Source organism: Tasmannia lanceolata, unplaced genomic scaffold (genome assembly GCF_043159265.1).
Source record: "Tasmannia lanceolata isolate RefF3 unplaced genomic scaffold, GAP_Taslan_0.1 ptg000006l, whole genome shotgun sequence".
Lineage (NCBI taxonomy): Eukaryota > Viridiplantae > Streptophyta > Magnoliopsida > Canellales > Winteraceae > Tasmannia > Tasmannia lanceolata.
This window is the reverse complement of record NW_027518683.1, coordinates 474,046-616,948: the sequence shown is the minus strand read 5'-3', so window position 1 is coordinate 616,948 and position 142,903 is coordinate 474,046. Positions and strand designations below refer to the sequence as shown.

Here is a 142,903-nt window from a genome sequence, read left to right as displayed (position 1 = left end):
TTACACCATAGGATGATCCAAATTGTCCAATTGATGGGCCATATCGTACATAGGGTGTTCCCAAAAAACACATTTCCATGCGATGATCCTAGCCCTGCAGTCTATAGAGGAACGGCATATTTAGGAAACACTTATTGATTGGAGGGTTGTAATTATCCTATGGAAATGAATTTTGGCACACAACCTGCTTACATTGTGGCCCATGAAATGGACGATTTGGATCATCCTACGATGTAAGCCATACAGTACTTTTAAAAAAAAAAAACTCACTATCAGGACTTACACTAAATAAAAACTCTCATAATCACATCATTTCCCTCTAAATCATGGGGAAACGGGTCAAACAGACCAGGTCAAAATCACTCGGAAAAATTTATGGGTCATTGGGCTTGGACCTGCACCCAGCCCGTGTGGGCCGGGTTGACCCGCTGGTCAACCGGAATTTTGACGTTTTTTTGAAAATATTTTTTTTTGTATAGAGATTTGCTAGCCACCTTCGCTGAGGTTACTTGTCTGCTTGTCGCCCATTCTTTGCTGCAAAGATTGGCAGAAGTACGATTTGTGCAAAGGTAGCTAGCAAAACATAATAGCAATAAATAATAATCATGCAAGTGCTAAGTTTTAAATGAAAAATTATGAAAAAATGGAAGCAAAGTAGCAAAATTACGAAAAAAATACGTAACAAAATATGACAATAACGGGAAAAAGTAGAAAGGAAATTCAAAAATTATGACAATTACGGACAAAAGAGGCATAAAAAGGAGACAGCTGGCGTGTTTTTTTTAACTCGTGCAAGGGCATATGAGAAGCGGAAATGACGAAAAAGGACATACGTGAGACTAATGACGGAAATTAAGGCGGGACGCATAAGGCAATAGCAGGAAAGAACGTGCCGAAAAAAAAAAAAGGATTCTCGCTTTTAGTATAGTAAGGATAAGGATAAGGATAAGGATTACTAGTAGCAGTATAAGTATGTCGGTTAGAGGAATGGTAGCGACAAGCGGATAACCAGCCGCTTGAAATCACCGGGGCTCCTATTGGTACACCTGTCACTTTAAGTTACAAACAGTAATCAGAAACGATAAATCCGCCCCCTGTTTCCGCTCAAATCTCTCAACCAGTGAAAATGGTAACTCTCTCTCTCTCTGACTGATCAGCATTCGCGATTCTCTTACCTTTCTCTTCTCCAAATTCCTGGTCTTCTTCTTCCACTCTCATAGTCCATTGCTCCTTTGCCTATTGGGTTCGCTGTTTTCATGGTGCATTTGGCAACCATTGATCTATAGAGGATTAGGATCGACCCTCTAACATTCAGATCGGAGGGTTAGGATCAACCTATGGAAATCATTTTTGGGGTCCAACCTATTTAGGATGGGGCCCATCTAATGGACGGTTTGGATCATCCCATACCGTACTTTTAATAAAGTGAGGAGTGCCCTCATCAAAATACAGTAGTGCTGATAACATTTCACTTTATCATTTCGGTATACCAGTAATCGCCCGGGTGTTGTCGTTAGCATTCCTCTGTACGTTATTGAAAGCAGAATGATAATATGATATGGCATTGATTCAACTACAATTGAATGCATATATGCAAGGTAATCATAACAAAAGCTGAATGGAAAATTTTGAATGAGCCCCGCTTGAGCCCACTCTCCCTTAAGATCAAAGCACTAAAGGGGTTCACCTTCTATTTCACACTACATCATCATTTCCATTTCTCATTATTCTCAATCACTATCTTCAGGGCCCTTACAATGCCATTGCGTATAAAAAAAAATTAGCTATTGATGACTAATTGTGTTACATGGAATTCAAAGGTCTTGGAACCTTGATTGATTTGAAGGATTAGGTTGTATTCAACAACTAAAAGGGCTTTTTCCATTTTTTAGATACAGAGAATGAGAAAAGCCAAAAAAATCATGTTTTTTCGCGGATCCAACTCACACAGTCCATTTCTCTCTTTTCTTATTGTGCAACTAAAAAATGAGATTCTTTGGCCATAGAATGAGAAACCATGCGGAACACGCCTTTAGGATAAACTCAATTATTTAACCTTATATCAAACTACCCATAAGAAAGCTGGAAAAATCATTTAAGAAACCATAAAACTTCCCTACGATCCATTCAACAATGAAACCCTCAGATTCAATAAAAAACAATATTTCTACAACAAAGCAAAATAGAAGGAAAATAGAGATGAGATGGGTTAGGGAAAACATAATACAGTTTTACAGACATTTTTATGTTACAGCGCTGGTCAGGACGATAGATGTCGCTTGTGTTTACGCTTTGAAAGGCAGAGCCGCCGTAACCGCTGGCTTAATGCTTCTAATTTCTCAAATTTTTCGCGCTTTGCCTTCTTTGGTACTGGTGGGACTTTCTTCTTTTCCTTTGATGGCAGATTTGATGATTTCCGTTGCATCTTTCTAAGAGGCGTTGCAAGTGCCCTTAGAGCCATCTGCAGTCTTATGAATCTGTCTATCAGCAGAAGAGGAAAAAGAAAAAGAAGCAATTGAACTGAATAATATCATTTATCTAGTTTTCATCAATCTTCTATCATAGTTTCTCTTATACAATAATGCATCTTTCATTATCATTACTATGAGGACCTCATGTTTCTCTTTAAGGTACATAGGTACATTAAGCTAAAGGCCATGTCTTGTACACTGGAGCCATAAAATGAAGGGAAAAAAGACAGCACATGCCTTTAGCTGGCCTTGAGGGCAATTTTTGTTCAATATCTATTTTCATATAACATTAAGGTTCTCTTTGTATAGGATTTTAAGAACCGATTGTGAGTCCAAAACTGATTATTGGACTCAAATTTATGTTTAATTTCAAGTCCAATAATCAGTCTCGGACTCACAATCGTTTCCCAAAATCCAATACAAACGAGGCCTAAGAGATCCATGACTTGCATGACTAATTGAATAGAAATTTAATGGCATTTCAATCATTTCACTGGGTGATTGTTTATGGTGTGGATGCTGTAGTTATTTTAATCCCATAAGTTTTCAAAAATATGATTCAGGCGGAGAAGAAAGAAAGGGGACCTGATGTCTGCTGATGGAACTCCGGGTGCAATCAGCGGAAGAGGACTCCTCATCAGTGCCTCCCAGAGAAGAGCATCTTCCCCAACTCTCTCGGTTTGAGCTTGAATAGGAGCAGCACTCCTCGCTCTGCCCATTTGCTTTGTCCTGGAAAATTAGCAAACTCAAAAGACTTCACCATGAGCACATGACATGCCCTAGAAAACATCTCAGTTTTTCCTGAACATTGATATCTAGCTCACAGCCACCACTCTTGCAAATGAAATATGAACAGTAATATACATTATAAGTTTGTAAGTTTATAATGTACTAGTGGCTTTTCTCATCTTTTTCTTGTATCTTGACCATCTCGGTCTTCTTTTAATGAAAATGGCTGTCATTCAAAAAAAAATGTACTAGTGGCTTGCAGATGCTACAGCATGTAGAGAGAAGTTTGTATCACATCTAACGTTCTATCTCATCTCATTATCTTCGCCTCCCTTACCTATCTCCATGCCTCAAGTCCTAAAATAGCACCTATGCCTTCTTATTAAAGTGATGTTTTTGAACAGTGGGTTGAGACTCGTTGAAAATGGTTTCTTTCAACTTGCCATTATGAAAATATTGGAACAAAATGTCTCCTATATCGGCATTTTGCATAGAGAAAAGGAACATGTTTATTGGCAAATGGCAATATATTGAATATATCCATAAAAAACAAAAGTTGCACCACATGTAATTTTCCGAGGAAAAACATCGACAGAAAAGGTATGGGTGGGGTCCATAGGTTTGATGATCCAAGCTAATTCATCTGCTGGGTTCTACTACGGATCTACAAACCGAAAACTTCTCCATTGGACAGTCCAAACCCTCATATTTGTGGAGTCATGCTCCGTTGGCTTCTTACTTTCTGAAACCTCCCCTCTTATAAACCACAAGTTCAAGGTCTGGGATAGCCCAACGGAGAAGATTTTTGGTGCATGACATCCCACAGCAGGTACCAACAAATGAATGGTTTGTATTTTTTTTTGAAAATAAATGTTTTTACATGAACTTGTGTTCATTCAAAACCAAGTCACCCAACAAATTCCAATGCCCCTTGAAAGTCTCAAAATGAATGGTTTGGATTATTGAACAAGTAGTTCTCACCTTTACAGTTGCCTGCCCTTATTTTTCTTTAGAAAAATTGACCAGATTGTCGATCCTCATCAAACGCTTGAGAAGGTCCTGGACCTTGGTATATATGCGAGGGCAAACTAGGACTCCTACCACACTAAAATCTTATGGATCCATGGGCTCTTCAAAAGTGACTACCAAAGACGGGAGTAATAGAAAAGTTTACAAGCAGGATACCAAATAGCAGAGATAGAAAAGGAGGGAATAATCAAAATAGACAACAATTCTCAAATCCTACTGGAAGAAAGTTCAACAGCAACATCCAAAATTTAATCTCAAAGACAATCAAATAATCACCTGCAGATGGGGTGGCTCATCACCATCATTGCCCTCCATTTCTACCATGCCATTACCTTGATAAACCAATGACTCCTGTGATTGCGACAACAGGTTGTTAAGAAAGGCTGAAAAGAAATGATGGAAGAACTGAGACCAAGGAAACTTACCATGACATCTGCGAAAGCTCCACCAGATTCAGAAAGCAATTCGCCTACAGATTTTGTAGTTGGAACTGTTGCTGCAATTAGTTACCAGTTAGTGATTAATAAATGATAAACCTAACTTTAGCTGAAAATTTAAAACTTATCCCAATTTATGGACGATACGCACAATTACCATTTGAAATGCAAGGGGGGGCTGATGATGAACTTGCAGCATCAGTACCCACAGTACGAAGACCAGTGATGATCTCATATAATAAGCTCTGGAAAACAAAAAGAAAAGTTTTTGTTTTAGCCCATAGTCCATACAATTGACAGTGTGTTTGATCTGTTCATAAACAAATCAGATTATCTTTAATATACTCCAATGATTTGAAGAAATCACCTCATCCATTCCTCCTCCAACCTTCAAGTCCCCCAAATCATAATACTTGTCAAGCTTTTTTGAAAGAGACAGAGAAATTTGAGGAGGGTGAAGGACATTGTAGAAGAAAATGGAGACTGAATCATAATAAAATTGTGGTCGGGCAGAGTTATGGTCTCCTTCAAATTTAATAATATTCTTATCACCCTGCATGATGCTCAAAATTAGAAATAATAAACATTCACATTATTTCATAAAGAAAATCCATTCTAACATGCGAGAAACAACTACAAGCTAAGGGCTATATAAACCTGTTTAGTCAAAGGTGCCATATGACAAAATAACAATCTTCTTCATTTTAATCAAAGTATACAATGCTTCTATTTAAAGAAATCAATACCGCATAAGAATTAAAGATGATGTCTGAGTGATGTGGCTGAATGAATACATCCTCAGTACCATGTCCAAATAGAGCTGGAATGAAGGTCTTGGGCGCAACCTGTGGGCATGATAGAATATCGACATATTATACACAAAATATTCGATTTGAAGTTTTAAACTCTGAACAAAAATCATGCAAGAACTACTGTGCTCAGAAACTAACAAGTTTCTCAGTGACACAGACATGAGGTCAGAGACATGACAAACTTGGAAAAAGGGCATTCTGAGACACCATGTATAATTATATGATAATATTATAATAATAAAAGATATAGGGAAATGTTATCAGCGCAACCATATCTTGATATTTGCACAAACCCAACTGTCTTTTCTTCTTTAATTGGATCTTGGGAGCATTTTGGGAAATGTAATAACCTTTTGAGAGCTCTTCAAATACTAAAAGACAAGATGTTTTGTCAAAATATCAAAATAAGGTTGTGCTGATATCATTTCCCAAGATATATTACAACATTATTAATAGTTCATAAAAGCATACAACAGAGAAAATGCTTCTACATACATCGAAATACATTAAAGATGTATAAAATGGTAAATAAATATCCCCAAACAACAATAAAATAAGGTATTAAGCATTTTCTTAACAGCAAAGTGGGCTTGTGTCCAACACATTAAATTTGTAACGAAATGGCATGTCCTTTTTTACATAGGCAGAAGATGGAAGCAAACAAAGCATGAGAAAGATAAGTCAGATATCAGGATATATTATAAGTAGCTTATATTATAGCATCCATTAAAGCTCACATTGAACAAGGAAATGCTAGAGTCGAAATAGAATATTGTTTTCAGGAATAAGAAGTTCGTCCAAAAATGGAAATACAAATTAGGGAACTTAACAATGTCATAAACAAACAAACAAAGTTAATCCAAAATGGAATTATAAATTTGCAATGTCAACAATATCATAAATAGACAAACCTGTGTGCAATTAAGGTCCATAATGTCAAATTTGGCCTTCTTCTGAATAACTCGCCGCATGTATTGAACAGCCATTTTAACCTGATGGGGGCAAAAATGAGTTGAGTGCACTGGATTACAGCTAGAAGCATACTTAGTTGAAAACCAGCAACACTTTGTATCAGTACCATCAGCTTTGCTGAAATTAACATGCCAGCAGCAAAGAGAACAATATATTGCCAGTTTTAAATTAGAACAATACTTTGAAACTTTGGCAGATCATAAAGCATGTGATGACAGGATATAAATTTTCAACCAGTCATGTTTAAAAGGGAAAAGGAAAACAATGCCACTGAGCTAACAATCATCCAAAATCAACTTACAAAACCATGCAGCATGACTGCTCTTACACCTGCCATTGTTAACTTCACAAAATTGTCACAAATTTGGAACTGGTGCTCATTTGGGTTCTTTAGTGTCAAGTCCTTCTGCCGTCGTATTGTTTTTAGCCCTCTTTCTTCGCATTAGGAAAGAGGGTGTATTTGGATTGCAGGGATCAACAAGAAATGGAATCCACATTCCATTCCAATCTTATTCCGATTCTCTCCGTAAAAGGAATGTAAACGAAACGTAATGCCTGATTCTAGTGTTTGGGTAAGAATGTGAAAATCAAACGGAAATTATCCTAATCCAAAAAAAGAAAAAGAAACAAATGAGAAGAGTTTTTGCCGTGGAAATGTGTCCTTAAATGAGGGAGAATAGAGATGGTTTAAGAACAGATTTGTGTGAAATCTGTTGAAATATTTCCCTTTTAAGAGAAAAATATTCTATTGGTGAGAGATTTTAGGTGAGAGAGAAAGAGAGAGACCTGGAATGAACGAATCCCACCTATTTTGGGCGGTATCCATCTCCACTCTTATTTCCCGCAAATATTCCACCGCACGTTTCCTTTTACGCCACCAATGGCTAGCCAAACGCTAGAATCAGCCAAAAAGGAATGAAATACTGATTCCTATTTCCAATTCCCGCAATCCAAACGCATTCCCGCAATCCAAACGCGCCCAGAGTGTGGTGCACGCCTGCCCCACCTAGAGTCTGCACATTTTGGGTGGACCGTGGTTCAAGACAAGATTGTGACAGTTGGCCACTTGCGATACCGGAAGATGCTTATTTTGACCATTTAGCCCTTTGTCTGAACTCTGAAGGCCAGGGAGATCCTGTATCACATCTTTCTTCACTGCAGGCCAGCTAGAGAAATACAGAGTCGCATCCTATGGAAATTTGGGTTAGCATGGGTTTTCCCATCATGGCTGCCAGACTTTCTGGTTTGTCGGACCTTTGCCCCTTGGAGGGAGGAGAGGATCTTGCAGAGAGTAGTGATGATGGCCATCTTATGGGTTAGCTGGAAGTACTCCCTATCTTTTCATGAAGGCCATATCAATCACCATTGCCTGGGTGAAGAGCCTTCATAGCTTCAGGTTTATTTTGAGCTCTGATATTAGGCACTGATGCAGTGAGTTTTGCTCCTGTGATGATAAGGAGGAGGACCCAACCGCGTAGTGGTCCCCTACTAATCCTGAGATGGTGCAGCAGAACTTTGATGGCTCGAGTTTAGGCAACTTAGGGCCTGCAGGATTTGGAGTTCTCAGGGATGAAAGGGGTATAACTAAATGAGATTTCTCCGGCCTCATTGGGATTATGAATTATAATGAAGCGGAAGTGAGGTCGGTTATTTGGGGCATCAAGATTACTGAGAGCAGAGATTTGGCCAAGTTTCTAGTGGAAGACAATTTGTTAAAAATCGTTACATGGATTGGCGGGAGTCACCCTTATCCTTGAAGATTCGCTCATAAGTTTGATGAGATTCAGGATAGAATGGCAGATTTCCTTGTTCGCTATCAGCATGTTAGAAGATTGGCTAACAGCGATCTTGATAGGTTAGCCTGGATCCCGGATGGGTGTTGGTAGCGAGGCTCTGGAGATTTTTTTTATATTTCCTTCCCCCTTGAGATTTCTTGCTTCTTGGTGTACTCTTTTTTTTTTCCTCTTGTTTCTTCTCTTTGTTGACCATCTCGGTCGCGGGGTTTTCTCCCCTTCTCGTAATAAAATTTTTTATCATTAAAAAAAGGGTGATGATATTTTAAACCCCCTCCCTGCAGTACACATTCGCCCCCCTTTTAACATGTTAAAGTTGCCCACTGCTCACATTATAAGGGGGGCGAAAACGTACTGGAGAGGGGGTGAAAATATCATCTCCCTTTAAAAAAGCAAGTGTCACTGTGTGTCCATAAAGGTAATTTTCAAATCTAGGCTACCCTAGCGTCACCCAAATATATTCTTCACTTGGAGAGGAAATTTGTTTGGTAGAAGAAACAGGCACTTATTGAACTGTGAAGAAATACACTAGCACCATTAGTTGAGATCACTGCCTCACTAAAGCACAACCAAAATCCTTACTATCCCAGGATGGCAATTTCAACCTAAAATTTTATAATTAGTAAATACCACATTGGGGTCTACATTGTATTTTTTCTGTGTATACATCAGTAGCCAGATCTTGGGACAATAGACTAAAGTACTAAACTGGCTGATGGGGAAGAAGACAATGAGACTTTGATCTTTAAGTTCATATCAGTAGCTAGACTGATTATGAATAGGGAGAAAAATGCAGACCAAGACAACTAGGCAAGGCCTCAACACAATATGAGAGAGATTTCACAACACATGGTCCTAGAAGTGAGTGACCACCCCACTTGCTTTTAGATGCAAAAGGATAAGGGTAACCTCACAGATTAAGTGCCTGAAAAAAGGTCAAAGATCACATGAGAAAATAGGCCTTAAATGTCAAGGGTACCATTAATCTTCGTATTACAATGGAGAGCATTAAGAGAATCCATTACACATAGGTAGGCTTCATCTCTGGATATAAAAATAGTATAAGTTCATGTTTACTGATATTGATGGCATAAGATACCTAACAGGGCAAGACAATACAGCATAAGAACTGTGCCCTTCATGAAGCACACAGCCAAACTGAAAAGTTCTTGTCTACCCTAGTACCACAATACAAAATGAGCTTTTAAAAACCATACGGAAGTGGAATCACTGACCAAGGGGCCTTTTGTGGTCATGCAAATATGCAATTGCCAGAACCACCAAGATATGGTACACAAATATTGACAGGTGTTTCAAATCATATATCAATGAACAAATCATCCTTATTTCGAAAGTCCTGCATCTTGTCAGCATAATAATTTAATACTTCATCTAGCCTTATTCTGGATTAACCATTCAAATAAAATGCCTTATTCTGGACTATGCACTACGCAAAAGATCCACAATGCAATCATGTAAATAAACAGCAGGAACCTAAAGACTATTTTGACACGAGAATGAAAGAGAAGAAATCATACTGTAAATTTGGGAAGCCGGATTTTGTAAACATCCACAAGCTCCATCATTAGATTAAATAAGTTGGAGAAAGCACTGTCCAACACTATTCCAGCAATAGAGGGGTCTTCTGCTCCATAAAGAAGGCTACAGTACATTTATAAGACTACGATGTTACGATAGTAAAAGGAAGGTATATATCAAGCCATATAAACCAGCATTCATTTGCATATCAAATGATGAACGTCATGAAGAAATCATCAATTCATATCTGTCTGGATTCTTAATATTACTATATAAAAGAAATCAAAAGCTCCTCCTTATATTGCTATGATGAGATCAATGAACATGTGCAAGTAAATAATTTACATTAACTGCATGAGCATGCTGTTTTGTGTCCTCAGAGGACACAAATTAAGCTAAGTAACCACATAATCTTTCTGCAAGAACAATCTCCCACAGCTTACGAAAGAAATTATAACATTCCAAAATGAATTGTCATAGAGGTTGTTCAATTAACTGAAAACAATGGAATTGACAACAAAATAATAAAGAGGTCCCTCACATCGGCTTTTGTAGTAAAAGGGAAAAAAAAAATTATTAGAAAGGGAAATATTGAAATTTCAAACTAGTTTCTCCTATCTGGTTGAAGTGGAAGCATGCTTCAGGAGTTCTCTGTGACCGTAAAATACCTACCAAGTTGAAGGGAAAGTTTTATATGACAGCTGTGAGGCCAGCCATGCTGTATGGCTCAGAATGTTGGGCCACCAAGAAGCAGCATGTGCATAAGATGAGTGTAGCGGAGATGCAAATGCTTAGATGGATGTGCGGCCACACAAGGTTAGATAGAATTAAAAATGACGACATCCGTAAAAAGGTGGGGGTGGCACCAATTGAGGAGAAGATGAGAAAGCACCGCTTAAGATTGTTTGGGCATATCCAACGCAGGCCTTTGGATGCTCCAGTGAGAAGAAGTGACTCGAGCCAAGTTGGTGGAGTAAAAAAGGTAGTGGCAGACCGAAAACAACTTGGGTAGAAACATTGAGGAAAGACTTGAGGGCTAGGAACATAACAGAGAACATGACCTTGGATAGGAGAGAATGGAAGAAAATGATCCATGTAGACGAACCCAACTAGTGTCAGGATTAGACTTAGTCAAATTGAGCCAGGTAGATCCTTTCACCTTCTTCATGAAAATTTTCTAAAGGATTCATTAGCCGACCCCAACTAGTTTGGGACAAAGGCTTAGTTGAGTTGAGTTAAGTTTTCTTCTATCTGAATGTTGTGCATGATTCATAAGAATTTGACCTTCTACCAAAGAACATACTAAAATTTCACCACATCCACATGGTTTTGTAAAGCACTTATCTCGTGGGAATGCCAAGGGCCCATTCAGATGTCCATAGAACGAAATCATTGGCGATCTTTGGAGCCAACCTGTTTGAGTGTCCACCAAGTCATGCAGAACAGTCGCTTGAAAAACACCTCCATCCATTTTCATCCCATTCGTGCATGAGGTTGCCGCACATTTCTGCCTTCCCGAAAGGTGAAACACCCAAAAGGTCCTAGGCTAGTATAGGTATTCGCTACACTTGTTGTCTGAAACACCCAAAAAGGCCCTGGGATAGTATAGGTATTTACTACACCCACTGTCCCACAAGTTAGGTATTCACTACACTTGCCGTCCCATAATCCTGACTCTTCAGCATATGACAAGTGGACATAGATGCAGATTTTTACAAAAAGAACATCAGCACTAATGTCCTTGAAATTATTACTAACCAGCAATATGACTGAACTGGTCAAGAAATTCAGGATGATGTAAGATTGTCTCTAGTGTGATAGTTTTCATCATCTCATAATAAATATGTCATCCATCAAAATGAAAATATAGGCTCACATGATAAACTACCTTGTGACAGCCCCCATCGATCGTCCCCAAAGCCCTATGCATGAATTTTGCGGATTGCTTCGTAGATAAGAAACCACAATTTTAAGATCATCTTTCTGACAAGAAGATAAACAACCACATCAAACAGTTAAGATAAACGACCACATCAAAAGCTTTAGAAATTCAGTAAGACTTGGAACCTGGAGGTCTCTCAAAAGAAAGATTTCCGCACCTCATGCCAACCAAGGCTCACATAATCACCATCCGATAAGCCCGAGCCAGAAAAATCAAGAGTAAACAGAGTAATATTTGATGGAAGTAGGATTACAGCTGCCTCATTTGCATCAGCTCTACATCCACTGCATTAATCAATAAGAAAGAAATAAATAAACTCCAGCTCCTTCATTACCAAAACTTCCCTTTCTGATGAACATTAAACTAATTTCATGAAGGAAATATGCAGCCACTAACAACATAAATATAACTCTAAAACAGAAGATTTTCACACAAAAAAAAAAGATGAAAGCAGAGCAACCATATATCTTCAAAATATCTAAATCCAACATAGATAAGGAACCTAATGATGATATCGACCAAAGAATAACCATAAACCAACCAACCTGTTTCCATGGCAGTAAATAACACAAGGAAGGGGAGTGTTTTCTGGGAAAGTTGAAGGAACATAATGACTGCACTTCAAGGTATGTCCTCTTCCATTTTGGAGCTGTCGAATTTCAAAACAGATATTCTAGCAGCATTAGCAAATATTAGTACTGATGCAGTCAATGTGTACGTAATGGTTCAAAAAGACAGGAAAAACCTCGGTAATTGATCTCCGTACTTGCCTCCAAGTCATGGCGCTTGTATTTTCTTCCTGCAAGGGTAAATTCTGCTTCCCATAAATACTGGTCGGGGTTGTACTCGGCCCTATATATTCATCATAAAAGGGATAGTATCAATTAAAGATAAAGAGGATAAGCCAAATCTTAATAAAAAATAAAGGCAACAGAACATTGCATAGAAAAAAAAGAGTTTTCAACTGGAATATGGCATAGGTGACTAGAACAAAATGAAAATGCATCATTTTATGAGGTGTCATAGAATTCAAAAGCACCAAGTCATTTCTCTCTGAAACTCTGCTGTGTTGAAGAAAACAAAATGCTTCTTGGACTGCCGGCATGGAGACTCTACAACGAAAACTAAAGCCATAGTCAGGATTGAATGGGTTCTTCTGGTTATGATCTAATGGCACCTTTAGAAATATGATTTCAATAGCAGTGATTTGTTCAGACCGGATTTACAGAAAAAATAAATGAATAAATTTTATTTTTCCCATCCAGACCCAAAATCTTCATTTCATTTTTCTATTTAATGACAGACTGCAAATAAATTGATTCCTGGAAAAATCACATCCAAAGAATTTACCCATTTCAACTGAAGAACGGAGCTAAGGAGGCACCCATGACAACCTATCCACCTAGTCAACCCCAGCCCCTTATTATCTCTTTCCAATGTATCAAACACGAACAATAACCAGTCTAGCTCTAACATGTAACACTAATGTGGGCAAACATAGATCATGGATCCATGGTTTTAAATTTCCATCAAAACCGACACGAAACAACTGAAATGTTTCCCTTTCCATCCCCACCGAAATAAAATCTCAATGGATTCCACTTCATTATTTCTACTAAAATTTCCGAAGTCGATCGAAATGGTCGAAACAAAAATATGGAAAAGTTAAGATTTACAGCGTATAAATCTATTTTTTCTAAAAACCAAAAAAATATTGCCCTAATCTGCTGTAAATCGGAAAAAAACATTTCAAATCAAAGAAACACATTTTTTCTGCGTTTTCATGAATTTTTCTTAGAAACCCTGCGAAGTTTAGATTTTTTCCCCTTAAAATACAATTTTTGATTGATTTATTTATTTAACTAAGGCCTTGTTTTTCTGTTTGGAACATATCCAGTTTTTACTAAGGCCCTGTTTTTCAACCTTTGATTTATTGCATTTCTAGATAAATTTTTATTCAGATATAAATGGGGCAACTAGCGATAGCAATGCCAATTGCAAAGGTAGAAAAGCATTTAAGGTTTTTAATCTTTGTCAAGATGCTTTGTGGGCCAATCCTAGTTGAAGGTGGTCCAACTTTTCATTTCAATATGAAAAGTCACCGAAATTTAAAATTTTTAAATCCAAGCATCATACAAATGATGAGTCTCTGACTTAGTACAAAAGGGGAGTTTTTTTTTGTAAGTAACTTTGCATTTTATTTCATTATTGTAGAGATTGATATTTGGTAGGCCACATAGCAAAGTAATCGCATCTTATGCATGGAATTTTAGATCGGCATGGGACCAATAATACCTCATAACTCATCATACAAATGATGAGTCTCTGACTAAGTACAAAAGGAGGAGTGTTTTTCTTTGTAACTATTTTACTTTGCATTTCATTTAATTAATGTAGAGACTGATATTTGATAGGCCGCATTAATGAACCACATAGCAAAGTAATCGCATCTTATGCATGGAATGTCAGATCGGCATGACTCTATTTCGTATTGACATAGAGTTGGGGTACTTGGAGGGGAGACTGGTCATTGTACTTTCTTATACTTCATTACATTGTACTTCTTCATTGACTTTATTGTTCCGGACATGTGCGACAACTCGTGTCACTAGGTGATCGATGTGATTAAGCCATTATGGAAGTCATTTTTGCTTATGTCATGGTTTCTAAGTATGTATTTGCGCTTATCCTTGAATTTCCCAATGTTCCATCTTAAAATTTCAGCATTTGATTATGTTTCCATACGTTTTTGTGATTTTACAATATTTCCACCAAAATTTTCAACCGAAACCAAAATGTTTGTGTTTCCATGCCGACCAAAACTGAAATTGAAATTTAGAGCCTTGCATGGATCTACAATCTACGCTAAAGAGGAGAGTTGAATGTGATGATTACTGGAAATATCCACTTTCATAGCTCTGATCCCAAAAGTGAAAGGAGCTGTCAACATAGTGGAGTTCCACCCCATAAGCCTAGTGGGGTGCCTATGCAAGGTTCTGGCAAAGGTTTTGGCGGAATGCCGAGAGGGTGTTACCTAAGATCAGCTCAAGTAGTCAATCGGCTTTTATTGGGAAGAGACATCCTAGATCGCCCATTGATTGCCAATGAGGATGTAGACTACTACTCTAAGCGTGGGGGAAAATGAATTATTTCCAAGTTAGACAGGAAAAAAGCGTATGATTGGGTGGAATTGGATTGCTTGGATTACTTGCTGGGCAGGATGGGAGTTAAAAATGGTAGGGACGGATTCAGAAGTGAGTATCATTTGCTTGGTTCTCAATCCCAGTGAATGGCTCGCCTAAAGGAAGTTTTAAATCCTTCAAGGGCATAAGGCAGGGAGATCCCCTCTCTCCATTCTTGTTTGTGAACATTGCTGAGACTTCATAGAATTGATTGACAGAGGTAGATCTATGGGTCTCATCGAAGGCTTCAAAATAGGAAACCTAGGCATAGAGGTCTCTCATCTTCAATTTGAAGATGATACATTGGTGTTCAATATACCAGCCTTAGAAAAGCGATTACATGATGCGCTTGCTGCCGGGCATCAAGGGAAGGTTTTGAAGTACAGACCTTGGATATATCTGGAAGTTCTGGTTTGCTTTGCTACCACTTAGTGTTTTTACAAGAAAGCCAAGTGTCCCATCCAAATGAGCTCAGATATGAAGTGTATCTGCCCACTATACATGTAACCTGGAGATACTTCTCCTCTGACAAATATTCAGCTGGAAATAATTTGACTATATAATAAGCAACATTGTGCTATTCCTTATGATCAGAACTTTGGTTGAAGGCTGACTACATTTATCTTGAGTTTAATCCTATTTGCATAAGAATCATGTATGGTTAAGATTTCCACTTTTATGATGTTAAACAGTCATTGGAATGCTTACTCTTTTCATTGACCCACATCACTTGTGCTCGAGAGGGATTAGCTTTTGAATTCGCTCCCATTCCATTTTCTCTTGCATCAAGAACTTACCTCGATCGACCATTTGGATGATCGATCTAGGCAGGATCTTCCACTACCTCTCTAGTTGATCTGATCTGTGATGGGATTTGATCAGCAGAATGATATGTGGATGGTAGAGGGGACCATCCCTGATTTATAGAATTTCCATGCCAGAGTTCTCCCCCATCATAGAACTCTTGCAGCTGGTCTGATCTGATCTATTCAGATCCGAGTATAATTAATTAACCACTTATCCAAATGTTGTTGACCAGGCAACACTAAGCATCAATGTTCCATTATAATTCTTATGGTGTACCAATTACCCGTTTTCATGAGCAGTCAAGACATGGAAGGGTAAGAAGCAACCCATCTTAACTCTATTGCTTGGAAAACAAGAGCCGACACTAGATAATAGCAACATAAACAAGAAACATATGCACAACAACAAGAACTCAATAAATCCCAATATTGCCAAAGTCATTCCATACTCAATAATAAGTGTTCAGCGTAGGGTAACTCCTCAGTTCCAGATATGAAGGTATATGAACAAAAATCTGAGGAAACTAAATTCAACAAATCCTTCAATGGGTTCACACGGCCAATGTAAAGCTTCATATGGTATCATCTAAGAACACATAATTATATTCAACCTGTTCCTGAGCTAGAATTGAATGGTCTCAATAAATTCCAGTAAAAAGGATTAGACACTTGGCAAGAGCCTTTTCTATTCACTTGAACAGTGCATTCCTTAGTAAACCAAGACATGTATGAAATAATCATAAATCTAAAAATTATGATAAAAACATGCAGAAGTATACTTCTTAAAATGGGAAATGAAAGCTAAAAGCCATATATTATTCAAATATAGAAAGCTCTAAGATGCATACCTAGGAGGGCGAATCACGAAATTAATGAACTGATCAATCATCTTCCTTCCCTGTGTTGTCAGAGTCGCTCCGCTTTAAATATTACAACGCAGCTGAGACTCTGATAGCCTCAAAATTCAATCCTCGTCCAGCATCTTCAGATCCAAACCTTCCCAAACTCGGCAGAGAACACAGCCCAAGGCAGGAAAGAAGGAAGCCTAATCTCAGGTCAAAATTCTTCTGAAAGCAAAAGCAGATCAATCATCCGCTAATGCCAGATCCTCAACTTTTGAAACTCCGTAAACCTGAACAAAAGCAGGTTGATGATATCCCGTTCAATCTTCCACCATTCCAGATCTAAAGCGACAAAAACCCGTCAAATCTACCCAAACGCCCTGTAACCCTAAAAAATACATACGAAAAACACAAAACTCGACCCGGTAATGAACGCATAGCTAATCCATCACATTTCTGCCCATTTCCGAATCTAACACAAGAATATAACAACAAAAGCTCGAATCACAACATGAAAATAAATCGAGGGAAAATTTGTCCAGCACCGTTTCCAGATCTAAGATTTGTAAAACAAAACGATACCTAAAAAATGACACTAAAACCCAACAAACCAATCAAAAATCACCAAATTCATTTGCATCGTCGCGATTTCCAGATCTAACAAACTTGGAGGACCCCTTAAAGCTCGAACAACCAATAAACCCCTTGATATCCCGTATGGAAACGTCTAAAATCATCCGTCAAGATGAGGATATCAAAATAGTACAAAAAAGGAGACAAAAACGCAGGATAAACGTCAAGCTATGTGATGAAAAAGCCGTCGTAAATGCTTTAATGGCGTGGCAGATAGAGGGAAATATCTGAGAATAGGGTTTTTCTTGGGATGAGAGAGAGAGGTTTGGCACCACAAAACCCGAAAAACCTCCTCCAACGACGACGACGACAGGGTGTTTTTTTTTTATAAAAATGATGGCAGCAACTTGTTTTTAGCCATATTTGAGAGAGAGAGAGAGAGAGAGAGAGAGAGAGTTTAATTAAGGGCATCATCGTTTGTTTGTTTCTAATCCACCGAATTATCGAATACCGATACATAGAGCCGGATATAAATTTCCGGGGAATTTCTCCCATACGGACCAAAACAGCCTGTACATTCATTCAAATTACTTTAAGGGCTCTTTTTACATCAGCATCACTCTTCTTCTATGTTTGCATGTTACGAGGGTATTATAGTAATTTCGTTTAGAAATTCAAAGGCGGGTCTTTTTTTGGTCAATTTGTCGTAGAAAATGGAGAGCAGATGGATTTTGGGAGTAAGTAATTGCACAATTTTATAAGAGACGACTCTCTTTATTTAAGCGGCCCTTCAACTGGTGTATACAAACCATTCTTCTCTCTCTCTCTCTTAACATTTCTCACTTGGATCACGTGATACCTGTACTCATTCGTCATGTCATCTCCGTGATAAGGATAAGACCTGCCAAATGAAAGGTCTAGATCATTCTAATGCGATGTGGGTCGGCCCGAATTAGGCTTTTCATGTGCAGCTTGTTTTAAGCTTTACCATGCTAATTAATAATTATCCGGGATTCTGATTATCTACTAACTATTAAATAGATATTTGTGGGAGATAAAAAGAGGAAAACCTAAAACGACTTGCCCGCTGATGCATTTATTAATAATATTCAAATGACGAAAAACCCCTTATTTTTTCCCTTGTCCCCCGTAACTTTTGAAGAGAATAAACGGCAGACGACGAATGAAAATCCAAAACGGGGGTATCCCTTCACCGGTCCCCGGACGAAAAATGGAACGTGGCGGGCATAGGTTTGCATGCTAGCTACACCTGCTTAGCTGCTGACATGGACTACACTCACCGTTGACTTGTCAGTGGGGCCAATGACAATGCACGTAGCCACCTGGATGGCTGTAATGATCACCTCCATGAGGCTAATAATCATGCCACGCGCCTTAGATGATCTGAACCGTCGATCTAATGATTATGCAATTTTGGAAAATCTTTTGGGCCAGTGATAAATCGACCCCCATGTGTCTTAAAGAGAGATAGATTTAATCATTTTTGCTTCCATACTCAACTGACTTGAAAATATCTTAAAAGATGTTTTTTCATCATACTCGATCAAAGGTCTAAAACCATCTGATTCGGTAAACAACGGTCATCTTAGCCTTATTTGTTAGAGGGCTGAGGTAGGCATTGCGTGATGCGCACCTTTCTCAGGCCCCACCATACGTTGAACCCCTTCTCCTTTTCTTTTATATGGGAATGGGAATGGGAATGGGAATGGGAATGCCACTTCATCATGACAGCCGACTACTGCACACTGGTTCCCACCTGTTAATGATGTTACTAACTGCACTATTGGCTGTGATTTTTGGGTTCTAGATAATCCAAGCAAGGCTAGTCAACTGTAGGAGCCACTATGCTGTAGTGGGCCACACACTCTAGTTTTTTGCAAACACGTGTAACCCACTGTGTGAGCTGTTCTTGGGTGGAAACAAACTTGGCTGCGCGCAATGCATTAAAATATACTGAAAGCAGGAGGTGTGGCAGTATCAATTCCATAGCCTGATATTTTTCACATCCTATGTTTGATATTTTCACACCTCCTGTTTCCTCTTTATTTTAGGGCGTTGCGCAGCCAAGTTTTGTTGGTGCAGATGTACACAGTGGGCACTGACCGTTAAATTTAGGAAAAAAAACTTCTAAATTTCTAATAATGCGAGACACGCGTGATGGAGTTTGCCCATGTGATCCCAGCACCATTGGATCGTCCAATGGAGATGCAATCGCCCAATAGTTGTACACATGGAATAATCCTGGCCATCCAGCCAGAGGACTTGAATCTGGATTGTTGCACAACTTTTCTAGACTTCCCAAGTTGCAAGGTGCTAGTAAGATGGATAGTATCAATTAGTGTATAAGAGTATTTTTCCCCTAAAAAGTAAGAAAGCAGGGAGAAATTGTATGGCGGACCGCGGTGCAGGCACCCCAAAACTACTGTGGGATCACATTGTTTGGATGATCCAAACCATTCATTTGTTGGGCTATGAGGTAGACACTTTGTGCCTAGAAAATCTTCTCCATAGGATTGGATTATTCTGAGGTTAGGATCATCCTATGGAGACGATTTTCTAGGCACACCTATCTACTTCATAGGCCCAACAAATGAATGGTTTGGATCATCCAAATATTGTGACTGTAGTTTTAGGCTGCAGGTGCATCCACGGCCATCTACCATTTAAATTCTCACAAAGTAGGAGGGGGCTTGGCTTATATGAGGTATAGTTAAGCCTCTCCCAAATTAGATGGTTCTACAATTTTTAGGGGACGACCAATCTACAGCAGTGACCTACAAATGAACGGTTTAGATCATCCAAATGGTTGGTCCTGTTTACATTTGTGGGTGCATATATTTTCATAGGAGTACAGGACCATGCTCAATTTGTCCCAATGAACGCTTTAGATCATCCAAGTAGGTGGGCCCACTTTTTCAGTTATCCAAACCATTTATTTCCTCGGCCCTACTAGGATGGATGGGCGATGAGAAAAATCAACCCTTGTAGGATATCTCAACCCTCCAATTTGAGGCCACTAAATAGACGGTCTGTATTCATCAAGAAAGTCCCCAGGCGTTCTACGCTTCTCCCCAACGGTCATATTTGATCATTTTGATGGTTACGTATTATTTCTACAAAATCCAGATATGACCGTTGTAGGTTTCTCTATTTAATTGCCAAATTCACAAATCCAACATTACAAAATCCAGATACGACCGCTTGTGAGTTTCATGCGTCTCTCAACAACAGAATCCCAAACCAACCAAGCGCACAAATCTTTTCATTTCAATTTTATTTTTGTTCTGTCGTTTCTTCCCCCATCTGTTGTATCATTATCATCGATCTTCAATTTCTCAATTTCTTCAACTCACACCCATCTCTTTCTGTTCTCCGAGATTACCCACTCAGTAATGGCAGATTCAAGAGATACCCACATCGTCGAAATCCCAATCGATGAAGAAAATCTACAGAGAAAGCTCTCTACAATCAATGACCTCTCTGTAATTCAACATCACCCGTTAATGGAAATCTCCCAAAGCCCAGGCCATCTCTTGCTTCTCAAGCTCTGGCAAAGAGAAGAAGACTTGTTCGGCCGTAGAATCGCCATCAAAGAAACCCGAATAGATAACATCAAACGCCAAGTTTTTCAATTGTGTTGTTTCTTTTTCGCCTTCCATGCCCTCTTCTTCACCATTCTTTTTACATCTTCGATCCAACCCACTTGCCGAAAATGGTGGATCCCTTCTTTTTTATCTCTATTCACTTCCATTTTTATTATTTGTTTTGTTCAGTTGAAACTTTTCAGGTATGCCAAGGTTTTGAGTCAGTTGCAGAGGGAGAGGAGTGATAATCGCGCACTTGTGAGGTGTATTCAAGAATTGAGAATGAAAGGGGAGAGCTTCGATCTGTCGAAAGAGCCGCAGACTGCGAGGAGGATGAAGAGTTCTAGTGTCGAAATCAAATGGACGCCTCTCAAATGGTTTTCTCAGAATCTTGTTACAATCTGTCTAGTTTGCTTCACGGGTATGGTTTTTCCGGCTTGTAAATTTATCCTCTGCGGTTGATGCATGATCCCTTTTAAGGTGAGTTCAGATCTTTGAAGGACCATTATAAGGTAAGAATTCTTAAATCAATCCTGAAGTTAATATAATGTCAGAAAAGGAGTTTTCAGGTTTTCTTGAAAATAATTGGTTTTTCAGTCAAATTTTTGTGGAGGGCCTCATTTCCATGATTAAAATTAGGGTCAAGGTCTTTCCATTTCTTTCTTCAAGATTCTGAAATCCAATTTATGCTGATTTATTTTTCTACATAGCACCATGGCAGGGCACTCCTATACCCATGTGATCATGTCTTCTATTTTTAGGTCTGAAATTTTAGCATAGATAGGTGGCAGATTAATTTGAAAGAGTGTAACACCATGTTTAAGATTGAGACAAGGTGATCTTATTTATTGTTCATGTTGTTATGTAGAGTGTATGATGCATCAAGTCTTCTTTGTGTCTATAGGGTCTGAATCTTCAGTTGACAGACACAATTTGATTCATATGGGTGATGCAACAAACCACGATAAGGTTATATTGTGACTATTGTCTTCAGATTACCGAATAAGATTTGCTTGATTAAAAGGCCTTTGACTGGAAATACCTTAACTGATGCATCATTTTCTTTCTCTCTAATATTTTTCAGATATTTCAGTTCACAGACAGCGTTTGATTGGTATGGATGATCGAACAAACCAATTCAAAAGGTTCAGATCACTGATTAAAGATTTTCTTAATTTAAATCAAGTTCATTGGAATTATGTTAACGGATACTTCTTTGATTTTGCATTTTGTTCTTCAGATATTGGATTTCAAATTTGTCATAAAACCGAACTTCAATGTCGATGGAGTGTTCAATTTGTCATAACATCGAACTTCAATGTCGATGGAGTGTGATTCCTTATGAGGGGCTGACTGATGAATCTGGTCTTGCTGTCATGGACGGACTTTGCAACATTTAAGCACCCACTCTTCTTCCCGCCGTTCCTTTTTTCTTTTTTATTACACTTCTTGTGCTCCGAAGTTGGGATCAAGCACCTACGGTGGTGCTTATCTGTAGCTCGGATTTTACGCCCGCTGGAGCAGAATTTTGCTTGATCCCGACTTTTTCAAGCTGCCTGGATAATTTGAATTTCTGGCTTTTCATTTCATTTCTTTTCTTTATTTGAAGTTTTCTCAGTGTTTAGATCACTACTTGTGCTCCAATTGACTAGTGTACATATTCTTCTTTTCACTCCAATTGACTGTACATGTATGTCATTATTACACTCAGCAAAGAAGTTTTTTTTTTTTCTTTTTACATTCAGTTCAATTTTAACCTTCTATTCCTTCATACCAAACCTTCATTGCTGAGAGTGTATGTCATTACACTCAGTAATGAAGGTTTGTTTCTTTTTCTTTTTACTTTCAGTTCAATGTTAACCTTTCTATTCCTCCTTCATACCAAACTAATATCCCCCATGAAAATATTCAAATGGGGTAATACTAAGATTAGAAGTATAAAAAGAAAAGATCCATATCCATCCCATCCTCCTATTCACCAAATGGCATTTTTCTTTTTCCTTTTCGGAGGTAAAGCTGTGGGGATGGATTTTTTGTTACATGGAGAATCTTGTTCATCGTAGCATCTGTGTTAGCTGTGAATTTTCATTGCATAATATCCATTAGAAGTTTGAGGCCTGTTCGTTCCCGTGGTGACGAAATCAGCCCATTAACTTTTTGGTGAAAATGGCAGAGATTAAAAAAACTGTTTTTCAGTTATTCGCTGATTGACATGAGGCGATTCTTAGTTACCTTCAGACACACTTGATTGCGACGGAGGTGAAATCCACTCTAGAGAAGTTTAAGAAAAAGTCTATACAGATGTTATAAGATCTAATGAATTAGATCTTAGTTTTTCTTTCAGGTGTTTTTGAAGCTCCAAACTTACTAGTTAGCTCCAACTATGGCATTTTTAAAAGTTTTTCGAAGTACAAGAAGCTAATAATCATATTCAACTTCAAAAGTTATTTGCATATATGATGGAATACCCATAGTTGTTCAAGAAAAAAATATGGTTCAAATTTTTTGTTACAATTATACGGTAAAATGATACGGGAACGGAGCATTATAACCAGCTCACTACCCGACAATAAAAGTTGGCCACATGTTTATCATTTGTTTAAATTGACTATATTAACACCCATTTTTTTCAAAGAGGAAAGGGTTCCTGCTAATGTTAGCAGCTTAGCGTAAAACAAGGGTGGGCCATATTGTTGGGCTGATCCTAAGCATTCATTTGAAAGGTCCCATCATGGATGTGGTGTGTACAAAAAATCAGCTTCATTGGACCATCATAGGATGTCCATATGCCATCATGGATCGGGTGTGTACCAAAAATCAGCTTCATTGGATCATCATAGGATATCCATTTGTGGGGGTGAAAATAGACAAATACTGTTTGTCCACTAATTTGCCCGTTTTTTACCCCACAAATGGACACCCTAAGATAATCCAATGAAGCTGATTTTTTGTGGACACCCTATCCATGAAAGGGCGGGCCTTCTAAATGAATGATTTGGATCCCCCCCCCCCCCCCCCCCCCCCAACAATGTGGGCCCACCTGCTAACATAGTAGGTAAGCTTACGTGCTAACGTTAGCAGGAAACCCTTTCCTCTTTTTAAAAAATGACAGAGATAAATATATGTTCTTTTAAACACACACTCTCTCTCTCTCTCCCCCATATATAAGCCATTTCTACGAGTTTTCAAGGAGATCTCAGAGAGCTGTGTAAGTTTGGCTAGTCTTCTTGTTTCCAAGAAGTGAATCACTATATGAGTGATATATTTTTCTTCTTCTGCAAAACTTGATTCCTTCTTCCCCCTTTCCTAATGACAACGTCTTGGAAAAAAAAAGTGGCAGTTGATTCCTGGCATTTATTCAAAGAATATATAGTTAAAAACCACAAGCCCTTTGGATGAGTGGTTTTTTTAGTGGTGTTTGGGTCAGAGTATAAGAAACCCAACGTAAGCCTTTTAATAGGTGTTTGGATGTCAAAAATGAGAAGAAGGTAATTCAAAGTAAATGTAGGGGAGTTCAATACCGAAATGACTGAATTTTTTGTGAAAAGGCTGTCATAATCAAAAGGGAATTGCTAGTTTTGTCTCCATTCACGAGGTGGCTGGCCTGACATGCGACAGACCAGCCGTGAAATGCCTTTTTGGGATGGACCCTAGCAAATCCCTAATCAAAATAATAAGAGTATAATTGACAACACAAGGGTACAAAACGAGGTATAGTTATCCAAAGAGGGCATATGTTTTCGGTCTTTCCCTTGCAACCAGCTCCCATGAAAAAGTAAGGTTAAAAAGTAGCTTTTCTGGCAGAGAACACCTCTTATTTCTGTTGGGGGACCATTATGAGGAAACAGTATTGCACCCTGATATTGGCTCATGCTGCACCAAACTTTGCTATCTCCTTGCATGCCACAAAATTGGACCTTGTTTGAAAATAAGATTAGCTTTATTTAATCTTGTACGCAAATAAGATCAATTTAATTTAATCTTGCAGGGGATTTACTAGGGATCAACCAAGAAGGCATTTCGCGCCGGGCTGTTGCATGCGGATGAATTAAGATGAATTAAATGCGCTCGGAAAAGTGAGCGCCTGTGTGGCTGCTCTCTCATGCAACAGCCTGGGCGCAAAATGCCTTCTAAGATGGTCCCTAGCAAATCCCTGCTTGCGAATAGAAGATTAAGGCGTCTTTGACCATTCAAAAAACAAACAAAAAAAGATGTAAATAAAACATAATCACTATCTGCAAATAATCAAATCTTACGTCAAAACCACTTGCATAAAAGATAACAAAGTCATAACCGAGAATGAGAATTAATAGAAGACGACATAAAAACCGTAACATTTAGATCTCAGGTAAGATTGGTCAGAACTCAAAGGGCAACCGCATTTTCGAAATCCCACTCAGATCCAGAAACCCGGTGAAACCCATCAAACACCTAAAAGCTATCAGACTTATCTAAGACACATAAATAGTGCCTCGAGTTTCATGTACATATATGATCAAGGCAACAGTACCATAGATAATAATTAGCACAGGATGCAAGAACAAGTCACACAGGAAATTCATATATACTTTCCCCAATTAGGAAAAACTACCACAACTCAGTTATACTACAGATAATTCCTATCCTTGTTTTATTTACTGATAGGGAGAATATGATATTACCTATATAAAACGAAGCACGAAGAGCGCCTAACCCATTGCATATTTCTGGGTCCATGATCGTGCAGTTGACTCGTATTTGGCCCTGTCAGTCTTGTACATGTGAGCAATTTCGGGCACCAACGGATCATCTGGGTTTGGATCAGTAAGCAGCGAACATATAGATAACAGCACCTGCCATTTTTATTTATTTATAAATATACTATGTTATTTAAGGCTATATTAAATCAATTTGGGTAAAGAGAAAACAACAGAAATATCATTTTGCTTGAATGAAAAACACCAAATGCCACTGTAATGAAAAGTAAAATATGGCTATCGTGAATTGTTGGTATTGATTGACAATAGATTTCAAGCTAATCATATAATTACGGACAGTAATTGAAACCCGACTCAAAAATCAAAAGAGAATCACAGTGAATGAATCAATCTTTCAATTTCAGAGTTTGAATTAGACCAGGCCGTCTATGATTCTGATACTGCAAACAGCAAACCAAATCAATTTGATTTTTTTTTTTTTTCAATTGAAAACCAAATCAATTGATAACCACTGCCAACCCCAACTAGTTTGGGACAAAGGCTTTGTTGAGTTGAGAGAGGGAGAGTCAATTGAAAACCAAATCAATTCGGTTGACTTCCAAATTAAGAGGTGAACTTTTGACAATATCAAATGGCACTTCTAAAATGGGCACTCAAAAAAATGAATTAAGAAATAAGTCACCTTGGATATTGTCAAAGCAGGGCTCCACTGCTCTTTGAGAATGTCCAGGCAAATGCTACCATTGCTGTTGATGTTTGGATGGAAAACTTTGGTACGAAAAGCAACCTGAACAATGAGTAGAACCCTCGTGCTTAAATTATTTATTGTAAAGAATGTAGCAAATAAACAGTCTCATGAACAAATGCAATTAGTCAAGCCAATTTCCTTGTTTTCAAGCCAGGCAATGAGCCAACGAAACTCCTAAATCCTATAATGATATGTACAATTATTTTCCAGGCAAAATCATAGGATGAAGCTTCCCATCCTTTCAGCCTAACCTTCGTATCAATATTTGACCAATAAAGATGAAATGTCAAGCTTATGAGTCACTGTAAACCCCTAAATCCTAATATGCTATGACATATTCAAGCAGCATCTATTTTATATAGTTATAGGAAGTTTCAGTAAAGTACACTAGATAAGTGATAGAAAGTTAGAAACCATAGGAGGTTTTGCAGTAAGCCCCAAGTGTTTATCCACAGACTTTGGTGGTGGGTGTGGGTGGGCGGGGGCGAGGGTTAATTGATCAATCTCGAGAATGGAGTACCCATAATTTAAATTCAAACGAGATCATGAATTTAATACCGCATTTAGAAGCTCATTTACTCTGCAAATTAGACAGAAACGAAATTGTGATGTTGGGATCTTGGATAAAAACAGGCGATATTTTTGTCTACAGACTTGGTAGATATGGGTCCAGTACTAAAGCCTTAGCCCCTGATCCTCTGGATAAGGAGGGGGGTTCAGATAGAAACCTAGGTGATGGGGGTAAAACTGAATCACCTGGCGATGATGTCAAGTGATGCCTGGCCCACAATGCTCGCCCAAAACTCAAAGGATAAAGCCGGACCCGCCTAACCATAAATGCACAAGAAGTCTCTCCATGCCTCTCAGATCAGCAGCCACTCAAACCCTAACACGTGTCCCCCAGCTCAGCAACACCCCAAGCAGTCACCATCCACCAATCCTCTAATAACCGCTCAAAACTATAAGGATAAAGCCGGAACTGCCTAACCATAAATGCACAAGAAGTCTCTCCACGCCTCTCAGATCAGCAGCCACTCAAACCCTAACACGCGGTCCCCATCTCAGCAACACCCCAAGCAGTCACCATCAACCGATCCTCCAATAACCACCCCTTTGCAGAGCCGTACCTCACGATCTTGTCCGCTACCTCACTAACGCACGTCGCCTAACCACATTTAAAGGTGAAGAACCTTCCAATCGCCTTTATCCCTTGTACCAGCAGCATCAGAGATTGTGCCTCGCCCTCAAAGCGTCCAATCAACTCCTTCCAGCGGTGGCAATACACGGTGTGATGTCATTATCACCCCTCCCCAAATAACGTCAAGACACGTTGCCATCACACCAAATTACGGAGTATGAGACCCTCACCTATAAATAGGAACCCCCCTTCCCTGCCTCAGGTACCTCTCTCCTTCCTTGCTGAAGTTCCCATTCTATTGATCTCTTTACTGACTTGAGCGTTGGAGGGTTCCCCCGGAGCTAAAACTCCGGGTGGTCCTTAACCTGTTGTCTGTGGGTGCAGGTTTGCCGTTTTGGCATGTTACTTGTGCCAGGCAGTCGGCAGAGTAGGCATCATATCCGCCGTTCATTCGTCTTCAAGGTTTTGAGCATCATCACTAGGTTTGGGAGATCTTTCCCCTAGTTGGAACCTTGCCTTGACTGTGATTGATACTGATGAGCAGCCTACCAAGTGGTCTCATAGCTCCGAATCTAGGGAGCAACATTGGTCATGCAAAATAAAGGACCTAAAAGAGCTGGTTAAAAAAACACATTCTTGAAATGAGCAAAGTGATGGGCCTTTCATTTGCAGATCTGGAGGATGCTAGGGCATTCTATCTCATTGTTGAGCTCCGGGATTTACAAAAATCCCCTCCGGTAAAAAAAAGGACAGGGGGCAACTGGATGGATAGGGAGCTAACAATAAGTGAGTTTAATCTTAACTATGAGGGAGGATATGGAAGTAAATTACCATGAGGAAGAGTTATCAGAAATTGTTGTAGCTTTTTTTTTCTGAAATGGAGAAGTTGGTGTAGCTTAGTGAGAAGGAATTGCGAAACTCTGTTTCTCATAAAGATCCTAGTATTTGAGTATTGGGCTCATCTAATAGAAAAAGCCCATGTAAAGGTGTTATCAAGGAACAAACTCTCTATTTTCTCCCTTCAACGGACAGATAGAAGGTTTCATGTTTGCGAATTTTATAGACATCGAATGTTCCCCAACTTATTGATTTTCTGTCTTAGACTCTAGGGGTACTGTTGGGGGAATACCTGTAGCTTGGAATGAGACTACGATGTCTCTAGTGAAGCAATTGGATCCTTCTCGGTTTCGGTTAAACTAAGAAGAGTGGAGGATAATACTTTGTGGGCTTTCTTCAGAGTTAATGGTCTTTAAGTCTTCCCAAAGTGAATCCAGGCGGACAAAACTTAATTCCTTTCAAGACACGGTACTGTAGAAAAAACCGAGAAATACCTTCTCAACAAGGATCAAACACGATATGTAGCAAAATGTCAAGAAGAGATATGCAAAGAAACACAATCACACAAGAAAGAACACAAAATTTAGGTGGTTTAGCAGTGTCCACAGGAGAAGAGCTTTCACTAGTTCGGTTTAGGGTTACAAACTTCTCTTCTTTTGGCAAAGAAAACATAAAGAAAACTTGCTAGCCATGACCTTAACATGTGGCTTATGTATCAATGCCATTGCACTAAGAAAAATACCGAAATATACTTCAGTGGAAAACCGAAAATTGAATTTTCCTTCTGAGGCACTGCCCCAGAAACCCCGACAAGTCCTAAATAATGCCGGAATACAAGACATCTCTACAGCAAGGACATTCCATGGTGTTTTATGTGTTTTATTTTATTTTGTGTGTGTGTTGGGGGGGGGGGGGGGGGGTGTTGCTAGATTTATGGGGGAAAGAGCTAGGGGCTCGGGAAACTCTCATAGTATGGTTCGAACTTTGTGGGTAGGAATTTGCTAGTTGATCTTCCACTTACTGGATCCCGGTAAAAGAAAAATGGTATTGATAGATTACCCATTTGTCTCCTTTAGAGTGCAGTGGTTCCGGATATTATCTAAATTGCACTTCCAAAACCAACGTCAGATCATAAGTCTTTGCCCATCGATCTCATTCTGGGCTCTTGAGGCCCTTCCCAACTCCACTTCGAATCAACACTTGAAGAGCCTTCCTTGGTTTATAACCTTGGATCTTGGGGGTTTGAAGCAAGGGGGTTGGTCTGACTGACGTTCGACTAGGCCATAAACTCAAGTTCGTTAAGTGTAAACTAAAAATTTCTGCTAAGGAGGTGTTTGGAGAGATAGATTAGAGAAAAGTCATTATTTTAAGCATCACTATTTTAAGCAACCTCGACAGGCTTGTGTGCTTAAATGAAGAGAGATTGTTGTCCCCAAAGGAGTCTTTGGATATGCTACGCCTTCAGAAAGAGTATAATCGCATCATTTTGCAGAAGAGTAGAAGTGCAGTCAGAGATCAAGACAAAATGGCTAAAAGAGGGAGATAAGAACACTGATTATTTCCATACTAATACTAGTGCAAGAAGGCAAAACAACAGAATCCTTGAGACTGAGTGATATTATCGTAAAATGATGATCCCTCTAAGTAAAAATTGATTGGGGTTGGTTCAAGTTGATCTTTTTCCTAAGTTAAAAAAGTAAGAAATATTAGAAATATTTTCCTTTCCAAACTTTTCCATCACATTCCTGCAATCCAAACAGTGCCTGAAAGAACAATGCCTTCCTAACACAGAAAATGTACAATTCACGGAGTCGGAGGAATCCAAGATCTAGCTCGAAAGAGCCTTCACATAGAAGGAAGTCAAAAGAGGTCGAACTTCTATTTAAAAAGAGAGGTCCAAATGGCTTCTTACCTGGCCTTCTTTGGGATTGGATGAAAAAAGATATCATGGTTTTTTGAGGAGTTTATGAGGGAGGTGCAATTAATAGATAGACAAGTGACTTTGGGATTGGATGAAAAAAGATATCACGGTTTTTTGAGGAGTTTTATGAGGGGGTGCAATTAACAGATGGACAAGTGACAGTGACACGTTCACAATCCAAATACATAAAAAAGATTGTGCAAATCGGCTGGTTGATTTCCGACCTATCAATGTTTTTTTTTTAATCTCCGACCTAGCAACGTTGTAGGTAGTGTTTTTAAAATCCTAGCCAGAGTCATAGCTGAAAGGCTTTAGAGCATGCTGAGAGGCATTATCGAGGGAAGACAAATTCTCAACGAAGATCATCTCGCAAATGAATGCATTGAGCAAACCAGAGGGTTTAGTACTTTAGTTCCAGAGAGAGAGAGAGAGACACAGAGGAGCCCAAAATCTTTGATTTTAAGAATTGTGATTTTCAAAATTTCTTCTTCCTCCCAAAATTATAAATTATGATTTGAGGTTAAAAATCATGATTTTAGAAACTTATAACTGATTTGCGTTAAATTGAAAAGTATGATTTCTAATTGTTGTAAATTTAAAAACTTAAACAAAATTATAATTTTTGGGATCAACCAAACATGCACTTAGCAAATTGGTAATTATGTCAGGTCCAAACTTCAATTTTCAAAAGGACTGAACAACTCGAAAATCCAGTTGGCTGTTTTTTTTTCTGAATCCTTCATGACTTCCATTGATGCTGGCAAAGTTTCGACCAATTTCCAACTTCAGAACATGTTATCGATACTATAATCAGTTGACTAGAATCATGATTTCTCCTGTAGAGTATCCTATTTCATCCTTCAAATAAAATACAATTAAGTTAGATTACTCAAAGATAAAAGAATGTGTTGCTACACTGTTGCATACCTTGGGTGGCTTGAATGGGTAATCTGGTGGGAAGTGAATGGTGACCAGAAATACACCACTTGCAAAGGGGCTATCAGCTGGTCCCATAATCGTTGCTTGCCAGTGGAACATGTCATCGGCAACGGGGCCTAAAATCACATAAAATTCCAACTCATAAAACTCTAATGACTGCAAAGACATCATGAAAAAATTAACGAGGGAAATACATTGTCAGTTTATATGTTCAGCTCAGTGCTCTAAGCAAGCATCAGATTCATGCTGCCAGCATCACTAACTAATCATCAGTCTTGTGTCAATATGCAGGGAATGGGCTTATTACCCACAAGAAATTACATGACAAACTAATACACACAAATAAGAAAATAACCATGCATATCAAAGAACTTTTATACATCTTGTGTACAAGTGATTAAAGTTAGAAATGAACCTTGAGCAAGTAGCAAGGGCAATCCAGGCCTAAATACAGATGAATAATTTTGGGGAGAAGCATCTCAGCTTGGGCTTAAGATTGCCTAAAATCACATGGTCATACAACTCAAATGATAATCATTAGCCTACAAGGAACAACCATGAGGCTCAAAGTAATCTTTAATGAGTTGTTGCCTTTTTCTCTCCAAATACAGATTGATCGGATTCCAACATCAGAAGAAAGGTTTAATCAATCACTATGTTAGGGAACACAATATTTTCAAAACTTTAGCCTTGGCGCAACGGTAAGGTTGCTCCATTGTGACCTGGTGGTGACGGGTTCGAGTCACGGAATGCAAAACAGGAGTAAGGCTGCGTACATGTACCCCTCCCCAGACCCCGCAATGGTGCACTGGGCCGCCCCTTTTTTAGCCACAACAATAAGTATTGACACGGACTTTTTTTGTCGGTGAAGAGAGGCCAATGTTGATACTGATGGACTTGATTTGTGACATGTACGGACACAAGTTTCTGCTCCATAACTGATGTTCTTTTCTCTAAGAATATTTGTGTTTATTGGTTTTTAAATATAATTGCCCCTTACCTTCATGTTGCACCCTCCTCAGCATATTATTTCACAATTCTACGAGTAAAGATAACATCAAACCATGCCAGGAAGACTCAATTTCCCGTGCCGATGTTTAATTCTCGCATCACTTTATCCTATCCCTTATCTTTAAAACATACTTGAATCTTTGGGCTCGATTGATTGCCTCTACTAGGCAAGTGAACTCTCCATTCAGATCTGGATTGATCATCTCTTGACGATAATCAAGTCCCGCAATTCATTACGATTGAGTTTCTCATAGAGATAGTCAGATATGCGATCAGAATGGCATCATAACAAGTTCTGAATCGTAGAAACTTGGATTGATTGATCATGACTACTCAAATTCATGGTAAGGGACAGGCAATGAATCGATCATGGACAAAATATAATTCCACAGATAGGTCAGCCGTCAGCTTGCACAAGCCATTGAGGAATCTCATCAAAGGCAGCACAGAAATTGCCGCAGTGTGGCTAAATCCAAAGATAAAAAGCCTAAAACTAACTGGGAAGTGATGATGGTAACAAAACTCAGGACCAACAAGGAACCTATGGTGCCCATGAGAGAGTAGAATATGAGAATCCTTTTTCTCATCATTCCTAGGAACTTTAGGTTCACACCAGCCTAGTTTTTTAGCTTCTAGTCATTCTGCATTCTAAATTTTTGGAAGAAAAGTGAAAGAAATAAATTATTTTAAGAATTGTACACCGTATAACATGTCAAAAGCTTTTGTCCATGAATTTCCTATCCTTCCATCTTTATTGTAGGGAATTTAACTGGGTAGAACTCACCCCTAAAAGCTAGTTGTTAGAGGGAGGGTGCCCATTCCCTTATAACCCATCCACATCCACCTGTTTTTTTTTCCCGATGTGGGATGATTTGCTTTTGCGTGGAACACCAACATTTATATATGCCATCATCATTTCTTTCTCAAGATCATCCATCTTTGGATACAGGACAGCCCAAGATTCACAATCGATAGCAGCCAACTAGGAAGCACGGGTACTCTCCCGGGGCTCCCGCACCCGCACCCGCACCCGACACGTATGGGGTGCGGGTACGTCCGGGGTACGTACCCCATTGTTTAAAAAAAAAAAAAAAAACTAGTTTTGCGTGTCGGGTGCGCACCACGCGTACCCGACACGTCTTAGTAAATGTCTTTACTATTTTATTGTCCATTTACTTAAGATTTACATGTAAATAACAGAATACCCCCCTTTTGGATTTATTAAAAATAGTTTCAACACCCAAATCTAAAAGGAAAAAAAGTCAACTCTCCAGTTCTAGTACAAAATTCAAAGAAAAAGGGTCGGGTCAAAATTTTAACTTTCTTAACTTCCAAACGGTGGGGTATTTTTCAAATTTTAAAAATTCATAAAATCTATTTTGTCCAAACATTATTAAATCCCAAAAGTCCGGTAAAAAAAATCTCATAATTTGGTCTTTAAAAATTATTCATCTTGTCAGGCACTGGTCAACACACTGGTGACAGACTTTTTTTCTAATGAATGATGTATTGATGCCTCATGTTATGAAATATGGAACTTAATCACTTATGAAATGAAGAGTAATATTAGAGTTTTCCATTTTGGTGATGTTATTGTTATTTGATTGCTCTACAATTTATTTTTTTTAAATTTTTATAAATATATAATAAAATATTAAAATATATTATTATATTCGACGTACCCGCACCCGGTTTTTTTGGCAAATCACGTACCCGTGTGGTGTCGTACCCGCACCCCGTACCCATACCCGTGCTTCATAGGCAGCCAATGATGCGAACTTACATATATTGTTGGCCTCCCAGGTTCCAACCTACCGAGGATCTAAAACTCTAGTCTTACCCAGCACGCTAGCAGAATTGCTACATCCATCGAAAGAGAGTGGATTTATGCAAAAGCTATGCAAAGTAGCCCAACAAATAACTTATCATTCACAAACCGCTAAAAACTATGTTGGTCCAAATAGGTAGCTCTTGAAACGTACTTCATACGGATCAATCCTCACTTTTTTAATGAGGAAATTTAGTAGAAAAAACAGAGGCTAAAAAAACTCTTTGACCGAGCTGACTAGGCACTAGAAATAGAAGACTAAACAAGGCAGATCACCCAACGGAAAGGAGTGTGAAACAGCAAGAGGAGCTCAAAAAAAGATACACAAAAACAATATCGAAAACACAGGTTGCATTATCCAAGTACACGATACAAGAATGGCAAAAAAAAAGGTTGCTGAAGTCTGACGACACCTTCGGAACGTGAAAAAAGACAAGTTCATATAGCAAATAACATACTTTGGGACCCACCAACAATAATACCATTCTATTATTGTTTTAGAAATTCAGTTGAATAAAGTCTGAACAAGTTGACAAGTCGGTCAAGGCACAAGATGGGTCGGTATTCCTTATAATGATTTGAATTAATTTGGATAAAAACTCAAAACCTTAGCCAAAAATCAAAGGCTCCACAAGGAGTTGCATAAACTTTCTTTAAAAGAAACCTGAAAATCAAAAGACAAGATCAATCCAAGTTACAACTCTGCTGAATCAACTCACACTTGGGTCTGAGACAAGCCCAATATATTAAACAGAGCCCTTACTACAAAGGAGTCACATGGATGCACAAGGAAATCAAGGAATCCCCGAACCAAAGAAGTCATCCTATGCTGCCAAAAACAAAATTCGTCCCACCGAAATCTTGGAGACCAAAAGAGCCAATAAGTGAAGCAGATAAGGAAATAGAGTAAGCTTATAACAGAGATGCACACAGACAAATCTGAGTGAAAATGGAGAAGGATAAATGAAATTGGGCAATGGATGGAATAAACAGAAGAGAAAAACATACCAAGTGGCGAGGAAGTAAATTCTTGAATAATTGAAGAAACATAAAAATGGCGACTTAAAGAATATCGACACCAAGCCTGCACATTTATTGGGCCTGTCTGGATGCAGGATAAGGCCATCCTAGATCAGACCTTAACATGGATGGCTCTATTACATGATAATTCTATCTTGGAATTAGAATTTCCCTCATTACCATGGTTTTACAAAAATGAGCTAAATGTCAATGGTTGGTGCAGGGGAGAACGACAAGGGCAGGTCATCAAACGTGTAGGAGGGAAGCATGCCAGATGTAAGATTCAACATAAGAAGAAAGAAAGGACTGAGATATTACAGAGATGAAAGTAGCGAATTAAACTAGATAGGCCATATTAAATATGAAGATATAATTATATAATTCAGTACGTTATGCTTCCCAATGGATATACTTAAGATGCTCCATAACCTGAATCTCCAAACCATATTAGAACTACGTCTCCATACCTAGGCATCAAACATAACAGAGTGAAAACATACCATGTCATAACACAAAGAAAGAGAAAATAGAAAGAGTAAGAGAATGTTATCGAACCAAGAGAAAATAAATCAAAAAAATCTTCCCCAGTCACATGAGAATCAACCTCCAGGAGAAACAAAAAGAACGAAAGACAAAGCAACCAGAGAAACAATGGACTGGCGAAAAAAGCATAAAGAATAGAAATGGAACAAACCAGCACTGCATGATGTGGGAGGGTCCTTTTGCAAGTCCTTTAACTCCTTGGTAATCCGTTTCGAGGCCATCGAAATTAATTAAAACAGAGATTATAACAAGGTAATCAGCAACTGCTGCAAGATCACCATCAAAATGTCAATATACAACCAAATAATCGGCAAACACTCAAAACTCAGAAAATGCAAGAAATTCAATAAAACCAGTATCATTACTCATTAGCAATAAAAGTGTTAAAAAATGTGTAAATATGACGAAAACGATGTGGATCAGCCCAAGAAAAAAAGAAAAGAAAAGGAAAACACGATATTTGGCTAAGCAATTAACGTTACAGAAGAGCATACTGATCAGCACAGTAAGACCCCAGACGAGCAAATTAAAGTGAAAATTTGGTGAAAAAACCCTTAAAAAGTACCCCAACCAAAGTAATTTCCAGACAATCTAAATTAATAAACTCATCCAAACATACGATTCCTCGTCTCGGTGACAATTGACTAGAAAAACAGCAAAAATCTCCTAAACTATAATAGAAATTGCAGCTTTCTCTGTGTAAAAGCTGATTCAAACAGGAAAATAATAAAAGAAAAGGCAAACCAGTGATCGATCCTGCAACTACACAAAAACAATATCGAAAACACAGAACGAGCCTTCAAGATAGAAAATGGAGTAAATAACGCTGATGGAAACCCTAGACCTTCTCCCGAATAAACAGCAACCTAGAAATCCAAATGGGACGACAGAAGAAGATCTCGATTCTAGGGATTTTTTTTTATTTTTTATTTTTTACCTTCCTGTGAATCGAGGAGGGTTTCTTCGTTTCTGCAAATTCGGTACGAACTCTAGTTACGAAAGTATAAATGGCTCGGAGAGTTTTCTTTGGGAAATGATATATTTGCCATTTATTTTTACCCATGAAAGCCTCCTCTAGTGTAGAGGAGCAGTCACAAATACACTAGAGGGGGCTGTCCGATGAAGAAAAGAGGACCAAATATATCACTTCCTTTTCTTGTAAGGATAGAAGGTCTAAAATGCCCCCTAGGACTTTTAAACCTCACCTTCCTCTCTCGGTTTTGCTCTCACTTTGTTTTTTACTATTTCTCTGCGACTGCTGGTTTGTTATTTTCCTCAACGACCAACTTCATCTTCCTCCTTTTTTTTTACTTCATTTTCCTCCTTTTCCTTCTTTTAAACTTCATTTTCACTCTTCCTCAGCCCACAAAGACACCCTTTTACGACAAAAACCGATCGGCAAACGAGAGAGCTTATTTTCTTCCAACAATAGTTCCATGAGATTCTGTTTAAATCTCTATTTTTGCTAAATAATTTGACTATCTTTGTTTAAAATGACTTTTAATGAGAAAAAATCCAGTTAAAAAGGAGAGATTTGGAGCTGGGGTTCGGTTTCGTATGCTGGGGGCTCAACTCTGTCTAATTGGGGCTCATTATGGTGACATGGGGCTCAACTAGGTGATAGTAGGGGCTCAACTAAGTGACATGAGATGTAGAGAGGGGTCCTGGCCAAAGTATATGGTTTCATGTTTAGTCTAGGATAATTGTAGTTCGTCTTTTATTAAAGTGTGGGAAGGTATTTTGGTCCCTTTATATTAGCTAGTGTTAGTTTAATTAGGGGGAAAGTCTTATCATTTTGAGGCTTTTGATTTGGGAAAGAATTAAATTGTTGAAGAAGAAGAGGTTACGCTTGGAGAGCAGACCACCATAAAAAAATTCAGGTGCCGGTGTCGGGTGTACGCCTGCCTTGTTTCTTGGTATATTTTATCATTCTTGCATGAATTCTATTCCATGAATGCAGTCATCTTTCCTGAAATTTTATTTTTAATAGAGTGAAGCCATAGTTATGCGGTAATTGAATTTACCTATTTAGTGACTGGGTGCTGCTCTAATGATCGTGCAGTAGATTACTTTCATTTTGAGATTAAAAGGGTATCCATTCATGACTTGTGGAATTGGATTGTTAAATGCACATGCCTGGTCCCAATGCTAGTAAAAATCCATAAAAAGAGAGCAGATCCAGAGACATTTGTTTAGGGGTTTATCATTTCTAGGCAAGGCATCTGTTTCATGTTTGAATGTTGAGGAAGGCTTTGAGAAATTTCATACTCAATGACTTGTCTCTGCTGCAATGGTAGATTTCTATTGGATGCCGGTGATGTACTCTTCTCAATTTCATCATTTCTGTAATTGAATTGTTTGCCGAGTGATCTTCAAGTGTTAAATCCTTAGAAATCATATTGGAATTAGCAAACATTATGAGGATTTTGTCAGAGAGTAGAGTATTGGTTCAACCAAGACGATCAATATAGAGTGATTTTAAGGTCTTAGCAGTCACTGCTCGTGCTTGTGAGTCGTTGAAATTGGTTGGCACTTGAGTGGAGTTGTTGGATTCCAGAGGATTTGGCTTGGAAACTCAGTTACTCACCTTGTGTGGTCTCCGTTTATGGCATCCCACTGGAGTTTGACATTTCAATCATGCTTTTTTTTCTTGCCTTTGTGGTATTTGAATGAATGTCCTAGAAGGAAATATCTAAACCATGGATTCCCATCACTGGAAGATTAAATGACCCTGACCTTTTACACAATTTCGATCAAGAAAAAAAATGAGAGATAATGATATGCCCATAATCGAGTTCATATATGGTTTAAAATGGTTTAAATCTTTGACTTTGGGTTGGATTTTTGGCCTCAAAATAAATAGGCCTGTAGAGTTCCCAAAGTCCCCACAAGTCTTGTCCTCTGTGCTTTTGTTTTTGAAATCCCAAAATTTTTTGTGAAAAACTTTATAAAATCAAACTAAGATCCTTACCAGAACCATATCTAATAAATATTTAAGAGTCGCCACCTAGGAATGGGTCAGCTCTATTTGGTTGCTGGTTTTTTTTTTTTTCCTAGGATTTATGTGGGAGGATATTTAGTGGTTACATCAACTTTTTCCTTGCTGACATCAGCAAAATCTTTTCTTGAAAATGGTGGTCTCTCTTTCTCTCTCTACCCTCTCTCTCCACTCATCACAATATCTTTCTCTAATTAATGCTTGTCCCCTCTTTTGTCTCCTACCTTTAGATCTAACCAAAGCATGAGGTCGTATTGGTTACGTGAATGGAAGGTGTTAGGCACCACCATTCACGCCCAAGAAATCCTGGTCTTATGAATCAAATCTTTTTTACTTTTGAAATCTCAACTCAGAAATCAAAAAATTATGTGTTAATCTTGATTTGATCTGAAAATTTCGTACAAAAATGAATCTGTTTTGTAATTTCCTACAAAACTAGATATGTTTTGTAATGTCGTACAAAACTGGATCTGTTTTATAATTTCGTACAATATAGAAAGCAATTTCGTACCATTTTTGTTTTTGAACTTGTGAAACTCCGGGAATGGAATTTCGTATGAAATAAAATGTACGAAAATTACACTGTAATTTGTACGAAATTTTAGAATCCGAGAGTCTTGCACAATTTTCTGGAATTTTTTAGATCCAAACTCTAATAGTATTCTTAGGGATTATTTAGAACATAGTTACTACCGGATTATCTACTGGATCTCTCAGGAATTCAAATTACAGTGAGTTCCATTGGGGATGTTTGGGAATTGTGGACGACATATCTACAATTCTCAAGTTTCAACACTAGATCTCATTATAATTTGAAATTGGAAAGAAATCTAGACATGAAACTGAAAACCTAGGCTGGATCTAACAATATTGGGGAGAAACCATGAGAATTTGGGTTAGAAACCCTAATTCTCTTGGTTCCCCCTAGATCTAGGCCAACCCAATATGAATACTGAAACTAAATGGAGCTTAGAACCTCTTTGAAGACAATTCCAGCGAGCTTGCGACATACTACGATGAGTTTTGGCGACGCTCCAATTCCTCAACAATCCTCTCCGGCCAATTCGACGGAGAATTCAAATGAGGGGGATCAGACAAGACCTTTAAAACCCTGATCTCCTTCTGGAATCTCTATAGCGAAGTTTTTCGGTCGGATTCCTATCAACTCTGGCGAGATCTTCTTTTCTTTTCTCACAAAAGGAAGGAATTTTCTAAATTTTTAGAAGAAAATTTAATAGAAAATCAAAAGTTCCTAAATGAATAGAACTATGGTCTGTTTATAGGCACAATGGGAGAGAAAATTCCCACTATATTTAAAAAAGTGGTTACAGATCTGGTTTTCGTACGATCTAGATTTCGTACATTTTAAGAATGCAAGAATGAAGATTTCGTACAAAACAAATTTCATGCAAACTTGAAAATTTTGGGACATATTTAATATGTACGAAAATAATTTTTGTACAGAGTAAAACATACGAAAATCTCACAAATATTGACAGGGGCTTCGAAACTAGCTAGCTTTTTGTTGTTTTGCTGGTCTCTTGGCTTGATCTCAAGTATCACAGGTATGCAAGCCCATGGCTGTAGTTGCAAACTCATTTGGGTCAAATTAGTGCTCAGTTTGGATGATATTTGTGATCAACAAAGGTTCTGAAGTGGGAACTTTTACACTTTATGTGCCTACAATAGACTATAAGTCTACAATCCAAGGAGTACCGAAACTTCCTGGTTGTCATGCTAGAGATACAATATCACAAGGATACGTATTATCTCCAGGCATGAATTTATCATTGGAATCATCATCGCGCCAAGCTAACATCAATCCAATTTTGGAAAAATTAGGCATCTACAATGCCTTACCCGTAAAATCCTCTATATAGGAGATCCTTATCCTTCGATTTGTTGATATATTAACCGCCATAGTCGAAGAGTATGGTGATTATTTTTGCCAAAAGGAGGCAATGCCGATTGGAAGGAGCGAATATATCACCGCCCTTAAAATAAGTCGTTAATGACTGAGACTAGAAAAATGGTTTTTAAGCTAGACTAATCTCTGCCATTGAGAGGGAAAAAAATGATTAGTGCCTTTGTCAAATTAAATTAGGGAGTGCCAATTTCATTCTTATAACATCTTTTTTTTTTAAAATTACTTAACTTCATGGAAACGATTTTTGGGGAACAACCAATTTACGTTGTGGACGTCAAATGGAAGGTTTGAATCATCCTGGGGTGTAGGCCGTATAGTTCTTTTTGAAAAATACTGGACTATAAGAAATGGAACTATTTTTTTTTTTTTTTTTTACCATAAAGAGGAGAGAGATCGAGAAATATTACTGTTCCAATTTCCAAACTTTCAAGAAAATTACCACATTCCAAGTTCCAAACGACACCTTCAACGAGGGTTCCTCGTGGCATTTACGAAAACACCCTTTTCCAGAAATTTCTATTTTTCATTTCTGGAGAAGGGTTACCCCTACCCCTTGTAATTGTAATGCATGTAACTGGTTTTTTAGGAAATGTAGTAATTTTCTAGGGACGAGATGCAACCTCCGGGAAATACAGCTCGCTGACTGTTCCCTCGAGCCTCACATGCAGGATCTGTTTGAAGTGTTGCAAATGCATTGCATTGATTCAAGCCATCGAGGTTTGGAGCTTCATATGTGATGAAGAGGTTGGGACTCAAAGAAGAGTACGCATGCATGGGTGAAGAAGAGATTTAGAGACCGAGCACCACCGTCAGAGATTTTGAGCTCCATCAGGTTACATTCTTCATCGATCTACGTGAGTCTTTTGGTATTAGTTTTTGTCTCTCTCTCCTGAAAAATCTTTCATAATCTCTCTGTTCTTCTCCTTTCTGCGTTTCTTTTCTGTTCCAAGCTTTATTTTTAACCGTACGCTTCTAAGCTCTTCCATGTCTCATGTTTGATAAAAATCATGAGAAATGTTTAACATCGGCCCTGACCTTTGCTGAATATCAAGAATTCACGTGTTACTTGTAATGTTTGATAAAGGGCATGTGAAAGAGTTCGATTGGCACTTCTTATTGTAAGCTTCTTGGAAATTTGGCAGTGATTGGCTATTATTTTAGCTGTTCATGTAGCTGAAGGCTCTTCTCTCTGAGACCCACAAATTGTTTATGGAATTGCTTCCAAATAGGGTGTCTAGCTAAAGTTAATTTGAAGAAAAATTATTGCTGAGTCAGTCGAGAGCCACTTTTGAGCCTGAGGCCATGTGTCTTATACTAACTGGGAATCACTTTCACATGACTATTGAGGGATTTATGAGCTTCTATTATTAATTTATTTGAAGTGATTTACCAGTTCACTTTGAGGAAGAATTTAATTTCGACCAAGGCTCATCCTAGGCCCAAGAGTTGGCTTGGCGAACTATTTTTCTGACCAGCCCTGAAACATTCAGCCAAGACAGAGATCCATTATTCCATAAAGTTGGAGGAGCTTAATTGCATAAAGGTGTAAAAACTTTCTAACCTTTGTGCAACCTGAAGCTCCAATTCCTTGCCTACATCATTTAACAGATACTCTGTGCACTGTTGCGTATGCTTTTGGACACTCAGCGCTTGGAAATTGTTGTTACAACGGTTGGAATGAACTCTGAGGTTTTCCTTTAGTGCTAAATACTCTGGGAATGCCACACCATTGAATATTGGCTACACTGCAACATTCACTTCCACAATTAAATAGAGGAATTGAAGTACTCTTCCAATAAGCCATTGTGCTAACAGTTGTTCCATGTGAAAATGTTGGCAAAGTTCGCATGGGCTGAGTGTTGAAATCTGTCACCTGTGAAAGTTAATTAACTGAAACCGAGTCCTAGGATGCACAGCAGAAGTTAAGAATCCCTGAATTCTTTAATTAACTGAAACTGAGTCCTAGGATGCACAGCAGAAGTTGTGAATGCCTGAATTCTGTTCCTGTAAAGTTCTTTATGAAGCACTTTACAGGCACATAATTCACACTGAAACTCCTTTGTGTCCAAGCTGATTTGAGGACATCTTTTCCATAGACCAAGCCTAATTCCCGGATGTAAGCCCAAGGGTTCGACCTTGGAAATTCTGTAAGTCATGTTTTCATTATTCCAAACACAACTTGACACCTTATTAGTTGAATGTACTAATCCGTGTTTTGTGTTAGCAAGCTAATTGAAGATCTTATCAAAGAACCAAGTCAAGGAGCATGGAACTCAAAACCATGTAGAATGGAGCTAAGTGAAATGGCTTTAAAGCTAGAAGAAGATATGTGGAGAAGAAAATGAGATCTCAAGACTTTTAAGTGAAGAATTGAAGAAGTTTTTGTCAAGTCTTAGAGTGTAATTGTAACCCCCTCTTAGTTATAGGTGGATAATGGCACTAGGAAAATTTTAAAATATTTTAAAATTATTTTTAACAAAAAATAGACTCTCTTAGCTTTTCGGAATGCACAAGAACACCAAAATCCGATAAGAAACGAGGGAGATGTAATTTTCCAAAGTCTACTGTGCAAACTAGGAAAATTGCCCAAAATTGTGGGTGGACGTTCGGCTATGGGCGAACGTCTTGCTATGGGCGGACATCTGGCCAATGCACAGAAAAATGGCCAAGAGGACTAGGAAGACGTCCAGCTTTGGGCAGACATCCAACCATGAATCTTGACACTGCCCAGTGCCTGGTGGTTACTTGGGTGGACGTTTGGGCTTTGTACGTTTTGCCCGTTGGATGATCCAAAATGGCTATTTTTGGGTTCTTTCCTCTATATGAGGGGTTCTATGACCCCAAAACTCATACACAACATGCCAAGGCCTTCTTTTCACACATACCACCTTAGTGTGAGAATCCTTTGTGCCATTATTTGAATACTATTTGAGTGATTAGACTTAGGATTCAATTGTAATCTTTCTTGTTTTTATTTGTGAGAGCTTTCATTGTAAATTTGCCTTTGAGAAGGCCATAGTTCATCTTCTTTGTACTTGGTGGAGGTCACCGCATCAACCCTTGTAGTCAAGCTGGGGGATAAACCTTGGAGTCGTGGTCAGGGCACGGATTCAACCTCGGGGATCAAAAGCTTGTAACGGTCATGGTTTTAAATTTCGGCCGACATGTGTCAGTTTTGCTGTGGGCCGACACCGAAAGTACATTAATTCGGTGTCGGCCCAGATTTTGACCTAAGTTTCGGAAAAAAAATTTGGAAAATGCCAAAACGTGTTGTTTTTTACAAAATTTTGGCTGAAACCGAATTTTTTTTGTTGTGGCCGAAACCGAAGTTTCAATCCTTGGTAACTGTTTGGACTTTGGACTTCACCCGTAAGAGGTTCAGGATAGTGAAGCCACGAAGAGGGGGGACATCTTCGTGAGAGTTGATGTAGGCCGGTATTGGGCCGAACCACTATAAAATTGGTGCACTCTACTCTTACTCTCTCTCTCTCTACTTATTTGTACATTAAATTTTATCTACACTGGTCTTAATTGTTAATTTGATCTTAATCTTAATTATTAAATTGTTCATAAAAGAACAGAAGTTTTAAAATCCCAATTCACCCCCTCTTTCGGGTTGCCACATGGGCCAACACTCAAGTTTCCACAGGAACTGTATTTCAATTTATGAAGAGGGCTCAATTATGATTTTGTTTGTCACATATTGGATGGTCATTTCTCTTTGGTTGTAACCTTGGTTGGAAAGGAAATCAATTTCTAAAGCTCTGGTGCTGTTTTTATTGGAAATCTTCATTTTGATCTAGGTTCTGTGTTTGAGCATAATTGAGCCATCATTATTAGCTAGCTGAACTGAGAGGTCTGCTGCTCACTGGTGATCTAATTCACTCCTCTAACTCTCCTATGACAAGTTGCTCCTTTACATACAATTATAATTCTCTTTTCCATGGATCTTCGTAAGGAAAATGTGGCTTGCATCACGTGGTTGTTTCATTACAGTTTTATGGATAGTTTCTGCATTTCAGCTCATATTAGTTGTGAAAGTTTATGCTGAAGACATGCCACACTTGCTAAGGCTATCGAAAATCTATACCAACTAGTATAGTAGTGCGTAATGGCTTCTAGAAAAGGTGTCAACGACGTGCCAGCTGATAGAAGCGCGCAGAGTTTGAACACCAAGTTGAGCCGCTATTTGACGTGGGGAACCGCTATTTGACCAATCTGAGCTGCTATTAGACATGTTGAACCACTATTAGATCAATTTGAGCCACTATTTGTGAAGGTTGAGCCCCTATTGTACCAAGTTGAGTGATGCAGGGTGAGTGGCACAGGGATGCTCTGATACCACTTTTATGTGGGGGAAGTGTGGAACAAATGCTCTAGAGATGTAAGGGTGTGAAACAAGCGGCGACTTTAAATGCGAGAAAATGTGTCAAACAAGCGGCGAGCCCAAGTGAGGCATATGTGTGGGCAAGTGCATGTAAAAGTAGGCGGAAACACGGAGTTCTGACCAATCTTTGAAACACTTTAATTCCTTCCAAACTTAACTACCACATAAAGGCTCATGGAAATTTCAATTTCACATGCACAAAACCATGCCAATCTTGGCAGCTAGGTGTCAGGGTTTGTTTTCATTATATCCTTGAAAAACATAGTCTCTGCATCTAGCTGAATTTAGCAACTACAAAGTACATCCACTAGCATCAAAATAAGCTAAATATCACCTTGTATCATGTCTGAAATGTAGCCTTCTCTCAACCGAATGTGCATTCCATTATTATTCTTAAGTGATAGAGAATGAATGAATGGAATCAAGCCTCTTTGCAAATTGAAAAGCATTCTATCAATAACAAGATGATTTTAGAGATGCATGAAAGAATAAGGTGCATAACAAAGCTGTTAATACGCAGGCATAAAACTCCTTATGATTCGACCATTTTCTGTCACCACATAAACTAAATGCATGTTAGTCCAACGGCACCTAATTCCAGAGGCTGCTGAGAACTTGATTTTAGGAACTTTTCGAGGTGACTTTGAAGTTCCAAGGGTGCCTTATGCTAATAGCTTTTAGATTGGAAGTAGAGTAAAAAATCAATTATAGAGGCAAGCTCAAGATCCAAGAACAAGATATGAGCAGCTTTGTTCATCTTTTCTATACTCTGCTACCATATATTCTTTATTATCCAAATCTGAGATTAAACCTCTTCCATCTGCTCATAGGGTTTAGGAAAAATCATTCCTGAGGAGTGTAGGGAATCTATTTGATTTAAGGCTTGTCGGATCTGCCAATGCTCAGGTTTTACAATTCAAACAACCATTCCTCACACTAAAACCGTGAGCAACATGTGAATGATTCTAGTGACTTTGGAGTGGAATCGTCCATAGCATTTCGACAGATAATAGAAGGATTTACGGAAGACTTACCAGTCTATGCAAGGAAAGAAGCTTGATACGAAACTACTCCAAGATCAGCTCCATTTCCAGAATCGTCAAGATCGCATACAAACAGGGACAGGTCTTCCATCTGGTTCTTCTTTCTCGATTTCTTCAAGTCGTAGAGATCTTGATCTAGCAAGGAGGTTCCAGATTTTGATGAGGATGAAGAAACCTTGATCTTCAAGGCAAGAATATGAAAAGACAAGCTCAAATCCATGCTCTGGAAAATTTCCCTCCAAAACAACAATCTCTAGATCTAGATCTATGTCTTGATCTTAGAGCCAAAATCAAATTCAATTTTTTTTTTATTCAAATCAAATGACAGCCAAATTCCCCATTGGTGGGGGAAATGGGTTATTTATAGCCAATTACAAAATGAAATGACAAAACCACCCCTAGCTATTCTAAAATGACAAAAATGGCACTACCTCTAACAAAACAACCAAAATGCCACTGCTAAAGGAAAATGACATAAAAGGGCATAAGAAAGAACTAAAATGACCAAGTTACCCTACTAGCACAAGTAGACTTAAAACAACCAAAATGCCACTGCTGGTGGGACAAGGGATGCTCCTGCATCATTGACCCACTATTTGTCTATTTGTGAAGGTTGAGCCACTATTTATTAGAGATGAGCTACTAATTGTTTTTTTTTACAGCAAGAGGTGTCTGTTAGTGTTTATTTCTTCTGATAATGCCATTTTTATTGCAGGTTTTAACCTAATTTTGATTCAATTTACTGGAAAATGAAGGCTCGGATACTTTTATAATGGTGATTAATTTTATCTTTAAACATTTATTCATTCATTTGCATTTTGTTGTTAGTGTTTACTATCTTCTGATCATGCTTTTTTGCAGGGAAGATACATTAGTTCTAGATGCTGTCCTTCCCGATTGCATAAAGACATCCAGTCCTTAAAACTTAGGAAGGTGCATTTAGATGTCATTAATAATAGTCCATTTTGGCATTTATTTGATCTAGATGGTCTCTTCATGTATAAGGCTATTTTAACTACGTTAGTGCATGCATGGGAACCTACGAAGAAAGCTTTTAGATTGGGTAGTGAGCTAGTGCCATTTGATGTAACCGATGTTGCACTCACTTTGGATTTAGGTATGAGAGAGGGAAAAATACAGATAGACAGGACTTGTACTGCTCGAGTGCCGGGTTGGAGGTTTGAGAATCCTTCAGCCGGTCGTTCTGAGATTCTAAAAGTAATTGAGTCAGTAGTGAATTTAGATGACAAAGAATTAGTGAACCGTGAAACATGTGTTCTTACTCTTGTTTGGCACTAATCTGTTTACAGAAACAGACCATAGGACCTATTCATACTTATTCCCTTACATAGATGACATCAAGAATCTAGGAACCATTGCATGGGCCTATGTTGTCTATGACTACCTCATAGACTCCTTGTTGAATAACATGTTGTAGGGTAGTTTAGTCATTACCTCTAGTATAGAGGGTATTGTAGTCTTTGTACTCACTTGCCTTATTTGGGCCTATATATACATTGTATGTGTGTAGAGCTCCCTAGTGGAGTCTCTCCATCCTTCACTCCCCTTTTTCTTCCTCTCTTCTCTAACACTAATCTCATTTTTAACATGGTATCAGAGCCAATGGGTTGATCCTTCAAGAAGGAAAGAAGAAGAGTCTATCTCTGTCCACGCCGTTCATCTCTTTCTCTCATATCTCGTTTTCCTCTCTTTATCTCTCTATAGTTTCTCCTCAAATCTTCCCTAAGAACTCTCTTCCCTATTGTCTCTCTCGTATTTCTCTATTTTTTGTTTCAAACCCTTAAAATCTCTCTCAGTATTTTTGTGTGTGTGTCATCATTTCTCTCTCGACAAACCCATTTTCCTCGGCCGTATTTACTCTCTCTCTCATTTGGGTTTTCATATGGAGTATTGTCTTCTTGTCCTTCTTTCTCATCTTTGTTTTTCTCCGTCTATATTTGTTGTGTTTCATGTCTTTTGTCTTCCTCTCTAAGATGCCCACCAAGTGTTTGATAAATTCTCTCAAAGGGGTTTTGTGCCTTGAAAGTCTTCTTTTCATTTCAAGTTGAAGGCCTCAACTTGAGGAGGAGCATTATCTTGTATTGTTTTTCCTCTTGTCTTGTGTTGTTTCTTATGGTTCTCTTTTTTTGTGTATTGATGTCATCTCTTTCTTTACACTGTCTTCTATATATTGTTTTTTATGTCTTTTATGTAGTTCTTCAAGGCGGACACCAAGTGTTTGCTCAAATGTCTAAGAGAGGTGTAGTGCCTTGTTTCTCTTTGTTTCTTTGTCTTCTTCAAAGTGCACACCAAGTGTTTGATGAAATGTCCGAGAGAAGTGTGTTGCCTTGTTTGGCTTCGTTTTTTTTTAGTTGCAAGTTGAAGGTATTTGACCTTCAACTTGAGGGGGAGTGTTGTCATGTAGTTCTTTGTGTCTTTTCTTTAGGAGTGTTGTCCACTTTGTTGTCTTTTCTTGAGGGAGAGTGTTGTTATTGTTGTCATTGTCTTTTCCTTCGTATTGTCTTGGGGTTGTCCTTTTCGTGGTGTATCATCTTTATGTTGTCTTTTCTTTAAGGAATGTTGCTTTCTTGCCTTGTTCTTTTCTTTTCTTCTCATGTCTTGTTGTTATCTCCGGGCTCATGGATCTCACCCGAGGGGGAGCATTGTTGTGCTTCCTTTATATTCTTGTTTGGTGTTCTCCCTAGTCAGTCTTGATGTCTTCTCAGATTTATAACTTATCCTCTCCTTTTCGGACGATGGTTTCCATATCCATCGTTGGTCAGCTCTCTTACAAGCGATGATCTTTTTCCGTCGACCTCTCTTTTTCCGGGCGATGGTGTCCCCATCGTTGGTCGGCTCCTTTTCAGGCGACAATGTTCATGCCGTCGACCTTGTCTCCAGACGATGGTGTCCCCATCATTGGTTGGTTATCTTCTCATTCCTTTTCTTCTTTTCTTCAGGCAACGATGTTCATGCCGTCGACCTTGTCACCAGACGATGGTTTCCCCATCGTTGGTTGGTTCTCTTCTTCTCATCTTCAGGCGAGGTGCACAGTTCGATACTTCATGGTTGGTTGGTTGGTTTCCCCATCGATGGATCGTTGTTATTCCCCTGCCAAAGTGCACAGTTCTATCATTCATGGTTCTAGACTTATTGCCGGGTTCTCATTCAGGGGGAGACCCGGTTATGACTGCTCTCCCCGTTGTGCTACCTTAGGGGGAGCTGCTCTTTTTTATTGCCGTACTCCGTAGATCTCGATGCTGTTCATGGTGGCCTTTATCTTTTGTTTATGCTTTTCATTATTATGTACCACATCAGCTTGAGGAGTGTTATACCAAGCTGGATGGATGTGTGTATGGGTTTATTGTACTTTTTGTTATTTTTAGTTGTTGTTGTAATCTCCTTTGTACCAAGTTGGAGTTCCCAAGTATATACACTCCAGCTTGAGGGGGAGTGTTGAATAACATGTTGTAGGGTAGTTTAGTCATTACCTCTAGTATAGAGGGTAGTGTAGTCTTTGTACTCACTTGCCCTATTTGGGCCTATATATACATTGTATGTGTGTAGAGCTCCCTAGTGGAGTCTCTCCATCCTTCACTCCTCTTCTTCTTCCTCTCTTCTCTAACCCTAATCTCATTTTGAACATTAAATAGATATTCTTTGAAGAAAAAAGGACATGCCACCGAATGCTCTGTTCTATTACAGGTAAATTTCATAGGTCTTCTTTGTAAATCAAATACTTTGTAAGTTATTTCATGCTTAAATAATTATGTCTTGATTTCAGATATGGCTTTTCGAGCATACCACCTTATGGGCTCCTAGCCATCCTGATGTGTTTCCACGTCTATTCAAGTGGAAGACGACTTTGGATACGAGGAGGAAAGAGCACACAAGTAGGATTGATTTGATTCATGAGGGGGAGATCAAATCATCCCAGGTGTGACATTAAAAGTTTGATTGTGTATTATCTTATTTCAATCCCTTTTTACCCAATGTTGAAATGAATTTCAGGTGGTGTGGAGACTAAAACCTCGTTTAATGGAAGAATATCTGTTACCTGCTAAAGAACAAGTATTGTAATTTAAATTACTTTATTTGTGATTGTTAATCACTTTGCAGTAAATATGAGCTGACTACAATATCTCTTCTGAATGTTGAATGTTAGGAATTTGTTGGAAAAGTTGTCGTAGAGGAGCTGCCCATTGTGTTGGTTAAAGAGCATCCCACGGTGCCATCTGTGCCTTCAAAGGTAATATTTGCTTTCTTTCTTGTTTCAATAAATATTGTCGATCATCTTTAGCATGATTTAAAATTCCCATTTAGGTTCATGACGAACAAAAAAGAGAAGCACTTGAGAAAGAGCTGCAGGCATTTGGGAAAGAGAGGGAAGAAATGAGGAGTGGAATAAGGGACCTCCAAAGAAAAGTGAATGAGATTGATGAGTTGAAGAAGAAGATAAGCAAGCTTGAAAGTGAAGTAGGGGAACTAAAGAAGAGAAAGACTCCACTTGAGGGTGAAGAGAAAGAAGAGGGTAGGGATAATGGTGGAGACCAAGGTGGGGAGGTTGAAGAGGAAGGGGAGGGTGGAGACAAAGGTGGGGAGGTTGAAGAGGAAGGGGAGGGTGGGGATAAAAGTGAGGGGGATGAAGAGGGTGGGGATGTGAGAGTTCCTATCTTTTATATCGATGGACCCAAAAGGAAGTGGCATTAGGGAGCATTGAAAGAAATGTTATACATGGAAGGCCAATGAAAGCTAGTGGCTACACGAAGACACCGTACATGAAATATGGAGCAAAGAAGAGGAAAATTGAAAATGCAGTCCCTAGTAAAAAAGAAGCCACATTTCAATCTGAAAAGCTCCAAGCATTCTTAGAGCTAGATGATGGGTAAACTTTCTGTCAACTTTATTTAATGCAACAATGATTCAATGGCAACAAGTGACTGTAGCTTCATTCGGTTGATTTGCAGGGAAAGAGTATTAATTTCGGCATTAACTTCTCTCAAGCATTAATTTCAGCATAGGACAGATTATCAAAGTGCAGATCCCATTAAGATGTTTGCACCAGTGTAGTTACATTACGTGCTTGCCTTGCTTACATGTATTGCACTTTAATTGCATGTGTAATGTTTCCTAAGAAACTGATATGAGGGAACTAGTCATTCTCACGAAGATAGGTCACTGGAATGTCTTTTGAAGCCTTTGGTAGTTCCTTGAAATTTGGAATTTCTTAAAGCATAGTCCTAACTAGGGTCTGAATACATTTTTCTTAATGCTTAGGACCACTACCTGACTTGGTAGGCTTTTGTATTGAACCATACTCCTTGGATGCAGTTCATAGGTCTGTTGGAGTAACAAACAGAACTGGAATTTAAATTTCTTACTCTTATGATGACCTGAATTCAATGCTAAGCATTATTGTCCCGGTTTCTAAATTTGAATATCATGGAAGCTGTTAATTTCTTCTTTGAGTTGCGGAGGTACAGTTAAATGGCATGGAACCAGAAAACTTGCTGACGATTGGTCTTACTTAACATTATCAAGTAATTTCGATTGAATCTAGTTAATGAGATTAGGTGTAAAAATGCTATTCAATCGTTTGAAGCAAGTGTGTGTAAAGAGTAGACTCTTAGCTTAGAGTCAACCGTCCATGGACAGCCATACATATTCTCTAATTCAACACACTTGTTAGTGCTTGAATGTTCATGTTGCAACACAACAACATACACATGCCTATCAGAGACATACTACTCATCTCATATGTCAACCTCTTATGTGGATTTGTGGCACATTTAGCTATAGTTTTGCACTCTTGAATACATGTGGCATAAATGTATGACTGACTGACTGTTTTAAAAAGTGGAATCTTGCCTTACTTGGACCACCACACTTGTGTTAATTACACATGATTGAGCCTGAATTTCGACTAAAGGTGTAAACATTACACATTGTTAAACACCTATGTCTATTGAGGGTCTGAATTGGATGTTCCTTGGCAAATCTTATCTTCTCAATAGCCAAGCAATACTTGAGGTCATAAATTTTGATTTTGTGACACAAGGCCATTAGCCATCTACTTCAAATTTGGATTTGCCACTGAAATTGGACACCGCATACCCCTACCACACTTAGAATTACACTTCTATGCACCGTTACCCTGCATCAGATAGCTTGGAAACAAATGAAGAATTAAATGTGGTTAATACTCTCGCCACGATACTAAGGGAAACACAACTTCATACTACAGAGGTATCAGTAGATGGGCCATATGTTGATTTCATCAGGACAGATGACACCCTCAGTCATGAGCAAGGTAGGGATGTCCTGGCAAGTTTCTTGAGGCTGCCATTTACATCAGTATCTGGAAGGTACTTTTTATGGGTTTCAGGAGTAGAGCCCTTTTTATAAATACTATCTTTAATCGAGATAAATTCCAAGTCAGATTCGATGGACGAGAAACTTCATCTTATTTGATTGGATAAAAGAGAGACAGTGGTCCAAGGGCTACAAGTTCACTGCTCTTATCTCCTGTTGATGGAAACAATGAGGTTCTGCCATAGGTGGGCCCACAATTTCAACCAATGTGAGCCAGGAGAACTAGCTGAATTAGTAACCAAATGAACACCACTTCTTTTCTCGCTATTGTATCCTCAAATAAAAAAGCTCACAAAAATATTTAAAAGGCCCGGATGGTTTTATGGATACACTGTTAATTGATCCTTCTTCATATCAGTTGGAGCTGTGGTTCTCATTTCTCTTTTGTTCTATGCCCTACCTCATGTTTGATATTTGAGTTAAATTTGGAGTATGGCTCTTTCTACACATTGCCAATTGATCCTCCATATCAGCTGAATCTCTGGTTCTTATTTCCCTCTATGTCCTTTGCTCCTCACATTTACTTCCCTTCATGTTTGCTTTTTATTCTTCTTCATCCCCACTGCACGCCATCCCCTACTACTTTGTCCCTCCTCTATAAGAACAAGTATCAAGCTTTGAGGCCTCTTCTATAATTCTCATGTGTGATATTTAAGTTATATTTTGAGCATGATTCTTTCCATACACTGCCAAATTGATCCTCCTTATCAAATGAAACTCTGGTTCTCATTTCCCTTTTGTTATCTACTCTTCTCCTTCCCTTTCCCTTTATGTTGTCGTCTTGTTTTTTTTCAACCAAGTTCATCATGCTCATTTTACATAAAATATTCAAAGTGAAGGGGCATTTGAACAAATTATCCTGTAAATAGTAAGTCAAGGACCATTTTGGTTTCATTTAAAATACATCAAGCTTTGAGACCTCTTCTCTGTCCCCACCACACTTGCTCCCCTTATATATCACCTCCCCCCTCCACCCCCCCCCAACGCACCATCTATACGAACAGCCATCAAGCTTTGAGGCCTCTTCTATAATTCCCATATATGGTATTTAAGTTATATTTTGAGCATGGTTCTTTCCATACACCGACAATTGATCCTACTTCGTATCAGTAGAAACTCTGGTTCTTATTGCCCTTTTCCTCCTTACACTATAAGAAAAACCATCAAGCTTTGAGGCCTCTCTTCTATAATTTTCATGTCTGATATTTAAGTAATATTTTGAGCATGCTTCTTTCTATATACACTGCCAATTTATTCTTCCCTTTCCCTCATGTTGTCATCTTGATATTTTTACCAATTCCATCATGCTCATTTGACATAAATTTCAAAGAGAAGGTGCATTAACATGTAGCTACCATATTAAAGAAGCAGTTGCAAACTTCACAATTTTATTTTGCTAACTACTAACAAAATGAAAATTTATTTACAGGATATTTGAATCATATGAGCTTTGAGGCCTCTCTTCTATAATTTTCATGTCTGATATTTAAGTAATATTTTGAGCATGCTTCTTTCTATATACACTGTCAATTTATTCTTCCCTTTCTCTTCATGTTGTCATCTTGATATTTTTACCAATTCCATCATGTTCATATGATTCAAATATCCTGTAAAAGCATTCCTTGGATTAGTGAATCAAATGGTCAGCTCCCCCATCCTGAAATGAATGAGGCCACACACATCTTCATAATCTTCGACCATGTGGGCCACCCCCTAGAAGCACTTCTACACTACTGGTTCACCAAACTGAAGCAATGGCTCCATTGAAATCAAGAATGATAGGTGTTATGCACTAAATTTTGTGTGACATGTTTACATGTTAGTTCTTATTGGCAAGAAATATGTTTTCCGGTATGGAATTCCTACATAACTAGTTGAGTGACAGTACCTCACAATTTTTTTTTTTGTGAAATTCACCAACAATTTCATTTTGTTAGTAGTTGGCAAAATAAAATTGTGAAGTTTGCAACTGCTTCTTTAATATGGTAGCTACATGTTATTGCTATGAAGAAAAGGGGCAAGGAGAAGAGGGTTGGCCATGATAACTGTATTCTGCGTGGTAAAATACATCAAGCTTTGAGACCTCTTATCTGTCCCCACTACACTTACTCCCCCTTATTATAAATCAAGAATGATAGGACCTGTTATGCACCAAATTTTGTGTGACATGTTTGCATGTTAGTTCTTATTGGCAAGAAATAAGTTTTTCGGTATGGAATTCCTACACAACTAGTTGAGTGACAGATACCTCACAAATTATTATTTTTTGTGAAATTCACCAACAATTTCATTTTGTTAGTAGTTGGCAAAATAAAATTGTGAAGTTTTGCAACTACTTCTTTAATCCGGTAGCTACATGTTATTGCTGTGAAGAAAAGGGGAAGGAGAAGAGGGTTGGCCATGATAAATGTATTCTGCATGGTAAAATACATCAAAAGCTTTGAAGACCTCTAATCTGTCCCCACTACACTTGCTCCCCCTTATATCATATACCTTTTCCCCCACCCCCCTGCGGCGCCCGGTCTATACGAGCAGCCATCAAGCTTTGAGGCCTCTTCTATAATTCCCATATATGGTATTTAAGTTATATTTTGAGCATGGTTCTTTCCATACTACACTGACAATTGATCCTGCTTCGTATCAGTAGAAACTCTAGTTCTTATTTCCCTTTTTCTCCTTACACCATATGAAAATCCATCAAGCTTTGAGGACTCTCTTCTATAATTTTCATGTCTGATATTTAAGTAATATTCTGAGCATGCTTCTTTCTATATACACTGCCAATTTATTCTTCCCTTTCCCCCCCCCTTCATGTATCTTGATATTTTTACCAATTCCATCATGCTCATTTGACATACATTTCAGAGAGAAGGTGTAATAACATGTAGCTACCATATTAAAGATAGTTGCAAACTGCACAATTTTATTTTGCCAACTACTAACAAAATGAAATTTTGTGTATGAATATCCATACTGAAAAACTTATTTCTTGCCAATAACATGTAGCTACCATATACATATTAAAGAAGCGGTTGCAAACTGCACAATTTTATTTTGCCAACTACTAAGAAAATGAAATTGTTGGGGAATTTCACAAAAAAAAATTTGTGTAGGAATTCCATACTGAAAAACTTATTTCATGCAAACATGTCACACAAAATTTGGTGAATAACAGGTCTTATCGTTCTTGATTTCAATGGAGCCATTGCGTGGTGAAGAGGTTGGATATGACATATATTTTGCCTGTTAAAGAGAGGTGAGAGGGGGAAGGTTTTTTTTTTTTTTTTCCCCTCATTTTGAGAAAAAGGATTCAACAAACATTACACCAAAAGATAGAAAACAAACAGAACTTCACACAACTGATCTTATTTGATCTGGACATGACAGGAGAGAAGAGCTTGAGCAGAACTCCAACTCCCCCTCTCAAAAAGAACCATCCATCCCAACTAGTGAAGAACAGAAACCTATCAAAAAATTAAATTCCCAACCCCAAACCCAACAATGAATTGAACAAAAGCATAAAAAAATAAAAATAAAACAAAGACCCCTCTAAGAGTTACGAAGGCTGGTAGCGATCGGGATAACAATGACTAAGATCAGGATGATCAGCAATATCAAGCCAATGCACATCCATTTCCTGCTGCTCCTCTGATATTGCTTGGCTCCCTTCAAGTTCTTGGTTCCATCCTTGACATAATTGGACGCGTTGATCACATGATGCTCAATATCATCCATCTGCTCCCCTTGCGCTTCTACCATCACCGCCATATCAAGGAACACCTGATGGAGCTCCAACAGGCTCTTCTCTATCTCCTTGGCGGCATCATATCGGTCTTGAATTTCACAAACTGTTTCCAAAACTTTCCCCCGTCCGTGCTCTTGGATCGCTTTTTGCAGAAAATTCTCACTCTCCCCTTTAGAGATAATCTTCTCTATCACTTCATCTTCAGGGTATTCCCCTGTCACAGTGAAATATCGCCTCTCCACGGTCTCCTTATACTCTGCCATAGTTTTTTGTCTAAGCATTTGGAAATCCATCATCAATTCTTTCAGCTTTTTCCTCAAACCATTGGTCACAGACGTCCTCGTTCGATCGATCGGGGTCCCTTCTTTGTAGCCTGAGAGCCTGCGATTTGCGGCATTTTCCTGGTCCATGTTCTCCAATTTTGCGCGAATTGATCTGGCCTTCTTCAAGACAGCCACTATATCGGTGTTTATTTTGTTTCGCAGGCCTTTCAGGGCTTCAGGCTTGTAAGCAGATTTGATCTCTTCGTTTGCCTCTTGCAATCTGCCCAAGATATCTCGGATGGAACCCATTTCTTCTTTCACTTTTCCGGCTTCCTCGAAGAACTTGTTCAGGTTTGCATCAGCTTGGGTCGTCATCTCAAGGTTGTCGGGACCGGCTTCAAGGTCTTTCAGAGCCGATTTCTTTAGATCGACGTAGCTGGTGAAAGATTTGGTCATCAAATCATTCATCTTGCCGATTCCTCTGCAGTTCAGAAATCAAGAACACCTCAATTAATCCTCTGTTTTCTCAAGAAAAGAAAAGAATTGTAGAATAGAGAGAGAGAGAGAGAGAGAGAGAGAGAGAGAGAGAGAGAGAGTACTCACATTTAATCCAAAAGAGATGGAAAGAGAGACGACGGTAGTAGTCTTGGTGTGATCTTGTTCTATGCTTTGAGAGCTAAACCGTTGGAAGGAAAAAGAGGGAGAAAACAAAGGAATTGAAAGGTATGCGAGATGGTTCTGTTTCAGAAATAAAACACTGAGTGAGGTATGAATGAAAAGGCCACCTGAACAACATAATATAAAAGGAAAAAGAAGTCCCCAGTCTCTAACGGTCAAATTTGTTGCATTTGCATTACATCTCTCTCCAACGGCTATTTTGGATCTTGGATTTGCTTTTCTTTTTCTTTATTTTTAAATTCTTGAGAGAAATGCTCCAACGGCTATATCTCAAATCTTGAATTCGGTCTGTTTTGAATTTTGCTTTCTTTTCCTATTCGAGAAATGATGCGAACTAGCTGGAACTGGAAGTGAGTGGAAAAGACATATATGACCATCGATTTTAAGTTTGAGTAACTTTGAAAAGAAAAGGCGTTGATGTCTTGACTAAAGCACAGTGGGTCCCACCCTTGATTGATCCGAACCGCCCACTTGTCAGGCCTTTGCTTTGGATCTCAAATTGTACACCAATCATAATATTCAACAATATGTAATTTTTGTAGCTGAATACATTTAAGCAACGGTTCAGATTTAGTGACAGATAATACTCAGAACGATTTGTGGGTCATAGAAGATCAAATGAATGGCTCAGATCAATCAAAGGTGGGGACCCACTATGTTACAACAATTTTAAATTATTGGGGGATTATGGTAACATGGCAAAGCAAGATTTGTGATACAAGTTAAAGTTGATTGATAGGAGGTCGTTCCTCACTTATCAAGAGGATAGGATCTCATTTCTCATGAGATCTGTACCAACTGAACGGTGGAAATGTTAGTTCCATAGCAGAACTCAAATGCTAAAAGCATCCGACTCCTGAATTCCTCCCATGCAAACTCCTGGATGGGTATAAAATAGGCGCAAAAGAAATTTATGCCCATTTTTCGTCCAAAGAAACAAAGGTTAGCATGATGAGCGTAAAACCATTTATGTAGTTTCTCAGTGCCTTATTTCAAAAGGGCCTTTAAAGGCAGCTTAAAGGGGGGAATTTATGATTTATCCTCAACCAGGGAACTATTCTCACAGAAACCGTTAAAGAGGGGGGGATTTATCCGTTTAGAGAGGGGGAATATCATTTCCCTAATAGGAAAAGGCCCAAAGGGATCTTTGCACTATAATACTATCTTCTAGTCGATCTTAACGGATGAGAAAAGGTAATGAACAAAATAGAAGGACATGAGGAATCCAATGGTCCCAGTGGATAACATGATAGCAACAGCCATGATTAGCGAGTAGCCCAGGTATAGAACAGCTGACACAGGACCACTCAAACTCCTGAGGTCAAACACCAAGTAATTGATAGAATATAAGAATACGTAGAGTGCAACCGAACCAGATGCAAAGAAGGCTTTCCACCACCACCGCCAGTCCTCCACGCAGAGATGCATGTATGTCAAGACCACAGATACTTCGGCACACACGATAACAAGCAGGAGGATGACAACAAGCAAGAAACCAAACACGTAGTAGAACCTCCCAAGCCAAATGCTAGAAATGATGAAGAAGAGTTCGATGAAGAGGGTTCCAAAGGGAAGGGTACCAGCACTGAGAACAAGGAGCCACGATGGGTACTTCCGTGCAGGGATTTCTCTAGGGATCTGGTTTGTCCGCACAGGGAATTGTATGGGCTCAGCACGTGTTCCTAAGAACCCTCCAAGGAGAGTAAGCGGCACTGAGATGCAAAACCAGAGGGACAGAAGTATGAAATACAAAGAGATGGGAATGGCGCCTGTGCTTTTGCTCCCCCGCAGTATGAAATTCAATACGGTAAGAATGACAAATACAATTCCAGGGAAGAAGCATGCAGTTGACCAGGAAACCGACCTCCACCCTTCCGAACTGCCTTTGATGGTTCTCCACAGCCTAACTCCAACATAACCTGCCATAATCCCAAGGAAAAGATAGAGAATTATCATCCCCGTCAAGAGCATTCCTCGTGAAGCTGGCGACATGAACCCAAGAGCAGCAAAAACAATCGTTACAACTGCCATTCCTACAATATGAACACCATCCCCAACCATCACACAAAGAAGCTTCGGGCAATCTGGCTGCCTAAACACATCGCCCACAACAAGCTTCCACCCAGAGAGCTCCTCATTCATCTGTGCTTGAGCTTCTTTATCCAATTCCTCATATCTCGTTAAATTTCTTCTCACCGTTCTTAAGAATATAACAAACACAATCCCGGCCAAAAAAAATATGACCATCAGGGAGTTTAGAATCGAGAACCAGTCACCATCCATCTTCAAGTACGCATCCCATCGAGAGGGCCACCGAATATCACTCTTCACAAACTCAACTTCATAAGTAAACGTAACTTTCTCTTGGCCACGTATTATCTGAGACTTATCGAGTTCTGCTGGGCAAGTCACAGAATCAACATTGCCATACATCTTAAGCTCTGACATGGCTTCTGGATCATGCTTAACACTACAAGGGATAACCTCAAATCCAACTATCTCATACCCAGATGCCTTCTTGCTGTCCGTTTCTGAAATTACACCCAAGCCCTCTTCCCCAGTACCAATTATCTCCACACCACTGCCTTCGTACTCATGAACTAAAACCTTAAATTTCAGATGATTGATGATATAATCCTCACTACTTTGGCTTGCCGTATAACCAACGGGAAACCCTGTCCGTTGAATGTTAATTCCCTTTTGGTTGGCATACCTCATTGCAGGTAAATTGTCCAAGATCATGTTCACCTGATAGAGATCACGGGTTCTCTGTTTCAAGAGCTTCACCTCATCTGTGTTTAACGGATTTGACGTGCAGAGATAAATGGTCTCATTCTTGTTCATTCGGAAACTATAAGGGGAGTTATCAATCTGATCGCCCATAAGGAGTTATCCCAAATTCTCTGCACTCTTTTTTATCCCACCAGTTGGTTTGAAGTAAGGGAGAGTGTAATAGCTGAATGGAAGCTCCGTCTCAATCGAGGTGAGTGAATTAACTTCAACAAATATTTCTTCGCCCAGTGAATATGTGCGCATGTAACTCCCAGGAAGATAAAATCCACTGCACAAACAAGTGAAGAAAGCCAGGAAAAGAAATACGGAGAAGATGGAAGAAGCCATTGGACGGAGCAAGAAGACTGAACTATCACGTTGGTATTCAACTCGATCTAAAAGATTTTCAAGCAATATACAATAACAGAGAGGAGGGGTTTGGCGTGACCGAGTTAGCGAGATGCCGTTAAAGTAACCCACGAATCGTCATTTTTATTTTTCCAGATGCCCATATCAAGAATCGTGTAGATGTCAAAAGGAACACCTACCTTTTCCATGTTTTAAAGCAAGGCGTCTAGTAAAACCCGTGAAGTCCAAAATTTTTGCTAGCCGTCCATTCCACAAGGCATTTTGCAGGCTGTTGCATCATGAATGAAGAGAACAACTGCTGAAAAGTGAGCCGGTGTTGCTGCTTTCACATGCAACAGCCCATTTGCGAAATGCCTTCTGCGATGGATGCTAGCAATATTAATTCACTGTATCATCCTCCTTCTCTTCCGATATGAACGATGGAAAAGAAACGATTAAAATTATTTGAGCCGCAACTGTGGCTTTTAGAGGTTATTCGTAATTTGTGGAAAATAAAGTCTAGAATGTCATTATAAAAAACAAGTGAGTGCAAATATCATTTCCCTAAACCAGTAATAAATAACCAATATTTCTGTTTTGCCAATTTTGTCATTTGGAGTGAAGAACACAACCTTGTGGATCTTCATCTCCCCCCCACAAATTCAACAAATGAGAAGGGTAGAAAAAAAAAAATCCATGATACTTGTCAAAAGGAACACCTACCTTTTCCAAACGCACCTTCATTCCGTTGCACTTACATGCAAATGGCTTAATTGCTTTGATGTTAAATATAAGGGAAATGATTTCAACACTCCATTGTTTTGATAAGATGCACGAAGCATTGATAAGATGCACGAAGCATCTTATCATCTATCATTTAAAGGGCTGTGAGGAGGATTTTACGGTTCTCAAAAAGCTCTTATAAGCCCTTTAAATACCAAACGCGCGCATCTCATCATTTCCCTAAATATAATGATTATATCAATTTTAGAAATGAAATTGTTAATGACTTCCAAAGAGAGTTTAATATCCCATTTGTAAATACAAGTAAACTGAGTCGAGTCAAACCAATTGTAGGATATAACATGTTTCGCGGGCGCTAAAACAACTTGTGTTTGGCCCATTATCAAAATAACAAGTAAATCTTTCTTTTTTGCTTAATATTTTATCATGTCGTCTGCATACCAATAATCTTTCTTTTTTGCTTAATATTTTATCATTGTAAATCCTTTTGGCTTAATAATTTAACACTTACTATTTACTATTTTGAACCCTCCCGAGGCTTCTCCCTAATACACTCAATTGCAATTGATGAGGGGGTGATTTTGCCACAACAATGAACTCGAATCAGTTTGCTCAATGACCTCTCTCGATGAATCTAAATAGTATTTGCATATAATCTTAATTACATGCACACTGTTTTGACATTAAACATGATTATTTGCAAATAATAGTGATAAAAGTTTTAAAATTGATAGAGATAATTGTCTCTAAAGATATTAATGTCTCATTTACAAATAAGATTAAATTTAAATAATATTATTTAAAATTGGGAAATGATATATGCGCCGAGTGTTTCAATGAACATGCACTCCACTTGTTTATCATGTAGTATTTAAAGGGTTTAAAGAGCTTTTTGAGAACCGTAATATCCTCTGGAAATCCCTTTAAATACTACACGACAAACAAGTGGAGCGCTTGTTTATCGAAACACCTTGGTGCAGATATCATTTCCCTTAAAATTATGGGGAATGATTTACAGAGTTCTTAACCGACCCCAACTGGTTTGGGACAAAGGCTTAGTTGAGTTGAGATTTAATAAAAAAAAACACAAGCACCCGTCATATCCAAACCATTCATTTGTTGAGCCTCAATGTCAAAAAACTGACCCAAAAAAACATTTCAACAGGATGATCTAACCGTCCGATCTATCAAGGTTTCTAGACAGTGTCGTCCTCGTACATATTGGAGGGTTCGTGGCACGGTCTAGTTACGTGAGCCCAAAAAATGAATGGTTTGGATCATCAACTAATGTGGGCCTACTATTTATTTATTTTTAAATACGTACGGTGACGTTCGGATACCATGTCGAAATTTGATTTTACAAGTTTTGTAATGGATAAAATGGCTATACCAAATAATATGGCACACGTGCTCACCCACCTAGTGGTAGACAGGAATAACCGAGTTATCCGCTGTTTGGTCACACTATTAAAAGTGGAATGGGGATGGCGTGAAACCCCATTTTCCTTGCTTATTCCTCCACCCTTCCATGCTCCACCATTACTCTCTAGTCTTTACAAGCAGCTCAAGATATTCTCATAATCTTATTGGCTTCATGGGGATGATCAAAGAATAATTCCAGTTCAATAGCAGGAAACAAATAATAGAGGAAAATTATGCATTGCAGAGTGGATTTTCAACAGTTTGTTTAAGAATTCCAGTTCAATGACCAGATAACATGAAACAAATAATAGAGGAAAATGCATTGCAAAATGGATTTCGAACAGGCTGTTAAACCCTATAGAGAAAGTTTTTATTACCAAAACTTATTCAGTCATGACAAATGAGGATCACAAAAACTAGAGGAGAAACAAAAAGGGGTACATATCCAATTCAAAATACAAATTTATCAGATCTCTAGAACTGAGGCAAACAGTCCTCATGCTGAGAGGGAAACAGAAACAAATGATGTAATAGGATTGAGAGAATATTACCCCGAGATTGCGGAGTTGAGAGCACTGTGGATATCCACACCAATTTGGGCTTCAGCCTTCTCCAGGTCAGTTGAGGCCGAGACGAGCTTCTGTGAAAACTCTGCGAGCCCCTTCTGAACAAGGCTTTGGTCGATGTGGTCAACCGGAACAGCCTCAACAGCCACTATATCTGCATGGGAATTAGCGTGGATGTATGCAAAGCCACTGCTGACGAAATACTTGGTGACTTCGTTTCCTTCGTGCACAGAGAGAATCCCAGGTTTAAGCTCTGCAATGGTGGCAACATGTCCGGGAAGGACACCCATCTGGCCGGTCGCTGCTGGTATTATCACCATGTCGACCTGATAACAGACAAGAAAATGGACTATTTGATATTTCCTTAACCCTTTTGCGTTGTATGTGAGATCTTCATCCTAACTACAAGTGATGATTTTGATATCATAAAAGTGGGCGCTTTCATATGATGCCTGTGCTTATTTTTCATTGAAAAAATATGGAGGGGCAAAACAAAAGGTGAGGGTCACTTGTTCAATGCTTTAATTAATCTGCCAGGCCAGGCCCTGCAATGGATGGGCCAGCACCAAAACACAACCCCTTCAGACAATTCTCGGCCTCCAAGTTGTAGGCATCAAATGGATGGTCATAAATAATAAGGTCAACTGCCTGCATTCATCAGGAAAGTCTCCACAAATTGGAGGCCTGGAATCATCCCATAAGAGTGGGTTTTGGTGCTTGGCCATCTATAGCAAAGCCTAGCAGATAAATGGTTTGGATCTTGAACATGTTGCCCCCACTTTACTTCTTCCCCCTCATATTTTTCCTTTGGAAAAATGTGCGTGCATGCATGCATGCATGCATCATGTAACCCATAAAAGTGAGAGATTGTGCAGCTCTAGTCAAAGCAAAAATGGCCAATACCATTAACTCCAGAGATTGTGCAGCTTATAGCGTGTTTAATTATTAATAACTAGACACTATTGCAATCTAGTAGAAACAATATGCTGGTAAGATTACTTAGGCACAAGAACTAGACATTTCTTTTCGTTCTGGGTCCATTCGATTGCAACAAAAATTGAAATAAAAGTAAAAATACATATTTTCCTTGTCCTAGCACTGTTTGGTTCCCATTCACTATTCACAGGACAGTTGTTGTCGGCTGTCAATTTTCCAATTCAAGCCTTTTTTACTGCTTGAGTTTCCTCACAAATCATGATAAAAAGGAAAGTAAACATATGGGAATCTTTATTCCTTCTACTTCTATATTACGTACATCCGAAAGACCCTCTACGTCTCAAGCTTACCCATTTGAACAAATTATGCATAGTTAGATTATTTGGTGATGTATAGGATTTTATAGATACGAATTGAACTGATAATATCGTTCAAAAAGAAACAATTTAACTGATAATGGAGGCAGGCATAATGGATATGCCACACCAAACTCGGCAAATGATATTAGTAACAATGGAAATACAGGGGAACAACCATGTTACGTGCGCAGAGATGCATAAAACAGAAGGGAAGAAGCGAAAATAGCAGCACATGGGTCACATGACACCAACTTGACCTAAAGAATGGGCTAAATGCCTAAATCCTCTTTATCTAGAAGTGGAGATATGTGGTAAGAATTATGGTAGCATAAAAAGGTGTAGATCATGCAATGAGAGGTGAAAAACATGTGTTTCAACGTCCATCGCACAAGGCATTTCGCAGATGGTCTGTCGCATGTCAGAACAGCCACCTCGTGAATGATAACAAAATCTGCTGAAAAAGTGAGCCTCTGTGGCTGGTCTGGCATGCGACAGACCATCTGCGAAATGCCTTTTGCGATGGACACTAGCACCTAAAATAAAGGTAAAAATATCCCACTTTCAACAGCCCTAATTCGCAATGAGCGAGCTATAGAATTAAAAAACTTCAGCCAATAAGCTAGGGCTAGATCCATAATGCTTACAGGATACTGGTGAAAGTGCTCGCTCATAGACTCAAATCGGTTATGTAGGAGGTGATTTCACCATAAAAAAATAAACTTTGAAAAAAGTTTGATACCAGGGTTTGATGTCTCAGAAGAAGAGATCCAAGACTATGCAAACATAATGGGATGCAAACATCAACAACTTCCGATTACTTGGGACATCCTTTTTCTTTTTTTTTTTTGAAAGCGACAAAGATATATTTATATTCATACGAAAGTTAAAAGATAAAGGGACCAGGAGCCCCCCTCTAATTACATCGTACTTGGGACATCCTTTAGGGGTAGGTATACCAGCCCCGTACTTGTGGGATCTGCTCATTGAAAGAATGGAAAGGATACTGGCATCACGGAAGAAGAAATGCCTTTCTTTTGGAGGGAGGACCACCCTAATAAAGGTGGGTTTGGAAAATCTTCAGATCTACTCTGTATCTATTTAAAATGCTGACGAAGCTGGCTAACATAATGGAACAACTGCAAAGAGATTATTTAAGGGAAGGAGGGGACTCAAACAAGAGGTTAAACATCTCATGACATGAGAGAAACTGAGCAAACCGAAAAAATATGTGGGGCTTGGAATCAGCCAGAGAAACAAATCCCTACTTGGGAAATGACTCTAGATATTTGGAAAAGAAAACTCTTGCTCTAGAAATTGGTTTAAATATTTCACTAGTAAAAAGGCATGTGGTTGTGCGTGCACATACATGATGGAGGGGATAGTTTTCAAGAAAATTTTATGGGAGGAGAAAGAACGGTGGAGTTTAGAGAGATTTGATATGGGATTTATGTTATGTAATATATTTTTTAGATGGAAGAAAGGGATGGAAGAAAGGGCGTGAGACAAAGGGATAGATATCCAGCAAGAGAATTCTTAGGAGAAGAATGAGACAGGTGAAGTGTGGAGAGACATGACTGGTTTGAGATTTAAGATTTGGAAGAGATTTATTAAGTGAGAGAGGAGGGAGAGGTGAGAGGGGGAGAGATAGTTTTCAAGAGAAGTTTGAGAGAGAGAGAGAGAGAGAGAGAGAGAGAGAGAGAGGATGGGAATAAAAGAGACATGATGTGTGATTTTAAGGGTTGAATGAGATAGGAGAGAAGGTTGTCTAGATAATTTTTAGGGGAAGAGAGTGTGAGATTATTTTATTGTTCAGTTCAGAAGTTGCCGACCAAATACCATTCTCTATATTAAAGAAATGAAATTAAATTCAAATCATAATATCTTTCCATCTTTTATCGTTCCGACCAATTCATCGAATTTCGGTCAGAAATATGATGTGGAAGGAATTCATTGAGATTTGGCTTCGTGGGGATGGAAATGGAAACATTTCGGTTTTTTTGGGGGGGGGGAATTTAAAACCATGATTAAGATTACTGAAATCGAAATAAACTAGTGGTTACGACATCGAGAATTGACTGAAACAGCACAAGAAAAAAAATCCAGGAATAGTTACCTTCCTCAAAAAAATAAAAATAAATCCAGGATTGTAAGTTTCTCAACTCACTGAAAAAGCTGAAGGCTGGAAACTTGTTTGTAGGAAACAAGGAACCTTACCTAGCTCAGCACGAAAGACTCCCATAGAAGCAGCAAAGAGAGGAAGATAAACAGGACAACAGACAATCTGAAGAGGAAGAAAGCTGAGAAGAACAACTTTATTTCTGGAAAAAAATTCTAACTGAAGAAATAAGAAGAGACTGCAATCAAATCATGGATTATGGGTTGTTTTTTTTTAATGGTGAAGCATTTTGTTGATAGAAAAAGGAGCGAAAATAACCCCGACGACCGAGATGGTCTGTACAAGGACATGGATTATGGGTTGCTCATAGCCAGTATATACAAACCTTACCCTATCTACAATCTACTTGTCATCAAACTAGGAATTAAATCCTCCTCTAAGCATACCACTAGACTTGCTTTCTGAGTTGAACTCAGAAATTACAGGTTTCTCAAAAAGAAATTTCCCTCATGAAACCAAAACTCATTAAAATTCCACTAACAGTCCTCCTTATATGAACTTCTTATTAGACAGTCCAAATCCACCCAAACAGACATAAAAATTGCGGCAGGAGTTCTTTAAGAGACTCTTTCCAGTAAGTCTTGGTAGCCTGAACAATTATGAGAAAATATTGCTAAATTTCAGCACATAAAATGGCAGGAATTACAGAGTTTGGGCAGCAACTAAGTCCGTCAAATCCACCTGCTGAAGCCAGAAGGTGTCATTCTGACATCAGCATCCACCAATCTGAATTCACAATTCCTTCTCATCATTCCTCTTCTTCTTCCTGTAATATGTCTCAACTACCCATGGTGTGATTTTGTGTTGAGTCTGCATCGAAAAAGGGAAACAGTTGCACTGGAGAGATTGCACCACATAATAATCTAAGAATTCCCTATGGCATGCTTAAAGAAAAAGGGAAATGATGGAATTATATGATGAAAAAACCCAATTGTTTGAATTGCATGAGGCAAAAAAATTGATGACATTGGTTCATGCAACAAAAGAAGAAAACACACTATGATGCTTACGGGCCAGCTGAAGATGAGAATGTTGCTCTAGAGAACTATTGGTTGTGATAAGGAGGATTGCAAAAAGCAGGAAGGGGCTGCAAACAAAAAAAGGCTTCAAAAGATCGTTGTAATGTCAAAACGAATATAAAGAACAAGGTTTACAAGAAAATGAAGCATTGAAAATGGAGTAGAAAGGAACTGCAAGTAGAACTAGAGGAAAAGGTTCAGCCATGATTTCTGAATGAAAGATTAAGCTGACACTTGGCATTGAGGCCGCCATCATGAAGAGCATCTTCCAGGGTACCCCAACCCAAGCTGCTAAAGAAGGGAGCATTGGAATGATCACTGCGCTAGAGGGAGAGCAAGAACAAGTCATCCCAAGAACCAGAGATGCAATATAGAGTTGCAGGAAAAGGCCCTTGCTGGAAAATGGAAAGAATCACTATCCGAGACAATTGTTCGTTTAATTGTAGAAGTTCAATGATATTGCATTTAGTCATGTTAATCCGGATCCAATCGTGACAAGTTGGACACCCAAGCCTCATGGTGCACTCAACTTAAACTCTGATAAAACCTCTCAAAGTAACCAGAGCTTGACAGCCGATATGGAAGAAGACATTAGACATTCCTCAAGGGGAATTGGCAAAGGAGTTGCATGCTCTTCTTACCAGGTACGGATATAAAAGGAGAAAATGATGGGTCCTCTATGGGTTGACTCTTCTAATGTGCTTGCATGGGCTTCAAGATTACAATACCTTGTCAATTAGCGATCTAATATATGAAATATTGGATTTTTGCAGAGGAATTTTGCATTCACTCAGGTACATCCAGAAGAGTGTCAATGAAGGAGTGGATTCTGTAGCTAGGGAGGGTGCTGATAGGATTGAACTTCTCACAGTGTGTAAGTTAGCACTAGTGTAGCATTTTGGTATTACTTATAGAACTTTGTCCTATGTTTGGTGTTTATACGTTTATAGAGCAGGGTCATCTCATCTCCTGTAATATGTACTTTACATAGCTGATAGGATTGAACTTCTCACATAAGTTAGGACCGGTGTAGCATTTTGGTGTTACTCATAGGACTTTGTCCTATGTTTGGTGTTTATAACTTTATATAGCAGGGCCATCTCATCTCCTGTAATATGTACTTCACATAGTAATATTAGTATATCTTGTTGCTATAGCCCAAAAAATATAAAAATTAATACAAAATGGAAATGGACACGACCATTAAAAAAAATGTAAATAGACACGGCGCTAAGAGGATTGACTCCTGCGAATACAGATGGGATTAATTTACCATGAACTGAGAATTTATAGCACAAAAAATAATTGAAGGAAAATCCAACTGTATACAAAATAGGCAATTAAAAGCAACTAAATATGAAAATAAATGTAGACTCAAGAACGTGGATAACCTAATGAACCATGGAACAAGCAAAAATTAAGATTCCAAACTGAAAAAATACAAGATTGTAATTAGCATCTGATGAATGAAAACACAAGGAACTTGTGCACAGTAGGAAGAGAAACACGTGGTGAGAGTCTAGGAAACCCCCGAGAGGATAAGAAAGTTCCACATCTTCTATAGAGAGTAGTGCATAGGTTTATAACATGAATTTGTGCAGTATTACTGTCTGCATTTGCGCATAGATGAACCTAATGCTTTATATGTTTGGTCACTACAGAGGGAAATATGACCAGCTGACCACATTGAATGCATTTCAAACACAATGATCAGATAGTTTGAGACAAGAAGAGACAAAAAAAACAATAAACATGAGACTGAAACATGCACATCATAAAGAGATATAAAAGCCCAAGTGTTGTGCTTTAAAATATGACGATGAAGTCTCTATCATCACGAGTGTAATTGAAAGAAATCAAAATAAACATGGGATCAAGACCTGCATCAGAAACAGATGTCAACTAAGAAGAAGCTCCTAAGAAGATTTATACCCATCAAATTGCATTGGAGGGCATCCAAACCCCTAATAACCTCAATTATCATCCACGACACAGTGTTCCTAGTGTGGGTTATTAAGAGTCTCAGACCGAATCCTTCAGGCGATTTATCATTTTCTCCGCTACAGAATCATAAAATAAAATAACAATAATCACAGTAAAATTAGGGCGATGATAAATTCGCAACCCTTTAAAGGAAGGAAGGTGTGCTTTTTAAAAGTATCCTACAGGGGGTGCGAACATATCATTGCCCTAAAATTATTGAAAATCCCAAGTATATCAGAGCGCTGAAAACAAGGGTTTCTCGGACGAAAACCCTTGTTTTCAATCAACAACTCAACTCAGGGATCCTATTTTCCAAATCAATCTATAAGATGAGAAATAACATAATAATTAGTCTAATCAAGAGAACCCTAACACTATGGTAGTCATAATGATCATCATAATCAACGAGAACAACAACAACAACAGATGGTAACTAAAATGAAAGGAAAAAGTGAAAGAAGGAGACCTCCTTGGAAGAGAGCTCAGATTTGTAGGGCAGGACGAAATTGACGGTGAGCTTGGTTGGGATCGTGGAGGGCGTTGGAGGGCGAGGGTGCATAAAGGAGAGAGGAGTCTTGGGTGGTTCTATGTTGGGGATCACTTTCTTCCATGCTTGCTCGAATGCCTCGTTCGCCGATGCCGCCGGCAAACTGCTCGAGAAGGCTCGGGTGCGCAGGGATTGAACCAACACGCGAGAGGCTTGGCGAAACATCATCTCTTTCTCTCTTTCTCTCTTTCTCAATCCCTCAGCCAGATGAAAACAAAGAGGAGTGCGAGTCGGCTTCGCTTTTAAGAGTTGAGGGCTGCTAGCAAAACGGAAATCCGTTTTGCAAAAAAAGACGGGACTATTTATCGTGACACGCGCACAAAAAATAAAGAAGAAAGCGCGAGCCAAAAAAATGAGGGTGTCGTTGGACATTGTCACATTTGTCTTTATTTTATGAACGGAATTCCGTTCTGAAGTGTTATTCTTTAATACGCTGGGTGCCCAAAAAAGATACAGCAGGGCCCACATGAATGGATGATCTAAACCATTCATTTTTTTATTTTATTTTTTGTCTTCTGTGCATCGGTTACGCCTAGACCTGGCAAAAGCGACCCGTGCCCGCGGGTCGACCCGACCCACCCGCAAATTTGCGGGCACGGGTCTAAGTTTTAGTGACCCGTGATAAACTAACCTGCGGGTGACCTAACCCGCAAAAACACGGGTCGGTCGGGTCAACCCGCAGGCACCCGCATTTTTATGTATTTTTTAATTTTTCTTCAGAATGTTATCAGCACTACTGCTTTTTCCAAGGGAATTCCTCACTTTATAAAAAGTACGGTATGGCCCGCACCATAGGATTATCCAAACCGTCCATTAGATGGGCCATAGCCTAAATAGGTAATGCTCCAAAATTATTTCCATTTGGTTGATTCTAACCCTCCGATCTATAGAGGGTTAGGATCAACCCTCTAACATTCAGATCGGAGGGTTAGGATCATCCTATGAAAATGATTTTTGGAGCATAACCTATTTAGGCTATGGCCCATCTAATGGACGGTTTGGATCATCCTATGGTGTGGGCCATACCATACATTTAATAAAGTGAGAGTGCGCTTATAAGAAAACAGTATTGTGGATGACATTTCCTTCGGTTTTTTATTTTACAAGAATTTGCTACCAAACTTCTCGGCATTTGGTGCAACCATGCCCACATGTCAAATGTTTCTAGCAAATAAAAAAACAAAAAAAAGTAATCATTACACCCAGAAAAGTAAAATAGCTAAATTATAAAGTTTTAAATGAAAAATTACCTAGAAATGTTTATAAAGTTCTAAAAATTACCTAGAAATGTTTATAAGTTCTAAAATTACGAAAAAAATACAAATAAAATATAAAAGGTTATGAAAATCACGGAAAAAAATAGATGCGGTCAAATCGGATAATTATTACAATCCCATGTATTTGCAGGTGACCCGCAGGTTGACCCGGCCCACCCGTGGGCCGCGCGGTTCGCCTAAATTCTGACCCGCAAAAATGCGGGTCATTTCCTCACCCGACCCGTGGACCCGCACCCGCATCACCCGCGGGTTGACCCGGCCCGACCCACCCGTTTGCCAGGTCTAGTTACGCCCAACAAAAGCAAGGGCTATATGATGATCCTAACCCTTCGATTTGTGACCCCTATTTTAGGATAGATGAATAATATAGAAACCTCTTCAAATTGATCCGAAAATGTTCATCTACATGGTTTTAAATTTCGACCGAATGGAGACCGACACCGAAATCACCCAAAACCGAAACGGTCATTTATTTCGGCCGAAATTTCGGTTTTTCCAAAATTTCCCCCAAAAAATCTGTTTTTTTAATATTAATTTAATATTTCACAAGATTTCAAAATTTAATATTGAATAAAATATTAATTTCGGGTTTCGTACTAGATTTCGACTGAAATTTCGAAATTTCAAGGTCCGAAACCGGTACCGAAACCCAAATTTTAAACCTCGTTCATCTATTATAGGCCTCACCTAGGGTGTAATTTTTATTAAGATTTCCTATTTTCATTCCACAATAAATACCGGGAAATGATAAATGCGCCCCTTTTCATTATTTGGGACACCCAGCTAAAGTGCATCTATGACTGCACAGGGGCTAGATGTACTTCACATTTGAAGGAATGAAGAGACCTGATTGCCACTTACAATGCAGCTGGGTGTCCCAGTGATAAAAAAGGGGTGCTTTATCATTTCCCTAAATATCGTATTACGAATTTGTCATGGCACTAGGTATGACACAAAAAGAAATTGCTTTCTTACCTATATTTAAACTCGAATAGAGAGCATGTTGACATTCATATTCTCAAGAAGGAGGTTGAGACATGTTCAAGAAATAAGCTATCTTTAATGTTGATAACCAAAAGATCGAGTGTAGTTGCCAACACGATGTTACCAAATGACGTCGTTCTGATTCAAGAAAAGCTTGATCGCATTTACAGGGAAGATGGATATGATCCGTGTGGTCGTACACGTTGTAGATGATTTATTGAACATGACTGATCTAGCAAGCAGTATACACATCTGAATCAATGAACAGTTGGGTGGTGATAGATTAGATCTCGCATGCAAAAAGATATAAGAATGGTGAAGGAACTTGTGGATGGTGCTTGGGAATCCGATCGAGCACTATCTCCACAAATAATGAAATGAAAATAAATGATAATCCAATGACAATCAAAAGAACAATGATATGGTAACCAAGTAGGGGACGTGCAGTGTGGAACTGAACAAATAGCCTGTTTCCGCGTTAGCAATCTTGGTCCTTTTTTTTTGCTTTTTATTCTTTCAAGTGGCAAAACTACCCCTCTCATGCCAAGCGGCATGTGGGGATTTGTTCGGGAGTGGACCGAAGAAATCCCCACATGCCAGCAAACAAATAGCCTATTCTAGAGTCACCTTCTTCTCTATAAAAGAGAGAGAGAAGAGACCACTCAGATTTACCAGTTTTTACAGATTAGATATCTGTTTTACAGAAAAAGTGTTAACTTACCAACTTCTCCAAAAGCTTAAGCTGTTGGAGAAAGGCGTTATTTATCTTTTATACTTTAACACTCACCTGCACGTGTGGCCCACTTGGGAAACAAGTGGCACATGTGGTCCCACTTTGGGCCGACCATTGCATGTGATTTTTTACTATCCGGGAGGTTTGAACTCGAGACATTTGGCTCTGATACCATGTTAACTTACTAACTTCTCCAAAAGCTTAAGCTATTAGAGAAAGGTGTTATATATCTTTTATACTTTAACAAAAAGATTTTCTTCTTTACTTTTTACTTCATCTTCTTCCTCCCTTCCGCTCTGTGTCTGAGCACAATTCTGAGGCGATTCGAAGTGGCCCAGTAAGTGAGTGCATGTCTACTGGAGCCTGTTAGGGCCATTTTATCTTGGAGGGTCAGTTAGCAGATCTCGGTTGCACCATGGGAGGTGGATACAATTCTTAAGGAGAGTGACCATGTGACACGACTCAGTTCTTTCATCTTCATCAACAATCTATTTTGCAAAGAGTTTTTCGTCAGAAATGATAAGTGCAATCTGATTTTAAAGTTTTAACTCTCAATGCTTCAATTTCCAACAATAAATAAATTTGCGTTCGTCTAAACCCAAATTCTGGTTCGACTGACTAAAATTGGATTCGATTTGCACCAATTTGAGTTTGACCAAATCTGGGTTCGAGTTCCACCAATTTGGATTTGAATAACCCATAGATCAGTCCCTTTTTATTCATTGTATTACTTCCAACACAACATCAAATCCTGCTTAATCTAGAGTTCTAGTTAAAACAAAAATAACTAACTCCTAGTGATGCATAGAATCCTATTACAAATAGAACATGAATTCTAATATAACTAAAACAACCAAATCCTTGTAAAACTAGTAACAGGGTCCTAGTGCAATAGAAATAACAAACTTTTAAACAAACTAAACAAACATGACTATAATAGAGTCCTCTGGTAATTGGTATTGATGACATAAGAATGCAAACATGCAACTATTTAAAATTCATGTCTAAATCGTATATTCTTGAAAATAAATCATACTCGAGTTCAGACCTATGCTGTCGCCGAGTGGTCACGACGGAAGAGAGTTCTTGAGATGTACTCCTCGGGCATGCCAGAAATAGGAGTCCTCTCCAACAGACTTAAGTACTTTAACCGTGCTAGTAACATAATACAATTGGGCTGGGGGTGCAACTTGATGTAGCCGAAAGATGTGCTCTCAAAATACTCATCGAATCATGGTAGTTGAGGGAGAAAGGATCGCTCTGTCACTCGAGTTGTAGGCCTTCACGTCTCTATCTTTCATTGATTCCTGTTCGTTAGTCAAGAACATTGTAGTCCTCGCAATGCTTGCGTCGTATCAATGCGCGATTGTCTTTCCTTTTGCAATTGTCGACTCGATTCCTGCACCTGATGTCCCAATCTTGCGTTGACTATTCATATATCTTTCATATGCGGAGTTTGATGCACACACGAATTATGTAGAGACTAGAGCGGTTCGATCTTGTTAGGGCTGTTGGATACCTGGATGATATTAGTAGCCCATTTTATTCACAAGTATTGCCCACGTACAAGCTTATGATGAATAAAACATCGAATACCTATGGCGGAAGTGACATGTTTCTTGTATACATACCGGGCTCAGTGCAATGGCCATGTCTTTTGGGATTTAAGACAGGCTGCTTGCCTTATGACATGAACCTTGGCCTGCAGGGTTATCTTCTCACTCATCCTTCTAGCTGGAAACTTTAGGTGCGTTTGAAAAGTTTCTAGTGCGAATTTTTTTTTTAAAAAATCGATAAGGTACTTCTTCTTAGTAACTGATGAGTGGGTTTCCCATGTCATGTCTCCCGTTCTAGTGATATATATATCCACCAATCTTCGGCATATCCAACTGTAGCTATCCCGCCACATCCAATCATCTTGATGTCGCTCATATTGTCGGTTTCTCTTTGACATATAGTAGTTGATGTATGGTATTCTGTGTAGGTTTGGATCTTCTCGTCCAAATCTTAGTGGCCGCTTTGATTCCCAAGATTTGCAGTGAGTAATCAACCTAGTGCTCCGATACCAAATGATGCGATACCAAATGATGCGAGACAAGAGCTGTTCGGATGAGAAACCATGAGCTAGTTATTGACGTTACGAAATAATATGTGAATATGACAGTGGGAGAAGGTTGATCGCATCTACGGGGAAGATGGATATGATCCGTGATGAAGTATGGAATTGGTAACCTGGATGAATGAATAGATGGGTGATAGACACAAAATAAGATATAGATAGAAAAGAAAGAAGGAAGGAAGGTGCGGATGAGGCGTGGGAATCCGGTCAGGCAGTATCCTCACAAACGATAAGAAGAAAAGATAAGAAAGAGTAGGGTGGTGATAATAGAAAATGATAATTCCATGGTCTTTATGTTTTTTGGTTAGAAATTCACCACTCATCATATTAATGACAATCACATCAAATCCTACTCAGTCTCTATAGAATGGAGCCTGGAGCCTACCAGACACCCTCCTCCTTCCTACTGGTCCTCTTACTCGTTTTAGCATCTTCTTCCAACAATCAAATGTTGTTGTTGTGTACACGTCTTAGTCAATAATAGTCTGTTTACGCGTTTGGACAGCGCAAACCTGAACAACCATACGCTTTCTTCTCCCACCCACTACTACTCATTTTACACAAAAAGAGGGTGTCCCATCGAAGAAAAGGGCATGAAAATAAATATATATATTTTGACTCAGTCACACCCTGTTTTCGCGTTTTCTCCATTCGCGAACGAAATCTCACTCATCTTTCTCTTTTCCTCCACCGTCCACCCTCTTCGCTCTTCTCTGCTCCCAATCTGTGGAGAGGAAGATAGAGAATGGCGTGGGATCGCTGCTTTGTTGCGTTCGTCTTCTTCCTTCTCACAGGGTTGGCCTCTTCCACTTTCATTTCAGGTGATCCCAAACCTCACACGAGTCCTGATCTGATATTAATAGTTCGTTCCTAACGCTTCAATTCTCGGATTTCTTTCAGATCATGTCTTCGACTCCCACGGATCTACAGCTCGTAGCCTCCTTCAGACCAAACAAAGTAAGTTCTCTTTGATTTTTTAGTTTCATCTCGGCTCCTCGGGGATCTGATTCTAGATCCGAATCTTTGCTCTTCTCTTTGTTACAACCACTTTTCCTTATTTAGATTCTTTTCCTTGTGAATTACGTTTCTATATTGCAATACGTTTTTCCATCTTTATGTTTCCTATCTTGCTCATTTATTTTCCTCTTTTCCTCTCTTCTCAATTTCTATATAGTCACATGCCTTATGGCTACTGAAAGGAAGGAAATAATCGCATAGAGTCACATTGGACGCCTGAGTAGCTCCCCATTTTCTCTTTTCTCCTCTTTTTCTATCAACGTCTTATCTATTTCCTGTTTTGATAGAGCAGTGTTCTATCACTCTCCCTCCTTTGCTCGTGAACAATTTTTTTTTTTTTTTACACTAGTTTGTAGTATGTTTGCTAGATCTGTGAAATTGGGGTTTTAGCGATTCATTCGCTTCGGCGCAAGGAGTTCGGCTTTGATGTTGTCCAATTTTCAATCCTTTTAACTGTGTATGTAGGGGAAATAGCAGAGAACGTGAAATCAGAAGGAGAGAAATATTCAAAGTTTAATCGTATTTAGGGGAATTATTAGATAAAGAGGAATGAAAAGCAGATGGAGAGGAGTTGTTTATAAATTTACGTTTTTCTTTCTTAAAACGTAATCGGATTGCATCAGCTGGGACAAGGCGTCCCCCAATTGCAAACACCTCTTACATCCATACTCTGCTTATGAAGCAAAAACCAACTCTCCCCAACACACAACCCACAGTATTATACTCCTATTCTGCAGTATTTTCCTTCACTTTTCGAGAAACAGTTATTCAGCGATCATACATACTGCTGTAATCATCTTGTTACGTCCTATGCTCCCTCTTTGTATTACACTTTCAACCAACAGCAACAAATACAAGCTGGATTTTCAGCTCTGCCCCTCCAGTTATTACTACTATTCAGTTTCAAAAAACAAAACCAACTTCTGGCAAACTACAGCAACAACATTAGTAGACCCCTCTCCACAACCAACTCCTAGCCCCCAAAACATTTGACTGATCAGCTGGATCAGCAGGCTGACATCTATGCTGAAGTTTAGGGACAATCAATGTCACTAGGTCCCTGATTTCTATAATGATGTCTGCTAATATACATGGTCCGATCGCTTTGTTATTTGCCCATACTAGTACGTTTGTTGAAGCCCCTTCTATGATTAGAAGCCTAGATCCTTGGGTTGGGTCGTAGCCTACCTCAAGCCCCACAAGAGAGCTCTCGCTTCCACTTAAGCGGAATCGCATACACTGGCTGACCCTGAAAAAGATAATAAAAGTTGGTCATTTGAGTCCTGGAAAAGACAGTCCATGCTCGCTTACCCCGGATTACTTTTTGAGCTTCCGTCGAAATTCATTTTGATCCACTCAGGAGGGGTGGACTCCACCTAGGCGACATTTTTACTTCTCTTTCTAGAAGATATATCACGTTCCAATTTCTAAGGATCTCACCCACACTATAGCTAGGTGCATCCTTACCCTATCCACTCCACGTTGTAAGATCGGGTTTGATATCAAGCACTATTCTTCCCCAACCATGCTTTTGGTCTTTGAAGATGTGATTCTTCCTCTTTTTCCATATATGCCAAATCATCACAAATGACACTGACCTCCACAAAGCCCGACCTGCTTCACTGAAAAGCCCGCTGCTTCACTCTAGTAGTATTGTCTTGATGAATCTTTAGACTACCCAGTCTAGATTGAAGCTTTTTATCAGGGTCATGCATAGTTGGCGTGAAAGAGTGCAATGAACTAGTAGATGATCCTGAGATTTTTCGTTACTCATGCAAAAGACGCACCAACTAGCCATGTGGACTCCTGTTTAAGCCAGTTGCGCAAGTGTTCATCCTTTTCTTTACCACCGTCCAAGCAAAAGCCACCACCCAAGGTGGGGCTGCCGCTTTCCAAATCTTTAAGCATCTAGATTCTTCCCTATTCAAAGTGGCCAACCTGTAAAAGAAGGAACAAATCGAGTAGGAACCAGTAGAATTCAGTATCCATACTCTACTTTTCGAGGAGTAAAGAGAGTAATAACACGAGCTAAGACGGGTAATAAGGACATAGAGACTAACTATTTCACAATCCATAAGGTTACACTTAAGCCTAAGGGACAAAACCACAGTCCATTCCCTCCCCCTCCCCCCAAATGCATGTAGTCACAAACTCTAGCCTTCATATTGGCCTCTAATAGATATAGGCTCGGAAATGCATAGCACAACAACGACTCTCCTAACTACTATCTACCCAAAATCTTTTCTCATCCCCCTCCCTATTCTAAACCTAACCAAAGGTTCATACTCAAACTTGGACTCACAAATTGACTTCCATGCACCCGAGCCTTTTCCTATTGAAGGATTTCTACGCCTTTTCCTATTGAAGGATTTCTACTCTCTCAATCCCCTCAATCCTGCCCATATTTATCCCCAATAATTTGATGTGATAATGAATTTTTCTTTCCCAAATCTCCACAGCCACTTTCTAAGAAGTGCCCTGTTTCTCAGTTTTATATTATGAAATTCCAATGCCCGGCCTCCCATACTTCTTCAACTTGCAAATCCCTTTCCAATTCATTTAGTGTTTAAGATTTTTCTTGCTCTCTCCTCCTTCCCATAGGAAGTCTTTTTTTATCTTTTCAATTTTCGTAGTCATTTTGCCAGTATTTTATATAGTGACAAGAAAAACTCTGGTAAGTTTGTCAAGGCCAACCTAATCAATGTGATCCTCCCTCCAAAGGATAAGTATCATTTCTTCCATGCTGCTAGTTTCCTTTCCATCCTTTCAAAAACCGAGTCCCAGAAGGCAGCTTTAGGCACACCAAATCTCAGCGGAAGTCGATGAGTGATCGAGAGTTCTACTTTGCAACCCATAATAGATGCTTAACACCTTCAGATGCATGTTTATAGCAGCAATAGACTTTTTTTGAGAAATTTATCTTTAATCCAGATACCATCTCAAACCATTTTAGCACTCTTTTTAGGTTCTTTAAAAATTCTGCCTCCTCTAAGAAGATAAATATGTTGTCGGCAAACTGAAGATGGGATATCGGCTGCCCATTTCTACTTGGCTCCAACCCTTTGATGAATCCTTTCTTCTCCGCCTCAGCTAATAATAGACATTGAGCTTCCTCACCGTAATAAAAAGTATGGGAAAATCGGATCCCCCTGCCTTATTCCTCTTGTACTACAAAGGAAACCAGCCGGGGATCCATTTAATAAGATAGAGAGTGACACTCTAGATATGGTTTGAGATGGTATCTGGATTAAAGATAAATTTCTCAAAAAAAATCTATTGACCAAAACACATCTTGTTCTGTATGAACTCCAAGAAGTTCCAATTCACATGATCATAGGCGTTCTCCATATCAATCTTGCATATGATCCCCTCTTTACCCTCACTTTTGCTTGAATCCATCACCTCGTTAGCAGTGAGTATGCCATCCAATATTTGTCTACCATCTACAAAGGCTCCATCTACAAAGGCTCCTTGTTACCGTTAGCGCCCCTGTTAGTACTTTACCTCCTACGGGTAGCCTACCAGCTGTTCGTCTTTTCTGTTTTCAGTTTGTATGGATTTCTAAAGACTATCACTTTGAGGTGGATTGTGCATGGTGCTCATTTTGACGTTGATTTCAAAGATTCTGGGGATCATAGTGTGTTGATAATACATCAAAGAAAGAAGTAAAAAAGATGGAAACAGTTATGCGTTTCATGTATGCACATTAGACACCAGAAATTTTTTATTTTTAAGCTGGAGTGTCCTTGTTACATGGTGAGCTATCGGTATTCCAACAGTGATATTAGTACTATAGGTAACTCCTGTTTTTTTGGGGGTTAATATGACCTACACAAGGGCTATCATTCCCAAATTATAAATTTTCAAAGTTGTTCGAGTCATTTTGGAAATGCAAAGAGACTCTTTGAATTCAACCTAAGGTTATGTAGCTCTATATAAATTAGTTATGGACACATTTGTTGGTGCCAAAATTGTCACTAGATGTCATACACGCAGGACCAATGATCCAACATGTTTCTACCATTCTATGATAATATTGAAAGATGTACTACTGTGTTAACTTGATTCATGAAATATAGATAGTAGAAAAAATTATGATAGTGAAAATCGGTATTCACCAAGTATTTATTTAACAGCGTGATGAATTTTGCAATATATCTAATTTCGCTCTGCAGGTTGCTCTGTCAACTTCGAGTTCCTGAACTACACGGTCATCACAAGCCAGTGCAAAGGACCCGCATACCCCCCCACGCTCTGTTGTGGAGCCTTCAAGAAATTTGCTTGCCCTTATGTAGATGAGATAAATGACCTCAACACCGACTGTGCATCAACCATGTTCAGTTACATCAACCTCTACGGGAAGTATCCTCCAGGCCTGTTTTCGAGCGAGTGCCGTGAAGGGAGATATGGACTGGCATGCCCCGCATTATCTCCGCAGTCAATATCACACACTGTAAACGGAAGCCAGATGGCTCGGGCACTCTCCCCGCTCCTGATACTCATAGTCGGGTTCCTATCACTGTTCCAGATTATGTGAAGCTCGTGTTATCTGATTGAAAATTTTCCACTTTTTATAATCCCTAGAAACCCATCATCGAACTAATTTGGTTCGGGATGGTGTCGGGCTTTCGGTCCCTGTACTGTATCAAAACATGCTGAGACCTGATATTTGTTAATTAAAACCATGTGGAATTTATTTAATCGTGCATTATCTGCTCCTACCTAGAGCATATGTATCCTCTTGGTTGCCTAAAAGCTACACTCACTCCATGTTCCAGGCCTCAGATTCATAGCTTGCAAGTGAATTGTTAAGAACAGCACTTAGCATTCAAGTCCTCTGATGGTTAGGGTCATCTAATGTCTGCAATATTTAGGCTTTCTCTTATAAATTAATTTACGGGCTATATATTTCAAGGGAAATGATATCTGCACTCCCTTTAGCAATAATGCCAATTCCTGATAATTGCTTTAACAGATACCCTGGCTGTAAGGCATTTTCACCCCTAGTATTACACGGTTAGAAGCACAGTTATAATGTTTTTGTCTACAATGGAAATGATATTTCCATGCCCCCCTGATCATCTCCAACCCCCTTTATAGGAAAATACTAACAAGAAGAGTGGCAATGCTGGAAAAGGGTGGTAACCATGGGTGGTAATACTAATACCAGCTCCCTTGTAATAGGAGAGATATAAGATAAGAAAAAGTGCAAAGAGATGTGTGGATATGAATAGCCAAGAAGCTTATGTACAGCAGCCACATCCTCTAAGGCGCCGGCCAAAGGTAAGTGTACGTAGAGTTCAGCTCCAGTCAAAGAAAAGAAAAAATAGAATAAGATAAAAAGGCAGATGTAGCACTCTATAGATGCAAAATCACTTTCTACTTGGATTTCCTCCCATTGTTATCTATCATGTCTTCCACCCTATCTCTGCCTTTTGTCATCCCAAACAACTCATCTTCAACTGAAAAATCCATAGGGAAGCATCCAACAGAAATCCCAGCCAAAATTCCTCCCACCATCTTCTTACTTGAAGCATGCCAAAATGTCAAGGAAATTACCCAAATACACGCCCAATTTGTCGTCACTGGATTCCTTGAACGTCGTCGGACAGCAGGAAAGCTTGTCGAATCCTATGTATCAGCGTCCAACACTGACTACGCTTGGTCGCTTTTCAATCAGATCACCTCGCCAGGCGTCTTCGCTTACAACACCATGATCAGAGGCCTCACACTCAGTAATTCTGCTTATGATTCAATCTTACTATACAATCAGATGTTATTAGCTGGTCTAATCCCTGATAATTACACTTACACTTTCGTCCTAAAAGCATGTTCTTGTATAAATGCGCTTATTGAAGGTAAACAAGTACATTGTCGGATAATTAAGGCTGGAACATCACCAGACACACATGTTCATAGTTCGCTAATACATATGTACGCAATTTCAGACAGTTTAGATTGTGCACGAAGCGTCTTTGCCGGATTCTCTGAAGAGAACATGCTCATTAAGAACTCGATGATATCGGGTTACTTCCAATGTGGCCATGTTGATGCTGCTAGAGAAATTTTTGATGGGATGATTATAAAAGACTTTGCGTCCTGGAGTGCAATGGTGTCGGGGTACACAAAGAACGGTATGCACATGGATGCATTGGGTATTTTTCGGGACATGGTGGATTCTGGGGTCCGGCCTAACGAATCCGCAGTGGTGAGTGCACTCTCTGCGTGTGCGCAATTAGGCGCATTAGATCAAGGGAGATGGATACATGAGTATGTTAAAAGGAGGATTAAGGCTAAGATGAGTGTTGTGTTGGAAACTTCTCTTATTGATATGTATGCCAAGTGTGGGAGCATAGATAGTAGCCATGAAGTATTTGCCAGCATGCCTACAAGAGATGTGGTTACTTGGGGAGCTATGATTTCAGGGTTTGCTATTCATGGGCAGGCCGGAAAATGTTTCCGGCTGTTTGACGAGATGGTTGCTGCCGGAATCCGTCCGAATGCAGCTGTCTTTGTTGCCGTCCTTTCGGCTTGCTCCCGTGTGGGGCATGTAGAAATGGGTCAACATTATTTTGATCAAATGGTGCATAATTATGGGGTTAAGCCATCAATTGAGCACTATGGCTGCATGGTCGACCTACTTGGCCGAGCTGGGTGGTTGGAGGAAGCCATGGAACTCATTGCCTCCATGCCAGAGGAACCAAATTCAGTCATATGGGGTGTGTTGCTAAGCGCATGTAGGATCCACAAGGACCTTAGGAGGGGGGAACATGCGTTCAGGCACCTGATTGAGCTTGAGCCGTGGTCCGGCGACCGGTTTAAGCTCGCCGGGCACATGTTCGCGGCTACCGGAAAACAAGAAGATGCTTGCAAAGTAAGGAAGTTAATCAAGGATAGAGAGATGGAAACTACCAGTGGTTCTAGCTCCATTGAAGTGAATGGAATGGTTCATGAGTTTGTTGTGGGGGATATTAGCCATGAGAGTGCTGAAGAGATTTATGAGATGTTGGAGGAGATTAAAAGAAGATTAGGGGAGGCAGGGTTCATTGCAAGAAGAGAAGAGTTTATCTTAGACATAGAGGAGGAGGAGAATGATAAGAAGATCACCCATGTATAAGACCTTTTTTAAAAGAAAATTTTGATAATGACACCGAATTTTTTTTCACTTTCTCTTTTCCATTTGATAGAACTATTCTTTTTCTTAAATCAATAGGGTTTTTCAGACTCTAAAGCTTCCAGCGAAATCTAAGATATGGTGACCAGAGAGAGATCCCATTTGATGTAGAATAGAAGTGTTGTTGAATTGTTTGTAGTTAGAATTAATCTTATGTTTTTCCTGTTGATGAACTCTAAATAAATAATTGAAGTTAAAAAAAAGAAAAAGAAAACAGGGTTCCTTTTTAGCCCCGCGTAGCAAAGAGTTCACTTCAAGATAACAAACGATGCCACCTAAACTTCACACGGTGTGTTTTTCGGACTAATAAATTTCATTTCACTATCTCAATCTTGCTCCATCTGTGTTCAAACAACAAAGACTAATAAACTTGCCGTGGTGAGTTTTAAATGTTTTCTTAAAATAATTGAAGTTCTTTTTAGCTTTAGAAAGTTTTAAATGGAGTATTAAATGTTTTGGTAGGAACTGAAATTCCTGATCATAGAGCTGAAGCCTAAGATCTCTCATACTTTTAGATGCCATAAAGCATTTAGACAATGGAAGGATCTCCCTACTAAGAGCTAGAGATGCTACAAGATGTGATGCTTCGAGCATTCCAACCATCCGTTGTAAGTAGTAGGTATTTCTTGAGTTCAAACGTAAGACAGGCATGTCCCCCTCTCATTACTCTTTTTCATTCGTTAGATGGCTTTATAGCAGACACCGACACTAGTATTTCTTTGGGTTGAACCCATCCTTGAATTGAAAGGAACTCAAAAATTCTCAACCTTCAGATTAAGGTTTATGGGTCCTATAAAGATTGACTGGAAAAAAAAGAAGAAGCAAAAAACAAAACAAGCAAAAAGCTCTAAAGAGTCGCATGCAAAAGAGGATGACAAGAAGCGTATGTTTTCTCCTTGAGGTAACCAAATCACCACACAAGTTAAAATGCAGGGTCATGCATTATAAGCTTCATGACTTATTTTCATCAGTATGTATCAGTAAATATACATTGTAGTTTTAGTAGCATGGGATGATTCCCCCACATGTTCGGATGTGTATAATACACGACACAATATGAAGAAACACAGCACAGATATTATTCAAGGCTACATACACTTCAATATAAAGAATATAACAGAAAAACAAATAGCTATGGTTGAGATCTCAACACCCACCACCATTGTTTATCAGAGGACGAATCTTCTGCCTCTTCATAACAGCTTCCAATCCTTCTGCGAGCTACCGATCATCTCGAAAGCTCTCTTCGCTCGGATGAGTTCAGATATCTTTACCACGAGCTAATGAGGGATGAATGGCATCGGGACTTCTGACGGAATTGTTTCTTTGTCAAGCACCATGCTTCACGGAAGGTGCTCATCTACAATCACAGAATCCATGCAAATCAATTGCAAAGGAGAACAGTTGATTTACAACTAGGGTCATTTTAATTTCATCTTGGTTACAAATGGGATACCAGTGTCACTTTGGAAGCCAGTAAATAAAATTGATATAAAACAGTCATGACTATAATTAGCATACAAGATTATATGTAAATAATTTTTAGAGGATATCCAAAGAGGCCCAAAGTGTTCTATGCGTGTGCCCATGTGGATACTTGTGTGGTTTTGCATCTTAGTACATGCATGTTTAGAAAAGAGCAGCTTACATTGGCGACAAGCTTCCCTCCAAACCAGACAGACTCAACTCCATATGCTGGGGGAATGACTTTAATTCCTTCAGAGATTGATGGTGGAAGAAAATTGTGCAGCTCCTTCTCTAGTCTCTCTGAAATAAAGCAGTAGGGAAATGATAGAATTAGGAGCACATGTTTTTCATACATTCATCATTTCCTTTGTATACATGCACATAAACATGCTCCTTAGCAAGTTTTTCATACATGCACATAAACATGCTCCTTAGCAAGTTTTTCATACATTCATCATTTCCTTATATCTTTTTCCTTTGCTTAATAAAACCGTTTACCATTTCAAGAGGTATGATTTTACCAAATTCATGCATCACATTTCCTTGATCGTTACTTGATCAATGCATTAGGGTTATATGATCATGGTGGGAACACTGATGATGGACCTGGACTATAAGTGGCCGACCAGATCAATGGACCCAATCAATTCACTGCCTCATTTATTGTGGCCCAGGTCTCTATAGGTAAATCCAGATTCCAGATACACCGATAGTGTCCCACTGTGAATAGGTCAAAGTTTAAAATCTCACCAACTGAATGATACCACTCATAATCAGTGACCAACAAACAGACATATACATACATATATAATTGTCCTTTTGTCCATACCTGGCAGTCCAGGTAAACATGAGGTGCCACCTGCCAGAACAACAGTCTTAAACCATGTGTTGTCAATTGTTGCTTCTGCAGCGAAACAATGATCCATGCAGAGTGCTACTGCTTGATGCAAACCCATTCCTCGCCTGTAAGGAGATACAGTTCCATTTTACACCAGAAAATTTTGATAAAAATAATTCGAGCAGAACCCTCCCAGTGAACTACAGAATCAGTAATATAATAACAAAATTGTATATATGAACATGTACAAAATAAGAATCGATGATAAATTTGATCTTTTATTACGTTTCTTCTAATTATCCCAGTCTCTAGCACTAAGTTGAGCTAAAATCCATTTTACGAGTTATAATTCAGTGAAGAGAATGAGAGACTTGTATGATAAACATGGTCTTTTATTACATTTCTTATAATTATCCCAGTCTCTAGCCCTTAGTTGCACTAAAATTCATTTATGAGTTATAATTCATTGAAGAGAATGAGAGACTTGAGCTTCCAAAGTAACAGATAGGAAACTTGAGCTTCCAAAGTAACAGTTGCCAATGATATGCATGAACTTATCCAACTTCTCCACCGGCCCGCCCACCACACCCAGGAAATACTCCACGAAGATCTAATCAACATGATCATAAACCTTTCCAACATACAATTTACAGAGGATACATAAATTCTATTCAATCTTCCTTGATTCCAAGCTTCATTGGAATTAGAACGTCACCAAAACATAGCCCCTTCAGAAAAAACACCTTGGAAAATAAAAAATGACCCAAAAAATCTGCCTGACGGCATCAGAGGCGTATATTTTCATAAGTAACCATGAACAGTATACGCCGCACTCATCTATACCAGTGTTTAAAATTACTTCGAATGAGAAATTGGCCTAGGTAAAATGAAGTTGGCCAAGGTAAAATGAAGTTGACTCAGGCAAATCGATGATTGGCATGTTATTGACTAGGAAGAGCAAAACTCAGACGAGGGAGAGCAATCAAACAGCGTAAAATGGAGTTGACTCCGGTCGAGTCAACGATTGGCCTGATGAGTTTTTGAACAGTGATCAATACAGCCTGATCTATTCTTTTTTCTTCTTCCTCTTCATTTTTTATTGGGCATGAAAACCCAAAAATGAATAAACATGTAACAATTGTATAATAGAAGGTCCAAAAAGCAGTCCAGACTCTCAACTCAAGCAACTCTACATTCTGACCTATTCAATTGATCAATTTTCACAGATTTACGTAAGCAAGCATCATTATTTTGCTGTGAAATATCAAAGATCCAGTAATGCTCCCAGAATAATAATAGAAGTAGACAATTTTATTTTATTTTTTTGAATTCGTAGTAGTAGACAATTAAGAGGGCGAGCCTTGGCGCAACGGTAAGGTTGCTCCATTGTGACCTGATGGTCACAGGTTCGAGTCACGGAAACAGCCTCTCTGCGAAGCAGGGGTAAGGCTGCGTACGTCTAGCCCTCCCCAGACCCCGCAATGGCGGGAACCTCGTGCACTAGGCCGCCCTTTTTTTTTTTGTAGTAGTAGACAATTAAAATTAAGAAGTACAATTCATCAAACAACAGACAATCTCAAGCCTCAGCAGATCTAGAATGGACAAAAAGTAATTGACTAAAACTCAAGCCTATGGATCATCTATAACCCAATATAAATATAAAACTATATCAAATTGAAATTTCAACCATTTCTTAAACATCACCATCATATTCAAAATGGGGTTAGTTCAGTCAGCTTTTTGTCGTATAGGATATAGATAACTAGTATTTGGATGGCTGTGAAAATGAATCATGCTTTCAGTTGCAACTAGTTTACATGTACCATTTGACTTTTCCTTTGATGTGTAATATAACCATAGTGGTAGATACTGCTGGCATATTGTGGTGCTAATTGATTTGATGGAGGCAGTAGAATTTATTTACCCATAACTTTCAAAAGTAGGCAAGAAGAGTGAGGATGGACACTTACAACCCCCCAATACGAGGCTGAAAAAGGATCTCCCCTGTTTGAAACCGCTCCTTGGATAGAGTAAAAATACCTTCACCCCTAACTTCAAATACTGCCCGTGTATCTTTCAATAGCTCTGCTTCATAATCAGCAGCAACATAGCATAGGTTCTGTAAGCCCATCAATCAGCATATCAGACCATGCATAGGGAAAATGTTTCCCCAAAAAAAAAAAATCAAGTTGCGTATAGTGACAATATGGGTGATTTCTAGCCAGCCGAATATATTTTAAACAAAATTTCACAATCGAGGGTGGCTTGAAATTGGCAGTTTGCAGTACTCCTAATACAAGAGATACAGCCTGCACATGAAGGACATGCCATATTAAATTAAAAAAATCAATCTCACAATGTGTGTCAGACACCACATGAATGTGACACGCTTCACCCAAGCTATTAGAAAGAGCCATCCTAAGGTTTCCCTTGTTTCTTGATATTATTATATGCTATTTACACAGGTCTAATGTATTTCTATTCATCTAGATACATTTCATCTTATGATTTTTATAAACTAATAATAATAAATGTTAATGTTAACGTATCCTGATACTGGCACATCAGCCTTAGGTTTTTCAGAGACGGTGTTAATACGCAATCCCCATGTCCAACACCGACATGAGTACCGAACTGCTGTGCTCTCAGAAGTGATTCCAGTCATATTGGTCATAAAGAAAATAATTCCATCCAAAATTGTAAGCAGACCGGCTCTGCCCTTGCATGGTAGTATCTGAAAATACAAACATTTCAAACTTCCACATGTCCACGTGCAAACTGGACGGTGCTGGCATTAACTATATTGAAGTTGCAATCTGAGCAACCTCACATTTACATGGAAGTTCCATGATTTGATCTCCCAGAAAACCTCATTTAAAATAATGCGTAAGTGGCAGCCATGGAAAAGCCTAGAGAACCAGGCATGTCAATATGTAAAGCTATACAAAAACACAAAAGACATTATCATAAAAAATATTACATCATAAAAGTACAAAGTATATAACATATCCATGTAAACATAAATACATTAAAGCAATTAAGGTTGTGCATTAAAATGATAAAAAAATATGTTGATAGAATTAATTAAGGTTCTGACCTACATAAGCATGTCCACATGTCCAACACAGAAACTTTTGAATCAATAAATGGACTATAAGTTAGGAATACTATCAAAAGGAAATTTCTATCTATTGCTTTCTCACACAAATACACAGACCTCTTTCAGTGTGCGGACAGTATATAACGACTCAAAATTCATGTTTCTCTGTTGCATCAGCTCCCTGAGAAATCCTGTAAGTTTCAGTGCACCTTGCCCCACAATCTCCACACCCACCTCACGCATCACTTTTCCTCGCAAAACTGTTCAACATAATTTTCCAAGAAAATGTTACCAATTAAACTTTGCCACTGTAAATATAGTTAAAATGAAAGAAACTGACACGGGTAGAAAGAAAATAAAGAAGGAAAATATTAGGATACACAATAAGTATCTCATAGCCAAAATCAATTGTCATTTCTAAAAGTTTTTAGAAATGAGTAAGATATGGGTTGAAGTATTTGGATGGATTGGTATTAATTGGGCACAGCCAAATTCAGTAAAACAAACCTTGGAGAGCTGACAATGAAAACAGCTAGGCACTTTAGGTCGTATAATTTGTAACATGACTCCTATGGCAGCTTGGTGAGGTTTACGGAAAGAAAGGAATGAACGAACCTTCAAGAAATCAAAATCAAGAGTGGTGCAATTAAGAGTAAAACATCATTTGCTAATTGGGTACTACACAGAAAAGAAACAAGAGGATACTCCACAGAAACCATCCTCAGGAAGTACGCAGAAAAGAAACTGAACATTAGGACAAATTATTAATCGAAGGACACTCGGCAAATGTAATCTCATGGATAGAAGCAACCGATGATGGGTGTGGAGAGTTGGGCAGTATATTAATGAGATAAGAGGAAAAATGAGAGGTGGATGAGGGTTGTAGACATACTCCTAGAAATGCAAACGAAGTAGCAGATAAGTTGGCAAAGGAGGGAACAGGCAGAGTGTTTGCAGATCTTGTCCACTGTGATTATGTATTTTTGTTCTGTGTTTTTCTGCAATAATATCATCTTTTTCAAAAAAAAAAATCTATAGTTTTTTTAAATGGCATACAGCAGGTGGTATACAATGTAAACACCCTAAGACGAAACAGAAGTTCATCAATTTACAAAAAAATGTGTTTTTTAAGATACTGCTTGCTTATGCTATATAGTAAAGGCTACATTTGTAATTTGAATATAATCATAGGATACAAATACAATACTCATCGTGTATATATGTATATAGGTGCGTTCAGGCAAGTCCTTTTGTTTAAGTGGTAAGTTTTGGATAGCCCTGAATGGTCCAATTCAGAATCAAATCTACACCCCAAAAAATAGAGGATTTCAACGCACTAGAGTAGTGGGTTACCACAATGAAATAGGATTGTTAAGAGGTAATAAATCCTTGAGTGATTTATTCCAATTAGGCTTCTGACTGCACGGGCAGTACTTTCCAAAACAGTCACGAAATCAACAAACATGAGAAGGTAACCATCATTCAATCTCCCGAGAGTGTTGAAGCACACAAAACACTCAGCTATAAAGAATACCAGACAGAAACTCTTAATAGGATCAAAGGGACAATTTGAGCCTTAAGCAATGAGTTCATTCATTTAGATATTCAATGCAGTATCATTACTATTATGTAAAAACTGAATAGCCAACAGAGAAAATTCCCACAATAAAATTGTTAGATGAAAATGTTCAGAAATTAAAAAAAAAACGTAAACCAAAATAGCATAAAAACAAGAGAAAAGACAAACAACTTACTTGGAACAACTGATGTGACATTGAAACCAATATTGACAACAATCCCTGAAGTGCGTCTCGAAGCATACAAAGCTAAAATTGCCTACATTTTTTGTCACAAAAGATTCTTTTAGGTGTTAAATATATGGACGATAATGATTAAAAAAGAAATTATATGCATTTTCTTCCAAGCAACAACATGGAGAAGAAGGCTCTAGCTAAACCAAACTTGAACTCAGACTAAACAATAAGCCAAAGAAAACAAAAGCCCAGATAGAGTCCATGAGAATGTGAACTTTACAAAAGCCCAGCTAAAGTTCATGAGAATGTGAACTTTAATTTGTGTCATAGAAGTACCCGTTAACATGAGGCCCGACGGGAAACAACCACTCAGCTGATTGCATATGTATATGCAAGTAAAAGCAAATATAACGATGAACACGGACAAAATTAATATATGGAATAAATGATTAGTGTAATGCAACAGCAGGGAAAGAAGAGCTTGCAGTGGCTACATACCTAACAATTTAAAATAATTGAACAGATGATCCAAGGGGTAGAGAAATCCACAGAAAAAATTGTGACAAAACCCCACTGTACACAGCATAAACTATACACAAACAATGAATGAAGTCTTAGTTTGCTCTAAACAAACTACAAGTGATACTCAAAAATGTCTAAAAAATGTGCAGTTCAGAAATCTTTAGTTCTTTGATGAACACATTGAACCGTCAAAGCTGATCAGCAACCCAGAAAAGGGGTCCTACCTTCTAGACAATCAGCAACCCAGAAAAGAAGTCCCACCTTCTAGACAGTTCTCCCTCAAGCAAAACATTGAAGAACCAAAGGCAAGTGACAATAAGAGGTCAGTGCAACCATCATAGCTCCAATGGCCATGTTAATCAAACAAAATAGTCATGCACTAAGTTGCAAGAATAGGGTAGGAACTAAACAGCGTGGGCAGGAGTGGGAACCATAGGCTCTCACAAGTGTGACCTAAGTATTTATTAGGAAGACTCCCAATTCTACACCGAAGGACTTCGGCTAGCTGATTAGTCTCCTCTCTTAGGTAAACACCCAAGCACAGACTTATGAAAGTTATATCTTTGACCCGTAACTGGCCTGATAGGATTGGATAACAGGGAAGCAAAATTACATTTGAAAGTAGGAATGGAGCAGGAGTGAGATTGTGAGAGCAGAAAGCTTGCATAGAAGATTCCTACAAATAAGTTCTGGTGTCACCCTACATGCCTTACAATATTAGTGTATTTCTTTTTCTCAAAGACAAATAGTTGCCAAGAAGCTCTATTGGATGTAGTGAGGCATTAGAAAAGGCACCTATGGCTAAGGAATTCTCCAGGAAAATGAGGAACCTCTTGGTGGGCTTGAAAGTGAGATACCTAAATTTGAAACTTTCTTGTGAGGAAGATAATGACTTATTCAAGAGCAGAAACACAAAGAACAACTTTTTTGTTTGAGAAGGCAACTAGAATTTAATGAACAAATGGAACAATTACAAAAGGGGCAGAAATTAAATGAACAAAGAGAACAATTACAAAAGGAGCGGAAGTTGCCCTTCCACTAAAAAACCCCTACTAACTCCTCCTTTGTCAAGGAATCCACAATGCTGTCCTCTCTTAGTATGTGCGTAAAATAGAACTCCCTCCTATTGAGTTTGCCTATCCCTTTAATGATAAAGAGTCCCCTTCCACAATGACGGCTCCCCCAAATCTATCTACATAAAGAAGTCTTGGTCTGAGACCCTCAAATGGGAGAATGTTGGCCAAAAGATCACAAGGCTAGGCTTTAACTGGATAACAAGGGAGAACGGTTACCATCAGTACGTGAAAATTGCCACAAGTGTAAGATTCATACAAAAAGTTCAAAAAAAAAAGAAGAGTACACATGGAAAATAACTACTACAAAATATAGAAAACATATAACCAGCCTTTAAGCGCATTCCAGGAAAAATCAAGCAAATAATAGAAAAAGGAAAGAGCATACTTGATCAATGGCACAAACATAAGGAACATTCATATCAAACAAAACCGAGTAGATTGCCTCTCGCAGTTGTCTTCTAGATGCTTTTGCAGATTCTGTATCTGGAGAGGAGGAAAAATTCTCAGTTAATTGAAGTTGTACAACAGCCAAGTAGGACCTGTTTAAATAAATAGTCTTGAGACCAGACTCAAACTATTAACTTAGAGAGGATATTAGTTAAGAAAACAATCCAAACCGATTGGGACACCTAATGAAGAAAATGAAGCCAACTAGGATTAATCCAAAGGAGATTGAAGATGGCAGAAAAGATCTTCTCAACTAAAACCAAGCAAATGACTAATATTCCTACATTGTCAGAACAGTTTACCCTAACAGGGGGCAACTGAAGGGAAGAGTCATCCACTATTGCCCCCTGCATAGGGGTATTAAACAGTGTGCAAGTACAGAGCACTCAAAATAGAGATTTGATGACTAGTGCAGGCACAGCTGTAAATGTCAAGCATATTTAAAAAAAAACCTTTTCGGATGAAATAGAAAGGACAAAATTATTAAATAATACAATCGCAAAGTTTATTAATTTAGCACAAATGCCAAACATTGGTATTTATATCAGAGAAGCAGGATTCGTACCCAGAGTTGGGGATTCGCGAATCCTCGAATCGCGAATCCGAACCGTGATTCGATTCGAATCCTCGATTCTGGGGAATCCCGATTCCCAATTTTGGGAACCCCGATTCCCAATTAATGAAAACCCCGATTCCCAGGCGATTCCCTGCGAATCCCCAGCGAATCCCAACTCCCCACGACTCTCAGCGATTCCCCGGCGATTCCCCGACAAATCCCCGTCGACTCTCTGGCAAACCCACGACTCCCGCTTCCCACCATCCTAGGAGCCTTCAATTCCCGCTTTCGAATCCCGAATCGAATCCCGCTTTCGATTCCCGCCTTGGCAACCTTGATTTATATTCTCTATCAACTTAATCAGGTTTACATCTCATGGATGATTAATTTAAAAATGTTCAACCGAAACATGTTTCATATGCCCATTTTCCAAACGAAGCATTATAAAGTATACCGCAATCCTGAAGAACAACTTCAGCAACATCTATTATCTCCTTCATCAGAAGTTACAAAAGGAGTTTCATTGAGGAACATTGTGTGAAGAATCAACCAAAAAAACAGACTCTCTTGTCTGGAGGTTCTAAAATAGTATACATTAAGTCTCATGATCTAGAAAACAGAAGAGCAGCTTACTTGTCCGAATAGCAGTAGGAAACCTAAAACCTGATGCTATGAGTCACAGCTACACAGCCAAAGTGGTTGCGGCATTTGGAAATGTTGCAATCCAGGTATTATCCTCATGATAGTAACAAAGGAACTTCATGGTAAATTTCACAACTTCAGTACCAAGATCTTAATTCATTATCGCAGTACACTAGTTGTAGGAATAGTCTCCATCGGACTTGAGAAGTGTGATAAAGGCATCTTTATAATTTCATTGAGAGCATATGTATTAGACTTTGTAAAACAATTGATACGGCCTTTAGTACGAAAGGTTTTAAGTCAAGTTTAATCCACTTTAAGTGACTTATTAGTTATTATGTATGATAAACAGGGCTCACTCACTAATGGCATTTCTTGTGACTTAAGATAAATAAAGAAGTTCATGGGGTTGGAGTAACACCACACAAACAGTTCTCACTCTCCCTTCGTCTTCTCATCTTTTATTCCTCCTCTTCTCCATTCTATTTCTGCCTCTACTTTAATCCCTAGATTTATTACATGGTATCAACGAGAATTTTGATCCAAATCAAAATCGGAACCCAAGGATCAGGTTTTCTTCTTTGGGGAGTCGAAGAAGAACATGGACGACAGCATACATTACATGGAGAAAATCAAAGGAGTGCTTTTCCTTTGTTCCGTGCTATCTATATTTTTCTTTGGATGAGATCTTTTTTTTCTCCTGATTATGGAAGAAGGATTAAGCAATGTTTCTGAGGTTAACCAAAGGGTAATCCCATTCATGTGAAGTGGTCATAACTCAAAATGACCACCAGGATTTAGAGGATTTGGCTTGGATCTATCAATTGAATAAAGAGAATGCAAATATGCAATAAGGTGCTTTATCCTCAGAAGAGTACTTTGGCCTTCTCAAGCAAAAATGGGAGGAACTGGACCCCTAGCAGCCCATAGATCTCACTGTATAAATCCAGACCTAGAACTCCAACTTGTTCAAGTTCTCAGGAAATATGAGTATCCCCTCTTGAATCAATTTACAATTATATTAGAGGTAAAGGAAGCAAGAAAGCTACAATTACGGGTGTTGTTACAACAACTAATGTGGAACATTCAGCTCCTGTAGTGGACTATATAGGAGAAGGGGGAAGGGGATGCTGGGGCTGGGGATGGGGCTGGAAATGATGGAAGAAATCAGTCACGTTCAAAAACTTCCAAGGTGGACAAAGATAAGCTGAAATTCCCTCATTGTGGGAAAAGATGAAACATTAGATATACTAGATGGGATCTCCACCCACATCTTCGCCCCAATATGAGATCGACCAGTGCAAAAAAAGTATCATTTGAGGGGGAGAAGGTAATTATCAATCAGCATACTAATGCCCTGTTCGTTTGAGATTGTGAGAACCGATTGTTAGCCCCAAACCTATTATCGGACTCAAATTTCAATGTAATTTTGAGTCCAATAATAGGTTTCGGGCTCACAATCGGGTTGTCAAAATCTGATACGAACAGGCCATAAATAAAGTTCAACAACAAACCTTTACAGCGAAGGCATGTCATTGAATTCTTCAAACCTAGGGCACGTCGATCTTGGATAAAATTAAACCATGATTGATCGTACTACCAATCCCTCATAGAGAGGCATCGTGTTTGAGACCTTGCGCCCCCATCCCCGGGCAGGGAAGGAGGGGCAACAGCCTTGTCAAAGCATGGGAAAATGAAAGGAACATAATCACACAAAAAACAAGAACACAAAATTTATGTGGTTGGGCAGTGTGCCTACCTCCACGGGAGAAGAGTTTCACTATTTCGGTTTAGAATTACAAAACTCTCCTTTTCAGCCAAGAAATCACAAAGAAAACATCACACCCGTAGCCCTAATATGTGGTTAACGTATCAATGGCACTACATCAAGAAAATTACCAAAATACCCTTTGGGGTCAACCTCACACCCGTAGCCCTAATATGTGGCTTATATATCAATGCCCCTGAACCCCAACGAGCTGACCACAGTTCGACCCACGTGTGTGTCACGCACATTAGTCCGTCAGGGTCCTATATACCTCCAGAATGTTGCTTTGTGATTTTTTTTGGGGTTCAACTCGAGTCCTTGCTATTTCTTGTTTGATTTTTTCAAAAAAGTTTCTTTTATCATAAGATTAAGTTTTGAGGCAGCAACAAAAAAAAAAACCCAATTCAAGGTCAGTCAACTTCTATAAAAATTGAAAGTACAAAAGGAAGCTGTGGAAATTTTTTGTGCAGCACAAAAACTACTCGACATGAGATCCTTGTATTCCTATAAGAAACGATGAGTTGGAAATTACAGTTTTGACATCAGTATGAAAAGATTCATTATCATAAATACTTAATTTAAATACAAGGAATGACTCTAACAAACTAAAGCAATTATCAGATTTTGCCAAGTTTTCCAAAGCTGTTTCTAGAATGACAAAGCAACAAACTTTTCATTTCAAATGCAGCTTTCCACACAGAAAGAACATAATACTCTTAGAAAGGAGATACTACTACCTAAGAAAAAAGAACCATCATTATTTCACAATGGACAACCTGCTGGATAGATAGCTAGATATTATATTATCAGATAAGAACAATAAAATAGATGCTGAGTCTAACCATCAGAATGGCATATTGGGATGGACACAACAATTGGCTGCGTTGATGGTTTGACCTGCATCCTGTACGAAGTTCTTGTCATTATATGAGAAAAAAATAACATCTTTTAAAAAAATATGAGAAAAAAATAAGAGGAATTCCATATTTAGATACATGAATGTTATTGACAAATAAAATGCCCACAATAGTCAGTACCAAATAATGATATGCCATCGTAAACGATATTTTGCAATCAACTGAAGTTGACATGGTTGACCACATTTTCTTATAAAAAATAAATCACCTGACACATACGATTATCCATGTTTTCTAGTGGAAAGCTAAATTAACCTACACAGTTAATAACTAAATTTTCATAGCCTAACTGCACGCTATTTTTTACCATTATAATTCTCCATAAAAGACGATATCACAACTGCGTATTCTTCAGTTCAATACATAACAAAATTAAGTGTGGCACAGGTGTCCGACATGGGAGTTGTAGCATACAAAATAGCCATACCAAGAAGTGTGACAGGTGTCCGACATGGGAGTCTATTGGAAAATGGAGTCCCCATTCTACATATATTAAGAATTGTTTATCGCCTTGGTAAACCGGAAAGTCAAACTAGTTTGGAAAGTCTATGTGGTTGCATACAATGTGTTTGGAAGGTGTACAGTATATTTCCATTTACAACTACAACAGAACACAAGTATAGCCCAGTGTAGGAGCAGCCTTACTTGAAATGAAGGTGAAGGTCATGTGCTTAAATTTTGTCCATAAGAGTTTTGACAGAACTATACATTTTTTCAGCAAAAATTCCCGATCATAATCTAGAAGACTTACATAGATGATTGGGCTTATCCATAAGCAACCACGGTTGTGGATAGAATTTGTTCTGTGCAAATGAGAAATCTGTGATGTGTGAATGAGCGTATGGACATTTCGGAAGAGAAAACTAAGATCACTAGAGCAGTCCATAACTAAAATCTGTTTGGTCTCTGAATGCAATACCCTCCATTTCCAGGTCATCAGCTATACAAGGTGATGATCATAAGCTGATATCAACAGATACCCTTCGAAGTCAAAGCATCATCAATGCTGCCTCATCTATATATTTTGATAAGTCACTTCCCTTACATTTAACCACAACACAAACCATTTTGTACACCTTTTAGATCATTATATTAGACACTAATTTTTTTAGCTACAGATCGTTCAAAATAAAAGAAAGCCCAAGAAATCTCAATGTTGAGGCCCGCAGTCCAGCATAGAAGAGTGCTAGAAAAATGAGATAAAAAAGCACATTCAGATTATGGGATGGTAGAAAATTGAATATCATCTCAATAATAAGATCATCTACCCATATAAAATGACAGGAGTATCTCACAAATATTATTGCAAAAGTATTCAGATTGCACAAATAAACCAATTACTACTCCTAAAGAGATGCTATGTAAAAGACTGGAGAGCAAATAAGTATCAGTGACCTGCTATAAATTGTTGCAAAAAAATGTCGAAGCCTTGAGTACATAGGAGACTCGATGTTACCAAATTCCTGCACGTAAGGCAGAGTTACGAGCAGATAAACAGTTAAGAAGTATTATTTTAGAACGACTAGAAAACTGGAAGAGGTGAATGCAGACAACTTAAACAACCTCTGTTTTGTCATTTGCAAGAATTGGTTCCAAACAAATGTTAGGTAGCTCACCAAAAATGTTGCTGAACGCCCAGATGGAGCAGAATATTTGCTCCAACCATACTTGCAGTAGCCAGATCCACCTTAAAAACAGCATACATAAGTAAGCAAGAGCTCAAGTTAAAAGCAGTCCTGCAAAATGCAAGAACCTAAGAGGTCATAACAAAATAATCAGCTCCATGGGATCATCCTAACCCTTCAAACTGTGGAGGCAAAATATGGACAAATTTGTGAAGGTTTATATACGTCCATTTTTAACTCCACAAATCGTAGGGTTGTGATGATCCTAAGGAGCTGATTTTTTGGGCACACCCTATCTATATGAAGGCCTATCAAATGAATGCTTTGGATCATCCAAACAATGTGGCCGCCCCTATGTTTGTGAGCTCTGCTCAGATATTATATTATGAGGTGTCCTTTATAGACTCACACTGTCTCCCTCACTTCTCTTCTTTCTTCTTCTATGGTGATTGGGTCCCATTAACATGGTATCAGAGCCTAAGGTTCCAATTCCGGACTAATGGAACAACAACAAAGAGAGAGAGAAAGAACCCTAGCCTAGCCGTCCCTTCCTCCTTCAGACCTAGCCAACGTCCACCCTACCAATCCCTAGCCACTGCCCCACCGTACTCCTCCCTCTCTTGCCACCCCACGCTCCCTTGCCGCCCCACCCTCCCTAGCCACCCCTTCCCTCCTTGCTTCCCCCCCCCCCCCCCCCGCCCACCGAATAAAAAAAAATGACGCCCTACCCTCACTAAGAGTCTTTTATAGAGTCACTTCTACCATATTTATATTGTTGCAAATTATGATAGTAATCGATAATTTTAAGTGTTTGTAAATGTCACCATTTCTAGATTTTTAGATGTTGCCATGTCAGACAACTCATATCCATGTCGAAACTTGACACACGCACCCATATTGACAAATCATGATTATATATGCTCTCTATTTTAGCCATGTCCCCGTTTCTAAATTTTGGGGGCTTACTGTGTCCGGCACTCGTGTCCATGTCCACAAATCATAGGTTAAAACAATTAGAAGAAAATAATAATATAATAATTGCTTGAATACGGCTATGTTTGGTTTTGACACCAATGAAATTACTTATTTACATGCAATCATTGGTAATCGGTTGCCTGAATGACGAGGTTATGTTTAATAAGCATCAACCCCACAAGCCTAAAATAGGAAAAACACTGTTTCAAGAGTAATGGCAGCCAGCACACCACATGAACTCCCACTGCATCACTTTTTCATTGGACTAGGAAGATAGTAGCTATAAGCCTATCTTATGAAAGTAGATAATGAGTCTGGTAAAGCCACCGGTTAATAGAATTAAAAGGAAGGGAATAGGTGAGTTTGAATCCGAGCACTTGGCAATAGTAGACCTATCAATGTAAAGACTTTAACCACAAAAAATGTGGGGTTGCATAGCTAATCGACACTGCTGGTAATGATGAGACCTAGCAGAACTGTTGGATAGACCCATCGGGGTCGAAAAATACCGCTCATATAGGCCTGTTTGGCTGTATAATTTGGAGGACTTTACTAGAAGTTTACTGGTAAATTAGGGTATCATGTGATGTTTGATTTCATAATGGAGCCAAAACCCTGGAATACTACTCTACCTGCCAGTCCCTTGTCTGTTGAGGTAGCGTTGGTTAACTCTACCACTAAAATACCTTTTAAGAGGAAGTTTTTTGGTAGTAGAGTTGTGGGATCTCTCTCTCTCTCTCTCTCTCTCTCTCTCTCTCTCTCTCTCTCCTCTACAAGAAGACAACTAGGAGATTACTAACCCACCCTTGACAACCAAACACGCCATGGGGTTCACCACTACTCCACTGGGAGACTTCATGAGACTACTACTCTACTACTCTACCAGTTGACTACTTATCCACTACTTTACTATGACACAGGTGTGCATCCAAACAGATCCCATAAAGAACAATGTTGAATAAAGAAAAGGAAAAAGAGAAATGACGGAGAAGGAAAAAATGGTCATTGGTCATTGATAAAAAGGGAATAAAGGTCATGTTGCTAGCACTACTCACCATCAATAATAACAGAACCAGTTTGTTGTTGGCGTTGGCCATAGATATGCATGAAAGATAAATGGGCGGAGTGATTATAGTAACTCCTGTAACAACAATTCACAATGTTAAGGTCGATCGCATTTATCACCCAGCTTATATAGAAAAAAATAATAAAAGAAAAAAACTTACCGGTGAGGGTACCCTGATCTCAAATGGGTCTCTGAAAAAACAATCGAGTCCCACGATTCCTGCTGGTATTGAAGGAAGAAAATCCAGAGGCGATCATCGGCAATGAGAAGCTTCCATAACTTACAAACAAGACTCAATTTTGCAGCTTCCTTGGGACCAAGAAATTTGAGAATTTGCAGAAAAATATCGAACGGCAGCTGATCAAATGCACCCGTGGACGATTGAAAGAGCTGCACTTCCGAGAAATTCTGATTTGAACTCGAATTCGAGCGATTGGATACGGATTCCCACACCTTTCTCAGCAGAGACTTCATGGTGCCTTATATAAATCTAGGGCTTTAGAAATTTAGTTAGCAGAGTAAGTGATAGAGAGAAGATTGAGTGAGGGTGTCTGAAGAGGGACTTGAATTCCCAGACCTTTCAACTTTAGATTCTGAGAATGTAGTAGATTTCGAAAATTCAGGGTTTTATGCGGGTGGCTGATGGAGATATAGTTGTGGAAGAAAGGCTGATTCTATTATCGGACCTTTCTCAGCAGTGCTGGCATTGAAATTAGGGTTTTCAGGGATGAAGAATAAGAGAGGTAGCTATGGCTATGGGGTGAAGCCAGGGAAATCTACTCTGGACACAATTCTGGACACACACACACACACACACGGTAATATTTGTCTTGTCGGGCGCTGGCTGAAGGGGGGGCGGGGAGTCGGGGAGTCGGGGAGAAACCGCTAACGTGCGCAAAAAACATACCAACGTTACGTGCGTGACGATCCACGTCATCAAACCGGAATCTACACAGTTAAAGCAATCGTGACATCATTATCAAATCCAACGACTCTTATTATTATTATTAATTTATTAGTGGCAAGGAAGAGAAGGAGATGAAGCACTAGAAAGCGATCATGACTCTATGTGCTTAGTGATCCGGACCGCTGGTTAGATGGGCCATCATTGGACAACCCAGTGGGCCCCATTTCCAGTAAAATTAAAGGCTTAATAAATAAACATCATCTTAGTTGAACAATGGTCTAGAATCATCCAATGAAGACGGGACCAAATGCCACATGCCAAGAATACTCAATTGAAAGGATCACACCATATGCATGGCAGATTGGCAGTAGATCCTTCCATACACTGATTGCTTACCTTAAGTGTCAAAACAGTGAATCGATCGAGAGGTTTATCATGTGACAATAATATAATAAAAATTCATCAGACGATTAGACATCCCATCCATAACTCAGGAAGGGGATGTACAGAGTGGTTGGAAAATATGAAAAAACAAACCTCTACTTTGAGTAGAGGTTTCCTTTATCTCTGCTTTTAAGCCACTTTTCACCTCTTCGTAATATTGCTCTCGCAAGTCTCTCCTTACCCTACTCTTACAACTACAAAAATTAAGACTAGAGGGATGTGCAGAGTGGTTGGAAAATAGTAAAAATAAAACTCTACTCAAACTAGAGTTTTCCTTTATCTCTGTTTCTAAGGCTCTAAGCCACTTCTCACCTCTCTATACAATATTGCTCTCTCAATTCTCTCATTATCCTACCCTTACAAACGACAAAAAACAACCATTTAGCTTTTATTATCAAAGCTCTAAGCAATGCTTGACGGATCAGAGGCCTGGATTATCCCGTCAAGGTGTTCTGAATGGCATTTGAACAGACTTATGGTTGCCTGGATCAACAAATCTGGTCACATACATAGAGGCACATTCAGGTCTCAATAGGTGTCACTTATGACGGAGCCTAAGAACCCCTATCTATTAGGAATTTTCCATTAATGCATCTTCTTTTACCACTTGACAAATAATTAGGCCACGTTTCGATACCCACAAAATTTAGATTTGGATTTCTCATATTTGCAATTGAGATTTGGAATTGGATCTAATCCTTCGACTTCCAAATCAGCTACAACAGTGGAAAAAATCTGATTTTCAAATCCTCTCTGCAAGACATTATATGGAAATCCATATATGTGGCAATTACCTTCACCCTTGCTGCCCCTCGACCTTGCTGCAGCAACAGCAAGACGTCCCTCCCTCCCTCCCTCGTACAACATGAGCATCGGGATGATTGGTGTATTTTGTATCCAAAACTCAAATCCAAATCTAAATACAAAAACATGAGGTATCCAAATGTGGCCGTGGACTCAAAACAATGACTATCGACCGAATACTAATTAATTAACTCAACACCAAAGTGTATGACAATTCCTTTTGCATGATCATGTGGAGGTAGTGATGGGTTTTAGAATCATTGTTTAAATGGATTTGCTAGGGACCATCACATAAAGGCATTTCACAGCTGACTTTGCATGAGAGAACAGTCACCTCAAGGCATTTCGCACCTGGGCTGTTGCACGAGAGAGCAGCCACCTCATGTGAATTAAATGAATAAGACAAATTCTGATGAAAAGTGAAAATATATGGCTGCTCTCTCATGCAACAGCCGTGAATCGCCTTTATGCGAGACCCCTTGTTTAAATTAGGGAAGTGATATATTTGTCTGCTTTTCTTCCCTAGGCCACCCCCTCTAGTATATTTAATCTTTTTACACTAAAAGGGTGTTGTGGGGGAGAAAAGCGGCAAATATATATTTCATTTTCCTTAAATTAACGGGGAATTTAGCATTTTGGTACGCGACCCTTGTCATGTGGCAACTCCATCTACCTCTATATTATATATAATATAAAGTGAAGCCCTCCTCATACTCTTTAGGGTGGCTTATTAAAATCAATTCACCAAGTTGGACAGACTGACCCCTCTCCTTTGAGATCCCACCTCTATTTTATTATTTCTCCTGTAATCACTCTCTCTATCACTTGGTTTTAGGGGTGTAAATGAACCAAGCCGAGGCTCGGCTCCGCTCGTTAAGCTCAACACTTGAGCTCGGGCTCACGTGCCTTACTGAGCTCGCTAATGAGCTAATTGGGCCCCAAAATCCTACATATTTTGAGCTATTTTGGGCGTTTTTAAACCCTGTAAGGGATTTAGGGTTATAACTTATAAAATTATTATATATCTATCTACTACTATATAGCTAGAGAAAAAAGGAATTTTCACGTCAGCATTGCTCTTTTACCTTTAACCCCTTTGCTGATATCTAATATCTCTCTCTATGAGAAATTATTTGAGGGTAAAATCGTAATCTACATACGAAAAGTACCGACTCAGGGTACCTGTCTATGACAATTACGAAAAAAAACTACCAAGAAGAGGTAAAGACATATGACAATGACGAAAAAACTACTTTATATTACTCATGCAGGATACTTGCAAAATATTGATGGATTCCGGGCACTTGAAGAGGAACAACAATTATAAAAACCTCTATCGATTGGAGGGCTAGGATCATCCTATATCGATTGGAGGGCTAGGATCAACCTATGGAAATGATTTTACGGGCACAACCGATTGATGTTGTGTTCCATCACATGGACGGTTTGGATCAACATATAACCCGCTATAGATCGGAGGGTTCGGATCAACCTATGAAATTTTTTTTGGGGCACAACCTATGTAGGCAGTGGCTCATCTAATGGACGGTTTGGATCATCCTATGGTACGGGCCATACTGTACATTTTAATAAAGTTAGGAGTGCGATCATCAAAATATGGTGAGTAGTGCCATTATAAAATATGGTAGTAAGGACATTAGCACTATATATATAATTTGAAACCATCATTGTTACTTGGATGTTCCCACGCGGGTCGGGTTCAACCTGAATTTGGGTTGGGTCGGGTTAAGCTTTTTCGCAAATCGGGTTCGGTTGGGTTGGGAAAAATCAACCCGAATTGGAAATCGGGTCAGGTCGGGTTGGGCTGTCGGCAACCCAACCCTACCCGAAACCCGAATTTGGGTTCTATCTGAAGTTCTGTATATGTGTTTTTCTTTTTCAACATTGAAATAGTCTCCACAGTCCACAATGGACGGTTTGGATAATCCTATGGTGCGGGCCATACCATACTTTAATAAAGTGAGGAATGTGATCATCGAAATATAGTAGTGCGGATAACATTTCCCTTTGTTAATTGTTAGTCCCTGTTTGGTTTGGATTTTGAGAGCCGATTGTGAGTTAAAAACTGATTATTGGTGACTCACTATTGGTTCTCAAAATCCAAAACAACCCGGCTTGAGTTGAGGTGGTCAACAATTAGTACCATATCAAATCGGGTCAACCCGACCCAACCCAACTCGAATTGGAAATAAGGTTGGTCGGGTTGAGGAAATTGCAAATCGGGTTGGGTCAGGTTGGCAATCGGGAACTACTTTTCCTTATTCACTATGTGCAGGTTAAATTACGGAAAGTTTGATATTACAAATACAGGTGTCATATTGATGAATTCTGGGCACCTTAACAGGAACAACAATTATGGAAACCTCTATAGATTGGAGGGCTAAGATCAGCCTATGGAAATTATTTTATGGGCACAACCTATTTATGTTGTGTTCCATCACATGGACGGTTTAGATCAACCTATGATGTGGTCTATACAATTCTTTGTCGGCCCATGCATCGCACGGGGTTTTTTGCTAGTATCTACTGTAATAAGCCGGAAGGATTTTTTACTGTTCCCCCGCCACGTGTCGTCGTCCCTTACTCCCCCAGCCTCTTTTTTTGGACTTCTTTCCTGTTGAACCCTCCAACAAATTCTAATTTCCTTTTTTGCCATGAGTGTTTTTTGCATTTATTTGAAAGGAGAAAAATATTGAATATATGTAATTTAACACGTCAAGGTTGTTGCAGAGATATTTTTCCTTTTCTATTCAACGTGTCAAGTCATTCTAGAGATATTTTCATTTTTTTTGTCTCTATTAACACAAGACAAGAAAGAGGCCTTGATTTCTATTTTGCATTTATTTGAAAGGAGAAAAATACTGAATGTATGTAATTTAACACATCAAGGTTGTTGCAGAGATATTTTCCTTTTCTATTCAACGTGTCAAGTCATTCTAGAGATATTTTTTCATTTTTTTTTGTCTCTATTAACACAAGACAAGAAAGAGGCCTTGATTTCTATCCCTCTCTATGACTATATAGAAGGGTAAAATCGTACCTCCACTCTCTTTAATATGTGTCCTCCGTTTCTCTCTCTCTGGAAAGTCAGAGATATTTTCTCCTCAGCAACTTCTGTGCTTAACCCAACACGTGTTCTTTTCTCTCTTCCATCTGTCCCCAAGAACCCTAATATCCCCACTGTCCTTACTTTCAGCCAGAAGAGGAAAGCCAAACTGTTTTCCGTATTTTTTTAGACACATTGATATTCATCGCTATTAGAGTTTTGAGAGAAGAAACCAATATATACTGGCCAAGAGATCATGGCCAGTACTTGAGCTCTGAGGATGACTTCTAAACCATGTAAAGGGTTTAGAAAATAGAAATCATGTTTTCCTTTCATTCATTTACTTCCTTGATGAATGAAAGATACTATGCTATATTCTTTTTCCTTTTCTCTGTTCAATTTACGAGCTCTCTGTCTTGCTCAATAGGTTTTTTTTGTTTAGCATTAAATTTTTCCACTTTTTTCTGACTAGACTAGAGATTAATCCTTTACTTGCTTGGCTTTTGGAGGGATTTCAAGTCTTCTATCTGACTAATTTCTTGCCTTTGTTCTTCTTTGCAATGGATAACCATATATCATCAGCTTCTTCTCCATTTCCTGCGAAGAGACGTTTTGGTTGTGCTATCACTCACAATTGTAATTTCCAAAAATCTATTCACCTGGCACTTATGGCAAGCAATTTCTTGGAGAATGGGTGCATCGGGGCTGATTCGAGTTGCAGTAATGATGCTACTCTGGTTTTATTGATCTTGCCCATCTATCCAACCAAAATTTGGTGGGTACTATTTTCTAGGCACTTTCTTCTTTTATGAGTTTTTGGATTAATGTGTGAATTATTTATATTTCTATTTTGTGGATTTGATTTTACATTTCAGTTGTGTTTTGAGTATAGACATTTTAATTTCACCTGTGTGGATTTATCTCTGCTGCTTTTATCTTTGCTCTGTGTATAACAAAGAGATCCATGGATTATGAACCACTTATACAAAGTCCAGTTATGGATTTGCTTGCATTTTATAAGTTTGTTGGGTCGTTGATGCTTCTTCTTGGATATCAAGAAAAATGCTCAGGCTTTAGCATCTGCTTCTTTGACAAAAAAGTGCAGATTGGTCATTATACATTTTAGTATGGATTTATTAGATGCACGCCACCTATTTGATGGAATGCCTCAAAAAAGATATTGGTACACCGGATTCGATTATTGTAGCAAATTTATTCATGCTTTGATCCATTACTTTCTTTCTTTTTTCTTTGTCATTTTTTACAAATTAATTTTTTTATTTGTTTTGTTAAATTTAGCCCATTTTAGGGACAAATTGATTTTACAAATTACTTTTTCTTTGTTTTCTTTGCTTTAATTTTGTCCATCTTAGGGACTGTTGAGGATAATTACTTTCAAGAAAGGGATCATCTTATGGAACTGATTTTTGGGGCACAACCGTTGTGGCCCATCAAATGGATGGTTTGGATCATCCTATGGTTTGCCGTATAGTATTTTTTGAAAAATACTGAACTATGCAAGGTTACACCAGATAAAAGCTCTAAAATAAGGGGGTTTGGGAGTATCATAATCCTACCCCTAAAATTCTTGGGGCACAACCTATTTACATTTGGACCATCAAATGATCCTAGCCTTCCATAGGATGATCCTAACCATCCTTTCTATAGTGGTTTCCATAACAACTAGTTCCTTTTTAGATCGGACGGCTAGGATCATCTTATGGAAATGATTTGTGGGGCGCAACCTATTTATATTGTGTCCCATCAAATGGATGGTTTCAATCATCCTATGGTGTTCAATACAATACTTTTTGAAAAATACTGAGCTGCAAGCTTACACCATATAAAAACTCTAAAAATAATGGGTGTGGGAATATCATAATCCCACCCCTAAAATTCTTATATAAAGGGTAAATTTGTCATTTTAAAATTTAAAATCAAATGTGGAAAGTAGGTTACTGTTTTTAGTGCATATTAGGTTACTGTTTTTAGTAAAAACTCCTACTTTTTTCTACTGTAATAAGCCGGAAGGGTTTTTTACTGTTCCCCGCCACGTGTCGTCGTCCCTTACTCCCCCAGCCTCTTTTTTTGGACTTCTTTCCGGTTGAACCCTCCAACAAATTATAATTTCCTTTTTTACCACATCCACGTGTCCCATCTCCCATTCTCTCTCTATGAAATAAACGACAAAGGAGTCCACGCGTCCCCCTAATTTCATTTCCCCATACTCCACGCATCTCAATTCCCTCCACGCGTTCCCTAATTTATCTCTTCTGTCAGAGATTTTTTTACCCCTGCTCGACGTAACCGACCACGTGTCCTCTTTTTTCCATCTGTTCCCCAGAAAACAAATATTCAGTCGATCCTCCCTTTCAGAAGTTCTTCTCCAAACCCTACCAGCAAAAACTCTCTTTACCTATATTTCTTCATTTCCAGAAAAGCTCCCAAGTCAATTTTCTCATTCCCAAAAGACATCAGAAAGTCTATTTTCTCACGAGGGTTTGTTTGGTTCTTGCTACCTTTGTACTCACAATGCCTGCAAGTATCTTTTTTTCAGGTTTATAGGGGTTCCTATTTTGATAGAAATGCTTTCCTTAGAACAACAAATAAATATATACTTTTTTTCCCTTCTATTTTTGTATTCTCTTTTCTTGTTTTGGGTGTTTTCCCCTTTCTCTTATATGATTGTTTTGTTTGGGTGTTCTGCAGGATAACTAAAGATTGGGTTGATTTCTTCTATAAAATGGGCGAGTTGTTTTTGGGTGCCCTGAAGGACGGGTTCTCTTTTTTATTATTTATTAATCACCATATTTTATTCTAATTTTCTGATCTTATAGATCCTCAGACCAAGGTCTACTAGGGTTTTCTTTTTCCATCTACAACATCTAATCAGGATAGTAAAGTAGTGTTTGGAAATTTTGTTTTGGATTTTTTCCCTTTCTCTTATATGATCTTCGTGTTTTTTGTTCCTTCGTTTGGGTGCTCTGCAGGAGTTGGGTGGACTTCTTCCGAAAAAGAAAAACAATCAACAACAAAGAACATTAAAAAAAATCAACAACAAATAAGGTTGAGTTCTTTTTATTTATTTTTATTAAGTGAAATTATTTCTTTTATTTCTTATTTGTGAGCTGTTAACTTTTAATTTCAATGGATGTTGTAGTCAAAGTATTTTTTTTTTTTTAATCATTGTTTTCAACGGCAAAGTATACTATTTTGTTGTATTGGAAATGCAGCCATTTTTAGAAAAGTACAAAGTGAAGGAGGTAGAAGTACTCGAAAATGGGCTGGAAATATCTTTTTCTGGAAGAATTAAATCTGATTTCAAAAGTGATTTTTGAACTAAAAATTTAGGCCCTGTTTGGGTTATACTCTGCTCTTTGTGAAATTCAATAAATAAGTTAGGTTTGGGGATTTTGAATTATTCTCCATTTTTTTCTCTTCAATTCAAAAAATCCCTTGAAATACATTGTTTGATTTAAATGTTTCTCTTGATAAGATGATGGGCTTTTTGTAATTTGGTTTCAAGGGTTTAATGTCACCCTTCTTGAAAAAGTACGCTCTGCTGATGTCGGAATCAATGGTAAATCATACTATGGGCTTCTCTTTTTCCTATTTGTTTCTTCAATAAGAGTTTTCTTCAAGAGAGATATTTAAGTTGAATTTGGTGACATCATGTCATGGTCCCTCAATGCTGGACTAATGAATTTATCTCTTCATTGACCTCTATAAAATCCACGGCTGTGAAAATCCATGATAGAGGGTGAGCTTAAGATTGGGGATTTTTAATTTGAAAATAAACATGATTGTTTCAGACACTCATGTCCTCTTCTATCACCTTCAACACCTTTCGAAAGAGATATTTTGTTGCCTCTTATGTGGCATTCGCTAAACGAGAATCGAGAGTGAATTTAACCTTTCACAATTGTCTTTCTCGAGATTAAATTCTGGATTTTAAATTTTTAAAGGAAAATTTTTAGTGGAATTTTTGTTTGGTTTTGTAATCCTAGCTATGGAGAAATTACTGAGCTTGATATTTGTCACTATACAACTAACATGATACACATGTTACAAAAATAATTTTTTAGTTTTTTCATTTTTCACTAGAAGACATATACTGCTCTTATTGATCCCTATAAACCTACCTAGGATGTATAAATTTTAAAAATAAAGAAGTTAGAATACTAAATTTTATATGCCCAAAATCTTTTTCACAATTTCCTCATGATTTTATTATTTTGGAGCACTTCATTTTCATGATTTTATTATTTTGGAGCTTTTCATGTTTCTTTCCATCTTTTGGCATTTTTCTACTCTATTCCGGCATGATCTGTGTCTTGTCCCCTTTTCAGTCGCGGACACTCAAGGAACCTAGCACCGACAGACTTTGGGAGGGAATTTTTTATTTTAATGTACGCACAGACTTTGGGATGGAGAGAGACGGGGAGTACATGGCGGACAATATGCTTGCGAAACATCTCTTTCATTGTATGTCCCTGTTTGTTCTTCATTTTGGTCTACATGTGTTTTCATTGTGGTTTGATTTTATTACTGCTAATATTCTCTTCATTAACTATACGATTGTAAGAAAAATTGGTATTTTAAGTTTATAGACTTATCATGTGTCATTGTAGAGACAGCCTATTGTCTATCTGAGCCAATTGTTGAGGGCTCTCTTTCTCTTCTTTTGTTCTCTTTTATCCTTCACTACTGAAGCAATTGTTGAAAAAATACACCCGTCTTATTGTTCAGTTGGGATTTTTTTACTGTTCTTTCTAATTTCCCTTACTCATTCATTTTCCCCATGTTTTTAGGTACAATCTGCATTTCCATCTTGCATTGTTGACTGATCTCTCTCCCTATCAGATTTTATATTCAAATTCTCCTCTCCGTACACATATTCCTAAAGAAGTATGCATGTCTGCCACTTTCTACCTTATTATTTTGTAACATTTAGAGCTATTTATTGGTAGATCATGCTTTCATGTATGGGTGTTTCCACCAGTTAATTATCGTATGGGCTTCATCGTTCTTCTTTAAAATTTTATTCACTTCATGTGATGTTCTCATAGCACAATTTGCACCAGGTTTGCTTTACGTTTTCCTTCAGTTCATGTGATGCTCTCAAAGCACAATTTCCACCAGGTTTGACTCAGGTTGCAAGCTCAGGGTGAACAAAGCATGTGTTTATGGTGTAACAAGCAGGCACTGTGAAGAAAAGTCAATGATATCTTCTTCTACATCTTTTCTTTCTTCATTTGGATTGAATATTTAATTTAGATTGTTCCTTGGTGTGGCAATGAGGTGTGGGCTTGAGAAGAATTTTAAAGAAAAGTGGCATGGCGCAACGAGGTTTGTTTGACATTTGAGCTGTAAAAAAGAATGCTCTTGCACAAACCATATAAAGGAAAGCTAAGTAGTTTCTTTATGTATTGATTTTGTTCGTGTCTTTCCAATGTGGTTTTCATTGCGTGGAGAATTTCACATGGTCTTAGTTCTTGAGAAGAATGTTGAATTCTTTGGAATTGGGATTTATGTACCAACATTAGTATTTCTTTTGTTGCAACTACGAGAACAGATAATTGGTCCCATAAAATCTCACACAGTTCATCTTGATAGAAATTGAACCTGCTGAATGGATTCTCAAGATTTTCATAATGAATGGTGGTGAAGAAAATTTGGAGGTTATGCCCGGGAGATGGGACTTTGAAGCTTTCTGGACATTGTTTTGGCCCTGGGAAAAAAGTAGGCACCCCAAGGATCAACATATACTCCATTGTCTTCATCTGCATGTAATGGTTTTTATGACAATAGCTGATGTTCAAACCCTATTTCGTTGTAATTTTTTATAGGCTCAGGATACCCTATTAAATTGATATATGTGTGTACCGCAAGTTCTATCCTTTTTAAATTGAGTCAGAAATATATCCTTTATATTTTGCCAAATTAATCAATTAATTGTCTTAATTGAGTTGGTGGGAAGTTGATGGTCGTCATACATGGAGTTCAATGAGTTTTCTTGCTAATTAGGAAGAGGATAATTTTCTTGCTAATGAGGAATGAGTTGTCTTTCACATGTTAATCTCTGTCATAGTATTTAAATGCCTGGTTTATCCAGGGTTGCACTTCTTTACAAATACTTTAGAAAATATGTATTCCCATTATTTACCTCATTTATTTTTGGAATCATTTAGGGCCTATTCAGTTGCGCATGGGATTCAGAAACGGAAAGGAAAAGGGGCCCATTTTTCGCGGATTCACTCTTAAATGGACGTTTTGTTGGGCGGATGCGGAAAGTGGGTGGAAAATACACTCCTTACGTGGAATCTGTGAAATCCCACATGTCTAGCCGCTTTCTGAGACAAAAAATCCGACTAAATAGCTCGGATTCGAGCCCGTTTCCTCGATCTCCGTCGAAGTTGCGATAACCCAAAAATAAAAAAGAAGACTTTTTTGTGAACGGACAAAAAACACAAGCCCTAGAACAGACTTCTCTCGTGAACACCCAAAACAGATACAACTTCATCTTCTACCTCTCGTCGGCGGAAACTCCACTCCTCATGCGCTCTTCCTCGGCAAGAAATAGGTATGCCTCATCTCTTTCTCCTCTACCCCTTTTTTTTTAATATTTTTTGGGCTATATACTCTGTTCTTATGCCTTGGTCTATGTTTTTTGGTTCTTCAATCTTTGTTTATTTTTTTCTTTTTGGTTTTTTGCTTCAATCTATCGATTTTTTGAGGGATTTTTTTTGGGGCTTGGATCCTTCGTGGGCTTGAATCTTTTTTTTTTTTTGGCGTGATTTTGGGTTATCCTTTGCTAATTTTTTTACCCTAAAGCTAGGGTTATCCTTGTGGTTTTCGGATATGTGTAGATTTAAGTTTTTCCTAATTTTTTTTGGGGCTTGGATATTTCTTTTTTTATTTTTTTAAGGAAAATCAAAAACGAGTTTCTTCTTCTTTATTCCTCTGCTGAGAAGTTTCATTGCAGAACATGAGTGTGTCTGTTTAAAGGATAGTGAATGTGGACTACTTTGCAACCTTGTTCTTTTTCTTTTTTTAAAAAAGAAGAAGAAAGTTTTGATTGAGGCTTTAAGGTTCTCATTCTCGTTTGGGAAGGAGATCATGGAGTGAATCTTATCAGAAAAATTATAGAGGATAGAAAGAGATGCTGAAAGTATTTTAAAGTTTTTCTTATAAATTTGAAACAAAAGGTGGTCTGAGGTCATTCTTATCTGGTAATTCCTTTCCTTGCCTCATAATTTCCGTGTTCAAATGCTTCAATATATGACATAAGCTTAGTTTGTATGTTTTTCCCCTTTCATTTTGACCATACAACCACCATCAGATCCTCATTTCAGCCACTAGCACCATCCCACCATCAAATCCTCTTCCATCTTCGCTAAATACCATCTCAAGTCCATCCTAACATAAGAGGTCAGTTCAATATTGAATGTTTAGGTAACATTCCTATTCCCCTCATTCCAGTTTAATCCTTGTGTAGATGTTATTAATACTCTCTTGGAAGGTATGGTGTTTGGCCTATGGAATTTGGTTTTCATTCAATTTTCTTGCTGGTAGTTTCGATCCTCAAGCAATATTGTCATGACGAATTTTCAAATATTGATTTTCTTTTGATTCTCATTTTAATGCTCTGTACAGAAGGAAATTAGATTATACTGGAATGTGTGTTTATTCTGGGGCTTGGATACTACCACATCATTTTGTGCTGGGGCTTAGAAGACATGTTTTTTGTTTTTGGATATTATAAGACATGTTTTGTTGGATTCGATTGAAAATCAGATTTATAGTGTATTGGTATGGAATTTAAAACTAGGGTTTTGCATATGATTTTGATCTTGGATGGTTGGAATGTTTATGGAGGGAGGGTTTATGAATGCATGGATTGTTTGTGTGGATGGATTGTTTATGAATGGATGGATTGTTTTCCCTCTTTCTTGTTGGTTCCATCATATTGCTTTTAAAATATGCTTCTTAAGTTTTTTTGAGTATTTTTTTGTATTAGTGGACTATTTGGTAGGCTTAGGGGGCATAACTTGCTTAATATGTGGTAAAGAACATATTCTGTAATGTTTCTTTTCCGTTTCCCTGGCAACTGAATGCACATTCCTGTTGTTTCTTTACTGTTTCCTTTCCGTTTCCTGGCAACTGAATGCGCACTCACTGCTTTCTTAGCAGTTTCTTTTCCTTTCCGTTTCCTTCTGCCACGTCATTTTCTTTTCCTTTCCGTTTCCTGCATGCAACTGAACAGGCCCTTACTTTTCTTTGTCATGCCGTGCATCGCACGGCGAGTCTTTACTAGTATATATATAGGAATGGAAACTAAGGGAATTATTTCAATTTCTTCCAAAAATCTGTGGGAATTACACATCACTTTTTTTGACTTTTTTTAACAAAGGCACCCATTCAACCCACATATTTACAATCCTACCCCCTCCTTTATGCTTTCTAACAAAGGCACCTGTTAAAGCCACATAATTTCAATCCTACCCCCTCCTTTATGCTTTTTAACAAAGGCACCCATGAAAGCCACATAATTTCAATCTTACCCTCCTCCTTTATGCTTTTGTAATAAAAAATCTATAGGGTGATCTTAACCATCCGATGTAAGAGGAACAACATATTATGGAAACCTCTATAGATTAGACGGCTAGGATCAGCGTATGGAAATGATTTCTGGGGCACAACCTTTTGATGTTGTGTTCTATCACATGGACGGTTTGTATCAACCTGTGATGTGGACCGTACAGTTCTTGGGGCGGGTACGGGTCCAAGATTCGTGACCCCTAAATTTTCCCTGATCATTTTGACCTGGCCCGTGTCACCCGGACCCTTACGGGTCGGTCAAACCCTCCCATGTTTTTCAAAATCTTTTTGATAGGCCCAAAAATTAATCTCTTCAAATCTTTGAACTGGTCTATCCCCCACAGTTGGTGGGCCCAAATATTAATTTCTTCAAATCTTTGAACGAGGTAGGCCCCACCTGTATTTTTCAAAATGAATTGTACGCACCACCCCATGATCCAAACCCTCCATTTGATAATCATAGCCCTCCGATCTAAAGAAAAACTGCAAATTACGGAAACCTCTATAGATTGGAGAGTTGTGATCATCCAATGGAAATGACTTTTGGGGCATGACCTATTTACATTGTGGCCCATCAAATGAATGGTTTCGATCATCCTATGGTGTGAGTCGTGCATTAACATTAAGGCCAAATTGTAGGCCCCACCCAGATTTTTCAAATTAAGTTTGCGGTCAATGCCATAGGATGATCCAAGCCGTCCATTTGATGGGCCGCGACGCAAATAGGTTGTGCCCCCAAAATCATTACGATGGGATGATCGCAACCCTCCGATCTATAAGGTTTCCGTAATATGCAGTTTCTCTATTGTCCGTCCATTTGATGGGCCGCGATGCAAATAGAGTGTGCCCCCATAATCATTTCGATGGGATGATCGCAACCCTCCGATCTATAAGGTTTCCGTAATATGCAGTTTCTCTATTGTCTATCATGAGAAGCTAAATATAATGTTTTCCCACTCCCCGTGCATCGCACGAGGTGTCCCATATATATATATATATATATATATATATATATATATATATTATAATAAAGAGGATTTTTTACTTTTTTGAAAATTCTATTAGGTTGACACGGAGGATTTTCGGGCAAAAATACCATGAATGCCCCTACTTTCTCTCCTAAATGATTCCCCCGTCCCTGCTAAAAGATGAAATAACAATGTCTCCATTCACGTCTCTCTTTTTGTCCCTTAATTTTCATATTTTGATGTATTTTCCTGGTAGCTTTTTCGGTAGTTCTTCTATAAAGGCACATGTATTCGATATTTTTCCCCTTACTTTTGCTGCTTTAGTGCATTATCTCCTTAATTATTCTCCACGCCTCTCACTTTGTCTGTGGAAGAATTAAATGTTTAGGCATTTGCTGACGTCCATCGCAGAAGGCATTTCAAGGATGTTCTGTTGCCGATTTTGTCTTTATTCATGAGGTGGCTGCTTTCAGATGCAAGCGAAATGGCTTCTGCATTGGACACTAGCAAATCCCAAATGTTTAATATGAAATGAGAATAGGAAGTCAACATTTGCGACTGTTTTAGAAAACCCTCAAATGTTCCTCTCTCTCTCTCTCTCTCTCTCTATATATATATATATATATATATATATATATACACACACACACACACACACACTAGTAAAAAACCCCGTGCGCTACATGGGCCGACAAAGAACTGTACGGACCACATCACGGGTTGATCCAAACCGTCCATGTGATGGAACACAACATAAATAGGTTGTGCCCCAAAAATTATTTCTATAGGCTGATCCTAGCCCTCCAATTTATAGAGGTTTCAATAATATGTTGTTCCTCTTAAATCGGATGGTTATGATCACCCTATAGATTTTTTATTAAAAAAGCATAAAGGAGGGGGGTAGGATTGAAATTATTTGGCTTTAATGGGTGCCTTTGTTAAAAAGCATAAAGGAGGGGGTAGGATTGAAAATATGTGTGTTGAGTGGGTGCCTTTGTTTTAAAAAGTCAAAAAGAGTGATGTGTAATTCTACAAAAAATTCTCTTATTTTCTCTTCTACTATATAGTATACTAGTAAAAGGGCCGACAAAGAACTGTATAGACCACGTCATAGGTTGATCCAAACCGTCCATGTGATGGAACACAACATAAATAGGTTGTGTCCCAAAAATCATTTCCATAGGCTGATCCTAGCCCTCTAATCTATAGATGTTTCCATAATTCCTCTTAAATCGGATGGTTAAGATCACCCTATAGATTTTTTATTAAAAAACCAACGGACCACGTCATAGGTTGATCCAAACTGTCCATGTGATGGAACACAACATAAATAGGTTGTGCCTCAAAAATCATTTCCATAGGCTGATCCTAACCCTCCAATCTATAGATGTTTCCATAATTCCTCTTATCTTAAATCGGATGGTCAAGATCACCCTATAGTTTTTTAATTAAAAAACCATAAAAGGAGGGGGGTAAGATCAAAATTATATGGCTTTAATGGGTGCCTTTGTTAAAAGCATAAAGGAGGGGGTAGGATTGAAATTATATGATTTAATGGGTGCCTTTGTTAAAAGCATAAAGGGGGGGTAGGATTGAAATTATATGACTTGAATGGGTGCATTTGTTCAAAAAAGTAAAAAAATGTGAGGTGTAATTCTCACGTAATTTTCAAAAAAATCAAAAAAACTCTTCTCTTTTCATCCCAACTTATTGTATTAGATAATAATATATACTAGTAGGAAACCCCGTGCTACGCACGGGGCGAAAAAGAAAAGAGGTTAGGGAGAACAACTCCCGCGCGCGCTCGCGAGAGAGAGAGAGAGAGAGAGAGAGAGAGAGAGAGAGAGAGAGAGAGAGAGAGAGAGAGAGAGAGAGAGAGAGTTTGTGTAAGTGGATAAGAATAGAGTTTTATATGATGCCTGACCGTGAAATACAGTCAAAGCGGTAACACCCTTGATATTTGATCCAACAACATACCATTTTTTTAAGAGTCTGTTGTTGGATCAAATATCAAGGGTGGTACCTTTGACGTACTACCTTGTCGGGCTATAATTTCTCTGAATAATATCATGATAATTGAAGTTTTGTTAGCAGTCGGAATGAAAAACTGTTTGTGAGGAAATCTATTGTCTAAAATTTTAGAAAAGAATAGAAGATGGCGAAATCCATAGGAGACATTAGGTTTTAAATCAACAACTACTATCAGGGGAGAGATATAAAACCACAGATAACCAAACAGGAAAGTAATTTTGTCAAAAAAAAAGGAGGCCCCTGTTGAAAGTAAATTTTTTATCCCAAGCCTGATCCAACTTCTATTGTTATGATGTTCATTAAAAAAATAAAATAATCAATCTCACCCATGCCTTGGAACACAACCTTTCATTATCTCCATCCAATTCCTACTGCATTTCGGATGATTAGCTGCTAATTTCCCTAATATTTGAACCATATGCGGAAGCAAGGTAAACATATGTAGAATTGACGGAACGTACTTCTAATGGAATGTACTGTTGATGCTAGATGGCACGAAGTTTGTCTTCTCGATAGACCTGTGAAAGCAAATATGAATGTCTGATAAAGCAGTAGAGAGAAATTAAATAGTAACAAAGAAAAACAATCTCTAGAGAAAGATAACTTTTCTCAATGTGAAGGTTGTTTTTCACAATATATGTAACAATTATGCTCCCGTGAGTATGAAAAATAATAGCATTCGACAATGGCTTCTTTATCGGCTTTAAGCTTCTTACTTTTGCCATCTTCTTTGAGCTCCATAACTTCGGAGCCTCACAACTCTGCAAGGATAACGGATGGAAATGAATTAGATGACCAGCTTCATTTGCATTCCATCTTTGCCATGGATATCAATATATCATCATGAAAACTTAGGCTGAAGAAATGTTAAATCGTAGCAGTTTCCAGGATATCTGTGTAACATAGAAATCTTAATATAAAAAAATGCGCTTTGACATGATCAAAATACTTAAGTTTTCTTAGAAACAACCAAACAGGCTAGCTTATTTTTATTTTTTATTGGGAAATGCTAGGCTAGTTGAGCATTCAATTTTATTTTATTTTTGAAATATGACAAATTTATTCATACCATGAAGATTACATCGGGGAGCAGAGGTCCCAACATGTATTACCATGAAGCCATGAAGCCAATTCATGGCTTCATTTGACAGGGAATCTAATATCGAATATAAAGCTATCAAGTTCAACATAGAGATTAAAAACTAAAACATGAAATTGAAGACCGAACAAAATTTATGAACCTGTGGACGGCAAAACATTTGAGGTAGAAGGATTCATTTAGATGTGCACTCAACTGCAATATTCCAAAGGCACCCAAAGGTGGATATCCATGAATAGGACACATACATAAACCCAATAATGCCAAAAAAAAAAAACAATCAAATAAAGATAAGGATACATAATATCTATGGAAATATTCAAATACTTCTCTCACTGTTAAGAAATTCATAACAAAGCTCTGAACATGCATTTTATCTACAGAGTTTCAGACACCAGTTAAAATAATTAAAAATTTGAAGGGAAAACTAATGTATACCGATCATCTTCCCAAGTTCTAAATAATCTACCGATCAAATGTTGTAGGAGCGGACTGCTCTACATTCAGCCACACCACAGTGACCCCTGAAGCGCAAGGCCTATGACTCAATTGCAGATCCTTAAGTTGCTTGCATAGATATTTACTTGTGCAACTTAAAATTGATGCTTCAGCTTTAGCGTTTGAAATCATATTAGTCTGCACAAAACTGGATTGGAGACAAAAAACAGAATGATTACAGTCGAATTTAGAGTATGAACATGTTAGAAAATATAAAAAAGAAAAGAATACCGGAGAAGCCTATCCTTCTTGAAAAGAAATACCTCAAGCATTATGTTATGCGATTATGTGCAGTTATATTGGAAATGTGAAAAGGAAAAAATACTCAAAAACCCTATCTTTCCCGACAGCAAATACCCCAAGATCCTATTTATCATAATAAAGCAAAAGACCGGGTGAAGGTAGGAGTACAGTGAAAAGCCCAAAATCTAACCTTTCTTGGATCCTGGCAAGACATGTTAAGAAGTCTGCAGTTTCCTGTCACGCTTTCCTATGGAGAAGACAGCAAGATCAGCCTTGAAATGTTAGCAAGGAGCAAGAGATAGGTAGACCTAGGTACATTCGAACGTATGGTTCTGTACCAAGGTTAGTTAATGAAATTGCAAATAGAGCAAAAAAAAAAATTGTTAGAACGAATGGATTTACCGGTATAGAACTTCTCAACTAAAAATCATCATCCTAAACCTTTAACAAATATGAAACAAAACATTCAAACTCCCATTATAGAAGAAATGAATTAAGGGAAACTGAGGAAAATAGGAAATTAGTAGAAAGCTAATTCAGTTGCCATAAGTTTCGAACATATGGTTTCGTACCAAGGTTAGTTAATGAAATTGCAAATAGAGCAAAAGAAAAATGGTTAGAACAAATGTATTTGCCGTTACAGAACTCCTAAACTAAAAATCCTCATCCTAAATCTCTAACAAATATGAAACAAAAAATTCAAATTCCCATTATAGAACAAATGCATTAAGGGAAACATAGTAGAACAGGAAATTAGTAGAAAGCTTATGGCTCAGTGCCAAGACTGCCCGATGACACTGCAAATAGAGCAATATGCAAATTGCTAGAACAAATGGAATCAGCACTATAGAACCCATATACAAAATGGAATTTGCTGGAAAAGTTTGGAAAGGAAAAATATTTGAAAATTTTCCTACATGTTTATACACGGAAAAAGATAACTTGAACCAACCCTATTCAATTTTACTGAATCCACCAATTTATGATAATATCCCTCTAAATTAAACATAATGATATTATTTCCCTCAAAATTATGAAAAGAAATTTTTTTCCAGAGAAAGCAATCCAAACATGGCCTAAAGAGTTCAAAATCAGAAACCAAAAGCTCTACTCGCAACCATCAATCTTCTAACCATTTATTTAAGAATCAAACCATTTATTTAAGAACAAAAAAATTAATAGAGATCTAAGATTTTGTCAAGATAAACAACCCAAAAACGATTTTGTGAATCTGCAGTATAAAAAACACAAAAAACCAGACCAGAAATCTCAGACTTGAGCCAAGATATAAAAACACGAAGACATACAATTTTGGTCAATATATATGTCAAACCCAAAAAGAAGGTCATGAATTTTATCCACATAAGCACCCAAATCCCAGAGAAAAATGTACTAATAAATCACATAACTTTAAACAACCAATTATTCCAAAATAGATAGAGAAGTAAGAGAGAGGAGAACAAAACGAAGGGTTCAAGTCTCAAAGCCATTTCCCTAAACCCAGTTGGTAATCAGACAAAGAGAAAAAGTAAAAACCCAAACCCAAATTCAATAGAGAAATCAAAACAGTTCAAGATGGTTACAAAAGTTAATTATGATCTATGCAAAAATCAGAAATACCAAACAATAAACAAAGTAACTATGATGAACATCAATAATGAAGCCAATTTCTCCAATATCAAAATAACTGAAACACTATAAGAAACATTAAGGTCACCTGAAAGAAGAACGAAATAAAAACAGCAAAAAAATCAAAAGGGAAAAGTGAAAACCCTATCTTGCATTTTGCTTTTCTTTATGGAGTAGCTACTTCGGTGCGTCAGATGACGGTGTGGATGATGTGGGAATCATGATCAAGCTTGAGGTTGGAAGCCGAGTCTGCTTGGATAACGGTGTGATCTGCGTCAGGCGGTGGAGGGGTAGAAACAGCTGGGTTTTTCTGAATCGAAAAAGGAAAAAGAAAAGCATGGAGGAAAAGAGAGAGAATTGGAGAAGAGGTATAGAGAGACTACTTAGACGCGTGGGAATCGTAGGGCATAGAAGGTATTTTTATATAGCTTCGTGGGATTTTGAGGGCAATTGAGGTATTTTCCTATTTTTGGTGATGTGTAATTCTCATATAATTTTCAAAAAAAATCAAAAAATTCATTTCTTTTCCTCCCAGCTTATAGTAGTTTTTTATCTAATAAAATCAATAGATGGTATTGTGTTTTCAAGCCAGAAACTTGACCAATTGCAAACTGTCTGTCAGCAAGCTCAATAATTAAGAAGGTAAGGCAAAACAAAACCTACGAAACGTACTCAAAAGAGATCATTGATCGAACAAACATCAATAGTGTATTGTGTTTTCAACCCAGCAAATTGACAAATTTTCAAATGAGAAGACAACACATGCTATTAGAAATCAACATTGAAAGAGAGTACAAACCTTCACAATACACATAACTCCCAAAAAACTATGGAGCCTCGCAAAATTCCATCATTGAAACGGAAATCAAAGGCGAACCCCTGAGATTATGTACCCTGTAATAATAGTGAAAATTCTATCATCGAAACGCGAATCAAAGGCGAACCCCTGAGATTATGTACCCAGTAATTATAGTCGTCCATATAATTTCATCTCACTTAGGCATTTCATCAGACAAATGGCGGGTAGCAGATGCAAGCATTTGCCCCCATTACATTGATGGCTTGGAAGAAGCAGATTCCTTATATTGATAGTATTAAATGACTAAAATGTGAAAGACTACATGAATTAAGGCATCATAATGGATTTCCTATTAAAGCATGAATGTCTCTGTACAATAAAATTAGGTCTTCATGCATTCCTAAAATAACCTCCAAACAAATCCTAAAATTAATTGCAACTAATGCTCAAACAGTTTTAGAAAAGATATAGTTAATGGGTTACAAAGTGACCTCATTAACGCCTCTATTTACAAAATACAATTAACAAAAAGTAATATTATTTACAAATAAGTAGCCCAGCCCTCTCTACTTTGAAAGCAAGATACAATCTATAAGATGATCCAACACATAGCGTGAAAGACCTAAAAATCTTCTAGCGTGGTGAAGGCTCTCTCACAAAGAAATCATAAGAATCAAACCTTAAACTTCTGGTCTTTCTTTTGAAAGAGAAAACTTCAAGTCCTATCTAAAGTGAACTGAAAGCCTCTGTACCTTCTTCGGTCTCAGTTTCACAATCTTAAAAAAAAAAAAAAAAAAAAAACCTAATAAAAAATATTAGGAAGAGAGCAAGAACCTTAGAACTATCGATCAGAAATTTCCGGCGTTCCTCAAAATCAGTAGATAAATTTCCGAAGCAATTGGATCGGTTTTTTTTTACAGTATACACATGCCAAAAAAATAAGCAAAAAAGACTTTGAATGCCCAAAATTTCGTCGAACCCTCGAATCACAGATTTTGTCAATGTCATACCTTGATTGAGAGGGATCTTCAAGTCAGACAACTGGGGAAGAGATATTTTTATGGAGAGTTCGTGAAAGAGAAGGGAATACGTGCAGAGCGAGAGAGGGTCTGATGCCAAAAATATCTCTGATGTATACACAGAAGCTGCGTGTAATTTGAGGGCACATGAGGTATTTAAAACTCAGAAAAGTGTGAATTTGAGGGCATATGAGGCATTTATCTGTTTCAGCTGAGGTGTAAATTCCACAGAATTTTCAGGAAAATCAGAAAAGCCTGGGCTTTTCCTCCCAACTTATAGTAGTTGATATATATATATATATATATATATATATATATATATATATATATATATATATATAGAGAGAGAGAGAGAGAGAGGAAAATGATTGTGAGCTTGAAGCTCATATAGCTTATATGAGCTTGAGGGCCCAAACACATGTGGGCCCACATTGTTAGGATGATCCAAACCATTCATTTGAAAGGCCCTTACATAGATAGGGTGTGTACAAAAAATCGGCTCCATAGGACCATCCTAACCCATCCAAAAGTGGAGGGCAAAATGGACAGACACCGTTTGCCACAAATCTGCCCATTTTTGCCCTCCACTTTTGGAGGGGTTAGGATGATCCAATGGAGCTGATTTTTGGTACACACCCTATCTATGATGGGGCCTTGCAAATGAATGGTTTGGATCACCACAAACAATGTGGGGCCCATGTGTTTGGGCCCTCAAGCTCATATAAGCTATATGAGCTTCAAGCTCACAATCATTTTCCTCATATATATATATATTGATGCTCTGTGGGGCCACTTCATATAAATGTCATTGGCCGGTGATAAATTCACCCCCTTCTACTACAATATTCACCCCTATTTTTTTAGAATGGACTATATAGCCCACACCATAGGATGATCCAAACCCTCCATTTGATGTCGACAATGTCAATACACTATACAGTTCACACCATAGGATGATCCAAACCGTTCATTTGATGACCACAATGTAAATAGGTTGTGCCCCAAAAATGATTTCCATAGGATGATCCTAGCACTCCGATCTATAGAGAAACTCCATATAATGAAATCTCTATAGATCAGATGGCTTGGATCATCCTATGGAGATGATTTTTGGGGAACAACCTATTTACATTGTGGCCCATCAAATGGATGGTTTGGATCATCTTATGATGTGGGCTGTATACTCCATTTTTAAAAATAGGGGGTGAATATTGTAATAGAAGAGGGTGAATTTATCACTGTCCTTGGCATTTTGTTTATGGAGACCTATTAGCAACTCTATATAAAGAGAGGAGATATGGGGGGTCAATTTGTTGGTTGAGGTTGTTAATTGTTTTGATAATGGCACTCCTCTCTTTATATAGATTTGCTAATTGGTTGTTTGAGGTTGTTACAATTCCCAAATGGGTTGTTCTCCATGATCATATCAAGCAAGGGTTTATTTTTATACTTGGATAGTCTCTCTATGCTCAATTCAAGTTGAAAACTGCCCTAATCGATGGGGTATAATATAGAAACAATATAGGCAATACCATGGGTTTATTCAAAATAAAATTTATTTACAGGTTTTTTGTTCTCTAGCCATTAGAACTTTAAAACTGCAGAGCAACAAAAAAAAAAATTCATTTGTTGATGGTATAGAATCAGGGGTTGAGCCAAGAATTTACACTTGTGGGGGGGGGGGGGGGGGGGGGGGGGCTTACTTTTAGCGGCATTCATGAACGCCGCTAAATGTCTCCAGACTTGTAGCGGTGTTCATGAACGCTGCTAAACTTATTTCGTTTTAGTAAGAAAAAAGCTTTTTCAAGTCATTGGGAGGGCTGTGGCCCCCCTCACGCTATATGTAATTTAGCCCCTGTATAGAATGTTTTACATGGGTATTTGAGAATTGTTGTGGTTCTTTGAAATACGTTATTTGTGGGAATGCATTTAATTATTACTATTGGATTCAAAGTGGTCATTGGGGAATCAATCTATTTTTGCTTTCAGTAGTTCAGTCACATTTTCCTTCCCATCTTTTGTCATTTTATTGCTTTCGGTTACCATTTTAGAGGCTTTGTTATGCTATAATCATGCGCCTTGCCCCCTTTTAACCTCTTTGGATAAAAACTTCCTTCCATCATATTCTTCCTCATTGAAATAATTATAATCAACTCATTCTTCTTCTTTTTTTAAGGAACAATAGTAAGGCATCATTTTATAACTATTACGTTTTTTTCTCGCCGCGTATTGCGCGGGGGGCTTTACTAGTATATATATATATATATATATATATATGTGTGTGTGTGTGTGTGTGTGTGTGTGTGTGTGTGTGTGTGTGTGTGTGTGTGTAGAGAAAATGGTTCCTGAGGTTAACCTCATATAGCTTATATGAGGTGGCGCTCACAAAACATAAGGGGGCCACATTGTTAGGATGATCCAAAGCATTCATTTGAAAGGCCCCATCATAGATAGGGTGTGTACAAAAAATCAGCTCCATTGGATCATCCTAACCCATCCAAAAGTGGAGGGCAAAATGGATAGACACTTTTTGCCCACAAATCTACCCATTTTTTCCTCCACTTTTGAAGGGGCTAGGATGATCCAATGGAGCTGATTTTTTGTACACACCCTATCTATGATGGGGCCTTGCAAATGAATGGTTTGGATCATCCAAACAAAGTGGGCACCTTATGTTTTGTGAGCGCCACCTCATATAAGCTTATATGAGATTAACCTTAGGAACTCTATTCTCATATATATATATATATATATATATATATATATATATATATATATATATATATATGTGAGGAAAGTCTACACCGCCGGCTTAAAATACAATGGGCCCACATTGTTTTGGTGATCCAAACCATTCATTTGATTGGCCCTCACATAGATAGGGTGTCCACCAAAAATCAGCTCCATAGGATCATCCCAACCCTTCAAACTGTGGAGGCAAAATGGACAAATTTGTGAAGGTTTTTACACGTTCATTTTTGCCTCCACAAATCGTAGAGGTTGGGATGATCCTATAGAGCTGATTTTTTGGGCACACCCTATCTATATGAGGGCCCATCAAATGAATGGTTTGCATCACCCAAACAATGTGGGGCCCAGTGTATTTTAAGCCGTTGGTGTAGCTAAGTTAGCTACACGTATGGGTAGCTACACTTTTCTCATATATATATATATATATATATATATATATATATATATATGAAAGAACGGTTCCTACACACTAGCTTAAAATACAGTGGGGGTTCACATTGTTTGGGTGATCCAAACCATTCATTTTTAAGGCCCTCACATAGATAGGGTGTCCACAAAAAATCAGATCCATAGGATCATCCTAACCATTCGAACTGTGGAGGCAAAAGATGGACTAATTTTGTGAAGGTTTAAAGACATCCATTTTACATCCACAAATCGTAGGGTTGGGATGATCCTATGGATCTGATTTTTTGTAGACACGCTAACTATGTGAGGGCCTTTAAAATGGATGGCTTGGATCACCCAAACAATGTGGGCCCCCACTGTATTTTAAGCTAGTGTGTAGAGAACTCTCTACACATATGTGTAGGAACCGTTTTTTTTTTTCTCTCTCTCTCTCTCTCTCTACACACACACACACACACACACATATATATATATATATATATGGGGAAAGTGACTGTGAGCGGCCCCTCATATAAGCTTATATGAGGTGACCGCTAAAAACATGGTGGGCCCACATTTTTGGGGTGATCCGAGCCTGTCATTTCATAGGCCCTGACGTAGATAAGGGGTGCCCAAAAAATCAGCTCCATAGAATCATCCCAACCCTTCGTACTGTGGAGGTGAAAGAGGGGAAAAATGGACGGGTAAGTGGGCAAATTTATAGCCACCCATTTTCCCCTCTTTCACCTCCACAATTTGAAGGGTTGGGGTTATCCTATGTAGCTGATTTTTTGGGCACCCCCTATCTATGCCAGGGCCTATCAAATGACTGGTTTGGATCACCCCAAATATGTGGGCCCACCATGTTTTTAGCGGCCACCTCATATAAGCTTATATGAGGGGCCGCTCACAATCACTTTCCCCTATATATATATATATATATATATATATATTAGGGTGTAAACGAGCTGAGCCGAGCTTGGCCAGGCTCGGCTCAGCTCGTTACGCTGAAAAGGTGGGCTCGGGCTCGGCTCGGGCTTGAACCAGGCTCGGCTCGGCTCGGTCAGGCTCGGCTAGGCTCGCGAGCTTTACCGAGCTCGAATTATATTAATTTTACACCCCTCATCTTCCCTAGACAGCCCTATCTAGTGTTTTTTTACTACTCTTTTTACACTAAGGGGTGGTCCAAGTAACAAATGGGGTTCCAAAAAAGAAGTGACATATTTTGCCTCCTCCTTTCACTCCCTAGACAACCCTTTAAGTGTATATATTAATATATAATATATATATTTAAATATATTAAATTCTTAACGAGCCTTAACGAGCCGAGCCGAGCCGAGCCTGCCCTAACTTGGGCTCGGCTCGTTAAGGATTCGAGCCGAGCTCGAGCGAGCTTCCGAGCCCGAGCCAAAATTGACACCCTTATATATATATATATATATATATATATATATATAGAGAGAGAGAATAGAGTTCCTAAGGTGTCACCTCATATAGCTTATATGAGGTGGCGCTCACAAAACATATGGGGCCCACATTTTTGGGGTGATCCAAACCACTCATTTGAAAGGCCCTTAGATGGATATGGTGCCTACAAAAAATCAGGTCCATAGGATCATCCTAACCCTTCCATTTATGGAGGTTAAAAATGGGCATATTTATGGAGGTTTATACCCATCCATTTCAACCTCCACAAATGGAAGGGTTAGGATGATCCTATGAAGTTAATTTTTTAGGCACACCCTATCTATGTGAGGGCCTATCAAATGAATGCTTTGGATCATCCAAACAAAGTGGGCCCCTTATGTTTTTAAGCGCCACCTCATATAAGCTATATGAGGTGACACCTTAGGAACTCTATTCTCATATATATATATATATATATATATATATATATATATATATATATATATAGACACACACACACACACACACACACACACACATATATATATATATATATATATATATATATATATATATATAGAGAGAGAGAGAGAGAGACACACACACATACTAGTAAAAACCCCGTATGATGCACGGGCCGACAAAGAACTGTACGGACCACATCATCGGTTGATCCAAACCGTCCATGTGATGGGACACAACAGAAATAGGTTGTGCCCGTAAAATCATTTCCATAGGCTGATCTTAGCCCTCCAATCTATAGAGGTTTCCATAATATGTTGTTCCTCTTAAGGTGCCCAGAATTCGTCAATATGTTGAAAGGTGTCCTGAATCCGTACTATTATGTAATATGTTCACAAAAATCCGTAGTATTATGTAACATATGTACCCAATCCGTAATTTTGCAAAGAAAAAACGCCACCATGTTGACTTTGTGGACAAAATGTATAATAAAAAATTCATAAAGAAAGATAAAATAGGTATTGTCAAGGGGGTATGATTGAAAATATGGGGCTTTAATGGGGGCCTTTGTTAACAAAAGCAAAAAAAAGTGATGTGTAATTCTATTAGAATTTTGGAAGAAATTCAAAAAATTCTCTCATTTTCTCTTCTGCTATATATATATATATATATGAGAAAACGGTTCCTACACATATGTGTAGATAACTACAGTGGGGGCCACTAGCTTAAAATACAGTGGGGGCCACATTATTTGGGTGATCCAAACCATTCATTTTCAAGGCCCTCATATAGATAGGGTGTCCATAAAAAATCAGATCCATAGGATCATCCTAACCATTAGAACTGTGGAGGCAAAAAATGGACTAATTTGTGAAGGTTTAAAGACATCCATTTTACCTCCACAAATCGTAGGGTTGGGATGATCCTATGGATCTGATTTTTTGTAGACACCCTATCTATGTGAGGGCCTTTAAAATGGTGGCTTGGATCACCCAAACAATATGGGCCCCCACTGTATTTTAAGCTAGTGTGTAGAGAACTCTCTACACATATGTGTAGGAACCGTTTTCTCATATATATATATATATATATATAAAAACGATTCCTACACATATAAGTTATCTACACACTAGCTTAAAATAGAGTGGGGGCCACATTATTTGGGTGATCCAAACCATCCATTTTTAAGGCCCTCATATAGATAGGGTGTCCACAAAAAATCAAATCCATTGGATCATCCTAACCATTCGAACTGTGGAGGCAAAACATGGACTAATTTGTGAAGGTTTAAAGACATCCATTTTACCTCCACAAATCGTAGGGTTAGGATGATCCTATGGATCTGATTTTTTGTAGACACCCTATCTATGTGAGGGCCTTTAAAATGGATGGATTGGATCACCCAAACAATGTGGGCCCCCACTGTATTTTAAGCTAGTGTGTAGAGAACTCTCTACACATATGTGTAGGAACCGTTTTCTCTCTCTCTCTCTCTCTTCTATATATATATATATAGTGTGTGTGTATTAAATTCTTAACGAGCCTTAACGAGCTGAGCCTGGCCTAGCTCGGGCTCGGCTCGTTAAGGATTTAAGCCGAGCCCTTACCGAGCCGAGCTCGAGTGAGCTTCCGAGCCTGAGCCCAAACTGACACCCCCTACTTGGTTTGCATACCTTTTTGTTATGTACAAGTGAAGCACACGATGCAAGACTTCATAGTATCAAAATCCTTTTAATTGTGCACCTTATAGGCTGTTTTGATCTAGGTAAAAGTTTTCTTAAAAATAATTTTCCTTCAAATATTAGTTTGCCAGGCACACAACTTATTTCCATATAATTCTTTTTCCATAATCGAAACTCTTCTAATGATTTCTAGGAAAATTACAATCATGTTGGACCATTGGACTATATAAACCATTATAGTTTTGAAAGCATGAGATGATTTTTGGGGCACCATCTGTTTACATTGGGGCCCGACAAGTGAAATGGTTGGATCTTCTAACGAGGTGGGCTCCACTGTATTTTTAAAAAAATATGTGCAGCTACATGCCCAATACCATATAAAACTCCAAACCACATAACAAAGTTGGCGTGATGGTCCCAAGTGACAAAGTTATTAATAAGTCATTGATATAATAAGAACACCCAAAAGTTCGCATCCTTAAAGATTAAACATCTCTCTTGGGTTGTGTTTGGTTGGACATAATTCTTGTAGATGTAGGGATTTTATTTGGATTTGGGATGCCATTCCTCGTTTGGTTGTCAATATTGCAATGAACTCGCCCCCCCCCCCCCCTCTCAAAAAAAAGAAAAGAAAAAATAACGAAAAAGACGATATTTTTAGTCTAAATTTATGGATAGCTAGTAGTTTCAACTCTTCTCAGCTGTACAATCCAAACTCTATTTGGCCATCTTCATTCTCTTCTTCTATATTTTTTTTTGTTTTTCCACCTCCATCACTGCAGCAATTCAGAAGAGGAAGAAGAAGAGAAAGAGGAAGAAGAAGATGAAGAAGAAAAATAAGAGGGAGAGGAAGAAAAATAAGAGGAAGAAGAGGGAGAGGAAAAAAATATGAAGAGGAAGAGGAAGAGGAAGAAAAAGAAAAAGAAAAAGAAGAATCGACGTACAAAAAAATGTAAAGTGCTAGAAAAAATAGAAGGTATTGCAAAAAGATAGAAAAGAAGAGGAAGAAAAAAGAAAAAAGGAGAGTCGGCAAAACAGGGTGAAAAAAAAGAAGCATTAAATCAAGTTGAATCCTCAAAGATCGGGTCAACTCGACAAAGGATCAAGTCAAGGTGGCAAAAGATTGGGTCAAGTTGAAAAACACAGGGTCTACTCGGTTTTTTAGTGATTTTATCCTATTTTGGTTTTTTTTTTCCTCAAAAGGGAAACGAGTTGAAAGTAACAGCCATCCATAAATTGAGATTCAAAATGCAATTAATTAGTCCTTTTCCCATAAAATATTAAGAAACAGATTTCATGAAAAAAATAAGAAAAAGAATTTCAAAGAAAAATATGATGAATATCATATTACTAGTATTCTGGTCCTATGCTATTCATGGGTGTCATCGACCCCATACAATCAAAACAGAAGGTGTAAAATTGTGGGGCTTGCCCTAATGCATAGGTTTTAACGTTATCTGTTAACTTTCAAAGGTAAGGAAAAATGTTATAGAGCAGATTTTATCCTCAAGCAGTGAATCATTCTCACGGAAAACATAAGAGGAGGAGGAGGAGAGGAGGGGATTTTCCGTCAGAGGAGGAAAAATATCATTCCCCTAACAGCAGATTCCACCTTATAATAGGTTTGGGTAGACATGGTTGTCCCTACGCACCAAAATTGGAGGTGTAAAATGTCAAGTACATAAAAAGCGTCCCAACCCATAAAACTGGAGGTGTAAAATGTCAGGTCCCAACCCATAAAAAGGGAAGTGATATATCCGCCCCCTTTGACATTAAATTCTTCACGTCGAGTACATCAGCCCCACTTTAGTCATTGATACTCCAGCTGTGGTGTCCCTCGTAATAAAAAGGGGCCGGATATATCACTTCCCCGTAAAAAACGTGAGGTGTAAAACGCTGGCCCCGTCTCATCAACAACACGAGATGTAAAATGGTAGGCCCCACCCTATGCATGTGTTTGGGTGGAGATGGTGGACCCAACGCATCAAAACATCAGGGGTAGAATGGTAGGCCCCACCCATGACAGGCAAGCAGACATGGTTACAAAGTGTTGGGCCCCATCCATCATAGGTGGTGTAAAATAGTGGGCCCACCAAGATTTGCTAAAGGTATTTCACGGATGGGCGGTTGCATGTGAAAGCAGGCACACAGGCTCACTTTTGAGGAGATTTTGTCCACATTAATGAGGTGGCTGCTCTCACTTGCAACAGCCCATCCGCGAAATGAAATCTGCAATGGACGCTAGCAAATCCTATTATAGATTATAGATTGGTAGGTAGATTATAGATAGTTAGATAGATTAGCGGTAAGGCAGCGTGGTAGCGTAGGATAAGTTCTTCACCGGAATAAGGCCCATTTAGGAAAACCTTGTTTTTTAAAAACAAAGGTGACTGACATATATAATCTGTCGTTTTCCTTCTTATTAATTTATTTTTGTGCGAGACGAGAAGTACCGGCTCGAAGAAACCGCTGTCTGTCTTAATTCACCGATTCGCCTGAAAATCGTTTGATTCCTCACCGTATATCGGATTTAGACGCAGATCCTGACCTCGGACGAGATCTGAAAGCCAGGAGAAGGTTGATCGGAGAGTTTTCTCCCCTCAAAAAAGGTACGAAGATCTTGCCTTTTTCATGGACCACACCAGATCTCTCTCTCTCTCTCTCTAATATGGTTAAGATTTTAGGGTTTAGTGCAAGAATTTATATATCAGTCTGAATTTCCTCGCTTTTCTTCCTTTCTGTATTCCTTGTGGAAATCACGGATATCTGTTTCTGTAGGATCGCTGATTGCAGAACTAGGGTTTCAAGTCAGAATTTTATGTTATCTTTTACTTTTTCATTTTTCATTTTTTTTTATCAATACTCAGAAATAATAAAATTCGCTCTTTCGTATCTTTGTTTGTAATTTCAGAATCCCAAGTTCGATCTTCATTTGCTTACATGCCGGGGTTCTAGTCTTCGTGTCCTAAGATTTAGATGGGAAGAAAAGAAGCCATCTTTTCGACATCCATAGGACCTAACTCTCTTGGTTACTTTGCTTCACTGATTCCAATTCGAGGGTTTCGAGTTTGTGATCTCTTGGCATCTAATTTGGGCTAAACGTTCAGGGACCCTTTTTTTACCTCTCTGCCCAGAAAGTCTCTGTTGTTTCCATTCGGCAATTGTAGTTCTAGGGTTTCAAATTGAAATTCTTTTAGACTTTTATTTTTCTGTAGGGATTGGCTCTGACAAACGCATATTAGTTTTCATTCTCTATATTCTTTAACTCTGTTAATTCCTATTCCATATTTGTAACCCGAGGGTTCTGAAAATAGACTTTTTTTCTTACGTTTCCCTATGATCTAGGATTTGGTGTACGTTGAAAGATCTTATCATTCAGATCAACCACCTAAAGATACTTTGTTTTCTCTGCTGATTTTTTCTTTGTTTTTATGGTTGCTTTTCTGTTTTAGGACTCACTATGTTTTTAAATCTTGTAATCAATTTTATTGTAGAAAGTTATGCTGATAGCAAATGTTCTAGGACGTAATTACGATGGGTTTTCTCTACGTTAAGGAATAGCTCTTATTTTTCTTGTTGGCCACACGTCCTCAACGAATTCAAACTGACTGCAACCGTACTAGAGACTGACCTTCACAAGGAGGGGTGTCCTGTACCAATCAAACACCTAGGTTATTAGCAATTGTTGCTTCCGTGATTTGCTTCTTTTTAATGTTTTCTTTTATTTTGTTTCAACTTTTGTTTATCTGTTTGTAGATCTCAATTATCTCAATTTTTTATTTTTATTTTTTTCTTAATTTTTTTGGACCCTATTGGTCTGGTGAAACTTTTGATTTCCAGTCGTAGGTTGTCTGGTTGATGAAATAAATTGTTTTTTTGAGGTTGAAGTTCTGTTTTCTGATAATGATGGTAAGCTTTAGTGAACGTTTTCACTATGGATTTAAGGAGGCCCTCATGACCATGAAAAATATTTTTTTATTGATGGTTCTTGTTTATTTAATTGTCTTTTTATTGATTATTATTATTATACTCTTTTTTGTGGTTGGGAGTGAAATTTAATGGTAGGGAGTTTTTTGTCTGATCATCCGATGTTGGCTTAATGACCCCATTTTGCTTGCCTTTTCTTTAACACGAATGTGAGCTTTGTTTCATTGATGATTGCAACAAAGGCATGCTTTTACAGGTAAAACATGTCCCGATACCAAGGGGATGAAATTGATTACATGGCGGATGATTATGAAATGGCGGATGTGGATGATGACATGGATGAAGAATTCTATGGTAGAGTGATTGGGGACTCGGAGTCGGATGATGACGTTGATCAATTGGTTTGTTTTATTTTCTTTCTAAAATTCCCTCCATTCGAAAAGTATCTTTTTGATTGATTCAGTGTCGTACATTACTTATGTCGGGATGATCCATTTATATTTCATCTTTTTTAATTGTTTTATATAGAAACAAAACACACTTGGCACTTCTACTTAATTTTTGTAAGAAAAATAAATTGGTTTCTGTGCAGAATAATAAGATAATTGATACTTCATCTGCACAAGCTAGGAGAGGGAAAGATATTCAAGGAATTCCATGGGAGCGACTTAGCATCACCAGAGAGAAATACAGACAGACCCGACTAGAGCAGTACAAGAATTATGAGAACATTCCTCAATCGGGAGAGGGCTTAGAGAAGGTATAAATCTTTTCAAATGGTACATGAAGTCCCAATCTGTAATGGTTTGATTTTTCTGTTCCTTTTTGGTTTTACTTTTTTTTTTTTTTTTTGAATGGTTATCTTTTTGGTTTTACTTTCTTCTTTGCTTTGTGTTATCTAGGAATGCAAACCAACAAGGAAAGGTGGCATGTATTACGAGTTCCTGCGAAATACAAGGGCTGTGAGGTCTACGATCCTTCATTTCCAGGTAAGTGGAGATGTATGTTCTCATCATCGTAGCCATTCAAATTACAATGTACTTGACTGTTTGGATGCTGAATTCTGGTTGCTTATCACTGTATTTAATTAATAAGTTGTAACGTTTCATTTGCATATTTAGGTATTCTTTAGCTTTTTTAGTGTTCATGTATCTAGACGTGGAATTAGGCCATCCCAAATCCCAAATCCCAAATCCCAAGAATTATGAATTCTCCATTATTTTAATATGTTGAAAGTAGAACTGTTTTTCGGTGGTTCCGGCATCAGCAAATCAACGCGAGACCATCGGAACAGATCAATGATATATCATTGATGCTTCTGCTGTTCTTTGACAAAATTCAAAACTTGAACACTTCACTATTTATTGTAATCTGCAATTGGTAACTTAACTGCTGTCCCCAAGGAACCCAACTGCTGTTGGAGATTTCCTCTACAAGATTTTTTTTTGGGACTTGTAGATTTCTATTGGTAATGCCGTAATGCAACTTGGGCATTCCATGGGAGGGAAAATGACATGGCAGAACATGTGTGGAAAGAAAAACTACTTAAAATTTCATTTCCATTTCTATTCATGCTCTTGAGGCTATGACATGAAAGTTGAAACATGATATACATATGTAAGTTTGGGCTTCAATCTCTCCTGACTGCTTTTGATGGAAACATCGTCGCCAAGAAGGTATTGTTTTGAACTACACAATTGTTAAAATAACGGGCTAACTTAAAATAAATGACTTGTCAACCACTTGAGCTGAAAGTCATTGTTTGAATGATAATATGCAGAGTCTAGAATAGTTATATTTCAAAAAGGAATTTTTTTAACATTCATGTTATAATTAGCCCTCATACACGCCCCTTTTCTTTTTTCTTCTCCAGTTCATGATTAGCACCATCAGCTGTGAAACAAAAATTAGGGATACACTTCTTAAAATTATATTGCCAAGACACTAAAGGGCTTTCTTTTGGCTACTTTTTCACTGTTCCTTTAATTTATGGTAAATTCTGGTTTTTAAATTGAGGTTTTTTTTTTTTTACTTTGACCGACTCTTTATATTATTATTATTATTATTTTGTGCCTTTGCAGCTGCGAAATTTGGTTTGGGCTACATCAAAGCATGATGTGTACCTCATGTCTGGCTATTCTGTCATCCATTGGTCTGCACTAGCTTGCAATAAGTCAGAAGTTCTCGACGCTTCAGGACATGTGGCACCGGGCGAGGTGCATGCTTTCTTGCAATAAAATTTATTAAAGAACTTTCTTTTAGTATCTTTCAGCTAGCTGAAATTTCTTCACTGGATCTGTTCTGATGGATGTTCTTCGTTGTAGAATTATATTGTTGTTTTACTGTGATTCGTATCCTTGTCTACCCAAATTTACATTTGTATTTGCCAATATAGAAGCACCCTGGAAGTCTATTGGAAGGGTTTACTCAGATACAAGTCAGTACATTGGCAGTAAAGGATAAGTTACTCGTAGCTGGTGGGTTTCAGGGAGAACTTATTTGTAAGGTGATTTTCCTTTTCCCTTTGCACAAATTTCTTCAGGGAATGTCTTCAAGCATGCAACACCAGTAAGTTCACATTCATGCACAGAAACAATTTTCCGCATCTACCTATGCACTTATTGTACCATACATTCAGATAAACAGCCTCGTGAATGCTTCTATTGTCTATGCTTGCAGGACTTCACCGCGTATTTTATTATTATTATTATTATTTTTGAATGGATACCGCTTATTAGAAGCCTGTATAATATATGGGAAAACTGTTTCTGAGCTGCAGCGCAGATAACTTATCTGCGCTGGCCCTTAAAAATCATGTGGTCCCACATGATTTGGATGATCCAAAGCATTCATTTGAAAGGCCCTCATATAGATAGGGTGTGCACAAAAAATCCGCTCCATAGGATCATCCTAACTCTTCGAACTATGGTTTATACACGTCCATTTTTACCTCCACAAATAGTAGGGTTGGGATGATCCTATGGAGCTGATGTTTTGGGCACACCCTATCTATGTGAGGGCCCATTAAATGAATGCTTTGAATCACCCAAACAATGTGGCCCCAATGTATTTTAAGCCAGGGTGTAGATAAGTTATCTACACTAGGGTGTAGGAACCTCTGTGTGTGTGTGTGTGTGACACACACACACACACACACACACACACACACACACATATATATATATATATATATATATATATATATATATATATATATATATATATGTGGGATTTGCTAGCGTCCATCGCATAAGGCATTTCGCAGATGGCCTGTTGCATGTCAGAGCAGCCACATTGGCTCACTTTTCAGCAGATTTTGTCATCATTTATGAGGTGGCTGCTCTGACATACAACAGGCCATCCGCGAAATGCCTTATGCGATGGACGCTAGCAAATCCCTATATATATTATCGGAAAACTGTTTTTGCGATAAGTGGCCCCTCATATAAGCTTATATGAGGGGCCACTCAGTCACTTTCCCCATATATATTTGTGCGGAGATATTTTTTTTGAAAGATATATTTGTCTATTTACATTTGTATGAACATATTGGCACATATTCTTAGAGTCATCCTCTTGAATGCTCCTATTGCCTACAATTGTTGGAATTCACTACTTTCTTTTGTGAAACTTCTGTTTTTTTTTTTCATTTAAGTATATAGCTAGAGCCTTTCTGTTCTTTCGAAGTTCTCTTTCCATTTTGATAAGCATGTTTTTGTTTTCTTGACTGAGATAAGAAAGCAGATGTTCTATTATCTATATATTATGGAAGCACTACTTTTATTTTGATGCCCCTTTTTTCTTTTTTCATGCAGTTTTAGCTTTTATTTATATAGTGTCATCGCTGATAAATTGTCTGTCAGTATTACACCAAAATACACTTTAGACCCTTTTGGTATATCTAAATCTGGATAAAATAAACAGAAGATCATGTGGTCTGTTACCTGTATCAAGTTTCTATATAATTAATTATGGAATTTCACCATTGTCATGCTATTCAATTTATCTTGTCCATACAAGATTTCCTTGCTATTGTTCCCGAATGAGTTATGCATTCTATTTCTCTTACACAAAATGCAGTATTTAGATAGACCAGGAGTTAGCTTCTGCACAAGGACGACTTGTGATGATAATGCAATCACAAATGCCATTGAAATTTATGACAGTTATAGGTATGTGATTTTGCTTTGTGCGCATTATATCTGCTTGCAAAATGTAGATGTTTACTCAACTTGAAAATTTATTCAGTGGTGCTGTTCATTTCATGGCTTCAAATAATGACTGCGGAGTTCGAGACTTTGATATGGAGAGATTTCAGCTTTCTAAGGATTTCCACTTTCTTTGGCCAGTAAATGTAAGTTTGATTTTGTTGTTTATAGATTTCTGTTTTAATGTGATTTTAGTTGTCAAGCTTGGCCCAAGAACATTTATTTTAGGGACGTAAGTGAGCTCCAAATGTTGGCATTTGACTTGGCTATGGCATTTATTTTAGGGACGTGAGTATGAAAAAAAAAGGGCAGCCCAGTGCACGTGGCTGAGTATGATAAAAGGGGGAAAAGAAAGTGTTGTGGTGTTTTTTTTTTTTTTTTTTGGGTGGGGGGGGGGGGGGGGGGGGGGGGGGAGGAAAGGGAGGGGGTGGTGGCTGGATAGTGGCTAGGAAGCTAAGGATACCTGTATTTCCTAAAATTTGATGCCTAGCTTGGTGGGCTTGATTATTTGTGCCCAGGTTAGGAGTTCGGTTGAATGCATCTGCTGGTTCTGGATTTTGTGGATCCCATATTCATGGTTAAATACAAATGAGCAAAGAGTGATTAGGAGAAGAAAAAAGCCCGGTAGACCTGTAAACCCGGGCTAGGTTCTGGCATGGTTTTAAATTTTAGTTTTGGTTGAAATTTCAGAATTTCGGCCGAAATCCGGTAATAGAAAAAAGGAATATTTTATTATATCCGAAATTTCGGCCGAAAGTTGATAAACCCGAAATTTTGACCAAAATTCCATGAAATTTCGGAAATTTCGGGAAATTTCGGTTTCGGTTTCAACCGAAATCCAAAATTTCGGATTCGACCGAAATTTAAAACCATGGGTTCTGGTGTATGGAAGGACCAGTATAGTGAATCCTTTCAACTTTAGTTATATGAGGTTGATTTCCTATGGATCGGGGGAAGTTGTCCAAAAAAGAATAAAAAAAAGAAAGAAAAGAAAAGAAATTGTAGAAACCGAAGATAGGTCGGCCTAAAAAACCTGCAAATGCAGATTTTTTAATACTCAGTGTTCAGATGACAGCAAATCTGAGGCAGACTTGATATATACCATGAACGGATTTGCACTGATGTGTTTTTTGTTTTCTTTCTGGTTGTAGCACACCTCCCTGAGTCCTGATGGTAAGGTTATTGTGATTGTTGGAGACAACCCCGAAGGAATACTCGTGGACTCTCAGTCTGGGAAGGTACACAGCTTTTCCATTTTTTATTCCAGTCTTTGGTCAGATATTGCACTAAAGTTGGTTTCATTTATTTATTATTTGCATTTTAAAAAATGCTTTGTTTGTTTTTAAAATGGTGACCAGTCAGTTGTCCGAAAAACAATGTTTTATGCTTTGTGAAAAGCTTTTTCTGCTATTTCTGTAGAGTTTGTGCAAGGGAAATGATAAATGCGCCCCTTTTCATCACTTGGGACACCCAGCAGCAGTGTATCAATGACTACAGAGGGGCTGATGTACGTCACGTCAGATGGATTCAAGGGATTTGATTGCCACGTACACTGCAGTTGGGTGTCCCATGTGATGTAAAGGGGCGCAGTTATCATTTCCCTTGTGCAATTATGGCCTTTTATACAAATTCCATTTTACTCATCTATCGACTCTTCTATAGTAAAACTGGGATTGGAAAAAAGGACATTATTTAAATGTGAATGATGATTATATCACCTGCACTCCTGATTGGTGGGAGCGGTGCCATGAAATAGTACCCGCTGGTATTGACAATTGACCCCATCAATTTGCAGCAGTGGGATAGTTTTTCGCTGAACTTCGGAGGTTCGTTGAATTTCTTAGTTGTCCAGTTTGAGATTTATATAATAAAATTTCTCAATTCTTTCTGATCGTCTCGGAAGTTTGGCCCTGCTCTTTCTTTCCTTTTTTTTTTCTTTTTTAAATTGATGTGTCTAACTAGGCCGAGTCCAATTCAACAATTAAGAGGCCAAATTTGCAAAATTTTCAAGTGCTTTTGAATATCGGTATGGATTCCAGCAGAGAAACTGGTTGCTAAGCTCATCACATTTGTAATGCAGACGGTCGCAAATCTAGTTGGTCACTCAGACTTCTCCTTTGCGTCGGCATGGCACCCTGATGGACGTACCTTTGCCACCGGAAACCAGGACAAGACATGCCGGATTTGGGATGCTCGAAATCTGTCCAAGTCAGTTGCCATTCTCAAGGGTAACCTTGGTGCGATACGCTCAATCCGCTTCACGTCCGACGGCCAGTTCATGGCAATGGCAGAGCCCGCTGACTTTGTGCACGTCTATGATACGAGGAACGGCTATGACAAGCAGCAAGAGATTGATTTCTTTGGTGAGATCTCCGGTGTGTCTTTTAGCCCTGACACTGAGTCTCTCTTCATTGGAATCTGGGACCGTACATATGGTAGTCTCCTTCAGTACGGTAGAAGCCGAAACTATTCATATCTTGACTCTCTGCTGTGAGGTAATCCTTCAATCAACATGGTTTGACTTCCACCATCGAAACCAATTTAAGAGCATCTTCCAGATAACATATCTCACGTTAGCAGGGTTGAAGCAGAGGCAAATATTCCCAGAAGTTTGTTCTTTTATTCTCAATAATGTTAGATGTTCACAACTATGAGGTGATAGCTTAAGGTGTACAATGGAGTGTACAGAGGAGGATGGGAAATGCATTTGTTGGGTGGAAATTATGAAAGGGCTTCTCACAGTGCTAGGACTACCAAAACTTTCTTTAAGGTAGTTTTTAACTATCTTCATGAGTTAGCGTGCGATTCTTGTTTTTTTTTTTGCCTTTTTTCAGTAACACTGCAGATGGAACTTTTGTGAAAGTTTCATTTTTAATTGTCAGAAACTGAAAATGCATTTGAAGAAACAACATCGTATGAGGAGAAATGCTGAGGATCAACTTTGGAAAATTCATTTGGTGGATGATTTTTTCCACATTCTTTCTTCTTCTCTTCCGATTGTTCATCTTTTTTTTATTGTAATTTCATTACCTTAAGCTTCCAGATGGGTGGTGTAAGAGCTTGAGATAAAATGTGAAAAAACTAACAGTTTTTAGTAGCACTACTTACTAGCATGATGGAGCTTTTGGCCACCACCTCGACTCTGGGAACTGGTTCTTTCCTATTTGCCGTCCTCAGCAAGCCACATCAGCCAATAATATAATTTTAATCTTAAATAGAGGCTGCCAATATCAAAACCCGGGAAAGAAGTATCATCTCACTCAATAAAGCCTATTTGCCATTCATTTTAGGAAATTATACTTATCTTACACTCAGTACAATCAGCAGCTACTAATGGCAATTATTATAAACTTAATAATTCCAATGAAGCTCTCAATAGGCAGTGAGATAAGTGTGCGATTATCATGACAAGGGAGTGCTGATATTGTTTTCCTATTTTATTATTACATTTTGGTGTTAAAGAAGGGATAGTTGATGTGAATAATAATATGAGGTGATTGTCGGGTTGGGGTAAATAGATTTATGTTTACATCTCTTACATGTACGTCATCAATCAACATGAGAGACTAAAAAAACATGACTGATATGGGACATTGAACCCGACGTGAATCGAACACGCAACCTTCTGATCTGGAGTCAGACGCGCTACCATTGCGCCACGGATCCTTTAATTTTATTTTGGGAATAACTAAAATACAGCATTAGAATTTTAGCCACGCAATCTTTTATCCTCGACCAAAGATCGCTTATCCAACTACAACCAATCAAACCCACAGAAATCACCTTCACAATATCCTCATCTCCTCCCACCCTCTTCTTCTTCTATACAAAATCCATCTCCAAATCCCAGAACCCAAAAAATCATGGCTTCCACTTTATTCACGACACCCACTTTCACACCTCCCATCCAAAAACACTCCCCATCCCACCATTCCTTCCAGGGCCTCAGACCCCTCAAACTCACCGGCTCACCCCAACTCGCCCTCACTCGGACCTCCAAACCCATCTCCAGATTCGGCGCTAGAGCCGAGTTGAGCGCACCTCTGGTAATCAGCTTGAGCACTGGCCTCTCTCTCTTCCTCGGGAGGTTCGTCTTCCTCAAGTTTCAACGCGAGAACGTGGCCAAACAGGGCCTCCCCGAGCAAAATGGGGTGACTCACTTCGAGGCGGGTGACTCGCGAGCCAAAGAGTACGTTGGGTTATTAAAATCCAACGACCCGGTGGGTTTTAACATAGTGGACGTCCTTGCATGGGGCTCTATTGGTCACATTGTCGCATATTACATCTTAGCCACGTCCAGCAACGGTTACGATCCCAACTTCTTTGAATGATTCAGTAAGTAGGGATTAATTGTCTGATGATCGATCCAACATAGTATGTACGTACACCTGCAGGGACGTGTTTTTCTGTATATGTATATGATGTATTTTGTTCTTCTTCTTCTTGCTCTTCACTCTAACTCTCGGTGTTATGGCAATTATTAATTACTTTGTGTTTTTTATTTTTAATATGGAATTTTCTTTTGCAATGGAAAATGTTGATCTGGACCATTCAATCATGGGCCCCACCTTACAGATGCCATACCTTAGATTCACATTTTAGTTTCTTTCACAATCTTGACAATCCATATATAGATGACTTGAATTCGATCGGACCCTTGCTCAATCGTCTTATCTATCCTTTTGTACACCACTCCACTCACTAGATGTTTAGGATCAACCATGATTGTGATCCACCATGCACCTTCAACCCTAAAAAGTCCATCAGCTGGCTCGGCCTCACCATGAACCCGACTGGGCTCTAGGAAAAGTAGTTATGCACCACGTCAACCTTTTGCCATCTCTAGCATAATGTGTGATCAAGGCCATTGACTTTGATTTGATGGGTCCCTACAAGGCTACCTACATGATCTCAGTCCCTTGCCTCGTACTATGGAGAAATTATATGTTGCGTCCAGTGCAGGTGCTACAATAAAAGTACCACCCTTGATATTTGATCCAACAGCAATCTCTTAAAAAGTGGGTAGCTGTTGGATCAAATATGTGTCTAGGGATGCAAGACTTCACGCTCGGGCACCATATAAAATCTCCATACTATGAATGCCTGACAAAATAAATGGTTTAGCTTAATTTGGTTCTCCTTTTTGCACACCGTACCATTTATATGGATTCAATTATTCAATTACATATCTCATGCGTGAGCTATAATTTCGTTAGTTTTATAAGGTATTTAATAGCTCTAAAGAAATTTACATTTGTAAGATATTTAATAGCGATAGTGAAATTTACATTTATAAGATATTTAATCTAGGGCGATGATATTTTCAACCCCCCCCCCCCCCACATTACGCATGCACCTCCTTATAACATGATTTGACGTCAAAAAGCGTTAAAGTTGCCCACTTTTCACGTCAATTCACATTATAAGGGGAGTGCATGCGTAGTGCAGGTGGAGTGAAAATATCATCTCCCTTAATCTATACTTATATGTATAATGGGAAAACTTGGGTGGCGTAAGAGGACATCCAAAACCTCATAAATATAATGTCTCTTTTGACTCCTAAATGCCTCATCTATATCTAATGTTTTATTTATTTTTGAAATGATACATCTAATGGTTTATCAACATCTTTATCTTTTTATTTCAAACATGGGATTTGCTAGGGACCATTGCATACTGGCTGTTGCATGAGAGAGTAGCCACCTCCGATGAATTAAATAAATAAGACAAAATCTGTTGAAAAGTGAGCATATGTGGCTGCTCAACACCCGGTCCACAAAATGGCTTTTGCAATGGTCCCTAGCAAATCCCTTAAAATTTCAACTATACCTTATTGTAGAAAACCGATTGGCCCGGTTCTCTGCATTAAGAGATTTAGTCTCTCGCTCAATGGTCAAGGCTTTGTTCTTGAACATGCAGGTAGATGGTTCCATCCCAACTTATTTACCAAAAAAATCCTGCAATAACCTTCTCTCTCTCTCTCTCTCTCTCTCTCTCTCTCTCTCTCTCTCTCTCCATGTGAAAACCTAGAGAAACGCTAGGGGAAACCAGCCGTTTTACAAGCGAGGAGGAAATCAAATAAAACACTTATTGCCACAACATCACAAGTGGCGTACAACCATTCCTTTGTTTTAGGAAACTCACCAAAAAGGAGATTTTTTGTCCACATGGCGTATTGTGATTGTTGCTTTCTCCCATTGGTCTTATTCTCTGT

General features: G+C 38.4%; 10 protein-coding genes, 2 long non-coding RNA genes, 1 other non-coding gene and 2 pseudogenes across 37 annotated transcripts; 7 read left to right on the top strand and 8 right to left on the bottom strand.

The window, feature by feature from the left end:
* Nucleotides 1–2,094: 2,094 nt before the first annotated feature.
* LOC143879160 (alpha/beta-Hydrolases superfamily protein) lies at nt 2,095–17,532 on the bottom strand. 7 transcript variants are annotated; one of them, XM_077381361.1, is made up of 14 exons: nt 16,561–17,530; nt 12,470–12,576; nt 12,270–12,373; nt 11,882–12,008; nt 11,671–11,765; nt 9,782–9,905; nt 6,390–6,470; nt 5,413–5,511; nt 5,034–5,219; nt 4,818–4,911; nt 4,655–4,725; nt 4,506–4,580; nt 3,057–3,200; nt 2,095–2,461 (listed from the first exon to the last, which is right to left on the bottom strand). In XM_077381361.1, exons 2-14 carry the CDS (start codon nt 12,503–12,505, stop codon nt 2,261–2,263), a joined length of 1,437 nt encoding a protein of 478 aa, XP_077237476.1. In that variant the 5' UTR covers nt 12,506–12,576; nt 16,561–17,530; the 3' UTR covers nt 2,095–2,260. The 7 variants fall into 7 exon arrangements, with proteins under 7 accessions (XP_077237476.1, XP_077237475.1, XP_077237477.1 ...); XM_077381360.1 differs by having other exon boundaries at nt 12,270–12,397; nt 12,491–12,576; XM_077381362.1 differs by having other exon boundaries at nt 12,491–12,576.
* Nucleotides 17,533–20,313: 2,781 nt separating this feature from the next.
* Nucleotides 20,314–22,470, top strand: LOC143878177 (uncharacterized). Of its 3 annotated transcripts, none has more exons than XM_077380482.1 (4): nt 20,314–21,244; nt 21,637–21,701; nt 21,817–21,877; nt 21,973–22,470. In XM_077380482.1, exon 1 carries the CDS (start codon nt 20,361–20,363, stop codon nt 21,192–21,194), a length of 834 nt encoding a protein of 277 aa, XP_077236597.1. In that variant the 5' UTR covers nt 20,314–20,360; the 3' UTR covers nt 21,195–21,244; nt 21,637–21,701; nt 21,817–21,877; nt 21,973–22,470. The 3 variants fall into 3 exon arrangements, with proteins under 3 accessions (XP_077236597.1, XP_077236596.1, XP_077236595.1); XM_077380481.1 differs by having other exon boundaries at nt 21,601–21,701; XM_077380480.1 differs by having other exon boundaries at nt 20,314–21,701.
* A 2,688-nt stretch (nt 22,471–25,158) lies between these two features.
* On the bottom strand, nt 25,159–36,502 carry LOC143879158 (ubiquitin-conjugating enzyme E2 28-like). 3 transcript variants are annotated; one of them, XM_077381354.1, is made up of 5 exons: nt 36,352–36,502; nt 35,566–35,680; nt 31,001–31,128; nt 26,112–26,216; nt 25,159–25,564 (listed from the first exon to the last, which is right to left on the bottom strand). In XM_077381354.1, the coding sequence occupies exons 2-5, from the start codon at nt 35,633–35,635 to the stop codon at nt 25,421–25,423; spliced, it is 447 nt and encodes a 148-aa protein (XP_077237469.1). In that variant the 5' UTR covers nt 35,636–35,680; nt 36,352–36,502; the 3' UTR covers nt 25,159–25,420. The 3 variants fall into 3 exon arrangements, with proteins under 3 accessions (XP_077237469.1, XP_077237471.1, XP_077237472.1); XM_077381356.1 differs by having other exon boundaries at nt 35,566–35,677; nt 36,352–36,484; XM_077381357.1 differs by lacking the exon at nt 36,352–36,502 and adding an exon at nt 36,159–36,178.
* A 69-nt stretch (nt 36,503–36,571) lies between these two features.
* On the top strand, nt 36,572–51,151 carry LOC143879157 (uncharacterized). Of its 5 annotated transcripts, none has more exons than XR_013251153.1 (8): nt 36,572–37,330; nt 46,485–46,544; nt 49,423–49,474; nt 49,554–49,706; nt 49,781–49,840; nt 49,935–50,018; nt 50,093–50,654; nt 50,737–51,151. XR_013251153.1 is itself a non-coding variant. In XM_077381353.1 (7 exons), the coding sequence occupies exons 5-7, from the start codon at nt 49,808–49,810 to the stop codon at nt 50,477–50,479; spliced, it is 504 nt and encodes a 167-aa protein (XP_077237468.1). In that variant the 5' UTR covers nt 40,941–41,193; nt 46,485–46,544; nt 49,423–49,474; nt 49,554–49,706; nt 49,781–49,807; the 3' UTR covers nt 50,480–51,151. The 5 variants fall into 5 exon arrangements, 1 of the variants encoding a protein (XP_077237468.1); XR_013251152.1 differs by lacking the exon at nt 36,572–37,330 and adding an exon at nt 40,941–41,171; XR_013251151.1 differs by lacking the exon at nt 36,572–37,330 and adding an exon at nt 40,941–41,193.
* On the bottom strand, nt 40,694–46,086 carry LOC143879159 (uncharacterized). Its single transcript, XR_013251155.1, has 3 exons — nt 45,761–46,086; nt 41,901–42,084; nt 40,694–41,816 (listed from the first exon to the last, which is right to left on the bottom strand). It is a non-coding gene; the product is annotated as an uncharacterized LOC143879159 (long non-coding RNA).
* A 4,150-nt stretch (nt 51,152–55,301) lies between the features above and the next one.
* SYP111 (syntaxin of plants 111) lies at nt 55,302–56,959 on the bottom strand. The gene is made up of 2 exons (XM_077380479.1): nt 56,753–56,959; nt 55,302–56,630 (listed from the first exon to the last, which is right to left on the bottom strand). The coding sequence occupies exon 2, from the start codon at nt 56,615–56,617 to the stop codon at nt 55,691–55,693; it is 927 nt and encodes a 308-aa protein (XP_077236594.1). The 5' UTR covers nt 56,618–56,630; nt 56,753–56,959; the 3' UTR covers nt 55,302–55,690.
* Nucleotides 56,960–57,994: 1,035 nt separating this feature from the next.
* Nucleotides 57,995–59,947, bottom strand: LOC143878101 (transmembrane 9 superfamily member 12 pseudogene; annotated as a pseudogene).
* A 2,509-nt stretch (nt 59,948–62,456) lies between these two features.
* Nucleotides 62,457–69,918, bottom strand: LOC143879155 (ATPase, F1 complex, delta/epsilon subunit). The gene is made up of 2 exons (XM_077381352.1): nt 69,619–69,918; nt 62,457–63,005 (listed from the first exon to the last, which is right to left on the bottom strand). The coding sequence occupies exons 1-2, from the start codon at nt 69,865–69,867 to the stop codon at nt 62,661–62,663; spliced, it is 594 nt and encodes a 197-aa protein (XP_077237467.1). The 5' UTR covers nt 69,868–69,918; the 3' UTR covers nt 62,457–62,660.
* A 5,481-nt stretch (nt 69,919–75,399) lies between these two features.
* LLG1 (LORELEI-LIKE-GPI-ANCHORED PROTEIN 1) lies at nt 75,400–80,530 on the top strand. The gene is made up of 3 exons (XM_077381351.1): nt 75,400–75,633; nt 75,713–75,769; nt 80,005–80,530. The coding sequence occupies exons 1-3, from the start codon at nt 75,558–75,560 to the stop codon at nt 80,364–80,366; spliced, it is 495 nt and encodes a 164-aa protein (XP_077237466.1). The 5' UTR covers nt 75,400–75,557; the 3' UTR covers nt 80,367–80,530.
* A 533-nt stretch (nt 80,531–81,063) lies between these two features.
* Nucleotides 81,064–82,994, top strand: LOC143879153 (pentatricopeptide repeat-containing protein At5g66520 pseudogene; annotated as a pseudogene).
* A 929-nt stretch (nt 82,995–83,923) lies between these two features.
* ARP8 (actin-related protein 8) lies at nt 83,924–100,618 on the bottom strand. The gene is made up of 12 exons (XM_077381350.1): nt 99,917–100,618; nt 99,746–99,831; nt 97,707–97,777; nt 97,486–97,553; nt 96,016–96,077; nt 92,146–92,243; nt 90,163–90,244; nt 88,526–88,668; nt 87,279–87,427; nt 85,300–85,433; nt 84,652–84,770; nt 83,924–84,363 (listed from the first exon to the last, which is right to left on the bottom strand). Exons 1-12 carry the CDS (start codon nt 100,228–100,230, stop codon nt 84,274–84,276), a joined length of 1,416 nt encoding a protein of 471 aa, XP_077237465.1. The 5' UTR covers nt 100,231–100,618; the 3' UTR covers nt 83,924–84,273.
* Nucleotides 100,619–105,001: 4,383 nt separating this feature from the next.
* Nucleotides 105,002–112,818, top strand: LOC143879151 (uncharacterized). Of its 11 annotated transcripts, XR_013251146.1 has the most exons (9): nt 105,002–105,274; nt 105,561–105,753; nt 107,688–108,044; nt 109,328–109,463; nt 109,790–109,886; nt 110,063–110,720; nt 111,170–111,561; nt 112,477–112,549; nt 112,635–112,818. It is a non-coding gene; the product is annotated as an uncharacterized LOC143879151 (long non-coding RNA). The 11 variants fall into 11 exon arrangements; XR_013251142.1 differs by having other exon boundaries at nt 110,063–110,327; nt 110,595–110,720; nt 111,170–112,818; XR_013251141.1 differs by lacking the exon at nt 112,477–112,549.
* An 18,076-nt stretch (nt 112,819–130,894) lies between these two features.
* LOC143879149 (putative WD repeat-containing protein C2A9.03) lies at nt 130,895–139,679 on the top strand. The gene is made up of 10 exons (XM_077381347.1): nt 130,895–131,163; nt 132,738–132,882; nt 133,074–133,241; nt 133,384–133,470; nt 134,563–134,697; nt 134,877–134,987; nt 136,562–136,653; nt 136,730–136,835; nt 137,841–137,927; nt 138,770–139,679. Exons 2-10 carry the CDS (start codon nt 132,745–132,747, stop codon nt 139,181–139,183), a joined length of 1,338 nt encoding a protein of 445 aa, XP_077237462.1. The 5' UTR covers nt 130,895–131,163; nt 132,738–132,744; the 3' UTR covers nt 139,184–139,679.
* A 604-nt stretch (nt 139,680–140,283) lies between these two features.
* On the bottom strand, nt 140,284–140,355 carry TRNAW-CCA (transfer RNA tryptophan (anticodon CCA)). Its single transcript has one exon. It is a non-coding gene; the product is annotated as a tRNA-Trp (tRNA).
* A 142-nt stretch (nt 140,356–140,497) lies between these two features.
* Nucleotides 140,498–141,197, top strand: PSAG (photosystem I subunit G). Its single transcript, XM_077381348.1, has one exon. It carries the CDS (start codon nt 140,553–140,555, stop codon nt 141,018–141,020), a length of 468 nt encoding a protein of 155 aa, XP_077237463.1. The 5' UTR covers nt 140,498–140,552; the 3' UTR covers nt 141,021–141,197.
* Nucleotides 141,198–142,903: the final 1,706 nt, after the last annotated feature.

Coding starts and splice junctions, on each gene's coding strand:
- LOC143879160 (XM_077381358.1), bottom strand. CDS start 16,601: ATGATTGATCAGTTCATTAATTTCGTGATTCGCCCTCCTAG. Junction 6,471..9,781: donor TCCGGCTTCCCAAATTTACA/GTATGATTTCTT, acceptor TGCCCCCATCAG/GTTAAAATGGCTGTTCAATA. Junction 5,512..6,389: donor TGGACCTTAATTGCACACAG/GTTTGTCTATTT, acceptor TCATGCCCACAG/GTTGCGCCCAAGACCTTCAT.
- LOC143878177 (XM_077380482.1), top strand. CDS start 20,361: ATGCGTCTCTCAACAACAGAATCCCAAACCAACCAAGCGCACAAATCT.
- LOC143879158 (XM_077381354.1), bottom strand. CDS start 35,635: ATGGCCTCGAAACGGATTACCAAGGAGTTAAAGGACTTGCAAAAGGAC. Junction 31,129..35,565: donor TCCCACATCATGCAGTGCTG/GTTTGTTCCATT, acceptor ATGTGATTTTAG/GCCCCGTTGCCGATGACATG. Junction 25,565..26,111: donor CTGCTTTGACAATATCCAAG/GTGACTTATTTC, acceptor TAAAAATGGCAG/GTGCTGTTATCTATATGTTC.
- LOC143879157 (XM_077381353.1), top strand. CDS start 49,808: ATGGAAGAATATCTGTTACCTGCTAAAGAACAA. Junction 49,841..49,934: donor TGTTACCTGCTAAAGAACAA/GTATTGTAATTT, acceptor GTTGAATGTTAG/GAATTTGTTGGAAAAGTTGT. Junction 50,019..50,092: donor TGCCATCTGTGCCTTCAAAG/GTAATATTTGCT, acceptor ATTCCCATTTAG/GTTCATGACGAACAAAAAAG.
- SYP111 (XM_077380479.1), bottom strand. CDS start 56,617: ATGAATGATTTGATGACCAAATCTTTCACCAGCTACGTCGATCTAAAG.
- LOC143879155 (XM_077381352.1), bottom strand. CDS start 69,867: ATGATGTTTCGCCAAGCCTCTCGCGTGTTGGTTCAATCCCTGCGCACC. Junction 63,006..69,618: donor CTGAGCTCTCTTCCAAGGAG/GTCTCCTTCTTT, acceptor GTCTGTTATCAG/GTCGACATGGTGATAATACC.
- LLG1 (XM_077381351.1), top strand. CDS start 75,558: ATGGCGTGGGATCGCTGCTTTGTTGCGTTCGTCTTCTTCCTTCTCACA. Junction 75,634..75,712: donor CTCTTCCACTTTCATTTCAG/GTGATCCCAAAC, acceptor GATTTCTTTCAG/ATCATGTCTTCGACTCCCAC. Junction 75,770..80,004: donor CCTCCTTCAGACCAAACAAA/GTAAGTTCTCTT, acceptor TTCGCTCTGCAG/GTTGCTCTGTCAACTTCGAG.
- ARP8 (XM_077381350.1), bottom strand. CDS start 100,230: ATGAAGTCTCTGCTGAGAAAGGTGTGGGAATCCGTATCCAATCGCTCG. Junction 84,771..85,299: donor ATGTTTACCTGGACTGCCAG/GTATGGACAAAA, acceptor GCTTTATTTCAG/AGAGACTAGAGAAGGAGCTG. Junction 84,364..84,651: donor GAGGGAAGCTTGTCGCCAAT/GTAAGCTGCTCT, acceptor CTGTGATTGTAG/ATGAGCACCTTCCGTGAAGC.
- LOC143879149 (XM_077381347.1), top strand. CDS start 132,745: ATGTCCCGATACCAAGGGGATGAAATTGATTACATGGCGGATGATTAT. Junction 133,242..133,383: donor CGGGAGAGGGCTTAGAGAAG/GTATAAATCTTT, acceptor TGTGTTATCTAG/GAATGCAAACCAACAAGGAA. Junction 137,928..138,769: donor TGGACTCTCAGTCTGGGAAG/GTACACAGCTTT, acceptor TTTGTAATGCAG/ACGGTCGCAAATCTAGTTGG.
- PSAG (XM_077381348.1), top strand. CDS start 140,553: ATGGCTTCCACTTTATTCACGACACCCACTTTCACACCTCCCATCCAA.